Source organism: Ammospiza nelsoni, chromosome 6 (assembly GCF_027579445.1).
Source record: "Ammospiza nelsoni isolate bAmmNel1 chromosome 6, bAmmNel1.pri, whole genome shotgun sequence".
NCBI classification, from domain to species: Eukaryota; Metazoa; Chordata; class Aves; order Passeriformes; family Passerellidae; genus Ammospiza; species Ammospiza nelsoni.
Genome location: NC_080638.1, coordinates 30173413 through 30317591, shown reverse-complemented (window position 1 = coordinate 30317591; position 144179 = coordinate 30173413). Strand labels below are relative to the sequence as shown.

Sequence of the window (144179 nt, the reverse complement as noted above, 5' to 3'; positions counted from 1 at the left end):
ACCATTACCATCTATTTTATCATTCATTATAGTAAAACTTTTCCTCATCTCTCTGCAGAACATGAATAACTTGGTATCATCAACCATGCCAGCTAACCATGTATTGTTTTTTCAAATCACTTATGATTGTGTTGAACACAGAATTCCCCACCAATAAAACTCACAAATTCTTTTAGCAATTAAGTACTGATTAAATGAAGGGAAAAATACTTGCCCTCTTTTCCCACATCAATTTACTTTATTTAAAAGCTTATGATGCAGGATTTTGCTTAAAGTCTTTATAAATCCAAATACAGTATAAGCAACCTCACCACTTATCCACATACTCAGTATCTCCTTCAAGCATTTTCACTTTTCACAAGGTATTACATTTTCTTCTACAAAAGCTCACTCTTCCCCAGACATGCTCACATGTCCACCAGCTCCCTGCTTTTTAGTGCTGTTTCTACCATTGAGAAGAATTCAAGATCATACTTGCTAATTGTCAGGAAGCTCTTTTAAGACCTGTCACTGTGTCTGCTACCTTCCATTTCTCTGGTACTACACCAGCTCTAAGCAAGAGATTGCACAGCACAGCTACTAACTCAGCTGACTCTCATGTTCTTGTAGAAATTTTGGGTGTTGCTGTAAATCTCAGGAGTTGTTACTACTCATTTAATCAGTCAGTTTTTACACCTCTGTGAATTTTACTTCAGTAAAAGATATGTGCTCCAAGCTCGACTCCCTTAAAGAGAAATTTTCAGCTTAAAATGCCTCTGCTCTATTCTGGCAGACACAAGCCACTGAGGTTTTTTTCTGGTACAGCCTTATCTTCCTTGCACTCCCACATTTTGCCCACCTCTGGGCTGTTATGTTCTCCTGCAGGGTTCTCACCTGCACTGCATTTGAAAGCAAGGGCTTTGGGTTTATGCTGTAAGAAGACTCTCTTCAAAACCCTTTTATCTTTGTTTTATGTTCAACTTGAAAGAGCTCAAGTCAATGCATAATTTTCCTCATTTGGATACAGATTGAGATTTTAAAAAGATGCCTTTCAATAGTCTTTTCTACACTGTCTTCATTCTTTTGAAGGATTTCCCATACATTCACTCAGAGCTTTAAGTGTCCTGAAAAGACATCCACGTTGCATGTTCTGCTTTTGTTGATTTTACAAAAAATTCCCACTGCTGTCAATAATCTTGAGATTAACCACTACTGTAAAGGACTAATTTTTCTTAATTGTGCTTGCAAAGATCCAAAATCTAAACATACATATATTTGGACCATGTCATACTATACCAACTAGAAGGCCTCTTAAGCACAACTGAAGACCAAATGAAAAACTGCTTCTCTTCCAACAAGCTCCTTAAATAGCTGCTCCATGGAAGAGTTAAAATATAAAGTTAAAATAGTAAGCTTTTCTTGTTTCAAAGCTACAGTTTCCCTATCCATTAGGGAGTACAAATGGATATCACAAACTGTAGCCTTGAGATCTCCCTTCCACCCCATCACATCTTTAACATTCACTGTAACTGCTGCTACCTTAGTTAGCCATTTTTAACAGTACTTTTCCTATTTAGATAAAGGATTTTAGTAACTAAAGATCCAACCTTTGCTGCTAACACAGCTATTTTACTTTATTAAGCAGAATATATTTTTTGTTTTGCTTTTTTCTTATGCAATTCACACTCTTGATATTACAATTTATCATTTCTTACTGTCCCAAGAGCATTATTTGAAAAAAATAAACTAGAGTCTAAGGAGTTCTCAATTTCTTCTTGGCCTTCTAGGATTTATAAAACACTCAAAGAAAATGAAAACTGAACTGAATGTATACTTGGACTGCCTAAATCTGATTGCTCATTTATGCTATTTTTCAGCTTGGATATCACCATTGATAGTAAAAGCTATTAAAATCTACCAAAGAGCTGTATTATTACTTTAACAGTACTATTGGATAAAGCACTACTGATGGGCTCAAAGCACTTCTTCTGCAGGGTACTTTTAAAGGAAAAAGGAATAGACAGATTGGTGCTTCTTCTAATGTGACACTAGAAGTGTATATTGCAGGAAAGGTCACTTTGCTTCTGAAAAAACTCAATGCCACTATACTTACACCTCATTGCTGAGAATACTGCTCGCACAGAACAGGGGAATAGTGCTTTGTGGCACTTGAACAATAATCCCAAGTGAATCAACACCAAGACAGGTGCTGAACAGTGTTTTCCTATTAACTCTAAAGCAGAAAATTGGGAAGTACAAAGGAAAAAGCCAGATCAGAAGACTTACCCAAAAAAAGGCATAGAAAGAAAGAAACAAGGGCCTCTACACATTCTTAGCAGGGGGAAAGAAAAAGTGATCAAGCTCATTTATTTTTCCAGCACCTATTAGTAATTTTTGGACTTTAATTATGAAATGAACCATGTGACACAACCCATGCATCCAAGTCAACTGACACTTGTGTGAATAATTAACCATCTTTCAGTGATCCAGTAATCCCTTAAGCCATTTAACATCAGGTTCAATCCTACTCACTGGATTTTCAGGGCAAGGGAGGCTGGAGGTCTGCAGGATTTCACATGTGATTTTGCCACCTTCCTTGTTAGTCTGTGAACTTTTAAAAAATAAGTAATTGTTTCTCACTGGTACTGTTCCATGGCATACATACCATAGACTTCTCTTACCCATTTCCCCAGGTTCAACACTTTCCATGAGGAAGGAATTATAAACCCAACAAAGAGATCCCAGTTCCAACACCAACTAGAACATGACTTTTATTAAGGAAAAAAAACCCCAAACTTCATTACATTTTTATAGCTACTAACAGCTGGCATTTCGCATGTTAATGAACTGACAGTTCCAGAGATGACCTTTCCTGCCTATTTCACAACACTCATGTGCTTTCACAGTACTCATGTGCTTCTCCCAGGTGAGTTTCTCCTAATATTACTAGTCAGCATTTCTGCCAGGTATTGAAGTCTTGACAGTGCTTCATTACGCACAGAAAACTACAGAAGCCTACAAGTGGTCAATTGTGGATGGAAGTGCTTGACCAACGCTTCTTAAAACAAAATATTCTAATGACTGAAGTTTCTACATCCAGCACTGAATTCCTGAAACTTCCTGATCTGCTAATCTGATGGTTTTAGCGAGAGTTGGTATTCCATTCCTAAATGGAAATTAAATGCCCAATTATTTCACTGGTCTCAGAGTAGATACAGCTTAAAAACATCAAAATTGAGGAACATAGAGAACCCAGATGATGGTTGTATGGTGCCTTTATATTCCACACAGCAATAGTACTGACACTATGACTGTCTTTTAAGTAGTACAAGTAAAAAACAAAGTGTACAGCAAACAAGAAATATATTTAACCAGCCAAATGACAGAAAAATGTTATTGATAGGCCTGCTAACATTAGCGTACAGTACTGGATGAGCTGCAATATCCAAGCTTCAACTTTAACCCTGTAAATCCAAAGCAAATACAAACACATAACAGATTTGCAGGAAGGGACTTATTTAACTAAAACAGTAGTTTCACTGTCCTCTGTACAATATAAGCACAAGGCTTCTACTATATCTAGAGCCTGTGGGTACAGCACAGAAAAATTCACAGCAACAAGTTTTCACTAGCAAGATTTACTAAGTACTGGTACTATGAACAAGCTTCGCAGTGGTCCAGACCCTGGTGATAAATACTATGTGTGGTCATTCCTCACTCTTTTTAAGTTCTTTGCCAGCCCTACTCCGGAGTAAACAGATGGAGCTTTTAAAATGGAGCTTGAAACATGTTTTGGAAAGATGAAGCAGTCAGTTATGATAAGACTGGCTCAGGAAATTTCAGTCCTAGTATGATTCTTCTTCAGCTGTTTGTGCAGCAAGAATACAAGGAGAACAAGATTCTTGTTCAAAGGCTGGGCAACAGTTAAGCCAGCAGTATTACTCTAATAAGCTTTAAAGAAAAGGTGTTGAAATAAAAGGGTTCATGAACATTAGAGACAATTCTGTTGATGCTGCATAGACTAACTGGAAGGCTGTCAGGCAAAAAAACCCCTATGACTCCAGTGATTAACCAAGTGGTGGAACTGGACAAGAGGAGGAGCAAGTCTAATAGGATAAAAAAGTTCATCCTGTTAAGAATTTCAGGTTGTATCCCTGGGTGGGGACAGGAATTATTACACAAGTCCATGACCGCTTTTGTAAAATCTAGGGCTTACTATCAGTGGCAGACTAGTAGTGATTGCACTGGCAAGCATTTGTCCTCTGCATACATGTTCTTTTCAGCTTGTTTAACTATGAATAGAGGTTTTAGCCACTAGAAAGAAAAAACTTATTCAGAGACAGTATATAAGTTCCCTTAATGGTGATGACTCTCTGTTTAAGGGAGAGTTTTGTGAGGAACTCAACCTATTTTCAAGGGAAGACTGGTAACTATAACAAGAGAAAGTGATGAAGGAATCTTAAAAGTAGAAATAAAATATTCTGAAAAATGAACAAATCATTTCAGTTATTTACAGTCCTTAAGTCAATGATCATTTGCATGGGCATAGAGGCACTTCATGAAAATCACCAGCCAACTAAATAATTCTTAACATTTTGAAAATTAATTCATACTGGTACAGAACATCTACTGATCTGTTCATAGCATGCCTGTATTACTAAAGTTACAATTACAGGAAAACTGTTCCCTCTTTCTCTTAGGGGACCCTTAAAGGCCCTTCCTGGCACTGTTTCAGAGAACAGCAAGTTTAGGTTTGAGGTTGACAAGCTGTGTACAAACCAGTACCATCATCACATGCACAGAAAAGGTGCACAGCCTTAAGATTTTCATTTCTGCCAGACTTCACTCCAAATAAAAGCCTGGTTCTTGCTCAATCTGTCTCAGATTAGCTAGGGAGGCTACCACATTTAATTACACAGTCAGAATTTTATCTATACTATCAGAGTGCAAAATACATGTTCACAGACTTACCACAAAGCAATAAATTATCTATTCAGCAAAACTGGACAAGGAAAACAAAAATCCCCACACCAAATAGCTGCCATAAGAGCCAGACATGTCTACCAGCTGGGCTATTTCTTTATCCTGATGGGTTTCACAGCATGCACTGACTTGTGGAGGAGCATTACTGGCCAGCAACAGAATTTTACTGCTATGAAGAGAAAGATTCTGACAGTTCAACACCTTTTTCTCCACAAGAAAAACAAAATTCTCTCTATTTTACCTGTTTCAGACATTCAGTACTAATTCTAAGTCATTCAGTATCCAGAAAAGTCACTGTCCTGGAGCTATTTACTGAATTCTGTATTTACAAATCCACTGAACAGTGGTATTCAAACTCAATTTCTGGAAGTATATGGGCCAACCCTTACACCTCCCCACCATATTAGCTCACTCATGAAAATTCCAGTGCATGAATGAACAAGACAACATATACATGCAGGTTACTATTTATGGGTTACATACTCAGATGGACCCAGATAAGAGATCTATTATCTTATGTGAAATACTAGAAGCATGAAGATAATTAAACTACTACGAAAACAAAAAACATAGTATTGTGATTGAAACAGGATGGGGAATTCAATTAACTATAGTGTGTTTGTATACACATACATTAGTGACAGATTACTACCAAAACAAAATAGTTCAAAATTACCTTGTATGTAAAACAGAATAAAAATTAAGTACTTCTCAGATTGTATTATGGCCTTTGATTATGTCAGTCAATAGCCAAGTAAGCCCAAAACATTTCATTAAGATAAAGCAGAGGGGATTTGGATTATGAATCTCAAAATAATGTGAACAAGAACTTATAGAACAACAGAAATTTAGAGGCATGCAGTAGCTGGTCCACCACTTATTTTCTACAGTAACAATAAGTCTGAGATAAGTCTGACAGATGGAAAGCTGGTGGATAAAGTTTTCTTAAGACCTGAGTTTTAATATTTGGTTCACCATTACTCATTCTTACACATAAAAGAGACTTCCTGGCAGGTCCAGTTACTCTTTAGTATCCAATCACTTAATGCCAAATCAATACCTCCAAACATCGCTGCCTTTGGAGAACATGGAAGAGCGGATGACCTCAGGAGCCATCCAGGCATATGTCCCAGCTGCGCTCATTTTGGTAGTTTTATGCCATTCCCTGGCCAGGCCGAAATCCGTGATCTTCAACATCTTGTTGCTCAGATCTCCATTTTCCACCTTTTCGAGTATCAGTACTGGAGAAAAGAGGGGGGGTTGGGAATAAAACGTATGCAGAGTAAAGCTAGTATTTATGCAAAAAAATATTTTCCTGGAGATCCCCCAAATTTCAAGATTTTCCCTGGCTTTTTGTTACTCAAACATACCATCCATACCTATTGTGGGTTATAATCAGGCTGATTCCTTCATCTGACAACTGAACAGTTCTCTAGCAAATAACTTCAAATTTTACCAAAGTGCTAAGTCCCAGAGAAGAAATATGTAATAACATAATTATTTAATATAATGCCTAGTGTCATTCTGTATAATGCTCTGCTAAGAGGAAGTGAACCACTGTAGCTTCTAGAAATCCAGATAAGGGAAGACATTTCCTAATTAATCCTCTCTCAGCAAGCCAGTAATAGCATCATTTTCTTGAACTGCTTAGAGGACTTTTTTTTGTAAATCCAGATACACACACATAGGCTGGATATACCCTTCATGTAAATGTGTTAGGAGTAGAAAGTCTATGCATAATCTTTTAAGTTACTATTGAATAAATTTATTTTGATCAGCAATAGCATGCCCAATTCTAGAAGACATGTAGACCCCCACAGACTCCCTCCCCCATCATTATTAAACAACTTTTTTCTGCCCTTTCTCTGGCAAAGGAGTCCACAGACAAGAACTTTAAAAACACCTTGAGGCAGAACTCAAGAATGCTGTGATAGAAGACACATTCCTCTGGAGCTGGAAAGTTGTACTGTTACACCACTGAGTTTAAGCCAGAGCCCACAAGTACCCACCCTACTTTAGCAGCATCTCATTATCCTCTTTCTTTATCTTAGTGCAAAGTGACCACACGAGCCACTCCAGCAATGCAACATAAAGCAACAGAATATGAGGGCACTAAACTTCTATAACTAATGGAACCATAAGGCCCTGAAATGTTCTTAAGCCACTTTGTAAAGCACCAAAGAAAGAAATATTTGTATTGGTATTATTCCAAATACTTCACATCAAAAATCACCAAGCCAGTTACACACCATCATTACACAGCTACTTTGTTTTTCATGTCATTACAGACACTATAGACAGAGGTTCCTAGAAAATATGAGGATTTTTTTTTTCTTTTTCTATGGATGCATTAATTGCAAAAAAACCCAACCAAAAAAATCCCAACCAAACAAAAGAAACCCCATAACCTCCATAATCAATCAATCATGAAAAGACTCAAGTGTCAGCCTCAAGCTACTACAGCTTTCTTTTTTTGGGGAAGGCAGAATCATTCCTTCCAATAATTAAAATGGGGATTGCCACCAAATAAAACCCAAAAGTGTTATCTGAACCCTTCTACATTATAAGTAACACACATTTAAAATGTTAAAATACTGCTTTTATTTCAATAATAGAATTCACAAAATACTACTTCAAAGATTTTTGTGGGACAACTCAAGGTGTAAAGAAATTAGACCTGCAGTTAAGCTCCTGGTTCTTCCTTCTTTTGCAAGATTTCTGACATGACCGAATGCTCCTTTTTCCTAATCACAGAGAAGAGACGGAGGCCTAGAGTTACTGTTCTCTTCATGGTGGCAAAACCATATGCATCTTTAGAGCAATACTTCAGTGCACAACAGAACCACCACAAGAAACCAAGGTAGAGAAGGTGCCTTCCTTTGGGCTTCTTCTTCAAATTAAGTCTAACTTTTTTACTTCTTTCTAGTAGATGAAGAAGTGCTAAAAGAAATTGCTAGCAAGTCACTCATTGACTGCAAAGTGAAAAGCTTCCTAGAATGTACATAGTGTTTCTTTTTCTAGCTTGTACCCATTCTGCCTAAAGAACTGGCAGAATAACAAAATGTAATTTGAAATTTAAATGCAGTAATTTAGAGATGTACAGTGATGTTGTAAAGTTAAACTCTGAGACAAGAAAGTACGGGTTTAGGGGGTTTGGGGATTTTTTTGCTTCCCTCCATAATCACCATGATGAACAAACAAATTTATTGTTCACAGATCATATTCTGTCTGAATGAGGTCAACAGCAGGACAGAGCACCATATATCAGAACTGATACATACTTTGTACATACCTTCCTGGTAAGAGGTTATTTAAATCTAATTACCTTGATTTGTATTAAGTTCTAACAAAATAATCAGTACTTGCATAGTTCTTTTGTATCCAGAACTTGTTCTTTTGTCAGAGGCAGGGTAGCAAGAAAAATTACCATGACAAAAGACCACAGAGAAGGACAACAAAAGAGACAGATTTATTGCAAGTCTGATTCTTTAGTTACATCCTTGGCTCCTTTTCTATTTCCTTGTAATAACTGCTTGGAATAGTAATCTTGAAGTCCAAATTTTTAAAAATTAATTTTAAGAATGGCATTTGTTTCAGTTCTCTTTATTGTATTATTCAGTATCAAAAGGCTCACTTGCCAGAAGTCTCCCTCACCCATCTGTCAGACTTTCAAACCAAAAGCCTTGACTCTTCCCTCTTGTTTTTGCCTGAATTTCAATAAAGAACTTGTAAATAGGTGAAATTTTAATTTGTTTCAGTCTCCTCCTTATAAAAAAAAAAGACCTTTATGGAGAACACACAGGAGGTTGCTAGGACACTGCATATGCATTTTGCTTATGCTAATCAACATGGTCTCATTTACTTCTGAATTTTACCCACAATCAGTTCTTACTCCTTGTTTAATACTCTCAGTGCAAGTCCTCTTCTGCACTTGTATTAGTAAATGACAAAACAAACAAGATACATGAAACACAAACAAGCAACATGCTCTCTACAGTTACAGAATTAATGTACTTTCCTAATTTAACAGATTTGATTGCTCAGGACTGAGATAACAGTGGACAGATGATTAACATCTGGCATAACTGCATTGAGTTTGCATGGCCAGGTTTTAGTAGTGGGATGGGTGGAAGATGCTAGAAGCTTTCCCCATGTCCAGCACAGCCAATCCCTGGTGACTCCAAGATGGATGTGCCACTAGCCAAGGGTGAGCCAACTGGAAGTGATGGTAACACCTTTGTGACAAGATAAAGAATTCAGAAAAAGAATAAAAAGTTAGTTATTGGGCAGGTGTAATTGCATCAAGAGAAAAGTGGAGAGAGAATACGTGAGAAGAACAAATCTAGAGACACCAATGTCAGTGCAGAAGGAAGGGGAGGCTCTGGTGTCTAGAGCCATGTTCTAGCTCTAGACACCAGAGCTAAGCTTTCTCTGCAGTCCATGGAGGACCACATGGATGTGGAGATCCACCTGTACCACATGGAGGAGACCCACGCCAGAGCAGGCGGATGCCTGAGGAGGCTGTGACCCTGTGGGGGCTCATACTGGAACAGGCGCCTGGCAGGGATCTGCAGATCTGGGGAAAGGTTTCCTGCCAAGATTTGTGACTGCATGGAGGACCCATGTTGGAGCAGGCTGTGCCTGAAGGACTGTACCCTGTGAGGGAAGAGTGCAGAAAGAGTAACCCATGTTGCAGCAGTTTGTGGAGTTGTTGCCTCCATGGACTTCTCCAGCATGAGTCTATTTCCTGTGGGAGGGACCCCACACCAGAGCAGTAGGAGGACTCCTCCCACTGAGCACCAGCAGGAACAATGTGTGATGAATTGGGCATAACCCCCATTCCCTGTTTCCTTTTGCTGATGGGGAGAGGAAATACAGCTGGGAAGGAGGGAAGTTTTTGGGTTTTTTTAAGGTGTTCTTTCACTTCTCATTATCCAGCTCTGAGTTTTTTTACTAAGAAATTCAATTCATATTTCTAATTTGAGTTTGTTTTTCCCATAATGGTATTTGATGAGTGATCTCTCCTGGTTCTTATCACAACTCATGAACCCTTTGTTATATTTTCTCTCCGCTGTGCAGTTGCAGAGGGAGTGACAGAGGGGCTTTGGTGGATGCCTGGAATCCAGCAAGCATCAACCTACTACACTACCAAAACAAGTTCAGGCGCAGATATAGACCACTTACATCAAAATACAGCTAATACACCAAGGAAGTAAATCTCAATCTTGTCTACTGATTTTAAACATCTGCAAGTAATGCAGAGGTTTAAAATAGGTAGAAAATTTAATAGAAAATCTTCCACATTCCCAGCCTTCAAGAGAGAGACTGGCAGCAAAGACCCTGGACCCAGTCTGCAAGGGAAGAACGAGATCCAAACCAGCAGGAACACGAAGAACGTGTATCAGAGATCAGCCTTTCCCTCTTTCAGCAAGGCCCATGGCAAGAAATCTCTTCCTGTGTGCAGGCATAGAGCCAGCCAAATTGTAAATGAAGGTCTGCTATGTACCACTGCTCCTCTTTTTCCTCTGTGGCACAGGCTAAAAGCTGATCTTAAGTAGCATGGTAGGAGCCGACCAGCAGTCTACTAGGGGGACTGGGGAAGGAAATCAGGTATTACAAGCACATTCATACAGCTTGCACCATCCAAATGCTGCAGCAAAACAACTTAATATAGGAAATCACCATGTTCTTTGCTTACTGCGCAAGAACAAAGGAAAGCATGGTGGCCTAAAGTACCATTAAAATGGTTAACAACCTTCGGTGAAGTGCACCATGCATGTGTGTTTCTTATAGGAGTAATAATCCATTAGTGCTCACATATGTTTTCATACAGTCATGAAAGACTTGGAACTTGTCCTCAGGAAAATAAGCATTTGACAATGAGAAGTTAATTACAGCTCACAAAAATCCTGTTCAGCAAGATAGCTCTTCAATATCTCCATGTGTCCCAGTGTAGAATGAATATGACCAAATTTGCCTTAGTATCTCTTCACAAAGCCTTCCTGAGATCAGGCAGTCATGCAGATATAGATACATACGATTTAGCTGTGTCATTTCAACCACTAAGAGTGTACCAAGAACTTTATTACCACATGGACTTTCAAGAGTCATTACTGACCCTTGATCTGACCCCACTGAGAACCAGCCTTGAGAGAACCAGCCTCTGACTCCTTGAGAGCCAGGCAGACTGCAAGTGCTGAAAGACAAGTTAGAACGTTGAGACAGAAAGTTAGAATTGAATACTGAGCCTCCTCTTATCTAGGTTATGAAGAGATAGTCCTTTTTCTTTGAAACTGAAATGTTTACTGAGCTTCCTCCATATTCTTCAAGAACATCTTTGGTGCCTTACAAGAAACGTCAAGTTATTTTCCTATCAGACCCTTGTGAAAAATTTTCTAATTTGTCATCATTATATTTTTCAGTACTTTTTGATAGAGGTTTCCATCTATGTGGTACTTTGGCTTCTGCTTTAGCCAAAACAAGTTGCAGTAACAAAGGGGAAAGGCAACACTGCATGGCATGCCAGTTTCATCCCTACAAAGAATGATGAGGTGTTAACTGTCAATTCTGGTACCATTTAAAGATGGTTTCTTACTTAGTATGGAAGTGGAAGTATTATGTACTCAGAATCCTGTTATGCTTGTCTGTAATTTGGGCTAGCAGCTTTTCTAGCAGAGTTGGAAGTGATGGAAACCAACTTCTTGAGGTCAGGTGAAGCCAATTTACCTTCACCACTATTAGCACCATTCTGTATGTACATTAGCTACAGAATATACATTCTCTATGTAATAGCTAGCAGATTTTCCACACATTCCAACGTCAGTCTTACAGAAAGTCATTAATCCTGTGGAAGCACCCAGTGATCTGTTATCCTAGTGATAACAGATCTCATGGGTTTTGGTTCTGTTTCATGAGCCACAGCTGGATATTAGTGGCTTCAAGAAGAATGAGAGTTACTTTTCTAGAGCCAGGGCCAACTTAGATACTTTTGTTGCTTAAACAAAGATTTGTAGTACTGAAAACAAACATCACAGGAACAGATCCACGAAGTACAACTGACACAATGTTATCTGACACTGAGTCAGCTCTTCTTCCTGTTCCACCAAATTCCAAATTATTATGCTTTACTAGAAAGACAAAAAACATCTGCCTTAGTATTCAAAACAATACAAAACCAACTTGATTAAGATTTCTAAAATGCCATCATATCCTTCAGCCTTCAGGTAGTTCCTACTGCAGGATCTTCAGTTCTGTTTCATCATCACAAGTCACTATGGAGATACATGTCGTTCAGAAGGAGAAATCACTGCAGTGAAAATACTGACACCTGCAGCTTCAAAATTTTGTTATTAAGGAACATCGTGCACAGTAACACTATGTTAAAGCCACTAGTTCTAAGTGGCAAAACAGAGGCCCAAATGATCAAATGAGTTCTGAAGGAATACAAACTGAAGTTACAAAAATTAACAGTTTAAATGCCAGCCAAGTTACAGTTCTGCCATAAATCAGCAGCTAAAACTACAAAAGGGTTGCCCTGGAGGCAAATAATAAACATTTCTAGAGAGATGAAATTCTGTCTTGCATGCTTGCAACAGATGCACACCTACCACAGCCTCACATGTTCAAAAGGTGAATGTCTTCTCCTTCCTGTTCTCTCCCCTCTGTAGCTGTGCATCATTACAGTGAAAACTGGCTTACATGAAACCAACTCACAGCATCTCAGAAGGCAGTCTTCCCAGGCTCCAAACAGTCAGAGACAAGACAAAGCCTCTACAGAAGGGGATTCCAAGCAAATATCTAATATACATGTCTGAATTACCCTCCACAGGAGCCTGTAATGACAAGAGGCACATCTGTCCTAAGTGCTTACTCAAGCCACATAAATCTCTCAGGTCTGATATAAACAAGCTATTTCAATTACAGAAGTTCCCCTACACACAAGATGTTAGAGAGACATCTGGTGAAAACCAATTTACTTATCATTCCAAGATTATCTCAGTGGTCTAAACATGTACAAAGTTAACTAGTCAGAAATATATTGTTCTATTAGTATGACAGCTAATGTAAAGCCAAACTGGTACTACTGTAATATAAGTCTTAAGTAAAACTATCCTTTTGTCCACAAAGCCAGCTGAAGGTCATCTCTCATTGCATCTTGCACCATTCACCTTAATAATCACTGAATCAGTTGAAAAGTCAATGGTGAACATCACTGAGAAACACTCAAAGCCTTAATGCAAGTGAGATTTCACTCCAGATATTATACAGCTGTGTTTTCACTTCTCATGTATCTACTAGAAAGACTTAAGAGCAGATACACCAAAACAAAATAAAGATAGGGGGATAAAGATGTATAACCATTGAGGGGCATAAAGCTATATATCCTTTGATCTACTTGTATCTATGTTTTAAAACACCTGAAGAGACTGGGTAAACCCCATATAATACAAATCACTTCTACTTCTTAGCCACTGCATTAGGAACTTTAAAACTGCTGAGCAAATTTTGTTTTGGGAATATTTTCAACTTTGCTCTAGTGCTGCAATGCAAATAACTGCATTGTTGATATACTCTTCTTTCTGCTTAACACAGCTTATTTGTATTACAATGCTTTTCCTCTTTTCAATTATGCTAGAAGCTCTAAGTCTGAATCTCTTTCCTTCTGCCAGAACATATACATTTGTATCCCTTTCCTTTAATTTTCTTCTTCTTAAACCCATCTTCTCTCCTTCTACACACGCTCCTCTATCCTACACAGAAAAACCATCTGCAGTAAATTTTTCAATCTGATCACTTAAACAAATATAATGAATCTTTTACTGAGGTTTCAAGTCAGTCACTACAAAACCTCAGTCATATACCTCCTATTTTTAATCCAACACTATACTACCTCCTGGATGCACAAAAAAAGATAGTTCAAAGAGGTATATTGCTTTCACCAAGGGAAATTTTTCACAAGGTAAATTAAGAAGAAAAGTCTGGCAATGAAATTAACAGCTGCTGTTTTAATTCTCTGTTCTGCTCACATTACACCAGAAAAACAAGAAAATGTATTATAATCTTTCACAAACAGATACTCCCCCTGGAAGGTGTTAACATTATAAGGTTTTTCCTTGTTTCTCTTGGAATGGTTGTTTTAGTTTCCAGATACACTTTTGAACAGTTCGGACATTCTTCCTGTCCAGTGGGCCAAATAGGGAACAGCTAGTAAGGAAAAATAAACACCTAAACATATTCTGATCCAGTTGATAGCAACAGCAAAGAACTGGTAGAAAATGGCTCCTCAACTGTCAATGTTAAGTGTCAAGGCAGAAAAATATGGTCATAAATGCCTTTTTCTGGTTTCTGAGCCTAGAGAAAGGATTAGGTTAATCTGCACAGTTTAGTGCTGAACAGAATACTCCTTTGCTTTGCTTGTGTTACAAGCTGACTCATCACTTCAGAAGTAGAACAACATTCAGGAAGGAACTACTACACTATTATCTTCCACAGCAAAAATATCCCACTTTTATTTATCAAAGTAGAAGAAAAGGGCTGCTGCTCTACTGCATGAAATAGTATGAACAGCCAGGCATACCAAAGCTGGCTTCAGCTTTTTCAACTAGGCTGCTGTCAGGCTGCTCCTGGTTTATTTGGCACACAGTACACCAAGAAAATAAAGAAGTTCCTGACTTAAAAGGCAAAAGTTGGTAATAACAATACCAAGGAAATCAGGATTACCCTGCAATACCACCACAAGAGTTTACCACCAAACTGCCCATTGCCCCTGTACTTCATGACAAACAGCTATATCAACAACTTCATACTCCATTTCTCAGTCCAGAGAATGTGTGTGTGTATTAAGAAATGTGAAAAAATTGCAAAAAAATCTAAGACAGTCTCTTGTATGGTTCAGCTCACACCAAGTCAATTATCTCTGCATGATGCTACTCAGTAAACCTGGAGCACAAGAATAGAAAGCTATTAGCTAATGAATGTCAGTCCTGATGGAAATGGTCACAATAATTAGGTGAAGGAGAAATAGATAAAGAAATAAGAGCAGGACTGAGTATAATGAAAACTGAAAGCATACAGAAAGAAATCTGTAAGGAAGAAGGTTAGAAGACAAGGAAACCTGTGGGGCAAAAGAGCTGGATTTGTTATCTGTGGTACACCAGGGTATAATTCTAACTTGATGGATGATTGCTGGCTTCATACTTAACTTCCATAAACTTCTCCCCAGCAGAGACAATATAGTCAGATTTTAGTGCCAGTGTAACTACTACTCTTTTATTGAAATACAACAGGCAGACCATGAAAAAAATCACCACCTAGTGATAAAGCAATATTAACTTATGTATTCTACAGTAATATTTTAAAGTTTTATCAATTTTTCATAGAGACCTGTACCATTCAATAGTGTTTCTAGGAGGTCAGGGTGGCTATCAATGCTTTGAAACAAGTTGGGAGAACAAAGTTTCAGAAGCTCTTTTGCCACCAATATAAGAAAAACTGACTATAAAGGAACTCCAAGCAAGGCTGAACTTAAAGGGACCTCCTGCACCTGGAGACAAAGCAGGTGGTGGATGTCCCAGGTGAGGCCCTGACTGCTGGCTACCAGACACAGCACCTGGAGGATGGAGAGCTGAGAAGGCTTGAAACCCTTAAAGGTGCTGGCAATACCCAACACCTGTAAGTGTCAGTGCACTTGAGTAGTTCCAGTTCAGTCTCCACCAACATTAACACTACTGTGGGTCAAGTGTTTTGCCCCCCAACATTCTACAAATGCAGAAAGCGGTCACATTAAAACAAGAGGAAAATCTCCAGCAAAAGCACTCAGCCTGTAAATGTATCCCACTCACACCCATTCCCAGGAGTGACAACCCATTACTTTGTGTAGTGTTTTTGTCCCCTTAAGGCCACATCAGCTGCTGACATAGGCCAAGAGCTAGATGGCAGCAAGAGCAATGGGTGGGAGTGACAACAGAGAAAGGACTGTAAATACAAAAAAATGCCATTGTTATTTCACTTGCTGTAGAAACATTCAATTCTAATATTTAAATCATTACCTAGCTGGATGTGGTGAAGTTTCTTCCCTGGTCTCTCTTTTTATTTGGACTCCAAACAAGGTTACTGCTACACTTCCAATGCTTCAGCATATCTACTTTCATTTTGTTAAGATTGAAGATAGCTAAAAAGACCACTAGTTATGACCTGAAAGGCTGAAAAATGGCAAGGGAAGTCAAACTCGCCCAAAATGGCATTATTTCACCTGACTTTTGTCTACCAGAATAATACCACATCTTTTTGACAGTTGGGTGTTTCTACAGATCATTCCAGTGCAACTGAAGCACCAATGGACACAACAGCCTAGTACTGGATTTGTTTTCCCACAGGCTTTTGCTCATCTGCTACTGTACAATCACTATTTCAAACATCACTAAGACCAGCTGTAAAGAAGGGAAGTAATGTTACCTTGTTGTAGCTGGAATGTGAAAGACCACTGCCTGGAGTACCATTGTGGGTGGGAATACTGGACACATTTTATTTCTTCCTTCATTTTGAAAACAGAACAGCCTACTGTGGCTTTACTGACCAAAATGGAAAATACCTAAATGCAAACTACCAAAAGTGGTCAGATGGTAAATAAGCATCAGCCCATTTACTTCCTCCATTGAAATAATTCAGGTACTGAAAAGAGATAGATCAGATCAGACTGAGTCCATCAAATCCCAGGTACAGGAACTTGAATGAAAGAACAAAGTAAAACCTTTATGAAAACCAATGCTGTTTCACTCCAAGATCCTTAAATGCAAAACATGAGCAGGGTTTCAGTTCTAAATAATGCAAGCCATTTCTGTGGTATGATTTAAGAGGAATCCAGGGAGGTACTACCATTAAAACCTCTCTCTGCTGCCAATACAGGAGAAGTCTCAAGTGCAAGAGTTGAAGGAAACAGAAAATATTTTCATTTCCAAACAAATCCAAATTTGTCCAAAAATTGCTTAACACAAATCTCCCAAGAAAGCTAAAGGCTTCCTGAAGTCAAAGGTTTGCCAGAGCAGATAAAAGACTGAGTAATATCACAGGATCCAGACTCTACCACCCACCCACGGAAGAATATGTCCAAAACTGAGCCAAGCTGTTACAGGAAACTTGGTTTTGAACAAAGAATCTTTTCACTCAGCCACGTATGTTTTCTAAGGGATGTTTTTCAGACCACAGAATACTTATGCAAGCAAGAAGAGCTCTGAAGGAGGTTTATTTAATTTTAATTTCTTCACTGACACACATAGACCCTGGAATTTCACAACTGGGACACGCAATTTCAGCCTACAGAATTTTATTCACTCATCTCTCCACAATATAGGCATAATTTGCACTTTGTACAAATCCCTTTAACTGTCTTCTAGATCTATTTCCAGACCAAATACTTTCAACTACTGCAAGGCTGTGAAATTCATGCAAATGTAGATTAATACTTTTAAATTAAGACTAAGTCAGAAAAATCAGATAAGCATATTTTGCTTCTTGCATGGGACGATTACTACCTTTTCTACTTGCTTTTATCTGAAAAAAGAATTTTAAGTTCCACTGTACTCTGAAGAAATGCAATGCAGTCTGAAGTCTTCAGTGTTTTTATATGTAAGGTATTATAGTAATACAAGTATTGAGCATTTTCCTCTAGCTTTTGAACAGTCCTTATTTCAAGAAGACAAGTATTCATAAATTAAACAAAAATATTCTTGAATAGAAGACTGTTCCACTGAACTTACTCTGATTGTTCCAATCCTATTTTCCCCTCCTATAAATAAGCAAAACTTCCCAAGATACGTGTCAGCTCAGATGCTGGAGGTGGTAAAACCTGGATGTCAGATAAAAAGATAGCCTTAATAGCCTTCATGCTGCTGCATTGTCTCAGAGAGACAGGGGATAGCTATCAAGTCTGCAGTTAGCCTAACAAGTCAAAAAAGCAGTGCTATTGCAAAGGGAACAAGGGACTGATGTTGCCAGGCAATCCTTTTTTTTTAATTATTAAGTCCTTTTGGCAGTACACTGGCATTCTGTCTTGAGGACAGAGCTAAGCATTTGGGAAAGGATTTCAAAAATTCGCTCCAAAATGAGACCTCATATTGTAGCAGTTTGCCAAAATCTAGTTTGCAATTTTAGCTCTACCTTCCGCAGTCAGCCTGCACAGCTTTGCTTCACAAGTATCCAGATAATGAGCAATCTGCTCTTGATCCTGCATTCAGAGTACTTAAAGTGATTAACAGATCTGCACATGGAATAAGTCCGGGCTTTCTGCATGTAGCCTTTACATACCTTCTGTTGGGTACTCTGCCATTCATTTCAGCAGGACTGCATCTTTATTCTGATATCTGTTTGAGGTACAGAAGGCTAAGTGTTGCATGAGATGCTAGAGAGGACAGAATTTAAGACCCACTCAAAATTTCACATCTTAGAAGCAAAACCAAAACCCACACATATTGCCTCTAGTAATAAGAAAATATTTTCTCTCTTATTACTAACGATTCAGCAACAGTACATTAAAAAATATATGTACACCTTGGAACCAATACCTCCTTAATTACTGGGTACGAGTCAGGGTTCAGCAAATCCATAAAGCTGCATGACTGTCGTCTTCTATCAACCTAGAGGAGGTGATGGATGTGACAGCACAGCAGTTCTTGGATTTTAAGCCATGCAGTACAGTAAAGAGCTAATGCATAATGGGGGAGGGGAGAGGAAAGGCCTCCAAAGCCCCGATATATTTAGAATCGATCCTTTCACCTAGCCAGGCTGTAAAAAGTCTTATCGCTTTAGTGATCTCTACAAAACACTCTGAATGCTCAGGTGAGTTTCTGGGGAAAAAAGAGCTGTTCAGTTCTGGTTTCAGACTAAATCCTACCATACTGCTGACATTGCAACAACCTCTAGCTCAGGCACGGATTATTGTACTCTTCATAATCAGTTAAATGCTCCAAGGAAAAAATATAATTACATCTGTACTCAACACAGGGCATTGCTAAATTGTATCACTTTGAAAGCCTGCAACACTTCAAGAACTGTATTATGCAATAACAAAAAAAGGAAAGGAAAGAGTAAAATCACATGAATGGTATTCATCATTCATCACTCAAGAGACTATCTGAAAAGAGATATAATATGCTGGTTCAGTGGGAGTTGTTTCCAGGCAAATATAAACATGAAATTCATGATGGAAAAGGTAGCCCAAACTGTTTTGTTTTAGTTTCAATTAAGACATCTTTATGAAACAGTAAGTAAAACAAACACCAACTCATTAATGGAATAAGCTGGTACTCCAAAATCTAGAAGGTAAGAAAGACAAAACTTCACAGGTAGCAGCAGCACAATCCACACCATAAGCTGGGGTGTTTTATGGGGTTTTTAAAATCAGATTCAACCTAAAATATTTCTTAAAAAGGTAGAGAGGTGTATTTTCATTCATCAGAACAAATGTTAAAAGGCATTTAGATGCAAAATCAACACCAAGCTACATATGACAACAGTAAAACTCAAGAGTTTCTTGGATGCTGCCGAGTTTGACCTTAAAGTAAGCAAAACAAGTTGTCAGCTGCTGAGAAAGAGTGGATTCCTGCACTATTGTACATGAAAGTCCACACAAGACTTTCAATAGAGCTATCAAAAAGCTCTTGACTTTTAGATATGCTACACTTCTGATAGATGTTTTTTGACCCAGCTTACCCTGTGATTAAAGATTCTAACTACAATAACAATAACTTGATGAAGTATTAGGAATATTCTGTGGTTACCAGAGAACCATAATTATATCAAAACCACACATTATGTGACTGATTACATAAACAAATAAAAAGCTAATCAATAAACCTAGGGCAAGACTGACAACACTTCAACAAACAGAATTGGGCATATCAAGTTCTATTAATCAAAGTTATCGTATTTTTCTTATTCTCAGGATCCTTGAACAATGCAAAGTCAAATTTCCATAGGCCCATACTCATAAAGGAGAAACAACAGGAAATGCAATGCTTTTGTGATAGGTGGACCACACGGTCTGGTCCACATACATCCCACCACTCTTATATGTACCATCCTTACAGCAATTATTCATAGTAGCATTTCTTTTTAGTATACCAGGAACCTCCCAGGAATCTCCAATTTAAGCACAGAAATTTTTGCAGTAAAATCTTAGTGGTAAAATTATTGACCTGTTACGAGTAAGTGGAGCTGCTGGCACACTGACTATCATCTGCTATACATCTTAATAATTAGTCTATACATAGGCAAGGAGGAAGCCATGTTTGCATTTTAGATTTTTCCACCTGTAATACAAACAGGAGATCCCAATATTTCTCAATGGCCAAACCAAAATCTAGGAGCCTGTTTCACAACGCATCAGAGATGGATGTACAGAAAACTGGGAGCTTGGCTTGTAGCTGTAAAATTATCCCAGACGTAAGACATGCAGCATTCAAAACACATACAGAATTTCAGAGACAATTTGAAATCCATATGTGCACAAGATAATGCTTTCTTTTTTGGGAGGGTATTTTTGTTTTTAATAAAAAATGGTGTTATAATAAACGTGTGAGCAATACAACAACACCTCTAGAAAGCTTCATGGAAGGGCTGTGTGTGGCAGTAATACAAATACTTCATAGCAAGGCTGTGTGTCCTCTGGCTACTTCCTTCCCAAGAGGACCCAAAGTGATGCTGCACCAAGCTGCCATTACCACCACAATGACTATTCTACAGACTGGGACGCAACAATTTACCGTTCTGTGGGCAAGAGCTCTTCTTTCTGAACTTAAGAAACAGTGATGAAACTAAACAACACAATTCTGAATTGTTATGCTTTGGAATAGTTTGTTTTCTCAGTGCATGAGTTTCTGTTACTATTTGTGAAAAATGCATGTATTTTATTATTGGTTTTTTGCAAATATTAAAATGAATATTATATGTGTTGTGTTAGAAAGTAATGCTGTATTAATTCTCTTAAGTACTGTGTTAAATATAGTTTTAGGTTATAAAAATTGTTAAAATAGAAACTATGCTATGTAAGATGCTTTGTTTAACAGAAAGGGCTTGCAGTGAGATAGCAGCCACAGGACACTTAATCTTTCAGAGAAAGGGAATTTATTGCCTTCTTATCAGAAGAAACAAACTTCTTCCCGCCTTGGAGGCGCTGTTAGGATTAGAAGGAAGAAGTTGACACTGACCAGACAGAATCCTCTGTTTGAATGGAATTTATGCATCATGTATGAAGTGTATGAACATGCAATGGGCTATTGTTCTTAAGGGTTAATCCTTTGTTAGCAGGGGTCCTTTTTTGGGCTCGTGATGCCCAGAAAAGGTACCCGGACATCCGTAACTCTTTGTCTGTATTGTCTCATATTGTCTTAATTCAATTTGTCCAAATTGTTATTACTCTAATTGTGTTGCTATTTTTAACCATTTTATTACTATTAAACTTTTAAAAATTTTAAGAACAAGTAATTGGCATTTTTCACACTATTTCTTTTTCATATCTGCAAAAAGCTCAGGTCTGAGGAAGACTTTCCATTAGCAGTGGGACAATTAACAAGCAATTAGCAGACACTCCAACTAGCAGTCAACTTTGGAAACCTTTTGGCAATCAAAGTTGACCAACAAACTATTCTAGAATCAGAAAGCAAACACATACAAAAAAGCAGCTACTTATAACCATGTGCTATGCCCTATATTCTTTCAAACAACTTAAGGTTTCCCTTGTCCTGTCATAAGGAAATGCATGCAGTCATCAAGATGGGATGTAACTTAAAATTAAAGAATCATCTTGGGTGATGAATCATCACTTCAAAGAGCAAGACTGTGTTTTAAGTCTGATGCTTCAAGAACAAGTTTGCTTCAGGTATGTTGAAATTCTGAATGGAATTGTTTGATAAAACAGCAAAAGTGAAGCTGCTGACAGAAGTCAGTCAAAATTAAAATTAAGTTTATTGATGTGGAAGAAACACCCAAAACAAAAAAGCGGAGATCAAGGAATTATTCTAGCTTCCCAGAGATACCACAAGGCTCTTCTCACCCTTAACTGGCTCCTTAGAAATTTCAGAAGAACACAGCTCTGTCACAGATGGTCGGACAGTGAATTCAGGGGATGCCTACAGACACCTACTGCGTGACCATGCTTAGGTCTGTTCTACACTTCCATATGCACAATTTGAATAAAGTGCTTCATACCACAACTCTAAGTTAGTTTTTCTTAGGAGCAGAGAGAACCCAGCAAAAATGTACACAGTGGCTCAATTACATAAAAAGGATATCAGCTAGGGTTTCAAATGTAATAGACACAAAATAATTTCTAAAAAACAAGAGGTACTCTTTCCATACTTGTGTATTAGATTCCATTGCTGAAGTTGCCTTTTTACTACTTACTGTGAGCAGGAGGACACCAAAGTGTTCTTGTGGACATCAAACATTTCATAAAGAGTCATATTTTTGACTTGCACCTAACAGTAAAGATATCAATCTATATTCAACTAAAACAAACTATTTACAGAAGATGTATGTAATTTTGGAATTCTCAGAAATCTACTAAGACTTGAAAACAAGACTGCAACATGAAAGCATCTGTCAAACCTCTCTCAGAAGAAAACAGCTGCACTAATTTACAAAAGCTAATGAAGAAAAAAATCTAGTAAAGTACCAAAGCACAACACAGAAACTGTCACCCTACTTCTGTGAATTCCTGATATTTTAACATCTTAAAAATTAGCAACATTTTCAGGCATAATTTACATCTTCTGCACTAATAATACATAATTTTTTTCATTCTTTTCAGTGAAAATGTGTAGTATTAATGGCATCAATCTCCTCATAATATTACCACAAGCAAAAAATTATGGCTATTTGGAATTTTTTTTAAACTACAAGTGACCATCATCTCCCAGCTGCTTTCACACCACCTGTCCCCCCATAAAACTTCACCTTTTTTACCACTTTCCTCTTACTGGCCAAGGAACTATCCAACTAAGGCCAGACCAACTACTCACCCAGTGCAAAGCATTCAGATAGCACCAAAATAGCTTCACAATATTCTACATGAAGCATTACTCAGTCTTTTAATTGCACTGACAAAGGAAATCCATTCTGATAGAAGGTACAACATTGGAGAGTTAGTCAGCAAATGACACTGGAGTACCAGAAGCAGCAATAATAACTGCGTGGAGTTCCAAACTGCTCTGCCAACATACATTCAGCAGACCTTGTAAGAGTTCTCCTCTACACCTCTGCCAGACAGAGGAAGAGGCTTACAAGTACTGTTCCTTCTCTGAAAAGACCAACAGAAGAGTGTCAACTATGACTGGATTAAAATAAAAAACAAGGAATATTTTAAAGTCCTAGGAACAACTATCCATAAACCAGGTGGAAAGTCAGCTCTACTGGCATCTTTATGAACACATAAAGGCTTAATTACATTAAATAAGCAAAGCTATAACACAGTTTCAAATTCTTTCAGAAAGCTAGAACTTGGAATAATCTCGGGACATCACAAGCTTACACTAGTGATCCAAAAAGTATGAGAGGTAAAGACTACAAATAACTTGAAAGGAAAAACTACTGACTTGGCTGAATCAGAACTGTTGGGGTTTATTTTGACCTCTGTCCTTTCCTCTTTCTTTGACCTTGGCAATGTCACTTTGCTGCTAATCTTCTGTGCCACTTTGTGGAACACAACTGTGGTGACTTTTAAAAAGCACTTTACTAACTGCATGAACACCTTCAGCACAATCTTTCAATGTAGTGCAAATAACAAACATGTTTTGCTGAGACAGTAAAAACAAAAATCAAATATGCTTTTGCTAGCTCTCCATAGTATTAGTTAATTGGCTTTATTCCTACAGCAATGCTGGCATATCTAATACTGACAGACAAACAGGACCAACTTTGTTATTTACAATACTTCACTAAAACCAACAGGACTGTCTCTTTTTGATCCTAAGCATTATGTGCCAGGCACTTTTCTCTGGCCAGAAATAAGACTTGAATCACAGATGAGAGATAAAAGAAAGGGAAACTCTTAAGAGCTATTCTAAGCACAGTCATGTTGATGTCAGTGGGCATTTCTAGTGGTTTTTTTTCCTTACAGCTCAGCATTTAGATTATTTAGGTGCTTTCACATTGGGAAAGGCCTACTAAGGATTCCATAGCATATGCTCAATGGCTCACCAATGTGCAGCTGAAGAAGGAAAGAAGGAAATATCACCACATGAAGAGAAGCAGCAGCAGCCACTGAGGATTCTGTCAGATTAGTAAGATTAATTTTCGTATGGAATAACTTGAATCCCTTAAATGCCCAAAATAAAAGAAAAATACTTATCTCCACAAACAGCAGAACCAAATAGTTTCATAAATTACCTTTTTTCTCTCATGTAGTTATATGACTGACATATGAGTTGGTAATGCCATCGGAACACTTGTCTACCAGACTTAATGCCAGCTGAACTCAGACTCAAGAAAATAATTTCACCATCGCTAAAACTAAATTACAGGTGTACAATTCATTCTGTAGAGACCTTTCTGTACTCACTTCCTGATTGCATCCCCAAAACAATAAAACAGGCAGCCCTCAGAACCTCCAAGATTTACAATAAGTCTTCCTCAAACAAACACAGTACTAAACATACAAAGCACTTTTCCTACAGTCTAAATGTATTAGCATTAAATGTTAAGTTACGAAAATGCAAACAACAAAAAAAAATTTAGAAAACTATAGAACAGAAAAAATTTCCTTCTTTTCACCAAAAAAGATGGATAACATCTCTTTTTGGATAAAAAGATGGATAGCATTTGAAGTGTTTTTTGATGAGAAGTATTTCAACAAAGAGACATCTCCTGGAATCTTCAAATAATCATCTGAAGTTCAGTTCAGATGAACTAAAGTGAACTTATCTCCCAAAATAATCAAAACCTTATGTTCTTTATTACACTACCAGAAATGCTGACAACTATTCTGAGCGTTGTTTTGGTACACACTGAGTCCACCAAGCTACAACAGTTTAAATCAAAAAATATGTTTTCTCCAAATCCTTATATAATGGGGTAATTTCTCAGACTTGCATTAGGGTGCCCACTTGATATGCTCAAGATGTAATGTGACCTGCTTAAAAGATTCATCATGAAGTACAGTCCTTATGCATTCTGTGTCTGCCTAAATCTAAGCAGACATCTGACAACAAGGCATTCTCTGATTTTTTTCTAGTCTAGTAGAAAGAAGGATCTTAAATAAGGCAATTCTACTCTTTCCCACTGCCTGATCTTGTTCTCTACCTCCCAAATTAACTCATCCTGCAGCTTCATAGGCACTGTGTGGATCCCAGCTGGTGCCTGAAGGCAAGATGAGATGTACAAGAAGCATAATCTATTACTTAACGTAGGCAGTAGCAATCAATAGATCAATACAGCTGATGCTGCCATGACAGCTCTACAGCACTTGGAGATGTTTAGCACATGTAAGAAATGCATCTGCAAGAATCCTTTCCAAGCTCTTGCCAGCAGAACCTCTTTCCTCACCACAGACACATCACTGCCTGTCACCTAGTGGGTGGTAACTTGTGCAAAGGAAATGCTACAAGCTTGTAATTCTACAAGCACAGAGCTAACAAGATAACCTGCTCTCCATTATACATGGTAATTAAGAAAACTAAGTTCATCAGAGCAACAGACAAAATGCAAGCTATACATTAATCAGGATGCAATAATATACTCAGTCCAGTAATCTCTACAAAACTACTAAAAAGCTTTCCACAGGAAACAGAGCAGAGAAATTTCTAAGATGCTTATTATATATGAGAGAAAAGGGATTTCAGCTATGCAGTGACAGAATAATCAAGAAATACATGACTTAGGCAGCTCAAAGTTGTTCATCCTACAATCCCTATCCCCACAAAAAAGCTCCACCATTGTCATAATCAAATATTTATGATGCTCGCTCTGTAGGTACACTCAGAAAATAACATGTATTTCAAATGTTTAAAATAGCATACATTTTAAATTTCTCTTCAACCACAGAGCACAGAATGAAGAACTTCATTTTGTTTAATAAACAGCTGTTGCAATGTGTCAAGCCCATACCCGAGGCTACTAACTTATCTAATTTCAAAAGAGAAAAACAAACCAATAATTTTTCCTTAAAATATCTTAAGTCCTTTCCTCCACTACCAGCTCCTACATTCATTTAGTTTCCCAACTGTAATATTGCTTGCTCCAGTCTTATCTGGGATAGAATTTTCCAATACCCATCATTTCTCTGCTAGATCTGATGCTATCTTGGTCACAACCACCATGTAAATTCTCCATCTTTCCCCTTCAAACACAGAGCATCTCTGAATTTTTTCAGAGGCATTCTGACTCATTCTTCCCCTTTCTTTACTTTTGTGTCCTCCCAAATGATGAAAATTATAGTGATACATGTAGCAACTTATCACTGGCCATTTACAGTGCAGCACAATTACACTCTGCTGATTCTTTGTGACAAGAGCCATTTACTCTTGCTGTTGACAATCCACGTGTTTTCTAGCATCCCTATCTGTCTGGCTGGCAACACTGTGCACTGGGTGTCCTTCTGGTTGGCCTGGTTCTCTTGCTGAAGCTTTTCCCTTTTACAACTAGAAGTCTCTGGTCTAAATAAAACAGTAAAGTACTAGAAGCTGACAGATTTTTATCTTAGAAATAACTTATCTTAATAACTGAATAATTCTAAACCTCAACTAGCACTTAGCAAGGAAATATTAATGGCCTGTTAGCAAAATAAGCAAGTAAATAGTTTCTTAGGTAAGGAGGAAAGGCACAACACTGAAAGGAAATTATTTCTCATTCACAGATGCAGCCAGTCATTCATTAAGTCATGCAGCAAATAACTTCTTAATTTTACAACATTTATCACCATGCCCATATATTTGCCATTTTTAAGGGAAGGGTTTAGACATCAGGAAATCTTTATTGACATTAAGATTGCCTTACTCTAACAAAATGGGAAACTTGTTACTGTAAGTACAATACTGTAGAAACTAGCTAGAATGCTCTTATAAGTTCCCTTTTTTTCCACTAACAAAAACTAATAACACATTTTTTACTCTTCCACAACCAACTAAGTAAATTCATGGCCACAACATAAGAGACCACAAAAACATAGGAAGATACTGGAAATGTACAGCATTGCAATGGTTAATGCTAGTGAATCTATTTAAGATATTAAAATTCCCATCTATCAGACCTCTTTGCTAATGTCCCTGCCCTCAAAGCAAAAGGGAACATATGCCTGCATCCCAGCCACCAGTTCATAGAGCTTCTTATCAACTCAAGCCATAAATAACAATGAGTTCATACTAACACACCAATCTAAACCACTACATCCAACATGCAGGTCTGTGTTTGCTCTTGCCATCTAGACACAGACAAGCAGATAGAAAGGCTAAACAGCTGCATACTGCATTGGAAAACGAAATTATGATCTTTAAACCACTGCAGCACTTTGCTCCCACACTCATAAATAACATTCTATGTGTGTGTTTGACTTTGAGAAGTTAAAATTTGTGAAAAGAGACACACTACAAGAACAGCACCCAAGCAACACACAGTAAAGCTGTATTACAGAGCAGCTGAAATCACCATGATTTCCACAATCCTAACAACCAAAGTTTCCCTTGCTCTCTAATGGGTGAGCTGTATCATGTAAAGCATCACAAATATCAGCTGAAGTCCTGAGTGACATTTTATTCACATGAGTTAATGTTTCTGTCAACACCAGCTCTATGATGGATAAAGAGAAAATCCAATTCTGCTGGGATCAGTTAAATCTCCCATAAGGAAAACAGGCTTGCATCTCATCTATACAGCAAAATCTAGCAAGTATAACGAAAGCCTAGGAGCATTTACCCTTACAAAGAAGCACTTATTCTTCCAAAAAGAGGAAGAATAATACACATTTAAAGTTCAAGTTTATTCTAAGGTTTTCTAACATACAGAAGTCTGTTGAAATGTCAATAAAACCTGGACACTATATGAATATAGTAGCAAAGCATGGTTCATTCACAGTTGTTTTTCCATCTGATCATTTAAGTTGCAGCTACAGATTGAAAGCATTCACGTGTTTCCTGTGATCTCTAGCACCATAGTGCATAAAAATAAACCCTTCTGGGATTGAATTAGAGGATACAGTGGTTCACTAAATTAACACTACTCCCCTCTTTTCCTTGTATGATTTTTTTCCCCAAAACCATGTCCCAGCACCCTGACTGTTCACTGTGTAGCACTTACTGTTGCTGGACTTGAGGTCACGGTGAATAATGGGAACAATTGCTTCCTCGTGCAGGTAGTTCATTCCCCTGGCAATCTGCACTGCCCAGTTCACCAGTATGTCAGGAGGTATCCTTTTACCAGACAGCACCCTATTGAGCGATCCTCCGCGGGCAAACTCCATGATCAGGCAAAGGTTAGGCTCCTTCAAGCACACGCCCCTGAGGGCAATGATGTTGGGATGCTTTAACATTGCAAAGAGCTTGGCCTCCTGGCGGACATTCTCAATGGTCTGGCTGATGTCCTCATCAGGGTCATAGCGAGCTGCCTTGACAGCAACCTCATCTCCTATCCATACAGCTCGATAGACTTTTCCGAAGCCCCCTATGCCAATGATTTCCTCCAGAACAAGCTCTGAGAAGTCGATCTCTAGGACTAGGAAAGAGACAAAAAAAGATGTAAGCATTTAGTAACTATGCACATCAGCTGAAGGTCCACGCTGGCCGACTCACCCCTGCCCTTGGAGGAAGGGCCAATTTTCACCAAAACAATACAAAGGAAAGCAGTGGGCCTGACAACCCTTTAGTGCTGAATAGTATGGTAAAACAGACCTTGCAGTGTCATAAAACTGGCATGAAGTACTCACTGTAAATGGTAAAACAATAGAATAGCCTTCTCTTACCACAGTTAAACCCTTTTACTACTGATGTTCCTGCCCCTACCCCCTCTTAAGCATAAACTCTCAATGACACTAGCAGATTCTGAAAATGAAAAACACACTCATCAGCTTATATTGTGTTCACAATACAGTGCTTATATGTAAAATAGCTAAAACACAAAACGTATGTACTTCTCCATTTCTCCCTTATTTGAATGGCTTTTGTTGAACTGCCACAACAATCTTTTAGTCCTTCCCAAATCACACTTATTCTTCCACACCTCTCCAGGCTTTGCAGATTTGGTCCCCACAAGAGATCTGTTAACCAGTTCTGACATAACCAACAACAGTGTGACAAACAGATGGATCAAACCATATACTGAGTGCACAGAGCAAGCAATAAGAAAAACATGTCTTGATTAATGCATACTGCATTTTTGTTACAAAAACTTCCTATTCCCATACACTGACCACTATACTTAACAGGCTGACACAAAAGGATGCAGCTGGCTCAATTCAGCACACAAATTGCACCTGAAGCAAAAGCAATAAGAAATTGTATCCTGTACAACTGTACACTAAACACAGTTTATATGGGTGGCCAAAAGAACCCATCTAACACTGACTAATGTAGAATAAAATTCCACATACTGACCAACGAAAACATGTTGACACAGCTTCATTTTCAGTAGTGGAAGGCTACCACTGATGCTACTCTGTATGACATTTGCATGGTTACCAATTACAGACAATGACATTTTAAAAAGGTTTAAAGGAAGAGTACCATAATGCAAGATTTGAACAAAAAGTCACCAAGTCTTTTAATATTTTCCTGCATTTGAAATGCCAAATCTGACATGGTTCTCCTGCTTTGTCTAGCAGAACGGAAACTAAGCATGTAAGGGAGCAGGTTAGATCCCCCTTAAATAGTCTCCTTATTCCAATCAAATGCCTTTCCAATGTATAAGTCTACAGTACAAGACTATGTCACAAAACCGTATGGAGTTAATACAAACGCTTCTGTTCACAGCTGCAGGCTTGTATTTTGTCTGAGCTCTTCCTTTCCTGAACATGATTTTTAGAAGTTGGCTTACTTTTTGAAGTTCGTCAAACCTACGAGTTAGTTTAATAAGGATGCCTTTGCTGCCTTTCCTAGTGTTCCATGAACAAAAGACTAACAGGAAACAAGATAGAAAACTGACCAAGAAAGTCTGTCAGAAGGAGAAAAGGTCTCTTCCACTCTAGAACATGAAGAGAATTTATTTTTATGCTACTGTGAATACATATTTTGGGTAACACTCTGAGCTTCAAGGATTTGTGCAACAAAGAAGATTTCAGTCCTACAGTAGCAACCTTGGTGTTCAAATGCTTGAAACAGAGATTACTAGAAAACATGAAAGGAGTAAATTCTGAGCGGAAACACTGAAATTTTAGAACAAGACGGTAATGACATTAATTCTAAATGTGAGACTATCCTGCCACTGAGAATACACAAAGAGTCACTCTTGTATTTCTCACTAGTAAAAGACCTAAAGAAATCAGATGTTGAGTCCTATCTCTTCAGTCAATAGAATTTCAGCACGGATAGAATCTTCACTTAACCTGCTTCTAGGAACAAGGTCAGTTAAACTGAAAATGAACAAACACGCATCCCACACCACCAGGGTGCCAGCTCCGGACAGGTGCTGTTCACAGCGGGTGCTCTGCTCGGGCATTGCACGGGTTAAGAGGACGCCAAGGAGGCGCCGAGCGAGCGGCCGCCGGCCCGCAGGTGCTGAAGGGACAGCTCCGGCGGCAGCGGGCACCGGACGGGACGGGACGGGACAGCCCCGCGGGCAGCGCCCCGGCCTTCCCCCCATCCGCCCCGACCCTGGGGAGAAGCGCGGCAGTAAGGGGGCAGGCAGGAGAACAAGATGGGCAAAGGAAACCGAAGGGCTGGAAAGCAGAACACTTTGTGTGCCGCCACCCATTTTCCATCAGAAAAAGCACATCCCTGCTGGATGCACAAATTAATAGGGGTGGCATATAAAACCGAGAGACTTCAGCTTCCACATGAAACCCAATGCATGACATCGAATGTTCTTTTATCTGGAAGTACGATCTTAGTTTAGTTTGAAAATGTATACTTCTGTAAGGCAAACTGGCCAGCTTACCCTCATGGGTAGCTTATTCATAAAACCCCCTGATTTTTAAAAAATGTTTTGTTTAGGGTTTTTAAAAGGTATTTTCTGCTGAATTAGTTTATTCATTTTCATAGTTTGAGTTATACAGGTACATTAGGGTGCAAAATACTTGGTTTTTGTCACATTTCTAAACTCCAGTGTCATTCGGCAGCCTTGTTGTACAGGACTGTACAGAATTCAAGAACTGAAGTGCTCTCATTCCTCTGTGGGCTGGTGAGGAATTACAGAGCCTGTACACCATGAACCAGTGGCCATGTTGACAACTGCAAAGTAGGTGCTGTTTAATCAGCCCTTATTAGACCATATGATTAAATTGTTTAATTCAATCTTAAGTGTTTAAGAACCCTCAGCACAGATGAGTCCTCAAGTTGGCCCACTCCTGACAGCCACCACAGGCTGCTTTTTATCATTCATGGTATCTTCACCAAGGCAAAATTCCAGCACACTACAAGGATGGCTAAAATTACCAGCTAAACTAGGACAACTCTCCGTAGAAGCAGAATCTCTAGGACTTGTACTCCCAAATTTTCATTGAATATATAGATAAACTTTAGAAAAGCAGGTAAAAATAGGTTCTGTGCTGAGGTGCATGTCCAGAACAACGCTTTGCATCACTTCTGCAAAACTGGACTTACTGGACTATGAAGTATTAAACAGTAGACAGTGATTCCTGTTCCAAACAGCTATCAAACTAACATCATCAGCTCTAAAAATGGATTGCATTCCTTGCAAAGGATTTCTAAGACTCAACTTGAAAATCCAATTCAACGGCAACCAACTTTAACCCCTGTTCAAACTGCATTGTGTTTTTAAAAGAAGCCCCATACTCCTTAAGCATTATAAAAACCTCGGGAGGGCAATAAATCCTACTTTGTCATGAATGTATGGTTAGTGACTTGACAGAAGAGAAGTAGTGTAGTTCTGTAGGGGGCAGGGGAAGAGTAAGGCAAAGACAAAGGGAGAAGGTACAACTCCACAAGTGCTGGTGAGCCATCAAGCCATAGAAGAGGCAGCAAGACAGGAGAATCCACAGTTACAAAGCCTGAACTTGAACACCCCACAGAGGATGGGAGCTGAGGGTTCGAAAGGTTCTATAGAAATGGTTCCCTTAAGTACTTCAAAAGCAAAACCTAATAAGCATTCATTTACAGTTTTTTCTGTGTGTGGGGAAAAAAATAACTTAACAGTGCTCTTGCAGCATGGAAAAAAGGAACAGCACCTAGTTCCTTTCACAAGCCCAAGGACAATGCTACAAATTACTGAGTTTTACCTAAATGCTTTCAAGAAGACTCTAAAGTAAGAAAAAAAGCTATTAGTTGTACTCCTTGGAGATACGGCCTAGATAGGACAAAGCATCTTTTCACTCTTTTACTTTCTAGAAAAGCCTACTAGTATGAAGATCTTTCTCTGCCCCTCAAAAAAAAGCACCCTTGCCTGAATTGCCAATGGTGATAGATAAACAGGATCTAGAAAATCATTCCACGTTGTTTCTCTTTCCACAATTGTCCATTGTGACTAAAAAACGTTGAGATGAAACAGCCCTATTCTCTGTCTCCAACAAAGGCTTCAAAACTGCACCGAAATTCAGGGAAACAAACCGATCCCTCAGTGCCTTCGGCATCTCAACATAGTCAAGTGACCCTCAGACAGTCCCAGATACCCAAACACGGATACAATACAACTCACTCACAGGTATTTCAGGACAGAACTTGTAAGAGGGCAGAGGAACCTGGTAACACAAGTCAACTTAGAAATTTTTCAATCAGAAATAAGAAGCTTTTGGTTAGGAAGTAGGATAACACTGTACAAGTATTAGCAGTGAATCAACACTTCAGGAAACAACTGCTTCCCTCCCAGCAACCTTTCTTTAAGCATATTCTTAAGGCAGAATGACCAGAGCCCTGGTGACTCCACCACTGCCCAGTCACCAGGGTTTTGTTGCTTGATGAAAATTTATCAGCCCCTGGAAAGACAGGTCTTAACAATGGGAAACTGCTCCCGGCGTCGCCGAAACGCCACCACACTGAGGCAAGCTCTGCCTTCCAGGGAGAGGCGCGCTGGCCGGGAAGGCAAGAGGGCACTGGAGCAGCAGGAATACCTCCGCGGGTGGGCAAGGGAACACACCGGGGGCTGGGGCGGCCCCAGGCCGGGCGTGCTGAGACGCCGCAGACCCTCCGCTCGCCACCGAAGGCCACTGCAGGCCCCCCCACCCCGCCGCCGGCTGGGCCCGCGGCCTCCCACGGCCGCTCGCCACCGGGATGGGCCTTCCCTTCCCCCTCAGCGGCGGCTTCCAACAGGACCCACGGAAGGGCCGGGCCGGGCCAGGCCCCTCCCCAGGGACATCGGGAGGGCCGAACCTCGGCTGTGCCCACAACCTCGGCAGTTTCGCCGGTCTCTTCCCCCCTCCCATACCCACCCCAAGCCCGCGATAGGGGGACAGGACCGCGTCTGTCCCTGGCTCCCTCCCTCCCTCCCGGCAAAGGGGCCTCGCCGAGCCCCCCGTCCGGGCCCGGGCTCCCTTACGCTGTATGGCGGGGGGCGGCGGGTATCGGGCGCGCAGCTCCGCGCCGCCCCCCTGCACGCCGCTGCTCACGTAGTTGCTGGGGAAGATGCCGACGCGCTGGTCGATCTTGCCCGTCCACCAGCCCTCGTCGCCGGACACGTGCGAGTCCCGGGACAGCACCTGCACCACGTCCCCCGGCCGCAGGCTCAGCTCGTCCTCGCCGCACGCCTCGTATTCGAAGACAGCGGTCCAGAGCGGCCCGTCGCCCGGCGGCTCCCCGCCGCCCGCGCCCTCCTGGCTGAGCTCGGTGAGGGGCTCCATGGCGAGGCTGCTCCATAGGGGGAGGCGCCCACAGCAGCCGGGCGCTGCGGGGGGCGGCGGGGCCGGGACCGCCGCCTATTGTTCATGCGGCCCGGCGCCCGCCGACACCAGGTGCCGCCGCCGCTGCCGGGGCTTCCCGGCGCGGGGCCGCCTCAGCCCAGCGCGGGCAGGGGCGAGACCAGGCAGCGTGTGCCGTGGAGGAGCCGCCGCATCCCCCCCATCCGCCGCCTCCTCCGTGCCCGCCTCCGCCTCCTGCCGCCACCGCCGCACATCCCGGAGCCACCTGACTCTCTGGCAGCTTCGGCGGCGCGAGGGGTGGGCAGGGCGGGCTCCGCCCCCGCGCCACCATTGGCCGCCACCGCCGCCCGTCAGCTCCGCCCTCACCTGATTGAGGGCCCGCGCCCCCTTGGCCACGCCCCTCCCCTACCGGCCCCCGGCGTCGCGCACTCACCGGTGTGCCGCCGATTGGCCCCCGCATGGTCAGCTCTCGCTTCCCATTGGGCCGCGCCCTCTGAGCTCCGCCTTCCCCGCCGCGTCTCATTGGCTGGGGAAAGGGGCATGACACGGGCCAAGGGCGGGGTGGGGCGGCCCGAGGGCGGAGCGGGCGGGCGCCACCTGGTGGCGGACGGAGGCGGCGCACACCTGGGCTCGGTGTCCCCCGCCCCGCCGGGAGCGGTCGGAAACCCGCCAGGATCTCGGTTTCCTGTTAGGCCATGGACTTCCATAACCCGTCCGAACTTCAGCCGTTAGATGGTTTCTGCACGAGGTCATCGTGGGTGTATCCCTGCTGATTTGTTAAAAATTAACAGAATTTACTTCTCACTCTTGCAATCAGCATGTTGCTGCTCGGTCCTGAACATCCAAATGCCTTCTCCCTGCTGCCAGGTTTTCACAGCTTGTGGAGACACCAGATCTTGTCAGTGGAATTTGCTTGAACTTGGTGATATTACTGGGAAATTTTCTTCACATTTCACTCCATTTCATTTGAATTCCAGTGGTAAAACTGGAAATGAAAATTCTGTGTTCATGCTTCATCATAACAAAGCCCACTAATGCCAAATGACAAGCCCAAGTACCGTGACCACATCTGATGTCCTCACACTTATACATAAAATGCAGGGCTTCGTTATTCTTTAGTATTTAGTAAATGCAATTACACAGTTCTTGCCTGCAAGATAGATTTTTAAAAAATTCTCCATCCCCAAGTCAGGCCTTCGGTTTGGTTTATGTACAGAGTAGTTCCTACTAATTCCTTAACTTTGTGCATTGTGGTTTTGTCTATTTATCCATTCTTGCATTAGCATTATGCTGTAGCACCTTTATAGGGAGCCCCAGGGTTCAGGCTTTTAATAGAATAATGAAATCTAAAGCATAACATGCTCTGAGTTAATTGAAAACTCTTATCATTGTTTGTAAAATATTTGAATTTACTTAAATTTACACTGGGAATACACCTCCTCTCAACTGAACCTTAGTAACAAGTACCACAGAGAACCCTACTGGGAACTACAATTATCCTATTTTCTCTCTTTTTTCCCCAAACTTCAGAGCCTTTATTTATCACAGAAGCTAAACAGGCACAGTCTAGAAAGAGCTGGTCTATTAGTATCCTTCTTGTACAAATAGAGACCAAAACATGTCTAGTTGATGTCAGAACTGACCTTTCACTGTGATGCATACAAGATTTAGGCATGCTTCAGCACAAGTTTTCAATTGAATTTGTCTCAGAACTGAGCCTTAGGTTTTCTCCTCTCTCTCCACTGCCTCTTGTCAGCGAGGGCAGAACTGAGGATGCATCCTCCCCACTATTCCTTTGTTACTTAAGGGTGTGTTTTCACAATTAGTGTAAGCTTATCCAATACTATTCTGTTGCTGAAAGGACTTTCCTGCCCCTTTTCACATGCTTGACCTGCTTTCCTGATTACAACAGTAGTGACTGTGGCTGTGGAGTCATTTCAGCTCATTCATCTAGCTGAAAGCTAAGCTTCTGAGTAAAAGCAGCTAGTTTTCAATCAGCTTTTAAGGTTGATCTGACTTGCATTAGGACTGTACACACAGACATTAAGGCCAGCACAAGGAAGCAGGGCAGGTGAAAGGGACAGCCCCCTAGCTTTTGCAGGAACATGCCATCTTTCAGTTACCTTGTCTTGATCATGAAGACAAGGGGTAACAAATAGCTGTATTCATGGGTTTGGAATTCAAATAATAGATTACTGAGAGGAAATGTGAAAGACTGCTCTTGATACTCCCAGCTAAAGTAATTGCAGTTGCATGCAATAATTTTCTGTCTAATTTTATGCAGATAAAAATTTCAGATGAGAAATTAAAATGCTTTACATTAATACAGCACTTTAAATGTTGTAATATAAAAAAATGTGAGACATAAAACAGACGCCTCCTGTCTTTCAGCTGTTTGCCACTTATTTTGATCACTGCTATAAAGCACTGATAGGTTTAAAGTAGAAAGCTATATTACTAATGGTGAAGACTATGACAGGAAAAAATTTGCTACTGTAGAGGCTCAGGTTGCCTGCTGTAGTGACTTGCCAAGACAGAATCCTGCCATCTTGTGGAATGCCTTCATATCAAAGTACGCCACTTTGCTTCTCAAAAGACACCTTTTTCTTTTTTTTTTTCTTTTCTTATTTCCCACGATGATATGTTTGTTTCTACAGAAGTAGTGTGACTGCTCAGGAAGCTGTTTGTGCCTGGAGTGTCCAAGGAAATACTCTGGAGAGCCATCATAGGATTTTCCCACTCTCACAGACTTCTCTTGGCATCTTTTACCAGCCATGTCAGAGACTGGTTTCTGAATTAAAAGATCTGGCCAGATTGGGTAGGCTGTTCTTAACATCAAGGTAAATAGAACTGTCAGTAAATGTTAAATTCATATTCCAGTAACTGGCAAAAGGTAGATGAAAACAACGCTAAAGACTGTCTGCACACAGCCTTTGAAAGATGACATTTTAGCATTGGCAAGAGACAGATTTTTTAAGTGGTGCATGCCTTTCTGACAAACATATAGCCCAAATGCTACATTGAAAGCTTCTTCTTATGCATTTTCTAGTAAGACTGTATCTGTTCCCATTATTATTCAGCAGATCCGAATAATGGGAATTAGATTCTAGATCTAAAGATCCAGTTCCTAAAGTCTGTGTTTGAATACACATCTGCTTCTTAAAGTTCGGACATGGATTTGCGATAATGTGCTTCAAAAGAAGAATAACCTGCAAAATGCAGATGATACTCGGAATTTAGTTCAAACTGTTTTCAAACTGAGAACTTCGAACCAAAGCTTTTAATTCAGACTCATTTCTTCATCTACATTTTAAAAGTTCCAACAAATTATTAGATGGTAAACAAGAAGGCCCATCTATTCCCAGTCTTTGTTTTAAGAAGCAATAGAGAGTATTCTGCTTATTCAGTATCATTATTAATACAAATTTAGGATTATGATCTTAACTTTTGTCCTGTGTTTTCCAGAGGCTGGTGCAGACTACCACTAGACTTAGCAGCTCTATAACTTACTAAAACTTGGCAGTACACAGTTACAAATCTAACTGGATATCAAAATGTTGGAAGTCTATGCTCCTACTATGTGTGTCCTGCAAAGGATAAAAACCAGAATGGTATTAAAAAAACAAAATGAAGAGGAATGCATTGTCATATATTGCAAAGGTTCCATATTGCTAGAGTTTCATACCTCCCTGATGCTTTTCGTAGGAGCTCCTCTAAGCACGGACTCATCCCTCTTTTCACAGTAACCAACTGACTCCAGTCTCCCCTCAACCAGCCAACCCACTCTTTTATAACACTCTTCTGATTGCCTACAGCTGTGGCCTGGTAAAGTCAGGCCTGTTCCCAATCTCTAATAATTGCCTCAGCTGCAACTCCTCAAGGGGTAAGATTACTTTCTATACTACCTCTATTTTCTTATATTGTATCCCCTTACAGGAATGTCCAGAAAAAAAGGAAGGACTGTGGGCACCATCCAACTACACTGCAGTACTAGAAACATATTGCAATTCTAACTATAGCTTCAATGACAGCATGTCTCTACCAGCACAGTAAGAAAATATAAAAGATTAAGGAGATGCCCCTTGGCACATCTTATTGCAGCTCACTCCTTTTACATCCTGTGGTAATTTATATTGCATATTAAATTAACACAGCACTCTCATTTGGCTTTTATACATTTAAGAGGAAATACCACAGATCAATTGCTGATAATTTCTGCTCAAACAATGTAAGCTTTACTGACCAACGGATTTTTCTATCATTAAAAATTGCCTCTCTACATGGCTGTAAAGCTAGACTGGGTTTTTTCCCCCACTTTAGAACAGTACTGCTTTTCCAACATCACTTTAGTGTAGGTTTGTTCTGGACTTGATGAGGGGGAGAGGGGTAAGCCACTGGCAACAGAAGCTTTATGAACTGTGCTGTGCTAGCTAGGAGGCAGGCTGCAAATCTGGGTCTTGAGCATCTGAGTCAGTAAAGAGAGAGCTCTACCCTGCTTCATAAAATATATATGCTAATCTCCCAGATGGCTATATGTTCTTTCTCCATAAAACAGATGACCTGGAAAAATAAAAGATAAAAACACCGGAGAGTGGGAATTCTGGGCCAAAATCTGGAAGCTTGCAGTAGATTTTACAGACAGACTTGGATTTTAAATTTAGTTTGGATCTGGTTTCATAACAAAATAGAGCAATGGCTATTATTATAGGTCACAGCATAATTTCTCATGCAACATGAATCATTCATACATCTGCATCCCTCTAAGAAAAATATAATAAAGGAACACTTTCAAGTGAGATTCTGTCTACACTAGAAGATATATGCCTAACAGAAATAATGGTTAACTCGGCTTAGTAATGATTAACATTTGCACACTGTGTATTACCTCAAACCAAGCCACACACATAGCTCTTGTTTGATTAGTCATAGACTGAGTTGCTGCTCCTGTAAGGGAATATCAGAACCATGCTGCCACACTGGCAACATTGTGCCACAGTTTCACAAATGTGTGGAACAAATATTTAACTTATTTGCAGAACTGTGATTAGCGCAATGCAAATGCTCTCACCACAGTTCAAGAGAGACACTACAGAAAACTTTTCAGGTTTCTAAAATCTTTATAGGTGCTGATAGCCTTGATCTTTTTTTTCATGTTTCACGTGAAAAATAAAGCAGCAGCAGACGACCCTGCATTGTCAAGGCCAGCTTATGGTGCAGCACTCAGTCAGAGCACTGTGTACTGCCTCTAGCACCTCGTCTCCCATTCAAGGCCTCCTGCCCATGCAACGACCAAGTCTCTTTGTGAGGGCAAATGAGATTTTGTTCGGAAATAACAAAACCAAGAAGGAAAACAAGGTATTTTGTTTAGGTTTTAAGTTTGTCAAACAAAACCTTTGGGACAGTTTTCAGATCACCAAAGCCACCCTTGCATAGTCTCAGAAAGACAACACAAAAAATGGAGCATCTGAGTTCAAACCATACAGATGCAAACTTCATTTCCAAATATACAGAAACACAACATTCATTAGATAACAGCATTCATATGCAAATCATAGCCTCATCCCCAAATCATCACTGCTAAATATGCCATTAAAAAGTTATGGACATAGAGTAGATAACCTTTTCATTTGGGGTAGCATAATCCTTTTGTCGATTGAGGCTGATGTCTTCTTCCCCCTAACTTGTATTTACTGAGTTAACTTATTATTCAGAATAATAAACCTCAATCTAAAATAAGACCAACTAGGTCAGTGCAGTAGTAATTATCATAGAATTATATAATGGCTTGGGTTGGAAGAGACTTTAAAGATACTCTTGTTTCAACCCCCTGTCTTGTTCCAACCCTCCTGTCCCAAGGGTAGGGACATCTTTCACTAGACCAAATGACCCAGGGCCCCATCCAACCTGGTGCTGAACACTTCCAGGGATGGAGCAGCCACAGCTTTCCTGAGCAACCTGTTCCAGTGTCTTACCACCCTCACCTTCCTAGGAAATTCCTACCAAAGGACTTAATATCTAATCTAGACATACCCTTTATCAGTTTAAAGCCATTGTCCTATCACTACTTGTCCTTGTCAATTGACCCTCTGCAGCTCTCCTGGAGCACCCTTCATGTACTAGAAGGCTGCAATAAGGTCCACCCCCAGCCTCTCCTCTCCTCTCCTCTCCTCTCCTCTCCTCTCCTCTCCTCTCCTCTCCTCTCCTCTCCTCTCCTCTCCTCTCCTCTCCTCTCCTCTCCTCTCCTCTCCTCTCCTCTCCTCTCCTCTCCTCTCCTCTCCTCTCCTCTCCTCTCCTCTCCTCTCCTCTCCTCTCCTCTCCTCTCCTCTCCTCTCCTCTCCTCTCCTCTCCTCTCCTCTCCTCTCCTCTCCTCTCCTCTCCTCTCCTCTCCTCTCCTCTCCTCTCCTCTCCTCTCCTCTCCTCTCCTCTCTCTTCTTTTCTCTTTTCTCTTCTCTTTTCTCTTCTCTCCTTCGTTGTTGTAATTGTTTTTTGACGCATTGTCTTAAGTTAACAGGTGACATTTGCCTGCTGTTTCCTTTTATTTACAATCTCAGTTTAAATCCTTAGCATAATTAGTTAGAGGAACCTCTTTTAAACGGTGGATGACTACTGGAAAAATTTCTGTCTTGATTTCCCCTTACAGTGTCTATGCCCGGTGACTAAGCTCAGATATGATACTGTATCCATTCTATATTTCATAAGGCAACTAGAAGGAGATTTCCTCATACTTACATGAAAATAGACCTAAGTCTGTTTTGATCTTTTAGTTAAGTGTGGGCAGAGAGACACATCATGTTTTTATTGTGATGCTATCTCTCAGTACTGGCAGCACCAGATCCACAGACAGCCAGAGACTCTTACAGGGTAGAAGCCATGTCAAGAATTCTGCCTTTACAATCCAGAAATAATTTGTGTTATCTCTTAACATTTTGGTCTTTCTCACCTTGGTGGTCTTAATTAGTGGGCTTGGTCATGTATCAAGGCACTGTACAGTTCACTCTACAGCTGAAGCTTTTGTAGGACAAGGGAAACGTGATTCATGGAGTGAGCCTAGAGAGTTCAGTCCCAGACTACAGACTGGTCAGTGTCATTGAGTCTAATTGGTACCTGAGCAGTTTCCAAAATATAACATAAACATGACTACCTTATGAAGGATACATGCTTTCTTCTTTCTCGTGGTGTCGGTATTTCCCCTTCTAATTAGGCTGCTAAAAGAGCCGGTAAGAGCGTATGAATGACAGAATTTTTGCACGTATCTATTGCTTGACCATAAGTCCTCTTGCTCCGCTGCCGGCAGGACCCAACATTGTGCCCGGTGCGGTGTCGGTGAGGCGCGGGGAGCCCTGCGGGGGGCGCCGGGAGCCCGCGGTGCCGCCGGCAGCGCCTCCGGCCGCTCCGCGCTCAGAAACCGAGCCCTTCTCGGCCGCTCTGGTTTTGGCCCTGCTGGAGCCTTGCGCTGTTTCCTCAGCGCTCGGAGCTCATTGTTTTTGTTCACTTAGATGGACCAATTGTAGTCTACATAGGACGCGTTTGTTTTCCAGTTCCTCAAACCATTATTACCTTTTTCCTGTTCCTCTTGAGAAAATGGACTTTTGACACCCTGCCAGGCTGCATTACTGAATTCCCTTGCCTGTTTCAGGGTGAAATCATGATAAAGGCAGGCGCTTTTACTGAAAGGGAAAAAAAATCGCAGAAAAAAAATGTGGAAGAAAACCTTACTGTGGGAAAAAAGCTTGTGTAATAGTGAAGAAATGCGGTAGTGTGAGTCATCCCGCTCATGAGCACTTCATCTGGTGAAGTTAGCACCATCCAGGAGGGAATTTGCCAGGCCCTGCTTACATCCCACAACCAGTAAGCCTTGCCAGAGGTACAGCACTGAAAATAGAACTGTATCAAGTAATCCCCTAGCATGTATGAGAAACCATATCACAGTCGTCTTCAGTAGAAGCACCAACTCTCCTTACCTTCATTTTATTACAAATAACACCACCAGGCCCATCTAGGTCCACAAGGTAGTCTGGCAGACTTAGCTCCACAGGCTCCCCTAAACACCCATTTTGTCCTTGGAAGACCCCTTTTTATGGTCCATGCTTCATACTACTCTTATTATATTTTTCTCCAGCTTCACCCTCAAACAAGGCCTTTTATGCTCAGAAATGAGTTCAGTTCTCAGAACTGATTTCAGTTATTTTCTGTTCTCCAGTTTATTCCTTTTAACCTTCTGTGGATTTTAGGGCTGCCATTACAAATCCTAAGAGTGATGTAAGAGTGAGAGGAAAGAAAGAAACATATGCATTTTGGATGTAACCTTGTTTCCTTTTCTTAAAAACCCTGCAGAAGGTAAGGCAGGTTGACTAACTTTCACTTGACCTTTGAATAGTCTTAATTCAATTGTAACTGTACATGCACATCTAGGACTTCTGTCCTTTCCCTCAGCTCTGCTACTGATGGATTCAGATTCAGATTCACAGGTGTTCAGGTTTGTACACTCAAAGACTGACTAATTCTCAGCTCACTTCTATCCATTCTATTTTACAGAGAGTGTTAGAAAGAAAGATGTGTCACACACACACAATGGCCATTGCTATCTCATTGGTTAGGAAAAGATGAGGTGTTACTTTAAAAGACAAGGTTTCAGTAATCTCTCCTTTTCCTAAGATTACACAAGGCCACACATGCAGAGAAATTCATCCTACTGAATTTCTTTGAAGGTCATTCTAGATAATTGGATTTGATGGATTTTCTGGAGACATCAGTCTTCTTCCTTCTAAATATTTCTAGCCTGGAGCTGATATTCATCCATCACTCCATTAAACACAGTCCCTCATAATTTCTCAGTTGTATTTATGAGCAAATCTGACAATTTAATCACTTGTCTGAAAATTTGTTATATGATGAGGTACACAGAACCAGGAGATGATATTAGATAGTGAGAATAGCATCTGACAGAAGCTCCTACCAGGCCTGCCAGTCACACAGAAGTATTTTTGAGAAAGTATGTGTTGTTTAGATCAGTTCTAAGAAGTAAGGCAGAAGGGAGGCCAGTGAAAAGCTGCACTGCAACAGATAATAAGATAAATTAATAAGTTCTGAACTCTTAAGATTCAGATCCTAGGCACTTTCTGTATTAAAAGAAAAGCAGAGATAGGTACACTTTTCCTGATGTCAGTAGAAGTAATAGTTATGAATAAAAATGCTTTTCAATCTAGAGCTTTCAAAATTACACCTGAAGCTTTGACTTTAAAAAATTCTAAAATGCTTTGCTTGTTTTCCATCATATGTCATTTAAAGATTTACAAGAAAGTATTTAGTTGCATTGCTACAAGCTAACTGTGAAAAAATTCAAAATGTACTCCAAGAGTCAATTTACTTTAGCTACCTGTACTTAATTCTCTTGTTACCACAGTGAAACTGTTTTTCCTATGATTTATGTAATGCTCAATAGTGAATTAAATCTTTGGAACACTTGTTCTACTGCAAAATATCTTTTTGTGGTTAAAATAGTTTTTGTAACAAAACTTCCTCTTTTCATGTCACAGCACATGCTGAAACAATGGCAAAAAGATAAATTACTGCAAAATTAATTTTAGCTGCTGTAAATCTTGTAATGTACTAGGAATGCTGTAACAGGATCCCTAATTTCTATAACATTCAGAACACTCCACATAACAGCTATAGGCATATGGATTACAGATTTCTGACACAACCTTCATTGACATTTCTGGTTCTGTAAGCAGCACAAAACAGAGTATAAGTCTCTCCAAAAGGGTTGCTTACTCCACCCTTCCTTTGTTTCAAAGCGGTTTCTAATTTATTTTTTTTTTTTTTGCCTTTAGAGTTATTTTTAATGTTAGATCATTTCCATTGTTTATCTCCAGAAAAGTGTTTCCAGACCATTTTGCAGTCACCACTGTTCTGGAAAGGCCTATGAAAAACTGAAGGTTATATGTTTCCCTGGCAGATGTGGTCAGAAATATACAACTATCATCAGCCTCCTACACCTACACCTAATTCCTTTGCTTTCTAATAGTTTTCTCCCTGATCATTTTTCATTGCTTTTATTTGTCTGATCATTTTTCATTGCTTAATCCATCAAACATTTCCCAAAGGATTGAATAGATCTTTCCATGCTGCAGACCAATAAAGAATGCACCAAGACTAGTGCTATTACTATGGGCAGTGTTCTGGAGTGAAGAACACAGCAGCACAAGGCGCCCATACAAGCAGTGTTGGGAAATACAGGCATCTCTGGATGATGAGAATTCCTAAGGATCTGCCATAAGGGATTAACAGGATGTTCCATGATCGGTAAATTCTCTCATTTCTGAGCAAAAGATCAGGAAGAAACTCTCCAAAGTCTTGCACCTTCTCAGAGAGCATCCTGTGGGTTTTTCCACAGAAGGGACGAATGAGCAATGTTTGTAGAAAACCCTTTAGACTGGCTGAGAGCTGGAATTCACCTACCTGCTATTCTCTGACCTGTGAACTTCACCATTTCTGTGCTGGTCATTATCTGCTCATGATACAAGCTATGGAACATTCATGGGATTAATAGGTATAGGGGAAAGAATAGCCTTAGTTTTGTCCCACTGCCTTGTCTCTGAACCAAGAAAAACTCACTTGTCTACCACTGACTCTGCAGAAGCGGTGACAATTTGTGCAGATGTTATGTTCATGTAAAACCTAACTCTGTTTAATGGATCAGGAGATCTATGTCCTGGATTTGCCTATGATTTACATCATGACCCAGAGCAGATTATTTGTAACCGTTTTACCATCTGTACAAAGCAATTAAGGATACCTTCTTTGCAGGTTGCTTTTATCCAGATTAAAAAAATATATCCAACATGCATTAGTATCAGTGCCACTTAGCAGATAACTTTGAATTGCAAAGAGTTAATCTATTTCTAAGTCCACTTTTCTTGGCTGCACAAAGTTCTCTGATCAATCTAGTGCTACTGTGACACTGCTCATGATGAGTATCATCAGGCTGTGCTTGTGTGGCAAAGAATTCTGATGTCAGAACTCATGGACACAAGGATAAATATAAAAAATGAAACCCAATCTGATGTGAGAAGAAGCTGAAGACTATCAGGTCATGCAGCTGAAAGAAGATTTGCATGAAAAATGATGCTGTCTGAGAACCTGTGGTGTATCTACACCTGTGCATGACCACACGGGTCCATAGACGCAGCTACATGTGCTCTTTGTTCTCAGGGATTGCCTTACTGGGTTACAGCACAGCTGGCTGAAGGCACAGCCTGCAAGGAGGGACAAGTCCAACCTGTGCAGGTGTTTCTCTATAGCTGTGGGTTTCTGTTGTACTAAGAGCTTCCTCCCACATCAGTTTGACATGGAAAGCTGTTTTTGGAGGTCGGCCAAAACCAGTTACCCACTGAATGGCTGTAACAAATATATTCAGCCAGCACAAGAAGGAGAAGAGCTTTGCTGCTGCTGTTTCCTTGATGAATACTTGTGCCATCTCCAACTGGCTGCCAAAGGCCCTTTCTTTAGAGGCCATATGTCCTCTCTAAGAAAGCTCTCATCACACCTCCTTCAGGCTTCCATCATTCTGCTGTACTTATGCTCGATTTCATTTAGTTCATGAAGCAGTGCAACTGTAGGATGATGGCTTTCTTCAGCTTGTGCTCAAAGAAAACATGGCCTAAGAAACAATTGTCTAGGACAGCAAATGTTACTCACTGGTTATCTCATATGGATTTTCTTTCTAAATAGCTCTTTAAAGGGTTGCTGGAAGTTATTTCAGTTCTGCCATAACGCCACAGTGTTTTGGGGCACCCCCCCCATCCCGATTAATAATTTTCACATTCTGAAATCTGTCAACTATACCTCCAGGCACTGCCAATTCAAGCAAATACAAAAAGAGTATTCACAACACCTCAGGGCATGATTTAATCTGTTCTACACTAAGCAGGTCTGACCTGCTCAGAATTTTTCTGGGAGACCTCCAAAGAACAGAAAGAAGAGTACAGGAATGGGCAGATCTTGTGAGGCAGCTGAGATTTTTTGCCAATATAAATTATGCAACATCTCTGGGAATTTAAACCTTGGTTGTTTAAAAAGTAGTACCACTTCTTCCATGATCAACCTGTATTGGCACTGAAGCACTATATGACTAGAGATTCTACCTTCCAAAAGGGATTTAAAACTGAGATTCTGCAGTTCTTTTCTCAAATTCAGGTTGTTAACTATGGCCACATTCCATCTCAAGGCAATGAATTACATACTGTTTCCAATAGTCTTGAATGTCAAAATTATTCTTCACACCTCCTACTAAAGCACACAGTCACTGCCATGTTCCACTTCAGACAAGGCTGTATTCAGTGAGGAGTCTTACACACACTTAGCAAAGGAGTTGAAATCAGACAGAAATATGAAGTTACTTTTCTAATTATTCAAAATGAACTTAAAATCCAAGAAAGTTCCAGGGAAACTGCTAAGACTTGCAGGACATCTCAACTAATTTTCCCAAGCAAATCCTTGTAAGAAATGTAATTACATGAAATTGTGACTTATATTCACTTCCACACTCTCACCTAGCAGTGCCACTAGTTATTCCACAGATTTCCACAGCTCCCTGTTGACAAGCCAGGTGTCTTAACACTATTCTCCAAATTCTGCCCACATTTCCACCTCAGAGTTCCCAATTTTTGCCTCTTTTTAGTACCCTGAAATTGATAGGCATTTAACATATGTTGTAATTCTGCCTCTGGCAGTGTACTTTAAACCAGAACTCTTTCCTAGGCAGGGACTGACCAATGCAAAAGGCTGAACTTAGAAAAATGGCTAAGATGAGCCATAACAGAGAGAAAATCCTTCAAAACTGGGAAGATGCTCTTGGGGGCTCATTATCATACTATGGAAGATTTGTACTTCAGACAGAGAGTTTTAACTGCAAAGATTTTAAACTGCAGTTTATCCCAGTGACATCATGAATCATTGTTTGGTAGAAATCTCTTACAGTGAGGCACCACTCTGCTGTACTTTAAAGAATGTGGTATAAATGCTGCTAAAATACTGTCAGCTGAGTGTTTGGATATTCTAATTTTAGCCTTGTTTATTATGTTTCATCTCCATGGCATTTTTAGGCAATTCATGTACCAGCAATGCTAGCAAATTCTTCTTTTTCAGAGAGACCTCACGGTCAGTAGGACATTGATGATACTTCTTGTGGTTTCTGTATGGACACATTCACACAATTAGGTCCTTCAATGTAAAAGTCCATGATGGCCTTACAATTTTCTTGTAAGAAGCACAGACAGAGCTATTTTTAGGAGGAAAATCTATGTTAAAACTCCACTCTTTCTCCAGCAATGGAACTATTAAGCCATTCTGATTGATTTTTCAACTAAGAAGTTGGTTGAAACAAGAAGTTAGGATAGGGAAACTGTGGCCTACATAGCTGTTAAAAGTGTGGAGCAGAAAGATGCATAAATACAAATTCTAACACTAAATAAAAGGAATGGAATTTAAGATACTATTGTTTGAGTGGCAACTTAGAGAAAGCTGATATCAACACATTGGTTAGAATTTGTTTTTAGTAGCTGTCACAGGATTTCTTTGTCTGTGTGGATCTATTTTAAACAGTTTTCCCCTTTCAGCACTCCCTGATAATAAGAAACTTATGTAAGTGCTCTTATTCGGAAAGACTCTTGCTTTGGTCTTCTTAATTTGTCTTGAGAAAACCAAAGGGCTCAGACAGTGTACAGAGAGAGCTTACATCCTCAAAAGGTGCAGCAGGCAGCTGAGATAAACTGCAAGGGCAGGATTAGTGGGACTGCAGACTCCACAGTTCAGCTGTCTGCAGATGAGTAATTAGCATCCTCCACACAGCAGCACCAGTATCTCCTCCTCAGTAGCACTGCGAGGTAATATGAAGAGTTGCATTAGTCATAGTGATAACTTTAAAAAAAAATTGAAAAAACAAAAACCCCAAACCAAACCTAAACCTTTTTTTCCCTTTCTTCTACTGTGATAGTAAGAACAATGTCCTCCCACACTGAGAAGGAAGAGTTTGGCCTTTCCTACACCCTGCTGGGAAGGGTGTAGCCTGAAAGCACAGGTGGATCTGAGAATGTGATTGGTGGTGTGGCTCTCTGCAATAAAGGTGGGTGTGGAGACTAGCCTGATATATAGCTGAGGCTGTTGGATGTGATGTTTGTGGTAAGTCTGCTGGCACAGTATGGAGAGGATGTCTCCTACTATGGGATCTTCCTGCTAGTAAATCCCTTTCTGGTCTGTATTAAAACATTAAAGGATAGGCATATTTTTCATGTTGTTTCTAAAAGTTGCATTCTAGTTGGGAGTCAGGGTAATATATAGGAGCAGGTTTTGTGAAGTAATTTCATAGAATTCCATTAAAGTGCAAATTTCTGGTGTGACTTCTAGAAATGGGGTCTGTGAGAGGATCTGGTTCATGCTTAGAACTTTGTTTAAAACCTGTGCAAATAGTAGTCAGGCTGCCATCAGCTGCTGGTATTGTGGCAACGTGTTGAGTCCTGTAGTTGCTACAAACCACTTTACTGTAATTAAAAGTTAATCTAGAACAACTTCCTGATAGTTTTTATAAGAAAATTTGCCATTTTACAGTGAAGCTAGGTTAGCAAATATTATTGTAGAATGACTTTCTGCTTTCTCTCACCCTTGAAAATAAGTTTGCTTCTTAATTCTCATAAAATATCAGAGAATAAAACGCATCACTGTTCTTTATGGCAGTGTTTCAAATTCAGCTAAAACATTTCCTAACTTTGTTGCAATTATAGGGAATGGTAGGGAAAAAATGTGAAGACATTAAATTACCCAAAAGCTTAATGCTTTAGTAGCAAGTATACATTTTACTACTTTTTCTTCAGAAAAGCAAAAAGTAGGTGCACTTTTCCTCTATCCTAATCAATTATATACAAAATTGACTTCTGTATTTTTCTTGTCATTTTTTTGTTTTGGTTTGCATCTTTTTGAGCCAAAGTTGTTGCTTTGGATACTGTATACAATTCATGTAGAGTAGTCTTTGTCAGCAGGATGCAAAAATTGGGGTTGAAATGCTGATGCCTCGTTACAGGTCCTAAGTCAAGAATCAATATGATGACATGTATAAAAGTTGGTAGTGAGCCACCAAGGCCTCGTTTGTCAATCTTCACCTGAGAATAAATATTTTATCCAGCACAGAGAAAAGTGCTAGCCCTTAGATCTATAAAGAGAGTAAATTGGTGCTTGTCTTGTTTTCTTCTGACTATGTTATTAGCTGTTCACAGATTGGTATCATACAGTGATGATTTACTGTAACAAAAATTTCCAAGTCATAAGCTTTTTTTCTTGGACACTAATAAGTTTTGTCCAATTTAGGCAAAATATTCTTTTAAATTTTCTGTTTCACCTCTTGTCCTAATTATAAGTTATGTTCTCATAAAACTTAGCAATTCTCTTGATAATTAATTTAAAAATGATAACTTTGGGTATCCTGTGAAAGATGTCTGGAGGGAAAGTGTAGAACCTCATTCCCCTGGATGAGAAGATGAGAGATTAATGTACTTCTAATGGTGCAAAGCACGGCATAATATTATTCTTAGAAATAGCAATGTGTTGAAGCATTTTTGTGACAAGTTTCAGTGTTTTATTACTGTTTTGGGTAACTTCCTCTTCTTGCAATAGCATGCATTGGTTGGTCTCCAATCACTTGATTTAATGCCTGCTCTCTGTTTTTTCTAGAGCAAGCTGTTTTTCCTGTACCCATCCTGAAGAAAAGCCACAAGGCTCAAGTACAGTGGAGACAAGTAGCTCCTTATTCGTTGGCATGCGCAGATTGAATCTACTGCTGTTACTTTCTATCTAGATTTTGATTGTTTGTTTCCCCATGAAAACTAATAATTTATTTTTTCTTGCTTTGTTAATAGTGCCTACAACTGGATTTGTTATCAATTCAACCTTTGGGCATGGATGGATTAAAAAATATGATTTCCCCCTCCTTGTGTCCTAATGTTTTTAGTCTGCCTGTATTTAAATAGCTAAACCAATGAAATATCAATTGCCCTCTCAAATATGTGATAATCTCTTCCTATTTTACTGGTTGCAGACCAGATTCTCCCACAATGACGTGCATTTGAACATAGGTTATGCTGTTTTGGATCAGGGTTGAGTCCATAATTTTACTTGCATTTGATGTAAATATATATATATGTATTAATTATATTTTGTTTCCTCTGTTTATTTTTTGCTTTTAACTTCTCCACCCCTGTGCCACTCCCTCCCCCTGCCATGCAATGTCCCCCAAGCCTTTATAACACCATGGCTGGCCCAATGGTCCAACAACTTGTAGTGGGGCTGGGGAAACAGCTGGAAGCTTCCTCAGGATTCTGCCTCTTGCACAGGGGCACTGTTTAATATGAATCATTACTAGGATGCTGATGCTAATCTGTCTAGACTTAATCAAAGGCTCCTAAACAGGAGCATAAAGGTTTCTAAAGCATTTACTGTAGCCTTCAGACATGTTATTAATGAATGTTATCCCTCTTGCCTCCCTTTGTGAAGGTGAACAGCTTTTATGTAACATTGATACAACAGCTGCTGAAAGAACTAACACTTCATAATCCTGATCAACACAGTATCAAAGTATATGTATGGATAACACAATCTAACAAGTACATCTTTTATCAACTGTATTTATAATTTTAGCTTTTAAATGGTATTTTGGCAAATATTGCAGATGAAACAGTTCTATTTTTTTTCTGAGCGTACTATAACTTGTGAGGCTTGTCATGCTTGGCTTTAATGCAAAAGGATAAAGGGAATCCCCCCCTCTTCATCCATGATAATCCTCTGTAGTTTTTCACTGTTGGTTTTTCCCTTCCCCCATCTTTATTTCCTTTAATATCTCAATCCTGTTTGACAGAGTGAAAAAATGCTCTTTTGTAACAAACTGCTCCCAGATTTGTATTTGAAAATGCACTATCCTAAAAGGTTAATTATTTCATATTGGGGAGAAAGCCATTGTGTTTGAGGCGTTGTGTCCATCCCTTCTCTCTACTTTCTCACTGGGGAAACGGAAAATAGATGAAATACATTTGCTTTGAGTCAGTAACTTCTGTCTTCTGGTTTTCCAAGAATAGCCAAATGCTGCCATTGGCTCACTAACTGTCAGTGGAGACTGAGGAACTAATGCAGCCTCTTGAAAATACCAGCCCAAATGCATGATCACCATGAGTCACAGCTGAGTGCCTGGGTTATTCCACTCCTGCAGTTTTTCTGCAGTAGAGTCACAGAATGGGTCAGGCTGGGAGAGACCCTCATAGTGGGTCATCTGGTCCAACCTCCCTGCTCGATCAGGGACCTCCTAGAGCATGTGGCAGAGGATTGCATCCAGACATATCTTGAATATCACCTATCAGGGAGACTCTGCAACTTCTCTGGACAACATGTTCCAGTGTGTGGTGACCTGTACAGTCAAGAAGTTCTTCCGCATGTTCCACTGGAACTTCCTGTGCATTGCTGCCTGTTGCTTCTTTGTCCTACTGCTTGACACCTCAGAGAGGAGCCTGGCTCTTGTCTCTGACACTCTCCCTTCAGTACCTATGGACAATGATGAAATCCCCTCTCAATCATCTCTTCTGGAGGCTGAACAGGCCCAGTTCCCTCAGTATTTCTTTGAGAGATGGTCCAGTCCCCTCATAATTTTTGGAGCCCATAGCATTTGTAGGAAGAGGACTCTTCTTGTCCCTTCTTGAGAGCAGTCTGAACTCCTTCCCTAATCTGTCCCTTTCTAATTAACATGTGACTTTTGGGATGTGCATGTCTTAGGGGAAAGCTTGAAAAGCCAGCACTTGATGAGAACTGATGATCTATAAAAATAGGTGGATGTCAAAATTTAAATACATGAGAGATTTGGGGTGCACCTGTAGCCTGCTGTGTTGTCTTCTCTCTGTAAAACCTAACATTTCTGTTTTTTCAGGTGTTGCAACCTACAACAAATCCTGTTGTAGGATGGGGACAGACATGCCAGGGGTTTGGTGGCATTATGTATTTGAGAGTAAATGGGGGCTGGGGGCAGCTCAAGAAATGGTGAGGCTATCTTGCTGTAGGTTTGGAGCCTTAAAAGTGTATGCTGGACAAATTTTTTCCTGCTCTGCTGCAAGGAGGAGATGCAGCACTTTGCTGGGAATCAGGCTCCAGGAGAAGGGAAGGAAGGAGCTTTGAAGGGGAAAGGACCTTGGACCAGGCTCCTTAGAGGGTAGCCCAGCTGAAGTGCCTGAGTCAGAGGCAGTGTCATAGCCCAGCTGAAGTGCTTCTGCACTTAGGTACAGGGTGGGCATCAGGAAGAGTTTCTTCACAGAAAGGGCGATTAGACATTGGAATGGGGTGCCCAGAATGGTGGTAAGAGTCACCACGCCTGGAGGCCTTCAAGGAAGGATGGGATGTGATAGTGCCACGGTGTGGTTGATACGGTAGTGTTTGGTCATAGCTTGGACTCGATGATATCGGAGTGTTTTCTAACCCAACTGAAGAAGCCTTTTCCGAGGGTCGTGTCCCCACGTCCCACAGCACTCGCACAAGGCGGGAGCCCCGAGGGCCGCCGGGGGCGGGGCCTACGCGCGGGGCCGAGCCGGGCCGCCAGGGGGCGCTGCGTGGGCCGTGCCGGGCAGCGGGGGCGGGGCTGCGGGCAGGCCGCGCGCAGGCGCAGCGCTGCCCCCCGGCGGCGGCGGCGGCGCGCGTCCCCTGCCGCAAGGGCCGCCGGTCCGTCGGCGGCGCGGGGGCGGGCGGGCGGCCCGGGCCCGGACATAAGATGGCGGCGGCGTTGCTGGGGCGGCGGCGGCGGCGGTTGCGGCTGTCGCGGAGCGCGGGCGGTGCGCGGCTCTGCCCGGGCTCGCAGGGCGGATAGAGCGGGGCCGGCGCGGCGGAGCGGGGCCGCCATGGGCTCCCAGGTGCTGCAGATCCTGCGCCAGGGCGTGTGGGCGGCGCTGAGCGGCGGCTGGTACCAGGACCCGCACCAGGGCGCGGGGGTCAACGCGCTGCACCTCTACCTGTGGCTCTTCCTGCTCGGCTTCCCCTTCACCCTGTACATGGTGAGCGCAGCCCCGGCCTGTGCCGGGGCTCGGCCGGCCCTGGCGGGGCCCGGAGTGGGGGGGAGGGCCGGGAGGGGCCGCCGCGCGCGCGCCCCCTGCCCGCGGCGCGGCCCCGGGAGCGGCCCCGGGCCCCTGCGCTGGGAGCGGGCCCGGCCCCGCCATCGGGGCTGCGGCGGGTCGGGAGCGTCGGCCCCTTCCTGGGAATCTGGGGGTGGGCGCGGCGGGGCTATAGGCGCTGGCACTTTGCCTTCGTCCTTCTGTTTACTTTCGTTCAAAATTGGAAATACCTCTGGCAGCTTCCGCTGCCGATCTCCTGGTAGGTCAGTAAAAAGCAGCTTCTGCAGGAACTGTCAGATTTAGCCAGTGTTTCTGGCTGGCAGCAGTGTCAGTTTCTGACTTTTGAGTCTGGTGGGGGCATGTGGTTCCATAACATAAAAGTTTTATTTGGCTGTAATGCGGTGTGTTGGCTGGCAGTGTCTCTGGATTGTGTGCTATCGACAAGAAGTTCGTCTGGCTTTTTTGTTTGTGTCCAGATTTCACTGTGCTTGGTTTGTGAGAATTCCTGTCCTATTTATCTTTGTAACTGACAGTTCAGTCAAAGCTGTTAAAATACTAACCTTTAAACCTAGAAACTTTCCTGACATTTGGACTTGGGAGCACATAGAGGAGAGGTGTGATCAGATACAAGAAAAGGGGGCGGTTTCCTGTTGGCCAGTAGTTTTTTCCCTGTGTAAGCTGTGTTTAACTCATGAAATGCTAATAGTTTACTTTGGGTTTTTCAATAGAACAGTATGATCATATGCGTGTGTTGATCAGTTTTGTGCATATGAGGTAGAACATCATTTGCAAGATTGCCAGATGCTGTGACAACCTAAAGTAGATGCTGCCTTGTGAAAAAGTAGTTAGTGAATGAAATGTTGGAGATAAAATCATATGCAAGTGAAGTTGCAGAAATTGAGAGCTCTGAGGTCAGGCATTTGCTTTGTATAGAAGCAATTTGTAAGGTTGCAGTATGAGACACTTCATACTAAGAAATAGCTAGTGTGGAAAAGGAGGTTACAACTTTATGGTTTTTAATTCATATTACAGTGTCTTGAAAAAGCAGCTCTAACGCTTTTTGTTTGAAAACTTCTGGGCTGCTGGCAGGGAAACTAAAGGCTGAGACAAATTGCATTTAAAATTGAAGTTGCATGAGAACAGCTAGATAAAACTTTTAACTAAGCAGATACTTTGTATGAGAACTATGCATCTGTATCTATTGAAAGTTCTGCACAATATGGGAAGAGGAGACGCCTGTTGGTTTCAAATATAGCTTTACAATTTTTTTTAATAAATTGACAAATGTGAAATCTGGGCCAGCATTTGAGTCTCCTGCTGCTCTTAAAGCAGTAGGTAGGCTTCAGTTACCCATAGAATGGGGTAAACTTCAGTGTTGCTTAAACAAGTTTTCCTGTATAAAGGGAAAAGACAGCAGCAAGCTGCTTTGGGTTTTGTTGAGGTCAGAGAAATTCTCTTGCTTCATAGCTGTGGACAAGTTAAAGATGCAACAAGTGCCAACTTCCCTGAGAATAAGTAGGGAGATTAGTCACAAGTTAAAGGAGATTGAATCATATTTGGCCGTTTTCCCTCTTTCCACCCTCTACAGTTTAAGTGTTGTCTAGACATAAACTAAACAGGCAGAACTGTGTTGGTCATCTTAGCCCTTTAGCATCTCGTAAGCTCTTTTTCAGAATAAAAAGCAGTAAGTGTTGCATTGCTGTAGGACATACATAAATAAGCAGAACTTGCTTAAAAAGTCTTAGGTAATTGTAATCTGAATTCTGAGCTTGGCTCACTGGTGTGTAGGAGGGAGTTTCTAAACTAGCTTCAAGTGACTTGTTGCTGGCAGACAACCCTGTGTGTTTAAAAAATCAAGGTATATAGAAAGACAGCTGATAGGTTTTATATTACCTATAAAACTTCCCCATGTAAAGAATTACAAGATCATAGCATTGCTTTTATGCATTGGATCAGCAATAACTGTAGTTATTTCCAAGTTGTTTGTAGCAACAAAGACAAAATACAAAAGTATCTCCTAAGAATTTTGCTGGTAGTTGCCTTTCAATGCATTTAACAGTAGGCCAATCACTTTCCTCTCCAAATGTTATTTAACCTCCAGCAGGAATAACATGCACTAGGATATGGGAATTTAGGTGCACTTACTGCTCTAAGACTTGGTTTAGTGCATCCAACATTGCTCTTCTTTTTTTTTTTTTTTTTTCTGTGCATTTGTTTTGTTGCTCTGGTGTTTTCAGAATGGAATCTGGTAATGATTGTGGTCAGAAAGTAATTCCCTAAATCTGTGTTCCTTTGTATGTGTATGCCTGTACTGTTAGGGTTGATGGATTTAATGTGCTGTACAAACCTACTTAAAAAACCTAACATTAGAATTCAATTACCAACCTTTTTTCCTTGGTCCCTCATCTGCCTTCTGAGCTTTAGCACGTGCAAGTGAGTGTTGTACCCTGTACAGTGTATACCTAAATGTACCTATTTTGCCAATCTGGATACTTTTTCTTGTGTATACAGTTAAACTGTGCTTGTTGGAAATGGGGCAAAATAAATATGTAAATAATGAAGGATCTGGGGTCTAGAGTAAGATATGCCTGCTTTAGGGAAGCACCTTGAATCTGTGTTCTTGCATTTGTGGCTTGGCAGTACACATACAAAAATTCTGCTTTCTAGACTAGTTAAGTCTATCCTGTTTGTGTACTTGTATTCAGTAACAGACTCAACTGTGCTTGTTGATGTGCCTTTCTATTGTAAGAGCTGATCCCTGCTTACTCTAATGCAAAGCTGAAATTGGGAGAAGAAAATGTGCTTTCTATATGGGGAAGCTGTCCAATCACTTTGTAAAATCTAGTGGTAGAGTTGAAAAAAATACCCTGAATGCAGAGGCCAATGTGATGCATCAGTGTTGCAGGGGGGAGGGGAAAGAGAGAGGCTGCCAAAGCACTTCCCCTAGTCGGAATGCTGCTTCAGCCCCACCACGTGTGCATGAGGGGGTGAAGTCTTGGCTCTGGCACTTGTGGAATTTTGCCAGTGACTGAAGAGGAGCCAGGACTGTACCTTGCTTGGGGTGATGGGCTCGCATGTACCTACAGAACTTGTCTGTCAAAGTCGAGCTCATTTAGTCAACAGTTCACTTAATTCCCTGACTTGTGTACATAGTTATAGAAGTAGGTCATATAAATGTAGCTTCACGTGGAAGTTTTTTCCACTGAAGTTGTTGAAATATGTCCTGTTTCTTAAACTAAGATGTTAAATAATTGAAATTCAATTTATGATAGCAGTTGCTGATATGCCATATTGTTCTAAGACACTTGCAGTCTCTTGCTACTCAAGTTTCAATAGTATTCTTTGAGGTTTTGGTCAAAAACTAGATAACTTGTGACTGAACTTCTGCATAATGGCAGTTCTTAAGGACTCTGTCCATAAAAAAGTATTAAGGGCTAAACTATGTCTGTTGTTTCCTGATTTGTCCTCTTTTCCAGTAAAACTGTTTCTATAAAATACTGGGTTCAAAATACTTGTATAGTTTTAACTCTTTTTACTAGATGACTGACTTCTTAATGTTTATGTGATAACACCTTTATGTAGGGATCTGTAATCTGGTTTGATTTTGGAGACTTAGCTTCAAAATCACTGTTAAAAACACTCATAGTAATGCATTTATTTTTTGAAGATAACCTGGAATTTTTGTTACATCTGTGGGGCCTAGCTAAAGCTAGGTAATCAGATTAGGTAGGACTCATGTAGTGTTAGTTTCTTCGTAAGGATGTTGTGCAGCCTGTAGTCAATGAAGTTTCCTCTGGTTCCTGGCACATATGTGCTGGAAACATTCATTTGAGATACAGTGACCTTCTCTAGTTTGAATGGAAATATTTTAGTGCTGGAACTGATGGTGGGAGGTTTCTTTTCTATTTTGACCATTGGAATCTAGGAGTGCTTAAACCTTTTTTTACCTACTGTTTTAGAAAAGTTGTGTTGTGATACAAATGAGCTAATTTAAGAGCCAGGAGGTTTCAGATGACATAGTTCTCCTTAACTGTGCTTTCCTGTATCTTAACTTTTGTCCATATGAATATCTTGCATTTGTTAAGTTTGCTTGAAAGATCTAAATTTGGAAAGTAACTTGTCGGAAAGGTGGTAGAAAATCAGTGTCCTTCCCTCTGCCCCCCATATTTGAGAGCACTACTTAGCTTCCCTTTAAGACTCAGAGAAATAATTTTGGGTAGGAGCTTGTCTAATAGTTGGCTTTGTTCAGTCATTAGATAATTGAAGTTTTCAACAGAACATAATTAAAAGCACACAGTTTTTATATGGTTCTGTGTAGCTCTTTATATTGTACAAGAGCTTCTGTTGTGATGACTGCTGTGGAGTATGTGTTCTTTTGGTGCTAATGCAAGTGAATAGAAATGTGCAGTAAAAATGGATGTTCTCTGAAATATTGTTGCAACTGTAGCTTTGTGACCAATTGGTGTCTAGTAACAACTCTGGCCTGAGGGTTTTAGTGTGCTGGGCTCAAGTAAAATGCTTTAGTATTTGAAATTATTTTGATTTTAAGATGTAATCTAGTGGGAAATTTCTATGACTAAGATTTGTATTCCAGTCTTGAAGGTGGCATCACATGGGATGCTGGTGAGAAACACGTCTCTCCTCACATGTGATAAAATGCTGAGCACAGTTGGAAATGGAAATCTCACCTTAACTTGCTTTGTTTTGTGGAGAGAAGACCCCAAATTTATGTTGAATGCTTCTAAGTTTGGCTTAGAAAACAGCAGTTGCAAGTGGTGTAGCTTAGGCTGCAGTAAATTTCCCCTTGAGGCTGTGCTGCAGACAAGTTGCTGGTTCCATGGGTGGCGGTGCTGCACACAGCATGATGCTTGATGTCAAGTGTGTTCATATGGCAGACTAAGCTAGCTAAAATGCCTTCTATTCCCAGAATATATACCCTATTCTGAGATGAGGACTTACTACAAATAAGAAGAAGGAAAGGTAATCAGTTACCTTAGCTTTTTAAAAATTTTTCTGCAATCCTGTGAAAACAGGATGTGAGGAAAAAGTTTGAATTCCCTGTTAGGTTTGCTGTAAGTTACATGAGGTGTTTTGCCTTTTTTTGGTGCTTGTTCTTAAACGTTTCCTTTGAAAAACTGGAAGTGTAGAATTTGCAAGATAAACTGGATATACTGTGACCTCACTGAAGGAGTAGAGGGGAGAAATTGATGAGCTCTCTAGACAGAAAAGTAGAGGCACATCTTTTATGGAGTAACTCTAGCTTTTGTTATCTAGCCTTAGTCTGGCTCTTCTGGTAATGCCTCTTGAGCACTGGGTATTATAGAGGAGAGGAAAGTTGAAGCTGTGTGTGATGGGGTAGCAGACTGCCTAGCAGGTACAGGAAGTTGATGCATTTTCCCAAAGTTAACAGGCTGGCCTTTGCCTGCAGGAAACAGACTGTGAAGTTTTTGGAAGTGGAAGCGCCTCATTTCTTGAGGAAACCATTCTAGCATGGCTTCAGGGGTTGTAGGGATGCCATATCATTGTGGATCCTGTTTGCTTATTGATGCTGGTTTTAAGTAGCTTGGTTTCCTCTTTCTCCTCCTTAGCTGGTGCTTGGTGAGTGAATCTCTGTTCATCATGGTGATGTTCAGCTCGGCATACAAACTGAAACTTAGCGAATTTCAGGTTGGTTGGCCTGGCCTACTTCAAATGTTATATTCAGTGTTGACTTAACTTGTTTTGGAGGAAAAGGCAGGTGTTAATGATGGTTGTCAGACTCCACTTGTTTTGGAGCAATACCTTGCTAGGTTACAAAGAGTCATCATGGTTATCAAAGTTCCAGGGGCGTCTTGAAGAGTCAGAAGGGGAAATAAGTAGAGAAAAGGAAAAGGAGGCCTCTCTATTCAGCACATATGACCAGGCTGAGTCCTTTAAAATTGTTTGGCTGACTACTGTGGTTAAGTTATGCTACTTAAAATCCTTCTGGGATTCAGGGCAGTAGTTTTAGGTAGGAGATTGTTACCTTGCATAATGTTACACTATGTTGTCAGCCAGTCAATTTTAGATGGCTCAAAATGTTTCAATGCACTGGTTAGGGAGGCATTGCTGTCTTCTACTCTGAGCATTGTTTTGACTCTGCAAGATGTTCCTGGGGCTTTTTTATCAATGATGACTCTTCTCTTCCCATGGTCTCTCTAGGGAGATACGAAAATGAGCTGGAATTGTCCTTCAGCTGTGAGGTCTAAAAAGACAGCTCATTTGTTCTACTCATTTAGTACATTAATGTTCAAGCTGGATATCTGATGTTTAATTCTGATTGTCATATGTCTGTGTGTATTTTTATATTTTGGAGGTATATCTCAGACTACACTGTGAGCAGGGTAGAGGATAGTGGTGCAGTGAAATACACAACCTAAACTTTTGTTGCTTTTTTAAAGGAAATGGTCAAATTTTGGATGCATACTGAGACTTAATATCTCATTTTGTTTAATCACTGCCTCAGGAAATGGCAAAATTTAAGAACACAAATAAAGCGTGTTTTAGAAGGAGGAATGCATTGAAGTGAAATCTGAAGATTAACCAGTACTTCGAACACTTCTCCTCAATAGCTGCCAGGCTGGACTTTGTCAATACCTATTGCTGAAGTGATTGATTTATGAAAGCCTTATTTACCTCTGCAAGAGCTGCATGCATTCCACTCTTAACTTAGAGTGGAATTTCAAATGTTGCATTCAGGACTGAGGGGTTTTTTTAATGCGGCTTCTGGCCGCCTTTCATACAGATGAAAAATTTTTTTCAGAACATGTGTTGGCTACCTTTCCATGGGCGTACAATGATCTAGCACAAATCTTTGCTGCCTGTGGTCTTGCAGGTTGGGTTCTGCTGTGCAGTGTGTGAGTCACACATGTGAGCAACCTCTTTATGTATGCAAGTAGGAAACAGTTTGGCTTTTGTGACTGATCAGTGTCTTGTCATGCAGCAGTAGCTGTTGGAAGCTGACGAGTGAAGTCAAAACACCAATGTTTGGTATCTAAGCAGGTTTTCTCCTGTACAGCCATGCTGTCAAATGGGCATCAAGTTTTTCTGAAATGAACTTGATGCTGTGTACTAGCCCTGAAATAAGATCTCACCTCATGCTTTGTTGGTTTTTTATGTGCTTAAAATCTTCCCCTTTTTTTCTACTCATAGCAATTAAAAATATTTATCTCACACATGCTAGCTCTATATTTCCTTGCCTGGGTCTTGCATTGCAAAAGCATAGAAGGAACGAGTGAGAGTTGAGCTTGGTTCTCAAGCTTCAGTCAAACAAGTTTATTTAGTACAATGCTGTGGTGATTTAGTATCTTTGGTAGTGCAACGGTTTCTTTCTTGTGTGTTGCTAAACTTTTAACATTTTTCACATGAAGACTGGCTGTAGGTGGTGTAACTTTCAGAATTACCATATTTTCTCCATGAAATAAACAGTTAAAATCTAGGGATGTTCTTATGGATATCCAACCTTGTGTTCATTAACGTTTTCTTGTTCTTTTTTTGAAAGGCTCTTCCTTCTTCCATGATGATAGTAGCTGTCTATTGCCCAGTGATAGCAGCTCTCTTTATCGTTTTGAAGATGGTGAATTACCGTTTGCACAGGGCACTGGATGAGGGAGAAATTGTGGAGAGGAATGCCAGTGAGCATATGGACAGAGGTGCAAAAACAGAACAAAGCAGTGTTTCAGCAAAGAGGAAAGACAGCAATGGGCCCAGGTAAGTTGTCTGCTGAACTTTCCATACTGCTTCAAATGACTAACAGGTCCTGTCTTCATCAGCTGTGTAACTGGAATTGTGATTGAGATGGAACACTAGGGAATATAGATACAGACCTCTGTAGTTCTGACAGATGGTTTTTTGTCTGGTCTTGAAAAGTAGACTTATTTATGTGTTAGGTTTGAAATAATGCATTCACAATAATTTCCTAGTTCCTTCCCCAAAGGAGTTCAAGAGCAGTATTGAACATGCTGGAAGCAATAGCCCGGGAAATGTGAGCAGATTAGGTCACTAAATGTTTAATGAACATAATTAGTACAAGTAATCTAATTTCAGTGGTAGATGTAGTATTAAAAATCTAGCTGTCAAAGACCATACACTACATACTAATTCTTTCCTCACCAGGAGGAGTGTCTGATTGGGTTGCAATTTTAGTGTTGCAAAACCAGGAGATGGATACAATGCTTGACTCCACTCAGTCTTTTCAAGGAGAATACTGTCCTGTGAATTTGGAAATTCTGGAATTGTTGTGCTCAGCAATGACGATAATGATTCTAAAGTACTGTCAAAAGGAGGTGATTCCTTTCCAGAGATCTCCTTTGTAGCTATCGTAAAACAAAGCCAGAGGTTTTCCTCCTCTGACCAGACTATTTGGAGAAAGAAAAGATGATTCATCAACAAGGCCAGCTAGACCAGTTTGATCAGACTATGGATGTTATGAGCTCTAATATCAAAGCCTCTGCCTGCCTTAGATAATTGAGACAATCTTAAAAGTTAAACTGCATGAAATAAATCAACCTTGAATTGTTAGCTTTTAGAGATGGCCTTTCTCTTGTCTCTGAGTTTCCGGTACTAGTAGCCATGAGTAGTTTTGAAAGTGAGATGATTTGTATGCTGTCCTGACTCTTGAAAGATTGTGTGTCTTACTAAGGAAACGTGGTTGAAAGAAGCCTCTTGAGTGTGTTTATTGTGATGCTTTTAAAGAAAGGAAGTGTTCAACTGCTGCTCTTTAAAATGATAAGCCTGGAAGTACAAGGACATTCCCGTCTATATATGGGGTAGCTCCTCGTGGTCGTAGGTTCTTGTGTGTCTTCTCTCAGCTCAGGTATTGTTGGCAAAAACGATGTCTTAGATTCCTCTAAAGCTGATATACAGTAACTTCTTGTATCAATCTTTTATAAACCTGACTTGTTTTCCATGATGTGTTTGGCAGGTGAAACTGGTGATATTAATTGTGACTCTGTTTAGATTACCCTATACCTTACCAACACTGTACTGAGGTATTTTGGCAGGCTGCTTCCCTAATTGTATCTTAATGCTTACTCTGCTTAATAAAATTAATGGAAGTAAACTAGTGGTCTGTTCTTTCTCATGCAACCTTCGTGGTGCATGTTTTAGGTGTGACCTTTAGGCATTTTGTCTGAGTTGTTTTTGGTGGGGTTTTTCTTTTTGTTTGGTGTTTTTGCTATGTAGCTTTTGCTTCCAAAACAGGGGCTCAGAGTTGGTAAGGGAATTTCTGCTAGTGTTGTGAATTACTTCTGGTTGTTTCAGTTCTGTTTTGTCTAGGGAGCAGTTGACATGGGACGAGATACTACATTATAAGCATTGTGAGCTCAGAAGTAGAGGTTAGTTTAATGCTGTGTGTCCTGCTTGCCAACTAAAGTTTCATTAACTTTTATATGATCCTTGTTCCCACTTTCAGGTCTCTTAACTAGAACTGGGAACAAGGTCAATGCAGAAATTACGGAGTTACTTTTTGGTAAGTGGGATGTACAGTATACACTAATCTTTGCCTGGAAGCTTACAAGAACTCTGGGGTAGCATTCAAACCAGTAGATGGGATGTAGAATGAGTGTTTAATATTGAGCTGTAACCTCCTTAGTAAGTTAAATTGGAACACTAATAAAAACCCAAACTGGTCTGGCAAGAGAATGTGTGTGTAGGATTTTCTGATTTTTAAACTCTGCTCCCCTAATACAAGGTGTATATAGGGGAGATCTGAGCAGAGATACTATCTAAAATATTTGCATAATCAGAAAATTAGTTTTGATAGCTTAGGCTACAGCAAGTGATACTGAATAAATATGCATATAGTATAGTTTGCAGAGCCATCCTTGAGTTTTTACCTTGCCACATATACAGTCATGGAGAGCACTTTAGATACAAATCTTACTATATTTATTTGCAGGATTAAGCAGTGGTTGTGTTCAGGATTCTGTTTAGCTTCTTAGAACTTCTTTTTTTCTGAAGATGTTTATCATCTAAGTGGTGCTTTCAGGTATCTAACAAATTATATGCTGTCGTTTGTGGACTTGCTTGAACTGCTCATTTATCTTCAGTTAATTGTGGTTTGTGGATGAGGGTTTCTTTCCATGAAACTTTGGCATGTTTAAGCAAAGAACAACTTACCATTCCTTTAGAAATGTCTTGTTTATTTTTTTGCTCTCCTCTTTCTAAAGCTGAAATTCTCTAGTTAATGTTTTTGAAAGAAAGTCTTAATTCAGAGAAAGGAATATGTGTTGCTGGTTTTGTACTTCAGGTGTTAGTATAGTAATATTTGTGTGAGGTTTCATGAAAGCAACTGGGGGGGATACAGGCTCCTGGTCTCATAGAAATATAGAAGCAGTGCAAGCATGATCTTTGTTGGGTATCAGTGGACCCACATAAATAATTTAAAGCACTTAAGTCAATCTTCTTTTGGATATATGAATATAGCTTCTTGTCAGTGGCTGTTATAGTTCAAAGTATCATAAAGTGTTCATCTGGTGATGCTGGTGTTCCTGATCTCCATCAGAACCTGTAATAATGATGCTACATAAATTTCAAGTCTACTTCTGCCAGGTAAAGCTAGTAGCTGGAGAATGTTGCATCTTTGAAATATTTACAGTCTACTTAAAAGTGAGCAAATAAAATTTGAAAAAGGTGATCTCTCTCAAAGACTGTTGCCTTTGCTATTTATTCTCCTTGCAGTTTTCTGTGGCTGGCAGACATGTTCTTGAGTTTGGAGTTAGTTTTTATTTTTGACTATCATTAGTGACTCAAGCTTGGAAGAAAATTTCTCGTAATACTTGAATCTGTTGTGATCTAGCATTTGCAGTACATGCCGTGGTTCTTATGTATTTCGACAGCAGCCTTCTGACTAGTTACCCTACTCTTTTATTGGACATTAAGGACAGACGATGATTTTCTAAAGATAATAAAACTCTTCCTCTGCTTTGTCCAGAAATCAAAGAAACTTATTTCTGATTACTCCTTGAAGTTCTGGTCAGATGTCACATTTCTGTAGTCAATCAGCCTAAGTCAGATTTTAAACTTGAATTCATGTAGACTTACGGCGTCTTCATGCATTTGGTTAGGCTCTGACATGCTGATGGGATATACCTGCAGATAGTAATTTTCCTTCAGAGTTACTAATAATTAGAAACAGTAGTTTTAATTTGCTTTATGTCATCTTTGAGTGCCTCTTTCACAGCAGTCTCTGTTGCTGGCTGTAATTTTTTCAGTCTTCTTGATTTGTGTTGTAACTTCACTGCAGTTATTTTGTTTGCAAACTGTAATGTGTAGCACTTGCCTAAGGAATGAAGACAGCAAACTGTAAGAAACAGATGGTAGAATTTCATATCAGGAAGTCCTGGCCACAGCACTAGTGTCAAGTAGCTCCTGAAGAACTCTGGATGTTGCAAAAGTCCAGGTGTTTTGGCATACAGTGGTCAATCCTAGAAATCTGTTTCCTGCTTCTTCCTGCAGACTTTATTTGTTGATGTTTTTTACTAGCTTTAGTTAATTCATTTGTGTGTGCTATTACAGAATATAGGAGCTGTGAGTAGAGTGGCGGTGATGGATTTTGTTGTTGCTTATGCTGATATCTGGTGGTTCAGTTTTAGACAAAATTGATGCCTTCTTTGGCTAACTACCTGGTTCTATGCATGGAAGTTTATTTGCAATGACTTATTTTTCTACTTCATAAGATGTACTTTAATCACATGCAGTGTTTCTCAATTAATTATTCAAACAGGAAAGGAATTTCATCTTTTTGTGAAAGGCATTCTTTATTGTATCTTCAGTTGACGTTGTAATGTATGACTGAACTTAAGCATTGTGAGAATTTTTCAGTTTAGTCTTTAAATTCATGTTATGTTCTTATGTATTTCTAAATGCTTACAGAGGAATGCTTTGGCTGGAGCTGGTGCTGATTCTTTTAAAATTAATTTTCCTTACCTGCCTTAGCATAATTGATGATACTAGGTCAGAGAGGGCTCTGTAAACAGCCATCTCCAAGAGTATGCCTGTCCCATTGTTGAGCTGTATCAAAATGGTGGCTTCTCACTACTTTTTTTAATTTGCCTGAGTTGGACCATAGTTCTTCTGCTAGCTAATGGCTGGTTGTCTTTTAAGTTAACTTATTTTTACTGAAGGAATATATATTATTATTCCTAACTTCAAACTGTCCTTTCTTTGTCATCGCTGATGTAGGAAGAATCATGTGCTTCTTATATTATTTAGAGTGATTCCCGAGGTTGTGCCTGTACACCTCTCCAGGATGACAACAGCTTAACATGTCATGCTGCAGGATGAATCATGTGTCAGATCCTTTAGTGTGCAGACAGTTTGCTTACAATATCTGTGATTGATGTCCATGTATTTCAGAAACTGTTGGAATCACAGAATATGCTGAGATGAAAGAGACCCCATCAGGATCATCGATTCCAATTCCTGGCCCTGCACAGGCCACCCTATTAAGTCTTGTTCCTATTGTCTAAGACTTTCCTATAAGACTAGTTAGTTGTCCATTAAGTAAGCCTTGCAGTGCTTCTGTCCATTTGTGTTCCCTTCTTCAGAGGACCTTTGTCTTTAGTGTATTGGTCTGATGGACGAGCATTGTGCATGAGTACTTTAAGCAAAATGCTGGAATTTGATTGTTGAGAAGATTTTGTTCATACCTGCGAAGAAGTAGAGAGGATCAGTGTCAAATTACCCTGCAGATAATTCTGTTTGGGAGTCTCCTGGATCAAGATGCTTGAAGAGAACTTTGATAGGATAGGAAAAAGAGTGCCTCAACTGCTTCCTCTTTGCAATTAACAATTAGTGTTGGGTTGGATCCTTGTGTTTTAGTCCTTAACTGACTTCAGACCCCATTGTCCTAATGGATGAATCCAACTTGCTTTTTTTTTCATAAAATATTTGCCTTTGGCAAGCTGAATTCTGTGGAATTACAATTTGATAATGTTGCTCTAGGAAATACTTTCAAACCAATAGTTATTAATCCTGAAAGGGTGAGATCACTAGGATGCAATGATATATGTGTTGTACCTCAAAATACTGCTTGGTAGGAGCTGTAAAGTATCTGAAGGGAAGTTATTTTTGAGTAGAAAGATGTGGTTTGCATCCCTGGAGAAATACTATGGCCCTGTATATCTCTGCATGTTTAAAAGCTTTCACATGTGGCTTTCTTCATTAGCCATCCTTGCTTTTGCTCCCAGATTCAGTCTAAGGAAAGGACCCGGAGTCCTTTCCATGCTCTGAGTTCTATGTAGTGTTTTCTTCTAGAGGTGAATTTCTGGGTGTTATGGTTGAACAGCTGATCCAAAAATAACACGTGCGCATAAAGACAGAGAGAACTTAAAATGTCAGCATTTTGGAATGCCTTCTAGGGCCTAAGTCTTCACAGTTTGTGTTGGCTGGTGACAGTGGACTTGGGGCAGCAGTTTCTATGAGAGCATATAGAGTGCTCTGGCTCAGACTGAGCTTCCTGTGTCAAACAGCCAGTGTTCATCCAAGATATTGGGATATATTTGAGCCCTTGATTTTTGAGAAGGGAAAATTTGTTTTGAATATGCGCTCAACATAGACAAAATTTTGTTTAACTGGTGAGGATAATGTGTTGATTTTTTGTTTAATGTTTCTCTCAGTGACCCTGGTGGAGGTATTGAGATGTCAGAGTTCATAAGAGAAGCAACTCCTCCTGTTGGCTGTAGTTCACGCAATTCTTATGCTGGGATAGATCCAAACAACCAGGTAAGAATTAAAGCTACTACAGTTGTTGCTTTAGTATTGTTGGCTTTGCAGTTCGTAGATAACCTCTTCCTGTTATTTTTGCGAGTTTTTTTGGTAATTAATATTAGATTAAAAACAATTTTCTTTTTTGTATGTAACTGCATTATTAGGAAGGCATTGCATTCTCCCAGCAGCGTAGCTCTCAACCCATCTTGTACTTAAATTATGAATGGCTGGATTTTGAAAGGGAACCTACTGTCCTGTCAGTAAGTATTCCCTTTTCCTCAGTTAGTTTTCTTCTGATTTAAGAAATCAAAGTGGCTCAGAGTATGGTGAGCTAAGTACTAAGAACCCACTGTAGTGGGATTCCCTTGTCCCCTTGGGTAGCTCAAGCTGTATCTTCATGCTGATGTTCTAATTTTGTCTTCCTCCCTTACTTTTGTTTCTTCTACCATTTAAAGCTTAATCTGTAAATTTAAATGCTGTATTTGAGGAAGCTTATGTTATCTTAGAATATTTCCACTGCTGATTATCTCTTGCAATTGTGAATGGCTTTCTGCAGGTTATTTTTCCTGATAGGTCAGATTTGGGGCTCAAAAAAGTTAGTTTGCTAAAGCATGGAAAGACATGCTAAAAATGGAAAGACAAAAACTGTTTAATTTTTGCATGTCCTCTGCAAAATCTTCACTTCCTTGATTGTTCAGCAGGGTTGTGAAGAAAGCAATAAATAGGGAGTCCTGCCAGATGGAAGTGCTGAAGAACGTGGCTTTATTACATTTTAATGTAACTTCATTATGCTCTAGTTGCCTTGAATTTCACTGGGGAAGTTAATCTGTTTCCGTATTATGTCTGCCAGGTTTATGTGTTCAAATTCCATAGTGTTGGATGTGCTGTTCTGTCTGTTGGCTTGTGACATTTAGCTGGTTGTGGCTAGTTTTTATCAACCCTTCATGAGGACAAGTAGATGAACTGGTCAGGCTGTACAGTTATGTTGATAATGAACAATGCAGCATCCTGGTAAAGACACAGAACCTGTCTTCAAATGACATGGAAGTCGTCGGCTTGGTATTGCAATATCATGTTCTTCTAATTAGCTCTCTGAGCAAGCAGTAGATAGCAAAGTGCAGTGGTATGCTAATGCTGGTGTTTTATCTGAATCAAGCTCAGCTATGCAGCATAGATACTCTTAAGAGATTTTCCTTCAAGAGAGAAGGCATTTGCTGATGCAAAGGAATAAGAAGTGATAGTCCATGTAGGAAGATAGAAACATGATGCCCAGACTAGTTATTTGACTAGTCTTGGAAAAAAATATGTTCCAAACATATTTTAAAGCATGTTTTAATATTTTAATATTCATATTAAAGCATGTGAAGAAGTTCAAGCTACTGTGAAAGAAAGTATAGTGTTTAGAATGTATTTGTTCTAAGAAAATTAGTATACACTGGTCCTCTGTGATTGAATGTGGAGCATCAAAAGAGAACATGAACAGTTAGCATCTGAGTTCTGTTCAGTTTTTCTGTATGAAATAGCTTTCCGGTGATGATGCATTTGTATTCAGTGACATATTATTGAATGGAAAACTGTTGAAACATGACAATATGAGTTACTAAAAGTGTGTGTGACAATGTTGTGAAGCAAATGTATTAAACAAGCTCTTAGCTGCTTTTTCAGATTATACATAAAGCCATTGTTCTTCTGTGCTATGGCTGAATAGGATCTGCACGCATCTTCAGGTTACCTGAAATTGCTGTGCTTACAGAAAATAACTAGTAGAATTTTGCTTTTTTCCCCAGAGTAATTTTAACTAGGCATTTTTGGAAAACAGCACCCCAGTAAGTATACATCCATCAATCAAATGGCCATCATATTTATGTATTATAGGTTCAGATTTTGCCTTTGAGTGCTCTTCCTCTGTTTTATTTGAGTGATTTAATTATCTGACACCTGCATTGTTGTATGCTCTTTGAAGTTGAGAGGTTGTATTGAAAATGTTATTGAAGGTAAGACCAAATTCTCTTTAGCATTTCTGCAGAGTAATCTCCAATGGATTATAGGATATATTTAGCAAGGTAGATTGCAAACCTAAATGGTGAAATTTTTTGTATGAGCAGGTGCCATGCCTGCTGGTTTGCCATTGAATGTGAAATTAACTGGAAAAATATGTATCTTTTCACATGGGAGCAATTTTTGGATTTAGCTTGGTGTTTATTGTGAACTGATGAGTTTTATACTAAGATGGATAAGTTTTATACTAAGATTGTGTTTTCTTTAAGCATTTTAGACAACCAGAATCGTGGCATTAAATGTTAAGGTTTACGACAGCAATTATTACTGTAGCACTGCACTTATGCTTTGTTGCCACATTATGTCAGGAGAATTCCTAAGTTTGAAACTTTTTAAAATCAGCATAGTAAAGTCTCCATGAACACTGGCTTTTGAGTTGAATAGTGCTGTGATGTAGTTGGATGCTTAATTATGACTTTTCATCTCTTTGTAGTGGAAACATAGTCAGAATTTTACAGCACTGTGCTGCTGGATGCTTTTGTGGCTTTAAAAACCTCTCCTAAGTGTATAGGCAAATGCTTGTGTTGGACTAATAGGAAATAAAAATTGTTTATTTCCTGAAAGTGTACAGCTTTTTACATAATTTCCTGTTTCTAGGTTGGATCTGGGTTATCTCGTCTGGGAACAGCAGCAACCATCAAAGGTGAGATCTTTAGCTAGTTAAATTACCTTGCAGAAGCACTTCAAATCACTATTGTTTACTGTGTTGTTTCCAAATGCTGTCTGCCTTCTGTCTTGACATTTTTTCTTTTTTTGAGTGAAATACAGCATTTACTAGTTGGGGGAAGTCTTCTTTGGACATGCAAATGATATGACCAAAACATAAGGAGAGAATAGTGTGGGGCCCATAATCTAATTCCCATGTAATGACAGCTTTTCCATTTGCCTATAAAATGCAGAGCCAAAGGGTTGGTTGGGGTAGACTTCTCTCTACTGTGTTGAGTTCAGTGAAACCAATTATCCTTCTGGTACTGCATATCAATGACTTGATTACTTCTTGTTGTTGGACATTTAGCTGAAGTAATTTCCAGCCCTTGTGAACTCCTCTAAGATGAAAAGATAACAATTTTGCATATTATGAGTACTTTCTTGTAAATATATCCAGCCAATAATAAGGCAAAAAACCCAAAAAATTTGAATGCGATTTTTTGTCACCTTGATTTTGTTTTTCTCCTTGCTTTTCTGACCATTAGAAATATTTTCTTAGTCAACCCCTCCTTTTTTTATGGACAACCATGCAAAAGGAAATATTCCAGCAGATGCACTTTGAAGGGAAAAAACCCAATCTTGATTGCCATTGAGTTCTGTGGAAGATAATAGAAATAGAGTAGACAATACACATATCTAAAAGAAATCTTGTGTTATTCTAATTTTGTAACTACTGGTACTTACCTAGATGAAGAAATACAAGCAACAGTCTTTCATGACAGTTGAGAATGTAGGTGTATGTGTTAATACTTCGAGCACTAGTACTCTTTTTTTTCTTAAAACTTGCAGGTGATACTGACACTGCCAAGACCTCTGATGATATCAGTTTGAGTCTTGGCCAGAGTTCTAGCCTATGTAAAGAAGGGAGTGAAGAACAAGGTAAAATTTCTTCTTCTCCATATTTAAACATGGTATTTTGTTACCAGAGACCCTTTGCTTAATATGCTAAATAAATTAATGCAGTTTACTGATACCCTTTCTTGGAGTCTGTTTTGAAGTTCCCTGTTTCCTTTCTTAATTACTTAAGCTTCTGAGAAGCATAATTTGAATGCTTATAACTTTATTTGACTGTGTTCCTTGTTCTGAAATCTTCCAGCAGGTAGTATATATTTACTGTCACCTTACTGCTGAAAGATAGCTAACTTAGATTTCTTTAGACAATATCTCTTAGACTACAGGTGGCCTGTGGTTAATGGACTTCATTGTAGATTAATTTGCTTTCCTTATGAGTACAGACAAATGAAATGGTGGCAAGCTTTTCTATAAAGTAAATAACCCTATACAGAGCTCTATGTTCTTAGACCTGTAGGCCGCTTCCAAGATGCAAGTTATCAGAGCTTGGTTAATTTAAATTTTTTTTTCCTAGTATGTAAAGAAGCTGTTAGCTTGTGTTCTGAAACAAAACAAAACAATTTTTTGTTTAGCTTCGTTGTCCGGAAAAGACCTGGTCAGACCAAAACAGAGCATAAAACCAAAGGGAAATCTTTGTTTGCTGATTTTGCTGGTGATTAGGAGGAAATTAACTCTGAGAATACCACCTTTCATTTTTGCCAGTCTAATCACTAGTGGGTGATTAGAACCATTAGATGGATGATTCAATCATTATTGTGTGACTCAGTGCAAAAAGTGTGTTTGGAATGGAGCATCACAGGTGGCCATGCTGTTCTAATTGGCAGCAGGGTTCTGCAACTTTCAGCTGAGTAATGTAACTGTGAAGTCTCTTAAGTTACATGCATTCAGATATATTCTACAGGAATTTAACAACTGTGGAAACTTAACTTGGCCTCCAGATCTGCTAGTGACAGTAGCAAAAGGGAAAGTAGCCTGACTTTTAGTACTGCCTGCAGATGGGTAGTTTTACAGGAGACTCCCTGTGATGGGTAACAGGAATGATTGTTTTAACCAAGAGCTACCCATAAATCTTAATGATTTGCTTTAACAGCAAAAGCACCTTTTTTTTGTAGACGTAGTAAAACTCAGCGACTTCATAGGGAGTTTCATTATAGTACAAAAAGACGTGTGACAGTGATTGCATCCTTGCTAACTGAACTTACTCGGTATCTAGTAGGAAAGGTGATTTTTGCTGGGTTTTTGGTGACTTCAGATTTAATAGGGTTTACTGGGTTTTCTTTAATAACTTTAGAGTTTGTTTAATGCATGTAGGAACCAAAAAGAAAGGCTGGGTACTGTTTTATAATTAAGAAACATTGGAATATGTAAAAATATTAAATCTGAGACATATCCGCAATAGAGGAAGTTGGGAACTTGTCAGAATTGCCATGTCTTATCAGTTGCTAGGGATAAGCTGGTATTGATGGTTTCTTTTTTTATTAAAAAAAGGCCTGTCAGATTTGCCCAAATGTTATAAAATATTTTTAAATAGCAATGTGACAAATTCATAGTACTTGCAGTTGGATTTTTCAGTTCATTTACTTTGTCTGATATAAACAGTTTCAAAGGAAGCTATACGACTTACATGAACATTCTAGATGACTGTTTTTAAATGTGTACTCAAACAGATTTGGCAACTGATCGGAAGCTTTTTCATCTGGTGTCGAACGACTCATTTGTCTCCATCCAACCTTCATTGTCCTCTGGACAGGATTTGCCAAGGGACAGCGGTGACAAAGTGTGCCTCTCGAACAACCAGCTTGTGGACCAGTCTAAAAACGGTGCATGTGACACAGAAGTAGCTTCGCTGGTAACTCTGCATTCTCACTCCTATAGGAAGGATCATAGACCTCGAGGTGTACCAAGGACTTCCAGCTCTGCTGTTGCTTTTCCAGATGCTTCACTAAATGACTTCCCCCTCTATCAGCAAAAACGAGGACTAGATCCTGTCAGTGAGTTAGAAGCTTCCAAACCCCCTTCTGGATCCCGAGAGTCTTTGGGTGAGAACTCTTGCATTTCAGGAGTTTTTCAATTAGATGACATTCTGAAAAGTAGCAGCCCTCAACCATTGACTAAGAGTGGGAAGAGCAAATCATTGAAAGCAGACAAAAGTATGGACAGTCTGAGAAGCCTGAGTACTAGAAGCAGTGGTTCAACAGAAAGCTACTGCAGCGGGACTGATCGTGACACCAACAGTACCATCAGTAGCTATAAAAGTGAACATACTAGCTCAACGCATATAGAAAGTGTATTATCAGAGCACGAGGAGGAGTCTCCTAGAGAAGAGGAAAAGGATGGTAAGAAAAAAGACTGTGGTGTCGACTCAGAGGATGACAGTAGTGCTACTACTGACAAAAGGACTAGTAGCCAAAGGACTGCTGTGGAAGTGAGTCCTCTGGGTGGTGTTCAAGAGGTAAAGGGTTCTAATGCATCTGATGAGATGCACAGCCAGAAAGGTCTTGGTGCCTCTGCTTCAGAAGAGGCCAATAAGAACCCACATGCCAATGAATTGACTACACAAGCTGACAGGCCGCATGGGAAGGCTGCTGAACAAAGAGATGAGCAGAGTGAGAAACTAGCTGTGTTAGTAGATTCAAGAACTCCTAAAGAAACTAGTGCAAAACAAAAAGAAGGAGATGTCCGACCAAAATCTTCTAGTTTGATACATCGAACAGCCTCTAGCCACAAGTCAAGCCGGAGAAGGACAGGAAAAAAGAGGGCTAGTAGTTTTGATTCAAGTCGGCACAGGGAATATGTTTCCTTCCGAGGTGTATCTGGTACTAAACCTCACAGTGCTGTGTTTTGTCACGATGAGGACTCCAGTGATCAAAGTGACTTGAGCAGGACATCAAGCATGCAGTCAGCTCACCAGTTCAGCAGTGATAGCTCTTCCAGCACCACCTCCCATTCATGCCAGTCTCCTGAGGGAAAATACAGTGCTTTAAAGACCAAATATGTTTCTAAAGACCGTGGGGGCGCAGACTCTGAAAATGCTCACAAAACCCACGTTAGCTCTGAAGGAATTAGCAAAAAAAGATCTACACGACGGACTTCTAGCACAAACAGTGCCAAGAATCGTGCCAGAGTGTTAAGCCTGGACAGTGGTACTGTAGCTTGTTTAAATGACCCAAATAGTTTAATGGCACCAGGTAACATAAAACAGTTAACCACTTCAAAATCTGATTTGGAAGCCAAAGAAGGAGAGGTGCTAGATGAGCTATCTCTGTTGGGAAGGGCTTCACACTTAGAGTCAGTCACTCGTTCTAGGAATAGCTTACCAAGCCAGGCTACATTTCCTGAAGGGGAAGAGCAAGAATCAGCAAGTGGAGGTAAGTAAATGACCTACCAGAAGTACCTTGTCGTATTTTGTTAATGAATGACTTAAATTAAAACTACACTTAAGCATCTTCCCTGTTTCTTCACTCTTGCTCAGTAAAACTGAAAAAGCGTTTCCTTCGCAATATCTTGAAAGATCTACTGAAATGGGTGTTGAACCCAAACAGGTTTTACAAAATCTATAAGTAGAGATGTTAGGGGTTTGTTACCATCAGTCCTCATTATTTAGAGCTGTATCTTAAAGCTATTATTTGTGATCAAATCAAACCTGCTCCATTATATTGAGTAATACAAACGACTGCAGCCTCTCTGGCATGGCTTGAGGTGGTGTCAAGAAATAAAACCAATCCCAGACTCTTACCATGCTGTCTTTAATTGTGGATTCTTACAATGGGCTAGTTACTAAGTTGAATTCTCCTAGGGATTTAATTTTTGCTTAGCCTTGCCATTGCTGGCTAGACAGTCTTGTTTACTTTGGTTTTTTTTGTTTTTTTATTTTTTTTGTCTTGATTATGTGAACACAGTAACCTTCCAATGCTGGAGAGGAATGTAGTCTCCTCTTATTTTCCGTAACTATTGTTTTGTTTGGTGTAATGTGAACAATGAGCTACCCAGAGTAGCTGTTATTGATACAGATTAGTAGTGGCATTTAAAACAAAATTTGGAACTCTTAATATCTTTTTTGTTTATTGCTTGTTATAATGTTTGTTTCTTTTCTTGGTTAACTATATTTGCTGCCTTAACTGGAAGACTTTTTGTGTCAAGGTAGATAAGTGTCTTTAAAATACATTTTCAGGACAGTATAATTAATTAACTCAGTTATAATGTTAATTAACTCAGTCTGACTTGTGGAATTTTCAAAGGCCAATACCTACCAGATAATCTGGATCTTTACATCTAGGTGGACAAACCCTTCATAAAATTCTATTTTGTATCAAGACAAGTATTTTTAACAAACTATGGCAAATTTGACTGTTACTATTATGTAGACTGCCTAAAAAAATATAGTGATTAATCTTAAAAAGGTTTCCAGCTCACAGTGAGATAGGATGTGTAACCAATAATGAGGTTTTCTTTTGGTTTTGTTTGGAGGTTTTGTGGAGTTGTTTTTGTGGTGTGCCTCCCAATATTAACAAAACAGCTATAAAAATAAGTGCAATTAATTTCTGGGGAGTAAAAGAAAGTATGCCACACTGAAGTTCAGCTGCGTATTGATTATTGATGAATTTTGACTGGTTTACAGTTAGTTCAGACCTATTTATATGCCTTCACTTTAATGATGTATGCAGATTTGGTTTTTGGGTTTTTTTAACTTTTTCTGTTATTCCTAGTAACAGATTTTTGCAGTAGCTTTAATAAAACAGTCAAGGTTACTCTTCTAGTACTAACCGTAGAAGCTAAACACATTCTTCCTAAGGCCTTGTTAAAGTGAGAGCTCTTCATGTCTACTGAGAGTAATGTGACTAATAAAAGGTCTCCCTTATGTATTTACCATTTACCATTTTGACTGTATGCTTTCCTTAGCACAAAATTTGATTTCACTCTGTTTTGTGTTGTTACTGCTTAAAGCTATTAAGATTCTCGCCTTATGTGCAAAGGAGGATTAACATAACTTAAGTTTTAGAACATGTCAGACTTTGTACTTTGTATGTGCTTACTAATTGTCAGTAGGCTGAAAGAATTAATGTAAGACAGATGCTGAATATCGTGAAATACTTGAATTGCTCTTTTGAAAAAGTTTGTCTTCCCCGCCATTTCATTGAGTGAAATTTCAAAGTAATCTTAAAGGTACAAATCTATAGCAGCTTAAGCTGGAAAGGCTTGCTGTCATTCTTGCTGGCCTGATCCATTTCCAGTTTTCAAATGACCATTATGTAAAATTTTGGTTTTTTATTTTTAATAAATGGCAAATATCCAAGCTGTACTTCTCAGTGGATTGCAGGCTGTCTTTAAGAAGCAATCTGGAATTGAGTTCTCTGCATCTGCTGACATGATATGGTTAATAATACTAGCTTTATGTTGTTTCTTCCTACCTTCCATCCTATTGTTCTTCCTAAGAGAAAAGGAAGTATTTGCTTTATGTTTGTAAGAAATGAATGTCATTCTGCCCCCCCCTTTTTCTTTTTGAAAGCAGAACAAATTTTTCTTTAGCACTGCTTAAACATTTACTCAGTCTTGTCTAGCAGCAAGGCAGTAATTACATCATTTATTTGTTCATGATCAATCTAATTCTTTCATAGTATCCTTCTTTACTGGTTTTTCTCTTGTGTGCGTTTGTTGGATAGTTTTCCCCACAATTTATGGCTTATATTACAAGTTTTGTAACATCTGTATCTTTAATTGTGGATTTCTTCTTTAGGCTTACCCATGACTAATATTAATGAGAGAAAATGTTTTAACTGTTTAGAATGAAAGTGCTTTATAGCCAGTATTTCTTACTACTGAGATGTATTAATCTTTTGGGAGGTTTTTAAAAACATACCTGTGTAATATATATACATCTCATGTGTATATATGTACAGCATTTTTTTTGAGAAAATTAAGAAATTATTTTATTTACTTGTTACAAGTGAATTACAGAATCAACTTGGTTTGGATTTTCATAAGATCAGGGGATATTGATTTGATGTGATTTTTTGAAGTACTCTGGTCCAATCTCTTGCTGAAGGATTATTTTATAATTTTATATAAATATTCTTAAACGTCTGTGACTGCTTATGGTAACTTTCTGAAACAAATAATTAACCGATGCACACAGGATAACTGAAAGACTGATATTAGTACCACCTCCTTTTTTCCAGTCAGCATTCAGTTTCTGTTTTTCAAATATTATTTAAATCAATAATTATAACTTCATTTTATCCTTCAGTCTTTAGAGACTAGATATATATATTCTTGTTCATGTAACTGCTAAAATGTGTATCTTAATGGATATGGTCTTTACTAATCTACTAAGCAGGATGTTGTACAAACTTGTACATATTTCACTTCTGCAGATACAACTTAGTACTTTCATTTCTGTATTATTATGCCAGGAAGTGGTGAATGACTCACTTGCTGTGAGATAGTATGTGCATTTGAATAGAAATTGCAATTCATTAAAATGCAGAGAAACAGCATCTGGAAATTCTGAAATTATGTGTGTGTGGTGGATATATAATAAAGAAAAAGGAAGACGTCTTATGGTAGTTGTTATCCTCGTTCAGCTGTTCAGACTCCAGAAGTAGCTAGTGAATTGATGAGTCGTGGGTTAGTTGCAGTTGCTCCACTGTATGGTGATATTCTGGAAATACCCTCTTTGCACTGTCCTGTGCCTGGTTTCGGTCAGATGTGTGCTGTTTCTGGATTGCTGTTTGTAACCATTTAAAGAACCACCATAATGCTGTATGTAACACAGTGATGTTTTGTAAAACTTGAGCTGGCCTGAAAAGTCAAGTGTTCTCTCCAGTTCTATATTAATTGTAAAAGATGTGCTCTTTAAGTTGCTGCTCTGTTTTACAGCTTGCTACAATTTAAGGTTTATTTACTTTAAGTTCTTAGGATGCATACCCTTTTGTAAATAAAACTGCATGTAGTGTGATGCATTTTTCCTTCTGTACATTGCATAGCAATATTGAAGTAACAGCTCATACTGTTTTCTGTCTTTTGAGGTCTGCAGTACATCTCTACAGACAGGCAAAATAGGGCTTTTTGAATTTGGATTAGTCTTGTGTTTCATATGATGTATGGAAACCTGTTCACCTCTTCAGTCTGTATTTGTACATATATGCTTAGTGTGTCTGCCTGCAATTAAGAAGTGCAGTTCTCTGTTACTCAGCCAATGGTCATGGCAGCTGCTGGCAACATATGACTTTTCCCTTCTATACTGATGTTGCACATGGTCTGGTGTCATTGATTTGCCTGTTTTGCAGAGCTGTTCCATGCTTCTGATGGCTTTAGTTTTTGCTACATTTTCCTGCAGATAGAATGAATATAATTACAGAAGATGGGGCTTCTGATCTTGTTTTCTGTGCGTCTACCAGTTCATGCTCAAACTACTAAACCAAACAGTCCTGCATCAGAAACTGGAGTTTAGAAATCATAGAAACTGAAAAATGTGTAAAGTTCCTGTGATCAGGTTGTGTGTTGGCTGTCTCTATTCGTGTATTCAGCAGAACTGTGCTGTAACTGGACCCAGGTAAGCAGATCAGCATTAGAAAGGGCTCTCATCTTAGAAGCATTTTACTGTATTGTCGCAGCTTTTGTGTGTGAGTTTTACAGAATTTCCTCTGATGTTGGATATCTTGTCATCTCAGTCGAGGTCAGATTGCTACCTTTAAGCACTAAAAGATGCCAGCAGTGTTAGAAATTATATATGAGGCTACTATAGAATTTCTACAGTTCTGGAACTTACCAATGAAATAACACTTGAAATGCATCTTGCATCTATTAATTGTTAACCACTTCCTAGTAAAGCAGAATTTTAGTACATTTTGTGGAGACTCAATCCTGTGTTTTTTCCCATATGGATGATATGGGAAAAACATAGGCTTTCATTAGATGACTTTTGCTTGATTTGGGAAGAGTGGTTCCATTTTGTTGACCTGTGTTGTTCATGTATTTGCTAAGTATTCATTTCAAACAGGAGTTGAATAGGAATTTTTGGAATTAGATAAAATATCAAAAATCTATCAGTTGTGATGGAATTGCTCACATTGCTGCAAAATGTAGCTGTGAGACAAAACTCATTCATTTATTGAAGTGGCCACTAATTAATGTTTGGGGTTTTAGTTAAGGCTATGGAATGCAAACATGACTTTCTGTGTATCATGTGCTAGCATCCTATGCCACATATGCTGGTAACACTGTGTTTTGAAGATGTACAGCATCTTTTCCTTTTGGTGAATAAATCTAAACACAAAGTCAGAACTAACTTTAATAAAGATTAATGTCAATTATGAACATTTGTCTGCTACATGAATATAATACTAGGGATTGATATCCAAACTCTGGGATATAGGGTCTGCATTGGGCAGGGGGTCAGATGGAGTTTAGCTTTAGTTTTTTGACCTGAAGTACATCAGCATTATATTCAAGAGGTCTATGTGAGCAGCCCAGTGTTTTTAAAAGTGGAATCATTCAAGTAGGAAGTTCAATGAAGTAGGATAAGTAAGACTCCTAGTTTTATCTTTGGCCTTAATATAAAAATTTTACTGGCAAGCTGGTCTGTAAAAATGTTTGGTTCAGAATTCAAACCAGATGGTTTTATTGTCCTGCTTTGTTCCTTCCTTGATAGGGTTTTGCTTTTCAGGTTGTTGTAGTGACTGTTTTGACATAATTGTAAAGATATCTTCAGGCTAGCTTTAGACTTACTTTTTTTCTTTTTTATAAATGAAACCACAAAATTGAAGTCCTGGGCTTTACTTTCTTTCCTGAATTGTGTGTTGTTTACTTCTGCACTATTTTCTAGCAAAAGTTTGTAACTTGGAGATACCACACTGTTCTTCATTGTTTCTCCTTTGCTGCACACATCTCTGTTCTTCAGAAATAGTCATTAGTGATATTTTTCATTAAATATTCACAGTAAGTTATAATACTCTGAGCCAATATTTTGATTTTTTTATCAGAGAAGTGTAAGTAATCCCTGCAGCTGTAGGTTTTATTAAGATGCATAATAACATGGTGATTAACAACTCCGTACTGAAGATAGGGACTGAACAGACTGCTTCTTTGTACTTGGGTATCTTTCAAGTATGGTTTTAATATAGTGGTAGGGCATGTGAAGATAAACTATAAATGCCTCAGCCATGAGGAGAACAGTAGTGCTAACCCATAAATGCATGTGAAGTACATCTCAGGTTTCAAACACAAATGAGATATAGATGCACAATAGAGGAGAACAGCATTTCAGCTGTTGGGTTTGGCAAAATACATTCTGTCTTCGAAGAATTTTATTGCTTACTTGCATTTGCAAATTTCATTGCTTATGTGAGTACGTGAGCCATAAACTATTCATTCCAGCTCTTGCTGAGAACATGTAGGCTTAGTAATTAGTGATTGAAAATAGATCTGTTTCTCATTTGATAGTGTGAGAAAGGGCATGTCCAAACATCACTCAGGTTCTGTGCGTATCTCTAACCATGCTTAACCTGACTAATGTTCAAAACCATCTAGGCTTTAAGTGATGGGGGAGGGGTGTTGGGTTTTTTAGCTGTGGGGTTTTTTTTCCTTTTTTTCCTCAGAAGAGTGAGGGAGACTTTCTGCTGTGGTAGTTTTTTTTTCTTGCTGGCTTTCTAGTTAGAATGATTGCAATTTTTGTCCTAAGAACTTTATGGTTTTCCACATGGATATTTCACCCTTGTATTTGTTTCATACTACATCTTTCCAGGAATCTTCTTATGAAATTTTTTTCTATATTTCAGAATTTTATCTAAGGCACTGGGTTTAGCATTTTTTGTAGCAAAATAAAATGGTCTTATTGATGCAATAAAATTATGTCAGTTCTGCTTTTTTATGTTGTGCTTCTTAGGCTTCTCTCTTCTGAATTTTGGTTAAAAGCAGCGTTAGGTAGGTCCAGGGAGATGTTGCAAATGTTTTGGCTTGTTCTTATGTAAATGTTCCTGTTTGTGCTTTGTTTCTTACAGCTAGGTGTCTTATACAGCAGTTGGACAGTTGTAGAATAAAACTGTGAGTCTTCAGGTTCTGTTTAAAACTTAGTAAAACTGCAGAAGTAAGCATAAAAAGGTTCAATATAAAGCATCTTTCCAAGTTTCTGATGACAAAATTTTATCCTCATGACATTTTAAGCCTGTAACTGTTTCCAGTCAGAAATGTTAAACAAGTTAATTTTAATGCAACTGCATGCTAACAAATATTCATTAACAGATACAAGTGTCGTCATTTCTTCTTTGAAAAGAGTTGTATTATATTTGGAAATAGGTATGTGAGGGGTTAAGTTTGCTACAAGGTTGTCACTAGGTCTCCACTTCTTATTTGATTGATCTCTGGGGTGTAGGTTTATATTTTTAATTTGTGTACCTTGAACTTCAAACATGATTTTTGTGTTCTTGAGGGTAGATAGTGCTGGGGACTCATATTCAAATGACAGCATGCAGAGGAAATGCTCGAATTTCTTGATATTAAGTGCAGTGATTCAGCATAGAAGCACAGAATAAAAAACATAGAATAAGACAACATAGAACACCTTTTAACAAACATTCTGTAAGCTGAAAAACTTGTCTTCCTCTACTGATTAAACTGAAGTAGGCATGAACTTTAGAAGTATTACCTATGTTATCTCTTCCTGTTACATCTAGATTTTGTACATTACTAGATGTTGGATATTACATTGGACTCTAGGATAAGTTGTAAGCAGTATTAGAGAAGTGTATGTGACATCATAAATATTAAAGCTTATTTGTGTTGAAATGTGATAGAAGTCCTCTCATATCATGGTAGAGGGTAAGTTAGGAACTTTGTCTTCCTACTGGTGAACTCACAAGCAGTTGCCCTCCTCCTTCTCATTAAAGGCAAGTAGAAACACAAATAATACAAATTAACATAAAGAGCTTTCCATAATGGTATGTGTACATTTTAAATTGTATGTCTTCTGTGAAATTATATTAAAAACAAAAACTGACTGAAAAGTCTTGGGGAAAACTGAGCAAACCCGGGGGGCCAATACAGTAAACAAAACCAAACCACAGCCCCTCTGGTTTTCCTTTTCAGCCAAAAGCAAACTTTGAGCAATTTAGCTTTCTACGCTTTATACTAATCCTTTCTGCTCAGCTAGCCTTTTTTTTTTAACTTCTTTGGTCATGTTTTCTACATGCAGCTTCTTGCAGTGTTGTGTAATGTTAGCAGACTTGAGCTTGTTGGTCTGAACAGCCCTGCAGTCTTTTCAAAGGAACTTGTAAACTTGTGTAGTGACCCTGAATGGCACCACCTACATTCCGGAAGAATATGTATAAAAGATGTGCATTGAACAAAAGTTTCAAGATGATAAATCCAGAATCTCGTGGTAAAACAGGTAGAAAGCTACACCAAAATCTACTTTGACTTTTAAAACCTAAAATGAAATAATAAATGGTTAGAAAATGCTAAAGCTGTTTGCCTCTACAGCTTTGAATTGAATCCCCAACTATATATTATTTTCTTTTTAAATTTTCTTTTATTCTTATCTTCAAGCGTGTTTGTATAGCTGGTTTTCTCACTGGACACTGCCTCACTTAGTTCTTGAGACTTGCTTTAGTGTTAAATTTGAGCTATATAGGGAGGACCTATCGTGTCTTCATAATACGATGCTGATGTTTACCATCTTAATGGCAATTCAGATATTTACATTTCCGTTAAGACTAGTCACTGTTCCCTTATTTTGTGGTACTTAACTGTGGTCTGATTACAAGAATTGCTTTTGCATCTGAACTCAGTGGAAACTGTGTTGTAAATAAGAATTTTTTATGTTGATGTGTATCCTAGAAAAAATGAGCTTTATAAATTGTAATACAAAATTAATGGGCAGTTTTGACCTGTGTGTCAGGATTCAGTCTGTCTTGTTTAGTGTGGTTTACTTGCTTTGTACTTCAAGTGTGAGAGCTGCAAAGAAATGCTTAAAGAAATTAGGCAGTGTATTAAAATAAAGCTGTATATTAAACTACACAAGAAACTTCTTGCTGAAATACCCTAAAAAGGTAGTATGAACTATTGATGCTTAAAATTGTAAAAACACTTGGGGAGGAATGAGGAGAAAATGAGCAAACCCCTGTTTTTTTCTGAAAGTACAGAAAGTGTTGCTTTTAACATCTATAGTTTTGATAATTAAATCCTTGTAGCTTGAATGTTGGTGTTAAAGTAAATCTCTTTATGTAGCTTCTTTTGTTTTAAAGCAAGCTATAAATTGAAGTTTCAGACAGAGAATTCATTTGATAACCTGGGGTTTGTGTGTGAATTAAACTCTTGTTTCAGCCTTTATTACTTGAGCTACGGCAGTAGCACACAGCAGTGGTAGGTTGCTATAGGTTGTTGTTCCCTGTAGACCAGCATTAGAGTCTTTGCTGGTAAGTGTTGAGAGCTTAATGGCAGTAGTGTTGTAACTTGAAGTGTGCTGAAGTGCATATGGGCTGCTCTGCCTGTAGTATTCCTGCCATTGCTCTGTGGGGTTTTTTGGGTCTTTTTCATAGGGGGGAGAGGTGGTGTTTGGTTTTTCTTTGTTGGACACATTCTTGGTTTTCTAACTCTAGTAACAGGCTTCTTGGCCACCAAGTTGTGACTTCCCTGTCAAGATTGTGATTTTCTTCTTGCACTGACATCATGTCAATTTTTTTTTCTCTTCCACTTGCCTGCCAAACCCTATTTTCTCTGCTGCCCATTCATTTGAGCTCTTTAGTGCTCTGCATTCAAATTGACTAGGAGCTTCCTTGGCTCAGGAGGAAGACTTCTCAGATTGTAGACACACCATGAAGCAGTCCAAATCTGAAATTGTTCAGATTGTAGAGCTTAAGGAGCACAGGTGTTTTTTGGGGGTAACATGTGGATAAATATTTTAATCCCTTGAGTACATACAAACTGTTTCTTATGATGTTGCTTTATAAATTTGAACCAAACCTTTTGTTTGGGGACCTGAAATAACAAAACCATTAGTCCTTAAAAATAAGTTATTCTCTTACTTATTCTCAACCTCCTGCCTCTGCAATTATGTTGTAATGAGTACAGAAGGAGCAACATGTATCCCTTGATGCTTATGAGAAAAAAAAGCTACTCATTTTGTCCCCTGGAAGAGTTGTGATGAGGTTGATCTCAACCCTGCCTATTTGGCAGAAGTTAAAAAATTGGGAAGATTATGGTGAGAAGTGGTAGACAACTTTGCTAGGTAGTTCTTCAGGCTTCTCCTTAATGATCTGTTCAGTGAGATAAATGGGGAGATCTGGCATCTCTTTCTGCCATGCGTAAACGGCAAAGATCTGGGATATCCAACCTCTTTTGCAACCTAGCTGTTTGGATCTGGGGTTTAAAAAAACGTAAGCTGTATATTCAGGAACACTCCCCCAACCACCCAGGTCTTTGCTAATAACTGTGTGTTGTGATCCTGTCTCAAGGCAGCTTGTTTGAACATTTAGGACATAAGCTACTTGTGTTGTTGTGAGTCAAGTTCGTTAACTTGGGGAGGGTCAGAGGGAAGAAAGGAGTCTTAAGTTGCTGTTGACGTAACTAGGATGGGTTCGTATTTGACCTAAAGTCTGTCTTGATGCAGCAGCACAAGCCAGCGAGGAGACTGTCACATTTCGCCGTGAACGCAGCACATTTAGGCGTCAGGCAGTACGACGCCGGCACAATGCAGGGAGTAACCCTACCCCTCCTACATTGCTCATCGGATCACCCCTCAGGTAGGGTATCTAAATGTTCCACCATATTTAGCATGCATGCAGCAGACCACTTCCCCACACCCACCAGTGTTGCCAGAAAAGCACTTTTTACTTCCTTCCCCACCATAACCTCCTTGAGCTGTCACTGCATGTCACTGTGGGCTTGTTGAATTGTGCATGTGTATGTGGCACTATTTTAAAAATGGTCAGGATAGTCAGTCTCTAACATGTTATAGCTGTTTTCAGATTGATATAAAAATTAACTAATGCTAACAAACTTAGCCTCAGTGGTTTTAATCAAAAACCTTTTGAAACTTTTAGAAAACTTTTACTTTCAATCAAGAAAAGAAACCCAAGAAAATAGTATCAGCACTTCCCATTTTGGTTTTCATCTCTTGAATAATGTAGGCATTGGGGACTAGTACTGTGATCACTTTTCACGTTTTTAGATTGTGAGAGATAAGCAAAATGACAGAACTTGTATAAAGAGCTAAATACATACTCCAAAAGAGACTCCAAATCTAAAATACTGGTAAACTTTTATAAAGCTCTTGTATCTTTTTGCAGCAAAAGAGGAGTATTGAAGTGAATAGAATGCCCAGTATTGCTTAGTGTGAAATCTAATTGTGTGGCACTTTGCATGCCTTAGCAATGTTTAAAATGTACTGTGTACATGTGTCTGAGGAGTCCCCCAGCCTTTACTGGCCCCTGTGTTTACAAGGCTGAGCCTGGTGATTTGTTACATACAGCAGCTCTGATCAATCAGCCTGAACAGTAGAAACAGCAGCCACAATAAGTTTTTAAACACGTATTTTAAGTCTTTAAATTTCTTGGTTGCTTATGGAATTGGAGAATCTGGTGAGGAGAACATGGCCTATAGAAGAAAGAACAGTCCCCTATAAGTATTGAAGTAATTCTTCCTTTAGTTACATGATAAATATGTAGGAGTAATTGCGTATTTTATATATTCTTAATTATCTTCCTTCGTATGGTAAACTGTTTTTGTGTTTTGGGAATATTTATGTAATTTTTTCAACTAGGAAAACCTGTACAAACAGAACAAATAAAAAGGAAATACCTTACAATAGAGGGTGTCAGAGGAATTGTGCCATCTTTGTCACACCACTAAAATATTTGAGGACTACGTTTGCAAATTTTTCTCAGGCAGGGGGAGTGTAAGAATGGTACCTAAAAATCTAACAGATGAAGGATTGACTTCTGTCATATCAAGGACTGAAACTAGTTAGGTGTGGTTTTAGTGGCTAGTGCAATATGAAGTAGTAATCATGTAATTTTAGATTTTTCTTTGTTAGGCTTTTGGTCTTGCTGAATGTAGGGTGTTCAACTTCAAGCTAGTGATTTACTTCATAGTGAAGGATGATAAAACTTTGTCTTCTTTCAGATCACTTTTGCTTTATCTGGTTCCTTTCACTTGCCTCTGAGTTTGTTTTCCTTTTTTTTAAAGGAGGGTAGTGCAGCTTTGTGTATTGCAGCATAAGAGGCTGTGCAGACTAATGAAAGCTTCTTAACTGTGTATTAGTTAGAAAACAGTGTTTTCTTTCTTGTAGGTATAGACTAAGGAAAAGACTCTCTTTTAAACTGTGGTTGACAGCAGCCTTATTTCCACACTCTAGTGCAGTCATTAAGGTTCCCATGGCTTAAGCTTGACTTCAGTGAGAGACTGTGAAGTAACTTTGTGAACTTTGTGAATCATGAATTTCACGTTGTGAAGTGGGAGTATCTCTTTAATCAGACAAGATGTTCAAGGGTAAAAAAGCAGATTAAATGTTCTAGCCTTGCATTTCCTCTAAGCATCTTCATTATCTAAATTTGTTCTATTTTAAATTAAAAGCCACCCAACACTGCTTACTGTACTTTCTCCAACATAATGACATACATTATCAAAAATGCTTTATCATATAAACATAGTCAGAATTGAATACTTATTGAAGGTAATTTACTCAAAGTACTTTTCATGATGCTAAATGACTGTCACTTGGAGTCTAGTTAAATTGCTAACCAAACACCAAAGTACTTTTATATTTGTTTGACACAAATTCCATTTGAGCTGTCAACTGTGCAATGTATCTGAAAAAAAATGTATTAATGTTCTAATTTCTAGGTGAACAGTCTAAAAATACCCTTTCCTTTACATGGGTAGCTTAATTTTAGTGTAAATTCTGTGTTACTGGAAAGAGGAAACCCTTAAGAAATATTTAATTAAATCATGCCTAAGGAGCAAATGTGAAGAAATATAGAGACATTTTTAGGCAGTTACCACTTAGAAGTTTTCAAAATGTTGCTGCAATTGTACTGACATCACACCTGTATGCTGTTGGTGAGCTGCCACAGTCTAGTTTCTGATGCTGCTAATCCATGACTTCAGATATTAAACTTATAAGAGTATTAGATTTACTAATCTTTAGTTGCGCTGATGTTATGTGTTTCTTATCCTTGCCAGCAAAACTTTAATCTTCTAACTCTGTCATAAAATTGGATGTTGGGGGAATGTTCCCTAGGACCTGTTGAGTTAAACCTGATTTCTTTTTTAATTTCCTGTCCATGATTGCCATTACTTTTTACTTCCTCTGTGAAATATTTAGTAAAAGAGACAATGGCATTATGTATGTGTGTCTTTGGCAACGGTAGACAAGTTAAACCTGGTCTAGTAAATTCTGTTGGTTGGATACTAAATTAGACACAAGATTATTTTGCCTAGTAACCTAATAAAACAAACCCTAAATGCACCATAAAACACCATCCACCCCTGCTTTTGTCCTGTCTAAATGTCAGTAGTGTTTTGGGCACTTCAAAAATAAGTGTTCATTGGTGTCCCATGTGGTCAATGGTGTATGCATGTGTGTAATTGACTGTATGAAGCAGAATTTTACTCTTGTAATAATCAGGGAGAGAATAAGCCGTTTTTCTTTTGCAGTTGGTTGAGATGGATCCTTTGATGGGATTTTTTAATTGTGACAGATGTGGATAACTATTCAAAGGGCAGCTGTGTACATATCTCTTGAGATGTGTACCTGCTGTTTATGGGAAAGCAGTATTGCTTAGCATTAGTTTGGTGTTGCTTAAGGAAGGCACTGAAAGTTGGCACATCCGTGAACTTCCTTAGGGCTTCTGTTGCTGCACAGCTCACTGAAAGCCTTATGTACTGCACCAAAACACTGAATTTAAATTTTAGGCTAAAATGTTAGAACACAGTAAATAATGAGTTGCAGTTCTTCCTGAGCTGTGTGCATGTCTGCATTATTTTGCATGAGCTTTTCTTAACACCTATTCTTATATCCATATTTTGTTTTCCAGTGATGCTCTAACAAAAGAACTGAAAAGTAGGTGATGTAGAAAATACTGTTAAAAGCAAGTACATCAGATATAACCCTTCAACTCTTAGTAAGATCTTGTTTTTTTTAGTTGCCTCATTTGCCAACTCTAGCATCATGCTGTAAATAGTGCTAAAACCAACAGGTGATATATATTGTTTTTCAAAAGAGAGTGTTTAAGCTGTTTTTCAGTCTTTAAAATACAAAATCTGAGATAATGCCTCAGCTAATGTAACTTCTTTAAATCCACAAAATGAAGGGTAATAAAACCAGTGCTCTTGCAAAGATGGTGTGATATCAACTGTAAACATAATGTACTCTGACACTGTCATACCTGATATTATACAAGCTATTAAAACAATCTAACTTTTGTAAATTGTTTTATAAAGTTAATTTTGCAATTGAAGTCTGTGAAGAGGAGAATTAACATTTTTAAACATTGTCTGCTCATGGCTATGAGAAATGTACAAATTTCTCTGAAAGCCAGGTTGACTTTTAAAACCTTTGTTTTGGTGAGTAATAAAGCTTTTGCTGTAACTTCAAAATAACTTCAGAATCAACTTTAGTTTTGCCAATTAATAACTTTATATACAGATTCTTAATATGTTCAAAATAATTCTGAATCCAAATGTATTACTTCAGTTATTTACAAGGTCTGTGTTATCCTGTGCCTATTAACAAAGCTTAAAGATGTTTTCTAGTTAGTGTAAATTAATAAGAAAGGTAATATGACTAAGAAAAAAGCCCTAAACAGCTGATCAGGTCATACTTGAATAAGCAAAAAAATGATTGTGACAAGACTGGAATAGTCAGTAGTAAATATAGGTGATACCTCAGGTTAGCCTGTAGTTAAACTAACTGGCAGTAACTTGCTTTTGCACCCACAAATTAAGACACAGAGGAATATACTTCTTCGGTGACTTGGGGAGATCTCAGAAAGCAATACTACTTCTAAGAAGTTGACAGCAGCACTGTCTCTAGATTACTGCCTCAACTAGGGCCTAAATACTCTGTTAGCTAGGATGTAGGGGTTATTTTAATCCTAGCTGTTAACTGCTTAATGCTACTATTTAAAAAAAATTTCCTCTTTAAACTGAAACATCTTGTTTTGCTTCACTTCTGGCTCTTTTGCACTTCTTCCTGGTAATGTGTCCCCAATGCATGTTTTCTCGTAGCCTTCAAGATGGTCAGCAAGGCCAGCAGTGCTGCTCCCAGGTCAGAGTGCAGTCCTGCCCCCCTTCCCAGGCAGCTGTGCCCGGCGCTAGCGCCTCCTTGCTGGTGAGAAATGGGAGTGTCCACTTAGAAGCATCACATGCCACTGCATCTGCTGTAGGCGGTAGCAGTTTGCACGATGAACTTGGTATGCAGGCCTTATGTAACTTGGTGACATGGAAGTGTTAATACAGCAGATTTATTGGTAATAATGCACTGAAAACCAGCTAATCTGAGCATTGTTTCTGAATCTTACAGGTGTGTTTCTAGGAAGAACTAAGAGCTATTTTGCTTCATTGAGCTATATTGAGCTATATTGCTCAATCACCTTTCCAGGCAGTTTCTCTAACAAATGCGTGATAAGAAATAAGGAGTCATAGATACAAGTAATGATGGTGTGAGAGCTTTTTTGATTTGAACAATGTTACACAAGTAATGAATCTTTCCTATGGTCCTGCAGGCAGTTGAGCAGAGATAGCAAGTTTGGGGATCTTCTGGTTCCTGAAAAAAACCAACTTGTTATTGCTCCCAAGAATTCTTGATCTTACCTTTTTTAGATAAGATGTTTAGCTGCTGTTCAAAAAGAGAAACACTTAAGTAAATTAATGCTTTGTTTTGAATGTACACCTTAATTTAGGAGCTTGGTATTGGAAGTAAATCTGGACTCTTTCATATATCAAATGTCATCATTTTATGGAGCTTTATAGTGTCTTCTTAGTTCTTCATGGTCCATTTTATGTGGTATTCTTGATTATTGACTTCTTAATTAACTTCTGTACAGCTAATAAAATTGCTATGAAGGAGTTAAGACAGTCTTAATAAATGACTGATCCGCCACATAGTGCAGGGGCCAGTTTGGAAAAATTCCTGGCAGGGGTCTTGGCACCTATCTATAAATGGCCTGAATTACTTATGACTTCATCATTAATACCTAACTCTTCTTTGAATTATTAAAATGGGCATCTTGAGCACTGACAATTATTAGTGATGGAATTTTGAGCAGCTGTCAGTTCTAATACCCTAAAAGCACAGATTTGATCAGAACACTGACCAAATGTGTGTTTCAGACCTTTGTGTAAATAAAAGATAAGTGAGTTGTCTCTTACCCCACTAGAGGGGAAGACTCCATGAATTGAGAGTCTGTGGTAACCCTTTAAATGTGAGTTTGACTGAGTCTTCATTCTTCTGCATGAGTCTTCATTCTTTTGCATGATCTAGTGCAGGAAGAATGGAATATAAGCAAAACTGAAAGCCACCTTTACCTACTCTGAGATGTTTGATAAGACTTAACTACAAATGTAATAAATACACACGATCTAGTTATCTAATAATTTTTGTTGAAGATTCTGTTGTTTTACTGGTTTTTTGATAGAAGTGTTATTGTTTCAGTCTCAGTGCTTGTGTCTCTCAGCTATGAAAGCTTGTTACATGAAGCCCATTTTTTAATTTAATTTGGACTCTTATTTCATATTGGAAATATAACTCTGAAATTGTTATACTGGTTATTTCTGTCCAAGTGTAATGTTGAGCTGTATTCTTGAGGCCACCATTATTTATTTGAAGGATTTGGTTCCTCTTACCCAAAACAATATAGTTGAGTTCTGTAGAATTTGTCATTTAATATGCAATCTAGGTCTGTGTTATTTGGGAGATTGTTTTATTTGCTCTTTCAGAAATCAAAGTAGATCATATATAAAAGTCAGCATGGCATTTAGACTCTGTAAAAAGGCATATTTGTTGTACTTTTTGTGCATTGGAGTCTTCAGAAATTAATGAGATTCAATTCTTCTGAAACTTTACCTGTACTGTGCTTATATGGGACATCACGTTCTCTTTGGGAGGCACAAAACTTCTGGGATCTGCTAGATAGGAATCTGATGTATAACAGGGATTTGTTTCCTGTTTTGAGACTCTGAGCATCTAGTTTAGAATCCTTTGAGAGAAAGGAGCTATTATAGGCAGGATCTTCTTGTGTTATTTTAGGAAAATCAAATTTTCTAGTTTGTGTAGCAGGTTTTGTGGAACAGGTGCTATCTTTTGTTAAGAGTAAAATAGTTGGCAGAATGGTGCAAGCTTTCGTGTGTGTGATCCCTTTATCAGGCCTGACAAGAAAGTATCTTTCCTTATAAGTGGTATGTGGTTAGTTTGTTTGGGGGCTTTTGTTGGGTTGTTGGTTTTTTTTTAACCCTCAAGTCAGGGATGAAGTAACACTATTTTTCTCTTTCCGTTGAGTCTAAGGCTCTTGGTTTTGCTATGTTATCCCAAAATACCTTGAAAAAATACAGTGAAAGATGACTGTAGTTTGTCTGTGGTTTGGGTTGGGAGAAGGTTGTAGTTTGATTTTTCCCATGATCGGCATCAGAATAAAAATAAAAGTGATGAAGGAGCTATGACCAGTTCTTTGTTGCTGTGAAAATCCTTGTGACTGCCCAGGGGAAAAAAAACCATAGTGCCTGGGGAAATACCTGGAAACAAATCCTGGTTTACTCCAACTGGAAATATCAGTGACAAACATAGGTGGGGTTATATATCACTGTACAGTGCATAGAATAGTTTCTTAATTCAAATCCTCTTGGAAAACAAACAGGGCACGTATTCATTTACTGTAAAAGCCCTCATGTATAGGGCTCATGTTTTCCTTTACCAGTGCACTATCTGTTTCTACATTTTTTTCTATTCACATTGATGTCAAGACGCAGCACTTAACAAGACACAAAATTTTTGGTTTTGTTTACTTTAAAGTTGTCTGATAATTTGATTCTGGTGGCTTATTTTACCAAGTATGAGCCTCACTATATTATACCTGACCCACATGCAGTCTGGTGATGAAACAGTTATCTTTAACTGGGCACTGAGAGTAAGGCAGGAGATGCTTTGAGGCATTATCTTCAGTCTTCCAGGTTCAAAGTAGGAAGATTTTTATCAGTTATACTGTTGGAAGCTTGAGGGGGAAAGGAACTTGAAAGGATGGAAAAGGATCTTGATGTGGAGTGGTAAACATGAAGTAAATCATAGAAGGAATACAGGATGGAAAGGAATGGTGGCAAACTAAATGCCATGATTATAGGCAGGATTAATGTAATTCAAATCTCAAAAGCAACAAAACATGTGCCGTGACTTAAGTGAATGACAGCTTTCAGAGCAGAGTGTGGCAGTACTGATTCTTTTTGTTCTGATAACTGATTGTTTAGACAGGTAGGTGGGATTTTTCAGCCCTTGCAGTGAAGATTGATTAAATTAAAATTAGGTTTTGTCAAGTAGTTAGGAATCCAGGAACTGAGTTAGTAGAACAGATGCCCAGTGTCTGAGGCTGGAGTGAAATAACAGACTCTTGTCCTTGGCTAGATGATTGTTTAAAATTGCTTTTGTGCTTAAAGAGAACTGCTCATCTAGAGCTTTACAAGACAGTTATGGTGGTATGGTGTATCACTGGTTGTTTCGTTTATACAAGCAATAATCTTTCAGATTTAAATAATTTATGAAGGCAATTGAATGGTTTTGAACATCAAAACTTCCATGTAAAGATAGACATATACACTGGTTACTTATTAGATTAAAACCAATTTAGAAGCAGGCACTCAGTACCTTTTGATAATTCAATAGATGTGATTTATTTGGGATGGATGTGGGAGCATGTTCAAAGGTCCATATGGAAAATACATATTCACTTCCCATATTCTGATGGGAAATATTCATGTTGTAGTCTGGAATTTGGGGTAATAGGTAAGTTACTCTTTTGACAAACTTCATATAGAAACAAAAAATTACCTACTTTGAAGTGTTCTAACTGAAAACATGGGCATCTTCATACCATAGCTAATGGTACAATTTTGACCTTTGGAAATAAAGCTCCTAGCAGTCTACCAAGAAGTCAAATTCTGATGACTTTGCTTTTGCTAACTAGGGTTTTAAAAATACTGACTGAAGCAGTAGACAAATATATCTTGATCTAATGATGATGTAATTTCATCATGTCAGTAAACATTTGCATGTGAGCTAGTCTGAGCAGTTTAAAAAAAAGTGGTATGTATTGGATGTAAAATTGGCAAGCACACTGGAGATAAGTTAGCTGAGGAAACCATCAGAGCAACATTTTATTTAAATCCTGAGCCACTTAAGTCTTCCAGGTTTTGTCTGTGCAAGCTCATTAGCCTGTTGCTGTTGTCTGTTGATGCCCAGAACTGTGGGAATATGAGTTTGTGCAGTGCGAACTGTTACGTGGTTGTCTCTGGATGTGGTGATGAGATATTTTGGTCTTTTGGAACAAGGAAACTTGCTTCAAAGAACACACATTTATCTTCTCTCCATGTCAGAATGAAGATGTATTTTGGATTTGTGTGCTTGAGTATCACAGTGTCTTGGTTTGTTATTGTAACCTGGTCAAAATAGAATATTTGTGGGTGACTTTAATTTGTTAAGAATTACAGGTCTCTTTTTTTTGTGTGTGTGTTTGTGTGCAGAGAAGTTAGACATTTATGTTGAGCAGGCAGACATGCTATTGATCATGTTTCTTGGTTTGCAACATTATCTCTGGAGCTTCCCATTTGTTCACAGCTTGATAAAGCTACAGGCTTTATAGAGAGAAAATATGCTCTTAAGTTTTCAATGTGGTGCTGTTCCAAGTATCCCATGGAGAATGCTGTTTGGGAGACAGGAATGGGAAGGAGTCACTAGAGTAAATAAAAATGCTAGGTATGTCCATATGTATTGAATCTTGAGTGTTGAAATTCTTCATTAGAATTTATGTACTGTAAGGAAGCTGTTCCTGTCTCAGAGTTTAAAAATTAAGGATTTTGGAGCCTATTTTATTATCTCCAGTCAGACTTTGGAGTTTGTATCACCAATAGCAATGAACAGTCCCTGTCAACTTTTCTACTGAGATGAGTTGAGGCTTTTCTGAAAAATCTTTTTATTTAAACCAACCAACCAAAAAACCCCAGCAGAATGACAACAACAAAACCAAAGCAAATCAAAAACAGCAAATGAAAAACAAAAAAAGGGGGCAGAAAAATTTTTGTATTAATGGGAAGCTGTGCTTGCCAGGGAGCTAACTTTCAATGGAAGCGTCTTTAAATAGGTGGATGTATTGCAAGCATGACATATCCTGAGTCTGTTTTGGAGTTTGTGTATAAGCAATAGGAATTAAATGTTCTGTTTGCAACCTCTGTAAATCAGTTTTGTTATATCCCACTGCAGTAGTGCAATACTTACAGCAGCAATAGAAATGCTGCAAATTTTGGTAGATTCACAGATAAGTTGGGTGACAGGGAACTGTAGATATGAAAAAGTGTAAGAGTTCAGTAAACTTCTGCTGAAATAAATACCTGATGTGTTTTCCTCAGTCCAAGGGAAGGGGAAGTTGTATGTCCAAGTAGTATATTCTAACTTCTGTGACTAGAATTTCATTAAGTTAAAAATTAAAAAGTTTAATTTCCCAGATCTCTATTCAGTAATGCTAAACTATGAAGAATTTAACCCAAACTTCCATTTTTTTTAAGGACTGCTTGCCCCGGTTTTTCTATAATAATTAATGCACATTTTTGTTCTGAGTAGAACCTGAAGTGTATTTGTATTGTCCAGTATCTCCATGTTTGCTCCTGAAACTTTTTTATTGACAGAGTTAATAAATATACCTTTGTAACCAAGGGTTTTTATTAGTTGTGGGAAGATTACCCGTGTTATCTACTAGTTTAAATTTTAGGCTTCAGTATTAACTGTGTACTACACACTGCATTGAAAACCAAAAGATAATCAGCTAAAGCACTTCACTAAAATCTTATCCAATGAGGAAAAAGCCCTAACAAGTGAGCTTTGTACTTAGGCCTGTGGCAGATGTAATTGAATATTGGGAGAGTGCTGTCGTGCATGCTGTTTGTGCCTCCTGAGCTATGTAGGGAACTGTCTGTCACAATGGTGGCTCTGAGCACAGCTGTGGTATTTCCCTGGTTGGTCTGAAGTGCTCCTTCTGAGGGTAGAAAGCTTTATGAAGATGTTTTCAATATACCAGTTCTTTTTCTTTGTTTCTCTGGTTTTAAGCATCTAGCTTGAGGGATTTAACCTGATAAGAATCAAATTCTGAATCAAACATAAATGTCTGTGGGTCTGAAGAGAAGCTGCTGCAGGATTATATTTTGTTAAAAAACCATTCAAAATCCACGGTATTAGCAGGTTGTGCTCTCACAGAAATGGGAAAGATTGGAAGCTCTGATTTTGTTAGCTGTTTCCGGGGACTGCTTGATATCTTGTATCAGCAGAAGGAAAAGCTACAAGACATACAGCTGAGAGGTGCATACAGTTTTTCTTCACATACTCCGAAGTGGGATTTTTTTCTTTTGTTTATTTAAGCTAATATTGGAATATTGCATGTTTTGCATCATGACTTAAGGGTTTTAATCTAGAAGAGATGGAGAAATTGGCAGATATTTCATATGAGATCAGTTTCAAAATCAGGTTCCATGCATTCAGAGCTGAAATATATTGAACCTGGCCTTCAGGGCAAATTACAGTGCTTATCTCTCTGATCAGGCTAGTGTTGGGAGGTGGGTGCTGTGAAAACATATTTGAGTAAGGTAATTTATCATTTGACTTACAATCTTTCGCTACTTTTTAAAATTAAGTATTTGAGAAGTCCAAACGGTTTATCTAAGAAGTTAGTTTGCAGTCCTTTCTTCTTACACTAGCTTGTAGAATAAATCTCTTCTGCACATTCCTTTTTTGAGTTTCCTAAGTTAAGTTATGAAGCCTCTCTGGCCACTTCTTTCAGTCTCTGTGTTTCTTTTCAAATAGACATGGATGTTTCAAAAGAATTTTATTCAGAATACTTGTGTTATCACTGCTGTAGCTAAATGTTCTTAGATGCTGATAGTGAATGATGTACTGATGGTTCTCTTGGGAGTGGCAAGGACTGAAGAAGCTGGTCACTGCAAATTTTTCATGTGGTTAGTCTCTAAGAGGAAAAAGAGACTTACACTGTCCTTCTGTTGTGTTAATGATGGCATCTTGTAAATACAAACTCTTTAATTCAGTACTGCAGTTACAGTGTATATGTTATGTAAAATGGTACGAAAGACAGCTGTGTAGCTAATGTCTGCCCTGGTGGCACATTCATGAGTACTCACATTTTGTATTTTGACACTGATGTAAATTCAGATGTCTGAATTGATCTCTATAGTAAGTTAATGAGTAGAAACTGCTGCCAATGGGGTGAAACATGAGGAAATTTTGACCTGCTTTTGACCTTTTCTTTAATAGGTAAGTTCAGTTCTACGCTCTACGAGACAGGGGGCTGCGACATGTCGCTTGTGAACTTTGAGCCAGCTGCAAGAAGAGCATCCAACATCTGGTGTGTGTGAAGGCCAGTCAAGAGTGATGATTCTTGTCTTACTGCAATCCAATATTTTATTTTAATTTTAAAAGTTTATTTAGTATGCACTACCAAAAAAATCAATTCAATCTGTTAACCATATACTTTTACTTTTGTGAATCAAGTGATTTTTACTAGAAGATAATATTAAGTTAAATATTTATCTCAGAAAATGAGTATTACTGCTAGCTTAACCAGTACACTTCCAGACTGAGAACTTGACAAATGCATTTTTTGTTGGCTTATAGAAAGTCTTTGTTAAAGAATTCAACCCATTTTTGAGAAAGCTAGGTGGCTGTTGACCATAATGGCTATTGAACTTCGAGTTGTGAAGCCGTTGTAAACTGATAAATTTATTCTCAAGTTCATGGATGGCATCAGACAGTAAATGGAATTGTTAACATGCCTGAGATGAAAATTTGACTTGCAGCTGAAATAGCCAGCTACATACTGAAAAGTTCATCTGCTGTTAGAAAGATACTCTTTCTCTGAAAAGATAGGAGGCAGAAGAAGGAAAAGCAACCCAAAATCTCCTGTGGCTTCCCACCTGCCCCCAATCCACTTCACTGTGTAGAATTGCTCTGAAGCTATTGCACCATGCTGAATGCTGTAATTCCTACCACATGTACATGGAATAGCTCTTGGAATTATGGAGTAATGAATATAAAACATCCCATCTTCAAATCTTTCTTTTGAGAGTATGCAAGTGCCTTTTGTAGAATTGAACTTTGACCAAAAGTTCTGGATTCCTTCCACAAAGCTGCCAATCCCTGCCTCTACTGCTTGCATGTTCCAGATGCAATGGCTTTGCTGATGGCTGCTGTTATGAAGTTGAATGTACTAATGGGAGGAACAAACTGGCCACTTCAGATAATCAGATCTCGGCTGTAGAGAATACTTGAGTTTGAGTGAAGTAAAGTTGATAACAAAGAATGTTTTTATCTTAAGGCAAGGAACTGAAGGAAAGTTGCATAAATTTGATACAAGTCTTACAACCATGTGATTTACATGGAAAACAAACATCCAAAAGCTATCCAAAATTGGGGAAAAAAGCAGTGGTTGGATATGGACTCTCATACAGTAAGAGAAATTTCATCTCTAATGAATGGAAATTGCAAAGTAATTTTGCTCTTCTTACCAGAGGTTTAAGTTTTTAAAAAGCAGCTTAAGTAGCTCACTTTACTTGTGCTAAGTATATGCTATTTTTGACAGTCTTGGGATATTGATAGAAACAGTATAGAATTATGAGAAACTGCATGTGAACAACTAGAGGCCTCTGAACTTCTTTAGAGATGTGATTGATGTATCTTTACAAATCAGTAACTAACAGCTTATAAAATTTCTGTTTTTCAAGTGGAATAATGGCTATCATTGTAGTTTTTTAAGATGATTTAGGGACTGGGTGTTGAAAATATGTTAAGTGTAAGATTAAAGAGTCACCTGGCTTACTATAGCTGTGGAATGTACCACAATACATGAGACTAAGTGGCTACTTGAATTTATAATAAGTGACTGAAGGAAAAACTTAAAGATATTTAGATAAAATTCAAAAGGTATCAAAATTAATTTGGGACACTAGAAAATTAGAGTGACCTGATGAAATAAAATGTAGTTTATAATCTGAAGTATTTTCCCTGTTCTTATAGTGACACGGACTCTCACGTATCGAGTTCTACCTCAGTTCGCTTTTATCCACATGATCTAGTAAGTTTTTCTTACTTATTTTTGAAGCATGCAAAGAATCAGAAGCCTATCCAACTTTATACCACTGATTATTCATTCTGTGTGGTAGTTAACTGTTCTTATGAAAGAATTTTGTCTGGATTAATGAAGAGAAAGTATTTAGTAGTGTAGTGCCTTCATATATACATAGAAATTAATCTTCCTGCATAGCACTTTTAAACTTAGTTGGTTTCCTCTGATCTAAAAACGAGTGATTTAAAAACACTCATAGAAATTGTTTTAAGATACCTTGTAAAAGTTTCCAAAGATGTGTACAATTTAGACAGTTTTCTTTCTGTGCATTACTGAGGTTAGCAGGCAGCAGAAAGACTAAATACTGTATTTTGACTAAAAGAAACTTCACTTGAGTAATTTCCCTGAAAAGAATTTAGAAATCTGTCATTGGAGTCTGATGTGCAAAATACAAATTTGTATGTTGGAAGTGGCTGGCAAAACAAGGCAGAAGCTTACACTGTTTCATACTGCAAATAGCTTTATAATTCCTTAGTTTTATGATTTGGTAGCTTTTGCACTATTGTCAAGTCCAGGCATACCTGTACTCTTAATTCTGAAGTCATATATTATGTTCTGAAAACAGTGCAAATGGGCATGATTCTTAAGCTGGCAAACCAAAGAGAAGTATGTTGAAGTACCTAATATATAATCAAGAGGGAAAATGAAATAAACCTTTAGGATTTGGCAGAGGGTCATGAGACCTCCATTTGCCTGACCATGCTTTTGATCAAGAATGTGCTTTTTAAACTTGGTCTGCTAGAGGAACTTGCTTTGCTTTCCACAGTCCCCCTCAAACATGTAGCCTTTAGAAAAAAGGCTGCATTACCTCTTCAATGATTTTGGTTTGCCAGTTTAGTCCCATTGGTGGGAATGATTCTGTTTTAAGGCAAATTTGTGACTGTAAAAGCTGAGCCCATGCACCTAAAGGGAAATTTCCACTGAAATTAATTAGTGCCATGAATGTTATGCTGATTCTACCTTTTAAGAAATGAAGCTTTTAAAAAATTGTCAAAAAAGGATCTGTTTTCTGACAGTTTGCCTTAAATAGTATGGTTTGTGTTTTTTAAAGGCCTTTAGAAAGGAGTGTTCCTGCTTGTTTTTTCATTAGTATTTTTCTAGGGAGGAGAAGCTGGCTAAGCATAGTTAAGTACACTGATGATTTAAGGAGTGATGACAAAAATTTTATAAATCAAGACATTGAATGTTAAACTTAGATGATTGTAGGGAAAAAGCCCCTCCAAAGACCAAACCTGTAGTTTTGCACTTGAAGGTGGCATGAGTATTGAAGTTTTAGTCTCTGCCTTACACATTGTGAAGCTTTTTCATTAAAGAACATTTTAGTAGTATGTCAAGATGTTTCTCGGCCTGTTAGAAACTGGATTAGACTATACAATATGTACTATAGTGTCTTATTAGCATTGAGTACTCTCCTTTAGTATCTTTCATGGTTGTTAGTATTACTGTGATTTTCATGAGAACTCTAAACAAACTACAAAATAAGTAATAGTCGTAAATAGCACTTGACTGTTTAGGACAGAGCTTTTTCTTTGGTTCATTTCTGAGTGTATTCTGGATTCAGTAAGTTTGAATTTGACTGTTGGTGCATGAGTATGTTGCATTGTCATGCATAAAGAACCATTCAGCATGGATTTAGATGCAGATTAGCTGACTATAAGAAATGTGTTGTAATTTATCGAAATTAATAATTGGATTATTTTTGTCGTGTATGTTGTCCATGTATCAGTTTACTTGTCTTCAAATTTGAAGTTTTCAGAGTAAATGGGATAATGTTCTTGGAAGATGCATTCATTTGAAATAAGGCATATGCTGAAATGCCAAAGAGTTGTTGTATGCAAACTGTTATTGCTGCTAGTCCTATTCATGTGCTGTGATAAGGACAGAAAAAGTAAGTAGAAGCCTGTGACAGTGCTTAACATGTAATTCCTCAGAAGTGAAACTAAGAGTTCCAGCAATATTTTTCAAAGCAATTTTCAGTGTATATATACAGTGATTTGATATAAAGGAGTTTTTGTTAATACTAACTTTCTTTTAGCTTTCTCTTCCTCAGATCAGGTTGAACAGGCTGCTAACAATGGATACAGATCTGTTGGAGCAGCAAGATATTGACCTGAGCCCTGACCTTCAGGACCACATGCAGCCTCAAGAGGAAGCAGCTCAAAAAGTCAAGCAGTACTATCGCTTTTGGATCCTGCCTAAACTTTGGATTAGCATCAATTTTGATAGATTAACTCTTCTGGCTTTATTTGATAGGTGAGATCCTTGTATGTTGCCAGACCTTAGAAAGCAAGATGAAAACAATTACTAAACTGTAATATAGGTAAAACTGTCGTTAGAGAATTATACATACTTACTGTACTCTGAAAAATGAAAGAATAACACTGAATGTAGTTTTTCTGAAATAATGGAGGCTACTCTCATTTTCTTCTGTAGCAATCAAAAAAGGAAAAAGGAAAGCAACCCCCACTTTGCCTGTGTGGGGCAATAATGTATTTGAAGGATCAAATAGATTCATTGCCAATCTTTAAAGCTAGAGTATAGCCTTCTCCAAAAATTAATTAAAGGGTCTACAACCTGGCATGCACTTAGTCTTTTGGTAAATAGAAAGAATTTGCCTGCTGTTCCAGAGCATTTTTTCCAAGAGTCGTTCAATACTGTGACTTCTTGTCCCTGTACATTTACCTAGAGGAATAAAATGAAATTGATCCTTCAGTTACCAGCTTTTGGAAAACATAGAGTATTTATATTTTGGGAATGAACCTCCTTGAAATAAACAGGATAGTAGTGATTCTGTCCAGGGAGGAATACTCATAACTCTGTTCCGAAGCACTAGCAATGTCATAGGGAATTATCTGTATTCCACTTGGCATATCTTACTCAAGCAAGAGTATTTTTAGTTTCATCCTTAGAAAATCATGAATCAGGTAAGTTATCATACTTCTGTTTTTTCTTAGGCTTACCATCATCTTGGATGGGCTTTGAATATAGATTTACGTTACAGACCGTGCTTCTGGTGGAACATTTGATTTTTTTCTAAAATAATCTTCTGAAGTTATCTTCTGCTGTTTAAAGTAAAATTCCCTAAGATACTAAGATAATGACTGCTTTTAGCTGTCATTGACATCATGGTAGCTCCTAGCTTTGCTGAAGGACTTTGTGCTAGTAGAGTGCGGAAGTTCAAATTTATTCTTAACTATTTTGCTACCAGTATCATAACCCCTGTTAATTTTGGACTCTGCTCTTTTGCAGATTTTTCTAGACGTAGTTAGCTTTAAATTTCTTTTTTTTCTTTTTTTCTCTCCCTTTAAAACAGGAATCGTGAGATCCTTGAAAACGTATTAGCTGTCATCCTAGCTATTCTAGTTGCATTTCTGGGCTCTGTACTTCTTATAGAGGGCTTTTTCAAGGATATTTGGGTCTTCCAGTTTTGCCTGGTAATAGCCAGTTGCCAGTACTCACTGTTGAAGGTACTTGAATTTCTCTTCACTTTCTGTAAACAATAGATATAAATCCAGTTGGGTGTTGCAGGTTAGTTAGGGCTTTAAGGAAAAATGTGCATGCTTATCATTTATAAAGTAATTAGTAAACTTGGCCTCATGGGAAGTTTGATAGATGGTAATGCAAGGTCACATCACTAGAATGGTTCTATGTATGCTTGTTAAACAATCCTTTATTTAGTGTTCTCATGCATTTTTTTGGTGTGTGAAGAGGAGCACATTCTTACATGTTGTAAACTAACTATAAACTGAACTTGAAGTTTTATTGGTTTAGGTTCTAATTTTATGTAGTGTCTACGCCTCAGCATTCATAGGAGGCAATTATATCTAAACATATTTTTAATCAGATAATTAATTTTTGTTAGACTGATGATGGTTTACTGTAATCTAAGAATGATTGATTGTTTTTTGATTTGACTATTAGGATGAAAATTAGATTTAAAATTAAAGTTCCTAATGCTGTTAAAAAACAGTAGAAATCCTGAAAATAAGAGACTTGGGGATTTTTTTAGAATTTTGGTTATAGACATCTACTCTTTAAGTAGGTTTTATGGTTTACAACATTGTGCTATTTAAAGGCTGTGATGTGGCTTATCAATGTACAATTGTACAATTAATTGTAGATATTGTTAAAAGAACTTCAACCAAGAGGATGTGTGTAGGTGAACACACTTATCTGTAGTTTGGGTAACTTTCCTCTTTTTATTTTGGTTTCAGAGTGTTCAGCCAGATTCTTCTTCCCCCCGACATGTAAGTCACGGGCATGTGCCACTGTACTAACCCTGCAGATGCAGAACTCCGACAAAGAATTGATCATTTTGGTGTGATTTTTCTGGCATTTCTCCTATGTTCCTTCTTACAAGGCACAAAAGGCTTGTAGTTGTCCTAGTGTGTGAGAAGGGACCCGCCTTACTCTTTGTATTTATTTAGCAAATCATGGCCTCCTTCCTGAGCCTAGCTTATGCTAGGGAGCCATGTCATAATAAGGTTTTTGAAGAGTCTTTATTATTCTAGCAATTATACTGAGAAGTATTCTTAATGTTGCAATTTGCTCTGCTGGTATGATCTGACACAGCTTTGATGTTCTGTTTTAGAGGTGTAGCTCATTCAGTTGTCCTTGTGTGCACACTGCTTTATTTTTTCCCTCTAATAAGCTGAGTTTGCAATGCTTTAGTGAACGTTAATGTTTGAGCATGGAAATGTTAACATTCTAGTATTGCACAATATGTTTATATTCTGTTGTGCATTTGCTAGATTGCCAAGACAAAATATTACCGTTATGTCCTAGATAAGATGTTTAAAAGCATTATTCCTCTACAGCAAGTCATTAATTTTGTGTAAGAAGTTGTATTTTGATAAACACCGATAGAGATTCTGTCCCCCCATGCAGCAGAAGCAGTATCTAAGTAATAAATTTAATCCCTTTTTCCTTAAAATTGATTTATTCTCAGTTGCTTACCATGCCTCGTCAGAGCTTCTCTAGCATTTACTAGAGAAGTAAGATATATTTTATGCTTTACTGCAAGCAACATAGCATAAAATATAGCTGAGACTAAGGGTATGCCTAGCTTAGTCTAATGTAATCTAACTGTTGTGTCTGTTATATCAAAGCCACAAGAAGCACAGACTGATATCGCTGCAAGGCAATGCTTTAAGGATTTTATGAAGAAAACTTCAAGATACGATGAAGTCACAGTATATTAGTTGATGACCAGTGATTAATTTTGATTCTGAAGGTATCTGTAGTAGAAGAGAAAAAGTTACTTTATCCACTAATAATGAACAAATGTTGGTGTTTTTGTGGTTTCTTTTTAAACAGGGTCACAATCGTATCATAGCCTATAGTAGGCCTGTATATTTCTGTTTGTGTTGTGGTCTGATTTGGCTGTTGGATTATGGCAGCAGAAACATATCTACAACAAGGTTCAGGTTGTATGGAATGGCTTTCACCAACCCATTGCTGCTGCTGTCAGCCAGGGACTTAGTTATAGGTGAGTGGCTTTTTCATGGATTTGAATTGTTTGCTTTACAACAGTAGAACTTTAGGGGAACGTTTTCCCCTTCTGTAGCTTTGCTGTAACAAATGGCAGATATGCCCTCTACTAAAATTTTTCATTATCTAATTTCTTAGCCCTTATCCTTGAACTTGCTTATCTAACTTGGACCTGCATACACTACCCTTTGCTAGGACCTAGCTGCTCGGTAGTTAAAAAAACATTTTGATTTGGACTCTTTCACACTCTCTGGGGGGACTTGTGGCAAATGAGTAGGAGTTCTCTAAGGTTATTTGTACTTAGCAGTTGGGCAGAACAGTACAGACACAATTTTAAAAAACAATATACGCAGTTTAAGTCTTACTTAATGTGCTTCTTCTCGGAACAGTCCTATCAGCAATACCAAAAATACAATTTTTGAGCTGCATTTCCATTTTGAGGTAATCTTATTGTTTTCTGAGCAGCGCAGTGCATTCAGAATACTGGTAACATTTAACTCCATTACCTCCCCTAAACCTAATGCAAAAAACAAACAATGTAAACCCCAAAACAATAACCCTTTCCCCTGTTATGAAAATAATAACAGCCCTGTAGTCTCAAACAGAGCCCATAGAAAGGAGAGAGAGACATAAACATTTGAAGACCATCTTATCCTGGCAACTTTTGTGCAGTGCTTTAATGGAGCAAAGTTATTTGGGTGAACTTCTATGGATCCTTGCTTTGGGTGGGGTAAGAAAATCTGTAAGAATTCATCTAAACTGAATGCAGTTGCTTTTCAGTTATATCAAAATACTTGTTTGTGGAAGACTAGAACAGTTAAATGTTACGTCTGTGTGCCTCCAGACCATCTTCTGTCTAAGAAAAATGAAAACTTGATCTCGGCGTGGGGTTTTAAAATTTTTAATTTATTAATAAAAATTACTGACTCAAGCATTTTGGATATTAGTTTTTATTACTTGATTTTAGGAGCATCCTGTATATTATGCCTCATACTGCTTCCCCCTTCAACTTTCTCTGCTAATAACTCTGGATTTAAATGCCAGAGGGAAAATGTCTAAGTTGCATATTTATGACCAGAAATTGTCCAGACATTTTCAAAGGTGCTTTTTGAACAAATTCTTTGGTTCCCTTCATGTGCTGGCATACTTGATTCTGTATCAGTAATAAAACAAGAAGACAGAAGACACTTTTGACTCATTCACGATACAAAACGGACTTAATTTCTCTTGATAATGCTCGGTCAGTTTTGGAAATATTTTCTTCCCTTTTCTACTATGTGGAGTCATTGCCATAGTGTATACCCATATCCCCATATGGTAATACATAAATATACATGGAAGTGGTGTGTCCTCCTGTAAAAGTGAGCTACTTTTCAAAAGTCCTGAAGAGTGAGTCTTTACCAGTTTTAAAAGATATGGTGGCATTTTCACCAGGCCATGTGCATCTTGGCATTAGCTTTTAAAACTTCTTAGTTCAGGAGTTCTAAATGGATTTTGATCCTTATATTTTACTGTTGTTCTGGGGTGTCTTGGCAGCAGCATATGTGGTTTGTACTTCTTAGCAGTTCTTCCAATTAAAAAATCAGATTACTAGAACAGCTTATTCTACTTAAAAAAAAAAACAAACCCAAAAGAACAAAACAACTCCCTCAACAATAAAAACCCAAACCAAAACCCCAAAAACCAACATGATAAAACACCAAACAAAAGAGAACAACTCCACTAGTCTGCATTGCACATCCCACCCTACCCCCATGTCGTACACTTGCCCTTGGAGCAGCTCTTATGTTGCTGAAGCGCTGTTTCGCAATGCTTTTTGTGTACTACAGACCAGGCTGGCTGCTAGCAAACACACTTTGTTAGGTAAAAATCTCAGCTGCCTTTTTTTCCTGTGCCCAGGCAAAGCTACTGAAAGAAACGTGTACAGGGCAAGGTGAACTTTGTATTTAGATAATGTAAATGTTTCTCCTTGCCAACAGACAAGTGAGGACTAGTATAAATGCTTTATTTTGTGTCCCACATACTGCACTTGATCAATTGCTCTAAATCTACTCCACATTTAAAATAATAATTTTATCTTTTCACCTAGTTGGTCACTGTTAGAAAACTAGGATGTTACAGATTGTAAAAGCATCATAAATATTGGCTTTTTCTTGGACTAGTCTTTAAAAATTGTGTATTCCCGGATCTGTGTAGTAATTTTGTTTCCAATGGGCCCAAGGTAGTTTGACTTAGAGACTTTTGGGAAAAAGCTTTTTAACCTGTCACTGACAGAACACTGTATTTGCCTTCTATTTTGGCTTTCTTGAGCAATGATTTGAAATAGAGGTTTGACATGAGAAGTCTAATAAAGTATTTTCATTAGATATTGAAGAGCTGGTATGTAGTCCTCTATTTCCTAATTAGTGTCAGTAAAAATACAGGATTCAGTGTTTTCCCCCAGCTTGCAACCTGCATGTTTTGAATGATATTGTTGTTTAGCATTGCTATGGAGTATGGAAAAAGATCAGGTTCTCATTATCTATCTCACTGTAGATGTTTCTAATGTGGTGACCTTCAGTGTCCAACTATTCTGTGCATTTAAAATTAGAAAATTAAATTTGAGTCTTGTGGTGCTTTACAAGATATTTTAAAGTTTGTTTCTTCTTTTGTTCACTGGAGCTACAAGTCAATAAGATGGTAGAAAAACCTCCCTAAACTGCCAGATTGTGTCTGTTAGGGTTATTTTTGTTCCTTCTATCCTTCAGAACTTAGAACTTTTAATATGCTGTTACATGTGAATTAGATCTGAACTACTATATGTGAACATACGTAGAAGATTATTTCTGCATCTTTTATTCTTTAGGATGGAAAAAAAATATATGTACAGGTGGAGACATAAGCCTTTTATGTATTGAAATTAGGTGGCGTTAATTTATCTTTGTGTTCCGAAATCCTGTAATTTGCAGGTGATTTCATGATTCCTACAGTTGTCTGTTCTTGTTTAAAAACCCAAAAAAACAGAAAACCCAGTCATTTAGGATTAGAATGTTCAGAAGTGGTGTGGGAAAATGAGTAAAATTGTCAGATACTATTAGTAGCAGAAAGCCTGGAGATGGGGTGCTTGGCCTCCCTTTTGTCAGAGTGGCTGGTGTTATGTTGCTCCTGCAACTCCAGACAGGCAGTTAGGCTCAGATAAGTCTCACTTACAATGAGTGAAAACTTACAAGTCTAATCTGTAAACACTCCTGGCTGATCTTTGCTAAATAAAAATGGAAAGCCTGAATTGGCTTGTGTCCATGTCTACAGCAATTAAAACGAGAGTACTGTTGATTTGTATGACCTCTGTATTCAGTCAGTTCTGAGCCATTGAAGTAGGACTTTACATAATGTATATTTTCCTTAAAATTTATAATAGAAATATTTCAGTGTTGTTGAGTTAAAATGGGGTGTGTGATACCATAGAACTTAAACTGAAAAATATCTCACCATGCTGTTTTTTCATATTCACCACTTTTTTACTTTCTCTTTTTCTGTAGTGTTTACACTATGTTTCCCTATAGTATTCTTCATTGGTCTCCTGCCTCAGGTGAATACGTTTGTGATGTATCTCTGTGAACAGCTGGACATTCATGTCTTTGGTGGCAATGGTGAGTGTTGTGTTTTTTCAGTGGCAAAAGTATGAGATGTGGAGCAGCCAAGATCAGTATGTTAGTTTAAAAATTTAGTGGTTACACTATTTTTATTCCTACCCTCTAAACATAGAATACTTTAATTGTGTTTTTAAAAAGCCTAGAAGTCTTCTGATTGATTATTGAGAAATAGAATTACTGTCCTAATAAGTCTGTCACTTCTTCCTCAACTGGTTTCTATTGCAATTGACTATTCCCATGGTAAAGCTGTTCAATTAGTAGGGAGATTAAAAAAGCCACATAAAATGCTCTTAATAAAAATTACTTGTAGGGGAAAATAAAAATAGCTGTTCTGGTTTGAATTGCCTTTTTTTTCCATCAGAGGAAATTAGGGGGCTGATACCTTAAACAAACGGAAGTATTTTGTATTCTAACTTCGGATGGTAATAATGTTTTTTCTTTTCTTTTCATTTCTCTGATATTCAGCTACCACAAGCCTGCTTGCAGCACTTTACAGTTTTATCTGTAGTATTGTGGCAGTAGCATTGCTGTATGGACTGTGCTATGGTGCCCTGAAGGTGAGAAAAACTTGATGCAGAGTAAATGGGAGTTTGTTGGGGTTTGTTCTCTGCTTCCTTCTGTATTAAGTAACTAAAGTATGCAACTACTTAACTAGAAATATTAGTTTGATTTACTAGGGTTTCATTTTTGCTCAGCTGTGAAGTCAATAGAGGAGATGCAATGCAGGAACTAAGCAATTTTTTTTGCTTTTAAAAGGTGTGTGATTTGTGCCTGCTCTGATGGGCTTTTTTTATTGAAAACACATGACATTTACCATCATTTCCATTCTACATCAATTCTTGAAAATATCATGCAGGTGACTTGTTTCTAGCAGAGTCTGCATGTAGTTGTATGTTAACCTTTAAAAGTGGCACATGAAGGTATTTTTTTCTGGTGCTGCAAAAGTGAAATAGTATTTTCTAATTAATATTTATTTGACAATAAACCAATAAATAGTTTGTAGTGTCAAAGTGAAGATATGTTCCTATCTGAAGAGGAGAGTTAAAGAGTTAGCTGACCAAGGAACACACATACACTCCCCCATATCCACCCTGTTTTCCTTGCTTGAAATGTTGTTTGAAAACAGTATGGAGTGTGATGCTGATTCTGTTTATTAATTTCAGGTGTTTTTCAATATCAGACATACTCAGTTTACAATGAATTGTAGCACATGTGGGTCCAATTCAGAGTTGGCTGGCTTTTCCACTTTATCACAGAGAGTAGAAAGTTCTAGAGGGGTTACTCCCATGATACTCTCACCTGCAGGACATCATTAGCTTTTTGTGAATTTCTGCACTTGTCTCATTAGCCTTTGGTAAACACATCCATTTAAGACAAGCAAGCTTTAGCAAGGAATAACTCTTTCAGCTTTGTAGATCCAGTGCAGATCAGGAAAACACAAATAAAGCCGCTGTTTAATCTGCATTCCGCACATTAGGAAAAATAAATCATGTAGTGTTCATAATACACATGTAATGTTCAAAATTAAGAAGTGACTAAATACAGCTCTTAAAAGTCTGTGGTCTCAAGGAATGCAGGAAATGCTTCATCAGGGTTATGAGAAATAATGACTGTTTAATGATTAAGATGGTGTAGATTTGAGAGATGTACACTGCTAGAGTTTTTGATCTGTAGTTAGACATTGGTAAAGATGGAACAATATTTTTGTACAAAAAGGCCTGGCTTATTTTTGTGGAGTTGTAGTTAATTTCTCCATTCTCTGTGATACACGTAATTCTTGTGTGTCAGGTAAAGTGGTGTGTACTTTGTCTCCTTTTTATTAACATTTTGGTTCTGTCTCCAGGATTCCTGGGATGGGCAGCATATTCCAGTTCTCTTCTCCATATTTTGTGGTTTGTTAGTGGCAATATCGTATCATCTCAGCAGACAAAGCAGTGACCCTTCTGTACTTTTGTAAGTGACTTAGTTTATATCTCTTCCCTAATGAAGAAGCAAGTTGCAAGGAAAAACTACAAATAATGTTACTACTTAGTATTGTTTGAGCTTGTACTCACCAGCACTAATCAAAAGTAGTATATTCTTGGTTCAATGGTTATAAATTCTCCTAGTTCCTTCTCTAGCAATGACCTTTTTTGTGACTTCTGGTAAATTGCTTACATGCCAGAATCTGATTTAATTGCCTGCTGATGTTCTCCAAAATGTCAGTCAGGTGCCATGTTTGTGCTGCTGGATTTGTTTGGAATAACACGTACCCTTATTGTGTTTAAAGAAGTGCTCAAGGCACTGGTTTAAGCTGAAGTCTCCAGAGTGACTTCTTGAATACTTCCACTTCATTTGTTGATATATTCTTCTATTGAATTTGTGCTCCAAACACTTGTTCAAATAATTATGCTAAATTATAAGGATATATTTTTGTGATGAGTATTCCCATATAGCATGTGGAAACAGGTATTCCTGTTATTCTGTGCTGGAGCAGAGAATGCTACTGATCTGATGCTAAGGGTGTTTGATTCAGTTAATAACGATACATGTAAAACAAAACAGTTCCAGTAGGAGAAACACCCCCCCCAGAATAACCAATAAAAGCTTAGTCACATACCTAGGTGAGGTAGACTTGAACTTGGATTTAAGTGTAGCCATAATGTTGGATTAATTTGATAAATATTGGCTGGGGGTAGATAGTGAAGGACCTCCTCTGTGAACAACAAAACTAATGATTCATGAATGTTTACACCAGAGGAAATTTCTTAGCTATGGGTTGACTACTAAGCCTTGTCCAATTAATCTTAGTTCAGTTGATATGAGGTTCTTTTCCCTGGATACTTGTTCTTTTGGTCTTTCCAAAAACTAAAGCCTGGATATTCATGTTTGATTGTGGTACAGTTAAGCATTGTAATACATTGCAATATGTAATGTCCTTTGAAGATCTAGGGCTCATTCTGTACTGATCTTCTGTCCATAAAATGAAATAATATTTCTGCACTAAGTAGGGTGTTGTAATCACACTGAGAAGTTGTGAGACAGCTTGTTAAGACTAATAACATTGCACGTGGGCTTCTAAAAGCTTCGGTGTGAGGTTTTGGAGCTTCAGTATCAGCAAGGCCTGCTAAGAATTTAGAAGTTTAGTCAGTGTGACTAATTCATTAATTAAAACAGGCTAGAATAGGTTTCCTTTGTTGTTGCTGTTGAATCAAACCAAAGAATTCATGGTTTTTTAAATGGCATTGCCAAATAGGCTACTTCCAAATTTTGCACATATCTGTTCAGTTATTTATGAGTTGAAGTTTTGTTTCATGAGTGCTGAATTTCATTTATAATTCAGTTATTGTTCAATTACTCCTGTGTTGCTACTAGAGAAACTGCAGTTTGAACATCAGGCTACTGCTCTTTAATAGTCACTGTATTGTAAAACAGCGAAAGAATTATTTTATAAGGTTGAAATATCTGTGAATTTGCTCAGCTATGTGAAAGCACTGATGTGCCAAAATTAATTTTTTGTGGTCAATTTGTAATAGAACTTCTGACTTTGTTATTATTATAAAACCACATCGAACAATACATGCTTTTCAGTGGGATTTTTTGTCTTTTAAGCTCTTTAGTGCAATCAAAATTTTTTCCTAATTCTGAAGACAAAAACCCTGAAGATCCTCTGTCTGAAGTAAAAGATCCTTTACCTGAGAAGCTTAGAAATTCTGTGGTAAGTAGGCTTTTTTATTAATTTTTGAATTCCATTTAAGCATTTACTTTGTGTTGGTTTATATAGCATCCATCCAGATCTTGCTTAGATCACACTTGTCACCTAGCAAGGTCCTAGTTGGAATGGATATCACAGCATTTCCTTTCAGTCTGCAGCTGAACTCATGTGCTACACCTAGGAGTGTAATGCTGATATTGCAATTTTAAGTTAAAAGCAGAGGGAGTTGGAATTCCCTAGTGTGGATACAGTGAAGTATCACTAAGGATCTTCTTTTATCTTTATAATAATAGATGATGCTTGTTTTTGTGTAGAAGTTAGTGGGAAAGAGTTAATGGTGGCAAAACTATATTAATTCAGTGTTTCTAATAGTTGTGAGGAAGAGCTTTGTTCTTGCTGTTCCAGAAGTAGAAATTAAAAATTGAAAGTATTTTGGGGCTTTTTGTGGTTTGTTTGGGTGGTCTAAGTTTTATCAGATGTAACCTTTCCATTTACTTAAACACTAATTTGAATTTTTAGTGCAAATGCACTAAAAATATAAAGAATAATGTTTAAATATTACTGCTAAAGAATGTGTTTAAATATTACTACTAAAGAATATTGTTTAAATATTACTACTTCCATATTTATGGAAGTAGTAATATTTAAACATTCTTTTTGACACAATGTAGCAATAAGTAAGAGACTTAAGCTTAATATGTTCAACTTGTACCAATGAAGGTTGAATATGCATTTAGCTTTGTGTAGGGCTCAGCTTTAGGCTGAGCTCTATAGCTGGGTTTTTCATAATACAGCAGTTAGAAATATGATGAGGTGCAGTGTGTGGAAACTGCAAATAAATATTTAGAGCAGAGAAACTGCAATTCTTTTAACATTTAGCAGGAAAGAGTTACCACAGGAGCTGCAAGCTCCTCTTTGAGCTCTCAAACTGTGGTGTTAGTCTCCAGAGGGGCAGAGGAGCTGAGGATTTTGATAGTCTTTCTTACTGTGGTTTTTAAAATCAGGACAACTGATTTAAAAAAAGCAAGTTGTAGCCCAAGAAGTTAAGGCTTTGCAGCAATAATTTCTGTGTGTAATTATTTGTCCAATTTTGGAGTAGATAATCCTTTAATGTTTTTCTGGGCTGTAAATGTTGATGCTGTTTTTACAGAGTGGGAACAAATCTACACTTGAGGCCCTAAGTACGCATTGCCCCCTTGTGGCTGCGGCGGCATTACAGGTCTTGAGGCAGGGCTTGCCCGTTAGCAGTGGCTTGTTTTCGTTGTTTGGGAGTAATGGAAAATTCAGACTCGTTCCTCGGCGTCATTCCAAAGCTATACTGTACCCTTCTACAAAGTCAGAAGAGGATTAAAGAGCCTGGTTGTTTCACCTGGCTGGTAGCTTGGCCTCAGCAGCACTCATCCAGGGCTCTTAATTGCCCTGTAGACTAAGCACTAATTAGATCATAAAGGGGAAATGTGATTGTCCCTTCCAGTGCTTTCATCAGGGGACCCTTACACCACCTCACAGTCCAGGATTAGAGAAAATATTTGATGTATTGATTTGTCCTGCCCTACTGTGAGTCTTTTGCTTAGCTGAACTGATGCTCTTAGCGGTAATGTTTGTCTTGTGAAATTTCACCTAACTTCAGTGGAAGTAGTTAACACTAGCATAATTTAAAAAAATCTTTAATCAGTTTCAGTGTTACTGCATTTGTGTATTAAGGAGGTATTGAAATGTTGCACTCTATCTCGGGGATAGTTTCCAACTTTAATGATTCTAACAGGTCAGTCAAAGCTGGTATTTTCTAAAATTATTTTATTTTGACTCCACAGAGTGAACGATTGCAGTCTGACCTGATAGTGTGTATAGTGATTGGTGTCCTCTATTTTGCAATTCATGTCAGTACAGTATTTACAGTTTTACAGGTAAGATGTTACCTTGTGTCTTCAATTTGCCTTCTGTATGCAAATACTGTGGTGTGATATAAAGTGTGTTCTGGTAGCTCGCTGAGTCTTCTGGGTAATTTTAGCCAGTATTTAAACTTATAGCATAAGTACGTGACTGACTGAAGGTCTTCACTTGTATGTACTCAAAAGATCATCTTCCTTAGCTCTTTCCTAGTTTCTTCCTATGTTTTAGATTTTTATTATAGCCTCTAAAACAAAACACCCTCTTTTGAATCATCGATCTCAAATAGCGTCAGAATTGTTTTGAAATAAGGAAAAATGAAACTTCAAAACAATGTTTAAAATGTTTTGTGCCTTAAGTATGAGAGGCTAAACCTTGACTCAGCAGTTCCATGCTGGCATGGCTCTTTGTAGACTGTAGTATAGGGCAGTATGCCTTTATTGGAATGATTATTTACAGGACTTCAAAGATCATTTGAGTTTAAAGTTTTTGACTTGTCATTGTAGCTAGTGCTTTGGATACTTTTAATGTGTATCTGTGGCTCTTGGTGATAATGGCATGGGACTAGATCCTGTGCTTCAGTTTAGGTAAGGTGTTTCCCTCAAGAGCTGCAGTTACTGAGTTTCTTATTTTGCTGTTCCTATTATAGAGCCATTGGCTAGCTGATGAATAACCCTATGTAAGGCAAATGAAAATTTCTGGCATGTATTTTAGAATACATGCTGCATAAAGTAAGAAACTAATTTTTAAAAGCATATGCATTTAGGTAATTTCATGTCTCCATGGTGAAGTGCATTACTTAAGCATGTGTACTTGTGCTTTCTGAGGAAAATATCCCTTCTATTATTGTGTTGCGGGATTTCAACACTTCCCCCATGTTTGAGAGACTGGGCTGTATGCTCTTCACTAGTTGTATATTTCAATAGGCTTGGGCTTCACAGAATTCACCAAGAGCTTATGACAAGATAATGCAATCCTAGTTTTGCAGTTATCTAGACTTATGTAGAATTTTAGAGAAAATTCTAATGTGTAGAAAGCATTGTTGTGAAATTCAACCATCATCCCTTGTTAATTTTACAGTATTTTGTGACTTCTATGGAAGGGATTGGTCTTGTGGGAGGCTTCTTACCTTCTCAAGTGAATGTGAAACTAATGATTTGCGTATACCTCCTTTTATCTAGCAGATGGAAATGTAAATTGGGTTCAGCCTTTAGAGAATAATACCTTTATAAAATGCATATGGGTCAGAAGCAATGGACTGTGAAAAAAGATTGGTGTACTTTTTTTACTTGAAAGTACATTTCATCTTAGTGAAAATTGGTTAGATATGAAGGTTTTTTTTCTCACAGGGTTTCTTGTTTTATCTTAAAATTGGTAGTACAGTTTCTCATGAAGAGATGCATTAGTGTATTGAAGGAGCATGTGCTCATATGCTGGAAAATATACTAACAAAGTAATATTTTATGTTTTTTATGAAACACATAAAAGGTCTTAATTTCTTCAATTGTTTTTTTTAGCCTATTTTAAGTTATGTTCTCTATGCATTGGTGGGTACGGTGGGCTTTGTGACCCATTATGTTCTGCCTCAACTCCGAAAGCAGCTTCCTTGGCATTGCTTTTCTCACCCGCTGCTGAAAACCAAGGAATACCATCAGTTTGAAGTCCGGAGTAAGTATTGTCTGTAACACTTCCTTCAACTTGCTGTAGCTAGCTGCTCACCAACTTGTGTTACCTATTGATTTACTTCATCTCTTTACTCTTCTCACCACTGGAATTTCATTGCATCTGATCTATAAATGTATTTGTTTGTCAGTTCCTCATGCTTTGATTCCATGACATTTTATGTATCTCTTAACTGATGATGATAATGTGAGTGGTAATGTTATCTCAGAGCAGTTCCATTAAAACATAGTCTACAAAATCTTGAGTGGTAAAGTTTGTGCTTGTGATTGCCTCAATAATTTTTCATAAAGATTGTGTTTCGCTCTGTATTTCCTCAACATTAAGTTTTCAGATATTTTAGAGGATTAGCTGTGGCGAGTGCTGGTGGAGACTTCATCCTGGCACTTACTTGGTTTTTAATAGTATCGTTGACATGTTTAACAACAGAAAATAGTGGTCAACTGATAGATGAAGACACCAAGGGGCCAGTCTTACAGCTTGATCTGCATAGATATGTGCTTGCAGCTTAACATGTTAGGCTGTTGGCCTATGTTAGACTTCAGCATTAGGCTAAAGCCTATGTTTTCTAGGAATTTTTCTCCAGAGATGCAAAAAAGATGAAGTTACACTGCTTATTAGTTTTCCAGAATGGATAAATGTTGTGGTTGATTGTGGGGATTTCACTGTTGGAATGTTTTTATTGTTAACAGCAGACTTAAAAAACTCCTGTCTAAACTGCCTTGGACAAAACTGAAACTATTTTGCTTTTTCTGTTCAAATAATTGTCAAAACACGAGAGTATTCTGCTGCTTTCAGGAGCAGAGAATTACCAGAATTGATTTACAAACTCTACCTTTGTAGCAGCCATTCAGTGTGGTCTTTTCATTGATGTCTAACTTGTGGGATTTTTTTTCCCAGTGATTTCATGTAAAGATGGATAAATATGAATAGCAATTGTAGTATGATGTCAGACTTTTATCTGGAAGAAGTAAAAAGTGCAACTAAATGCATTGAGTCTTTAATCTCTAAAACTAGAAAAGGTGCAGTTGTTGCCCTTTATGTAGGCATCAATGTTTACCACAACTTTTGACATTAAATCTTCTAGCCTATATTGTAGAGCAAATTTTTTAATCTTAATTTAGAGTAATTTGAAACACACCTTACAATTCTTGTAGAAGTGTGAAAGAAGTTGCTCAAGTGACAGACATTTATGTTGGCGGGTTACATAGGCTCTTCTGTAGATCTGTAAATCAGGAGTCCTTCAAATTGAATAGGGTTGAAAAACATCCTTTTGTGTGAGAGAAAAGGCATAATTTCAAACAGCTTCATCAATAGCAATGTTGAAATTATTGAAGAGGTGGAACCCAGTTTGTTTCCTTCTGCATACAGTAAGCAAGTAGCTTGCCAACTGTTCTGTTGTTGTGTGAACAGTGCAAAAATTCTACTGGGGCTGCTGACAGGAACTTCTCTTTATTTTGCTTAAATAAACTACCAAAGTTCATTGTAAGAAAACAGTTGTTCCAAGTTGATTAAATGAAGAGTCTTTATTTTATAACCAAGTGTTTTTGATTTGACAGTGCCATCTGATTTCTTCTTTTTAATATATCTTGACAGATGCTGCACATGTTATGTGGTTTGAGAAACTTCACATTTGGCTCCTTTTTGTAGAGAAGAATGTTATCTATCCACTGATAGTCCTCAATGAGCTTAGTAGCAGCGCTAAGAATATTGCTAGTCCAAAGAAACTGGATACTGAGTAAGTAGAAAAGGCTATTAAGTAATCTTGAGTATGTCTGCTGTGGTGGGAAATGAAATAGTGGCTTCTGGCATCCATGGGAAGACAGAATGCCTTAATGGTATCGTCTTAAGGCAAGGAATAAATAAAGTTTTTCTTTATTTGAAAGCCTGTATCAAGCTGACTTAAACTGATTGGAGTATTACACTGTTAAACAGAACACTCCTGCAAAGATAAATCATTCAACTCCTAGCATATACTGTGAAGATGACATGCTGTGGAATTACCTAGTACTGTGATAAGTTTACAGAGTCTATAGTATGATTATCCAGATGGCACGTTCAAGATAGTGTTGATATGTTCAGGTAGTTTATCAAGTGTAAATTTCACACTTGCTCTCGGAGTTGGTGTGCCAGTGTGCTGCCCCTCTGCACCTTTCTTCACTCATCAAGGAATTCCCCAGGCTTCCTAGCCCCTATGTATAATCCATATCCAGATGGAATTGCACACTGCTTCTTAAATTGAATCTTAGTTATAATCCCTTGAGCAGTGTATCTGACTGTCTCAGCAAATGATAGCTCAGTAATAAGCCCTGCATTTTTTGCCTCCAAGAAACAGTAACCAGGTGTCTTTTTTGGATTTGAAATTCTATTCTTAGGAATAAAGGACTATAAATATTGAAACTAAACAGAAAATATTTTGGGAGGCAAGTTGTTAGATTTATTTTGTGGGGTGGTGTGTGGCTTTTTTGGCTTTCTTAATTTTAATCCTTGCATCTAGTAAGTTCTTGCTTTGGGCTCATTATCACAGTCACTATGAGACCTTTGGGAGGAACGTTGCTGTTATGTTACTTTAACTTCTTTTTTTTAATAACCCTTTGGTAGGTCAGTTGCTATGTCTGAAAAAAATTGCTGTTCCCTCAATAGAAATTAGAGCAGTATAGTCATGCAGGAAATGATAATCCAGTGTTCATTAACGTCCTCTTGATGATTAATCTAGCACTTTTGCATTTTAGTATTCATAACCTAAAGACCAAGTTTTTCTTCAGACCACAAGGATATTTCATCTCCTAATTATTTTTTTTCTTTTTTAGTGGCATGCTTAGAAATAATCTTGAACATTGATTGGCTTGAGAGTACTGATGAAAAGATTTAGATAGTAACCTTAAAAAAAAATCAGATGTTATCTTTAAAAAAAACCAACTAATCATTAACACCCTTTGCCCCCAGTTCCAAAAGCAAACCCAAATCAAAGTTTGAAGAGATTGATATTGCATGACAGCATAGCTTAAGCGGTCTTTAAACCCCTTTCAGATAACAGGTAATAACTGTTTTGTGTGACTTCCTTACACAGGTTGGGTGCTTTAATGATCACAATAGCTGGCTTGAAGTTACTGCGTTCATCATTCAGTAGCCCAACGTGCCAGTATGTCACTGTTATTTTCACAGTGCTCTTCTTTACTTTTGATTACAAAAGTTTTACTGAGACCATGCTGCTAGATCTCTTCTTCATGTCCATACTCTTCAGCAAGGTAACTTTTCACTCTGTTTTTAGGTTTTTCAGTTCATCCAAAGGGGAAAACACATGGATAGTCCTATCTGATAGGTAATCTTGCAGATTCTCAGTCTATTGTACTGTAATAGATATACTGTAAGGCAGCTAAGACTTCTCTTTCCCAAAGCATTTCTGTGGGCTTGAGAAACCATATGTAAGTTTCTAAATACCTCCTGAGTTTGTATGTAGAACTAGGAAGTGCATCTTATGTGACTTGCTTTTATAATGACATCCTTTTTCAAAGTGTCAAAGCTTCTAGTAGATCAGTAAGAACTCTAGGATTACCAGTAAATTCCTCAGGATGCAAGACATGTTGATTGTTAGTGAAAATACTGAATTGTTTTTCTCTTTTTTTTCCCCTGTAGCTTTGGGAACTCTTTTATAAATTGAGATTTGTATATACCTACATTGCTCCCTGGCAGATCACATGGGGGTCTGCCTTCCATGCTTTTGCCCAGCCCTTTGCTGTGCCACGTATCCTTTGAAAAAGCAAACCTTCTTCTGAAGCCATCTATTTACAACTTCTGAATACTGCATTGTAATGGATTCTGTGTTATGGGGTAAAACTGCTGAAAGAGCAGGTTTGTCTAGTGAGTATTACAAAGAAGCTGTGCACGCTTTCTGCCTTGTTACAATGCTGTGAATTATATTGTAATGGTAGGAATAGCATTCCTGATGTAAAAAAAACATGGACCAGAAGCAATTCTGAAAATCACATGATTTTCCTTTTGATAGTAATTCCCTTTGACAGGAGTCATTATGGTTTTAGTCCTTGAGTTTTGCATTTTAAACTTTTGTAGGCTGGTTTGAATGGAGTGTATTGAATGTAGTATTTTCAACTGAATTTTTGGGAATGACTGTCATGTCTAGTGCCAGATTTCCATCTATTTCTGTTTTTAAAAACAAAAAGAATCCCCTTAATGCTGGAAATCCTACAAACATCTTTGCTGCATAGAAATTCATAGAGATCTTGTTTTACTCTTCATTAGTGTTGCTGTCTGTATTGAACACAATCACAGGAGCTAAGAAAAAGGCAGTTGTTGCCTTGCTTTCCTTAATTCTCTTATCCTACAGATTCTGCCATGTTGTTTGTCCAAGCAGTTGTGTCAGCTTTCTTCTCTACTCCACTGAATCCTTTTCTGGGAAGTGCAATATTCATCACTTCATATGCCAGGCCTGTCAAATTCTGGGAAAGAGACTACAAGTAGGTGAAACGAGAAAGTTTTAAGTAATTTGTTTTTAATAGACTAGGTACGGCTGAGATGTTGGTTTGGGGCGGTTTTTTGGTTGTTTTTTTTTTTTTTTTTAACTTGTGACTTTCTGTTATTGTTTTTCCCCAGAGAAAACTAGTATAAAGCATTGAAAGTTTTCACTGAACTTGTTTCTGAAATACTGTAGCAGCTGGTTTTTTCATTTGCTTCAGCTGCTAAAGTAATTTCTACATAGTGGTATGCCATCCTGGTATTTTAAACATGAAATTTATGGTATCGTGAAGTGTAATTTTAATCAAAAGGTGAGTTTATGTATAAAAAGTTTTTGAGGGTCACTTCATAGGTGTATTTTACCTGTGTTCATTATTGTTCTGCTCACAGCAAAACTGGCTAAACTTAATACAAAAATATTTCAAAGTAATTGGGTTTTTTTGTTCAAGATGGGTTTAGTAGTAAAAGAATCTTCAGGCCAGAATATGTTTTTTGTTTTATTTCTCTTACGCTATCAGCAATAGAGAGGTTATCAGACCAATAAAATATTATATTAACAGAATAGGGCAAGTTGAATGGGTATTTCTGGTATTTCTTATTTTCCTTCTAACATTAGAACAGTTTAATTGCAATGTTCCAAATCTTAGATTAAAGCATTATAGTTGTAGTTTCAGATAATGAAAGAACTGTCTAAAAATTAATCTTTCACTAAAGTCCACTGAAATGTTAGCTGGGCTGATTTAATTGGTCCTAATTTATTCTCACATCTAAAACTTTGATACCTAAGAAAATGTATGCACTTTCATCTAAAGTGCAAGATTATTCTATTGCTATTTACTGTGGACAAACTTTATTAGGCATTATAATGCTATCATACACAAAAAATACTTTTGCATATGAGAAGAGCAGAAAATATGCATCTTAAATTATTTTAAAGTAACTTTTTGAAACTATTTCACTGGGAATATTGAACACTATATTATTAGTTTCTTTGCTTAGACATTCTTGCAGTAATGTATTTTGCATTAAGTGTGATTTATTCTTTTCAGCACAAAACGTGTGGATCATTCAAATACTAGACTGGCTTCGCAGCTGGATCGGAATCCAGGTAGCTCTCCTAGATGGATTTTGATAGCTGGTTTGGAGTTTTTAGGGAATTGGGTTTTTTTTTGGGGGGGGGTGGCATTTGGGAAGTGGGTTGGTGGGTTTCTTTTTTTTTTTTTTAGGGGTGAGTTTTCTTCTAGTGCCTTTTTTTTTCCCCAAATGTAAATGGCTTTTTGTTGGATTTTTATAAGATTCATGATCACTTTGCCCTCTGATCTTGTCCAACAGCTGTCACTCTGTCTACTGTTCGTTTTTCTTCTGTCATCTCTCTTGCTTTATTCTTTAGGCTCTCCCATAAGTGTTTTGATTTCACTCTTAGGTTTGCATTTACCTTTTTATTTATAATTGTAGCAGGCATTAAACTGTTTTGCTTTTTATTATTCAGTAATTTAAAAAGTACCAAGTATTGTTTGAGGGTGTCTCATTGTCATGGTAATGAGTACAACAGACATCACTGAGATGTCTGTGCTCCATTTGCTTTTGCACTTTATTATCTTGAATAGGTTGATGGCAGATGCACGAATGGAACTGAAGGAATAATTTGGGAAATGGAGGAGTGACTAAGAAAAAATGTGGTTCAAAATACAAATGTCGCTTGAGATTCATTTGGAGTAGTTGTCTCATAAAAAGGGGGAAGTGGGGGATAGAGTATAACCTTGAAACAGTATTGTGGTTAAGAATAAGATAGGATTCGATGTGAAGTAAATCAAGCTGGATGTTTTTCTGCAGTTTCAGATAACCTAAATCCAATCTTCCTGCAGGTTCAGATGATAACAACCTGAATTCTATCTTCTATGAGCATTTAACCCGTTCCCTTCAGCACAGCTTATGTGGAGACTTGTTGTTGGGTCGCTGGGGAAACTACAGTACTGGGGACTGCTTCATCCTAGCCTCTGACTACCTCAATGCACTAGTACACCTTATAGAGATAGGAAACGGCTTGGTCACCTTCCAGCTGAGGGGGCTTGAATTCAGAGGTGAGTGTCTTAGATGTCCTTAGCTGTCTGCACTAAAAAGTAGGCTTCTGCTTTAGAAATTGAAGTTATTTTCAGTTCTGTCCTGTTAGTAAATTGCTTTGAAAATGGCCTGCAAGGCCTCTTGATGCTCATGTCACGTGGCACTAAGTCCCTCTTTCCATTTTAGTGCAACATGGCTACTTGTTAGTGAAACCTTACTAAAATGGGATCCTAGAGTGATAAATTAAACTATCTAAATCCTTTGCGTTTGTTGGTGGATAGTTCACTTAGTGTTAAAAGAATTTAATTTGAAATAGCTTGAAATTTCAAGTCTTCTTAAACACAAGTTCACATTAAAGCAATCATATAAAGCATTCAAATCTTTCTTCTATTTTCTCCTAAGGAACTTACTGTCAGCAACGAGAAGTTGAGGCCATCACTGAAGGCGTTGAGGAAGATGAAGGTTTTTGTTGCTGTGAACCGGGCCACCTTCCTCACATGCTTTCCTTTAATGCAGCCTTTGGGCAGCGTTGGCTGGCTTGGGAAGTGCTTGTAACAAAGTATGTTCTGGAGGGTTACAGCATCACTGACAACAGCGCAGCTTCCATGCTCCAAGTCTTTGATCTCCGGAAAATTCTTACCACCTACTATGTGAAGGTGCGGTTCGGCTCAGTGCAGCCCGTGGGGGGAGGCTGGCTGGGCTACACCTGGGAACTGCTCAATGTCTTGAACTCGTCATGTCTGTCACATGAGGATCATGGGCTGAGGTGGTAATTATAGATGTATGAATACCTCCTGCAAAGGAGGACAGTTTCTTGTGTTCATGGTGACTCAGTAGTCCAGCACCTGAGCAGGACAATGACCCTGCACTCTAGATCAGAGAGAGGACACCTCCTAGCTGAAGCTGCAATAGGGACTTCAAAACTGTTACTGAAATACAATAGCTCGGTTGTAAAAGAAAAGTTGGTTAGTTTGTTTCTTTAGAGAAAGCCAAGCTGCTTTGGTCTTCATAAGCTGTCCAAAGCTATCTTTGGTTCTCAAAAAAGAAACAAGCCCTCTTTTCCAATTCTAAGATTACTCTAACCTCTAACCTTTTAGGTAATCAGTGCACTAATTGAGATTTTTCATAAGCTACTCTTTCTGAGAGCTGAAAATGTTCAGGTTAATATATTTCCAAGATACTTACTCACACATGCACTCAAGTTGTTCCCTAGCACAGGGGTCTTAAATTGTTTTGTGTTGTAGCTTTTTAAAAAAATTTAGAATTCTTTAGAAATTCTGTATCTAAGCCTCTGTGTTAACTAAATAAAAATTTCTGTGTATTTGTTTTCTGCAAAAATTACAACTATCCTATCCCATCCTTTTTTTCCTTTCCTTATTCCTTCAGTGTAGGCTTCAAAATCTTGATGTCTTTGAAAAATACTCCTATACGCCACCTGTGTTGTGTTTTCTATGCAAATCTGTTGTACCTGTGAGCAGTATCAATACTACTGTTTATCAGTTCTGTTCATCTTCACCAAAAAAATTCAAATAAGTTTAAACACTGAGATGGATGGGGTTTTTTAAATTGCAGTATTGACTCATATTTTTAACTGCTACTGTTTCAGGGAATCATCTATTATGTCACAACCTCCCCCAAGCTAGAGGAATGGTTAGCTAACGAGACCATGCAGGAGGGCCTGCGGCTGTGCACAGACCGCAATTATGTGGATGTAGACCCAACATTTAACCCCAATATTGATGAGGATTATGACCACCGTCTGGCAGGGATCTCACGAGAGAGCTTCTGTATGATATATTTGAACTGGATAGAATATTGCTGCTCTCGAAGAGAAAAGGTAAGGATGGTGTCACTTTTGTCCTGTTGGCTTGACTTACAGATGGGTTTCGTGCTGAGTTCTGAGATGTGAATTTAATAGATTCTGTAACCAGTGTACAGTTTAACCAATTCATTAATGAATTTTATTTGCCAGCTCACATCAACCAGTTGAATCTTAGACATTTGTCTACATGCAGAAGGGTATGTCTGCAGATTGATGTTTCGTACTTAGATATCAGTGTTCACAAATCAACCCCAACTTAAAAAAACTCCAAAACAAAAATCCCTAAAACCCAAGATACCTATTTCCAGCTTAGACTCCTCCTTTCTCAGTGATCACATAATACCATTTCCTTGGACCACTGGAATAGTTGGCTTGTGTAAACAATCATCCTACATTCAACCTTTTCTTCTTTCCACAATCCTTCCACCTTTTAAATAGGAGTGTTAGTATGTTTGTAGAAGAATGCCTTGACTTTTTACTGTTTACAAAATACCTGTGTCAAATTAACTTTGCTTTTGACATAAGCAGACATTGATTGAGATTAAAGGGACGGGAATATAAATGGAATTTACGTGTTTAATGAGGGACCCAAGACTTAAGGGTTCAGTTTTGCTTTGGAGATAAAAGATCAATTAAAGCCTGTTTTAACAGGGGTAAGACTTAGTGTCCTGTGGTCAACAGACAAATAACAACCAAAGAAAATTATTTCCCTACAAGAAATGAACATGAAATATTTTGTATATGTATTGAAAATCAGATTTAACCACTTAATTGAATGATGCCATTTGCTAGGGCATTATATACTCTGGCTATACTACTGGCCTTGAACTGAGGGCAGGTTTCCCCTAACTAACCCCTTGACTAAAGCTGTAGTCCAGGGAAGTTGTCAGGTAAATCAGGCTTAAATACTCAAAACCAGTGATAATCCTCTGTATTCACAGAAAATATTTTTGTCTAAACCCTATAATTTAGCTAATCAGCAGTTTGCCTGCAAGACACACACCATGAGGAATGTAGCATGCATCTCTTTAGCTTTACAATTTCTTATTTCAAATAGTCATATATGTGTGTTCACCTTTACAAGTATTCTTAAATACTTGTAAAAGTCTTGCTCAGACTTTAAATCAGAAGTGTTTTTTAACAGTGACTGTTGTGGTAGGTACATACACACACTTGAGAACTGCTATGTTTGGGTCTTTTTCCTTCATCTGGCAGAATCTTCCTTTTCAGTGGCCATTTCTTTTTTCCATTCGCCTAACTATTTTTTCTTTTGTTTTTACAAGCCACTGGATTCAAGTAAGGACTCACCCCTAGTGACACTGTGTTATGGACTGTGTGTTCTGGGGCGGCGAGCATTGGGAACAGCTTCACATCATATGTCTAGGTAATAAAATATTGTTGCTCTTAAGTTTCCTATCCTCAAAATCCCTCTGAGTTCTTAGATTAGGTTTTAGATTAGTATCTTTTCATAGAAGAAATAGATAATTAATGCCATCTTGCCTTAAGCTGGGCAAATGTGCTATGTAACTTCATTACAACAACCACTGAAATGGAACTATAGAAGAGCAAATGTGGGAGGACTTGCAGCTAAGCCTATTGTTTTATTGAACTAATTCAAGATGGGAGTTCTGGAATGGGTAAGGACTGGCTATAACCAGTTTGTAATTGTCTGGGATCTCAAAGTAAGCTCCATTTCCTGCACCAACTACATGTCCTATATGGAATTTAGGGGGAAAAGAGGAAAGTTTCTTAAAAAGAAAAACTGATATGTCTTGGTGGATGTTTGATGAGACCATTGTGGTAAATATCACAGTTTAGGCAGCTCTGTGGCAAGCAATTGTGTTTTGTACAAGTCTTCAGCTCAAATCTGTTGTCATATGGCAACTTTCTTGCAGGCTGACAGCCTCAATTTTACAAAGCAAATGTAAAATACAGCTATAAGGTTCAAGAAATCACAAGGTGATGGCTTGAAGCATAATTGGATGTGGAAGCTATTGGTCAGCTGGATGCTGACTATAAAACCTGTTCTACTTCAATTTCAAGGCAACTGTTGATTAATTCCTCTAAGTACCAGCCATCTTGAAGGTTGTTTATATATGTATTTGCAAGATTCATCAGAGCATATAGGATTCTTCACTCTTAAGTTAGCTTAGTAATTGAAATAGTTTCTTTAAAGCATGAAAAGTTAACATGCTTTTATTTTGTAATAAAGCATGGACAACTGAAGTTGGATACCCTCTTTAATTGGTCTGTTGTTATACCCTGGAAAGTTTTGCCTTTTAGAATCTTCTGAATTAAATCAGGCACTCCTCATGATATTTGTTTGCTTTAGTCCACATAGTCTGTTGCATGTATAGTTTGTTCATTACCTGTTCAGTGCAGGTAGACATCTGATGTGCCAAATTTTTTTACACACACATCTTTTCCCTATCTTATCCTGTGGCTTACCTTGGTAGAGAAGAATTGTGTGCCTTTCTGTGCAGCTCAGTAGTTTCTTTTCAGTTATAGCTGCGGATATGTACTTCTGTTAATATTTGGGTTGTTTTCGTTTTTTCCCCGTCAACAGTAACCTGGAATCCTTCTTGTATGGCCTGCATGCCCTATTTAAGGGTGACTTCCGTATATCTTCAATTAGAGATGAATGGATCTTTGCTGACATGGAATTACTGAGGAAAGTAGTGGTCCCTGGAATACGGATGTCGCTGAAGCTACATCAAGTGAGAGATTACACAGAACAATGTGTCCAGTTTTTCATTTTAGTGCATTTTTTCTTTTAAAAATTAGTGGCTGGGAGAAAGGAAAAAGAGAATGAGAATAAAAGGACTGTCATAGAAATTGACTACTGAAAATGAGGGACTATTGTGTCTTGTCCTTTGATTTATTACAACATTTTTTGGAAGGTGATACAGAGGAAAAGGGAATGCTGTTTGTGCTCAGAGCTTGAAAATTACATTAACTGTAGATCAGAGAACATGTCAAGCCCTGTTTCATACCTATCTAGAGATTTCCCTTATGAACAGCTTCTCTGATATTTTCCCTCTTCCCTCCCTACACATATGTAATTGGTTTAAAAGGTTATGCGTTCAAAGCTGCGTAGTCCTCTCCTCCAGTGGGAGTTGTTTTTCTTGTTCTTTTAACTTTGCAGTGTTGTAATCACAAGTTTCAGGTGAGAATGAGAAGGTTACTTTTCTATAAGCTGAAATTAGAGTTTGTCTTTGTAGTGAAGTGTGGGTGAAGATTCTCAAATTCTGACCAGTGCATGTATTAAGTCAGCAAGTACAAGAAAATATATACTTAGTGATAAGCACTCTGTAAGGAGGGAGAAGTGTTGGTACTCAGGAAGAATAGATTGCTTGAAAATCATAATAAGTAAACAAATCTTAGTTGCAATTTAAAAAATAATTATAACGGTTTCTTTTTTTTGCCTTCATTGCAGTCTGGGGTCTCCCAAAACTAGCAGTGATTGAATTAACTTATTCATGTAACACAAACTTTCTGAATCTAGAGAAGGTGTGTGATAGGAATACATACAGCAAAGCAGAATAATTACCAAATTATTGTTGAAACCAGCAGAAGTAGCACTTCAACAACTCTCTAAGTGTTTTCAGAGGGTTGCTGTGCAAAATGGGTTTGATTGAAGTCAAATAAGGGAGAGAGAAAAACAGGTCCCAACAGCAGTGAAAAAATAAAAGTTCTGAACATTATTCTGTTAATCTGTAAAAAATGATTTAATTCACTTCCAGTGCATCAGCATATACCCAGGCTTCAGTCAGTGTGGAAATTTAGCTATTAACCACAATCCTTTTTTAGCCAGAAAGTAATGTTACTCAATACTGAATTGAACTTGCAGGTTTTGTGTTTTGTTTGTTTTGTGTTTTAGTTTTTATTTGACTGGCAGTAATGTAAGTTGTCTTTATAGTAATGTAAGTTGTCTTGATGCTGAAGAAGTTTGTCATCAAGTATTAATGTGAACTTTTTCATAGTAAATATTGTTTTTCTTATTATTGCTATTTTCATATAGTACAGTCTCAGTGAATAATCAGTGCTTAAGAGTGTTTTACAGTTGGAAGCTTATGAATAAGAAGAGAAGTTAAAACTAAAAAGCTTCTGCCAGATGTATAAATAGATATAAATCTACTGTAAAATTAATCTAGAAATTTACTTGAATCAGTGATACGCAGGTCCTTCTAATCATTTTGGTTTTAAGTTGAAGAAAATACAGGCAAACAGAACCAATCTGTTGTAAAAGAGGTCATCTTTAACAGTGTTCTTAAGTAGGTATTTGATACTGGTGATGGCTAACTTCGTATTATGCACTGATCATTTAAAAAGTTTGAGGTGTGAAATGTTCTATTTTATATGTAGTTACATCTGAAATGTTAATCATAGCTCTCTGAACATGTATTATTGGAAACAGGATCACTTCACTTCTCCAGATGAATATGATGATCCTTCTGTCCTTTATGAAGCTATAACAACTCATGAAGAAAATCTAGTTATAGCACATGAAGGGGACCCTGCTTGGCGAAGTGCAGTTCTTTCCAACTCTCCGTCCCTCCTTGCTCTGCGCCACGTGATGGACGATGGCACCAATGAGTACAAGATCATTATGCTCAATAAGCGCTATCTCAGTTTCAGGGTCATTAAGGTAAGCTTTGTGTACGTTTCACAGTGTGACAGCAAGCTGTATTTTAGTAACTATACCAAACTGCTGCCTCAACTGAAATCTTTACTGTTTTGTTATTAATAGGGCTGGTTCTTCTCATACAGTGCAAGTATTGTATCAGAAAATCAGTTCCTTCTCACTTATTTCTCATCCCATTCTTAAATTTGTTTATGCTCACTGTTGCAGCCTGTGCCCCTAGGTTCAGCCTGTAAAAGAGCTGCATGTGAATGCTGGCAGTCCTGCAGTGCAGTGCTGCATGTGCTTACGAAGGCTTTGGTATAACACAGCAGTCACCACATGGTCTCTCATTACTTCACTTTCTGACACAGCCTCTCTTCTTGGCTTTTGCAGGTCAATAAGGAGTGTGTACGTGGCCTGTGGGCAGGACAACAGCAGGAGCTTGTCTTCCTGCGTAATCGTAATCCAGAAAGAGGAAGTATCCAAAATGCTAAACAAGCTCTGAGGAACATGATCAACTCTTCTTGTGACCAGCCAATTGGATACCCAATCTATGTTTCACCTTTGACTACTTCCTATTCAGATAGTCATGAACAGCTAAAGGACATTCTTGGGGGAGCCATCAGCTTAGGAAACATCAGAAACTTCATAGTGTCTACATGGCACAGGTGAGCTGACAAAAGAGGTTCTCATTAGTGTGTGTTCATGCTCTCATTTCATTAACAAGTCTTGCACAGGCCCAACACAGCATAATTTATAATATTCAGTCACATTAAAATAAATAAACCTTGACTCTTATTTTAGGCACATCAGTAACATATGGCAACTGCTTTGGTACAGGATTAATCTCCAAGGATGAGTAATACACCACAAACTATGTAAATGAGAGCTCAGAGAAAAGAAGATAAAGTCTAGATGCAGGAACTGCAGCTTCAGATCTCATGTTAGGTCTGATAATGAGACACAATGCAACTTCTGTACTGTGTTTTTTCAGTATGATGGTTTTTGCAGTCTCTAATACCATCTTTACAGAATCAGGACTGTTTGGTAGGGTTCCTGTCGGGCAGATATTTAGTATGAGACTGGCTATATTAATGCTTTAGAGCATGCTCATCCATAGTTATGCAAGCTTTAGCTGTTGTTCAAAATCTCAGAAGTGCTTATATGTTATATAATGCTGTATGTTAGTGCCAGAAGTAGTAACTTGAATGATATAATTGTTTCCCCATGTGACCTCTGGGTAATCCAATACAAACTCTTGCTGTGCTGTGTTTTATAGGCCATGAGAACTTTTACTGCACTTCTGGCCCTATATGACTGTGGCTCCAAAAGCAGCAGTGGGAGCTGTGTGCCATTCAGAAATGTGCATCCCAGTTCTTAGTAATTCCAGGAGCTTGTGCTGTGGTCTGAACAGTCCTGTAGCTGTTCTGATGGTTGTATTTATCTTAGACATCTACAGCATATCAGAACAGAACATGCTGTTTCACCCAGAGGGCCCAAAATGCCACATTTACTGCAGTCTGTGGTATTTTTCTCCTATTGCCATCAGCTTGTCTGACTTGACAGAATAACAGGTGAAAGCATGACACACAACAGTATTTGAATCCAAGGTTTATGCTTCAGGATTCTGTGTCCTGGGACAAAAAATTGGAAAGGAGTGCTCAGTGTACTCAAGTGTGACAGAAAAGAAAAATGAAAGTAGGAATTGAAGGGAGGAGGAAATGTGCTATGGTGTTTGTATCCATTTGAAGCTTATTAATGTAAACAATGTGGTGAAAAAACTGTGTATGCTGGAAAATGGTGGCTAGCCTACTGTCCGAGTGTTCAGCATGTGCTTCAAACAGTTGTGAATGCTTTACTGAAGGTAACAGAAACCAAATACATTAAAAATCCAGGAAACATTTTCCTTGCTAATCTGTGTAGACAAAGATTTTTGCAGTGTAACAGTTACACATGACTAGTGTGTTAAGTAGCATAAGTTTTATTAAATTGTTCCAAAATAACCAGGATGTTCTATGAGCATTTGAGTTGGAATTTTATCACTGATTTGTATTTCGCAGGTGGAATAATTTTTAAAAAGCTAATTTATATGAGCACTTGACTCATCATAAATAATGTTATTGAATAGCTGTCATGAAAAAAATGGCAGTCTCATAGAAAGCAGTGTTTATATTTGCAAAGCATATTCTGAGAAAATAGTCAGGTTTTAACTGATTTTAGGAAATCCTGTGGATTGTGCTGATCCTTTTGCATGTCATGAAGCATTTCTTAGAATACAAATGTTTAGGAGGTGTGCATTAATGTATCACTTGCATTGTGTTTCCAGACTAAGGAAAGGCTGTGGAGCTGGCTGCAATAGTGGTGGAAATATTGAGGATTCAGATGCTGGAGGTGGAGCTTCTTGCACAAGTAACAATGCAACTATCAACGAGTCACAGAGCAGCATGTCACAAGGAGGAGGGAATGCAACTACAGGGCAGGGACCTGGAGCAGTACAGCACCCTCCTGTGGCAGCTCATCCCACAACTTTTCCTGCAGCTCATCCACCAACTCATCCCTCCACTCTGGGTAAAGTTGAAACAAAGAGACAACTTCATGCAAATTCGGTCCTATAGCTAGAACAGGCCTTTCAGCTCTTTGGCCCAAGTTAAAAGAAAAAGCAAACTAGAGTGATGTGATTTTATGTTGTGCTAAGAGCTGCTGGATTCATCTCAAACTACTACAGTACTGTTTCATGCAATACAAGGTTCCCAAACAGATCTGATAAATAGGGATATAGTTGTGCTGACAAGTAGATTAAATAACTTTTAAAAATAGGTTTCTACAGACTGAATATTTCACTTCCGTTGTTTGCAAATGCTGAACTCATCATTTTTTGGGAATGTTTATATTTCTTATTTATACAGTGAAACAAGTTCTGTAATTTGCACAGTGTTCTAACTGAATTTATCCAAGCGTTCGTAGTGATCTGTAGTTAAGGAGGTGACAAACAGTAAAGCTGAGAAAGTCTTTCAAACGTTGCCTTTACTCACAAAGAAAATACAGATGTATGGATTTGTATGAACATAATTAGATCTATCAGCTGAGGAGAGTTATCTGCAAATATTTAGTATAGGAGAAACAATTACACCGATGCTCATAAACTGCAATTTGTTTTTAGCTTCAAATGTATTAAATTTGAACTTGTTTTAAAATAGCTTTTGTTCTAACGAATTTTCTGACCCAATCTTTGAATGTGTAGTCAAGGATATTATTTTAAAACATGGGCATCGACCTTTCTTATGGCCTCAAGTATGGTAAACTGAAGTGCCAATGTTTAGTAAGAAATTGTTCATGCAGAAAATGCAAGACTGAAGCATTTTTCAAGGTACTTGTCTGATAGGGATTGTGAATTGAACAGAATATGAAATTCTGAGATAAGCTGAATGGAATGTATTGAAATATTCTGCTATGTGAGATGCAGCAGAGATCTTCTGCAATACATCTGTTTCAGATGATGTTGGTTAGACAATCAGTTTTGTAAAACAAACATTTGTGTTGACAATCTATTGTGTGTGAGAGGCTTTATCAAACTTTCCTGATTGTGTATCTTTTACTTTTAGGCACCAGTCACAGCTCCCACTCTGTGCAGTCCAGCCTTGTCAGACATTCCCCTGCCCGTGCCTCAGTCGCTAGCCATTCATCCTACTGCTACGGCAGCCGTCACTCATCCCTTCGCACATCCACAGCGGGCTTTGTGCCTTGCCGCCGCTCCTCCACCAGTCAGATATCCCTTCGCAACCTCCCCTCTTCCATCCAGTCCCGCCTGTCTATGGTCAACCAAATGGAACCTACTGGCCAGACTGGGGTCAGCGTGCAGCACGGACTGCCCTCTTCTAGCAGCTCCAGCCAAAGCATCCCAGCCTGTAAACAGCATGCCCTTGTGGGCTTTCTAGGGACAGAAGGAGGGAGTAATGCAGCTGAAACTCAGTCAGGTGGCAGTGCAAGCCCTGCAAACCAAATGCAAGCCAAAAAGGATGACGTTATTTACAGAATCCAGGTGAATAGTCTAGAAGAACAAGTTAACTTATGTTTCCACGTGCTTTTATTAGTCATTCCTTTGTATGTTGTTGAAATCGCTGCTTACAAATACACGTTCTAGAATATCTGGTATACAGTTTCTGTGCAGTTATGTTTGGAGAATTAATGTAAAGAAAAGGTTTTCTGGACAAGCAGCCTTCCTGTATGTTCCTTGTTTACTTTTTTTCTTCTTTGGCTATAGTGCAGCTCTGAGAATGTCAGTGGAATTCAGTTCCACTTCATATTTAGTTTACCTTTTATACATTACAGCAAGTAAAGCTAAACAGCTTCATTTGCAGGATAGAAAGCTTTTTTCTTTGAAGCCAAGTAGATTTTCCACAAAAGTAAGTGTAAAATACCTGCTTTCACTTTCATATGTATTTGTTCTTTGGTTGTATCCACTTCAGGGTTTACTGAGCAGCAGACAATTCACTATTGATGAAATTAATCATGGCAGCCTTACTTGTTTTGTGAAAATCCAGTAATGTTTATTCTTACATTCTTAGCTCTTACTAGCCCCACATACATGTCTTTGGCAGTATACGTGTGGGAAACCTCAAGAAGTCTATTCAAGAGGTTAGATCATAATAAACATGATTTCATTGCTGATACCACCTCAGTTTAAGTAATACTTAGTAAATTGTGTCATAGTGGGCAAAGTTAAATTAATTTTTTGGGTCTGTGCTTAATAGCTTTTGTTAGCAGGCAAGAGTCCTTTTATGAAGCTGCTTACTAATCCTTTGTGTGAGGAGGATAAAGTGGATATGTGGATAGTGGACATTATGGAGTTCTCTCTGTCCTTAAATAGGAAGAATTTTTCAGGAGTTTTCTCCTGCTTGCCCTGTGGAAAGGCCAGTTTACTTCAAAACATGGGGTGGGTCTCAACTAACCATGCTAGTAGATAAATACTTCTTCTGCCTAACAATGAATTCCCCAAGTTTTTTAAGATATTCTGTAAGAAGTAATGAGCCTATTGTAACAGATCATCATCACTTAACTTTTCCCTGCTACTAGAATGCGTGCTGCCAATGCTTTTTTTGTGCCAGCTCCCTAATCCTGCCATGAGCTAGTATAACTGAAAGAGGTGGAGAATGGAACCAGAGCTGTTGCTTCAGTGAACTGGCATATTCACTGGTGTCTGAAACCACAGCATCGTTTCCAAATTCAGTGCTGTTTGGACTTGGAGAGCCTGCAGCTCAAGTTTCCAACTTTGAAATTTGTCAGAAATCAATTTCAGTGGGTTAAAGTCAATTATCTGGAATTATGCAAAAGGTTACAGTTTATCTGTTTCTTTTAAATTTTGGCTGAACTAACAGTCAAAACTCAATTCCTACTTATAGTTAATGGATCCCAGTCAAGTACTGGAAGGGATCAACGTGTCAAAAAGGAAAGAGCTGCAGTGGCCAGATGAGGTGATACGGCTAAAAGCTGGAAGAAACAGCTGGAAAGACTGGAGTCCTCAGGAAGGCATGGAAGGCCATGTAAGTTTTGCTTGGAAGTTGGCAAGCTAACCTTAAAAAAGGCAGTGTCTTGATTCTGTGGCAGTCTGCCTTTATTCTGTTAATGAAAAGATCGATGTTGTAGATAAGTTAGGTGAGCAGCTGTTCTCAAAGTCTCTGTTGCTGGAAGAACAAGTCTAGAGTCTTAATTTGAGGCAGAGAGCTATTTCTGCAACTCTGTAGAGAAGATGCAGGATGATGTTTCAAATGTTGTAAGCCACCACTCCTTCCTTGCCTTCTTTCAGCTTGTCATAATCTCTCAGGCATTGCTCTCATTCATCCATCATTCATTTTCCTTTCTTTGAAATGTCAATCCCTGAACAAATTTACTAACAAGTCCTTAATTGAAAAATTGACATTATTTGATTTTAAATTATTCTGATCAAAAGAGAACTTATGTTCTTATGTTTCCACGTGCTTATATTAGTTGTTCCTTTTATTAGTTGTTTTATTAGTTCCTTTTATTAGTTGTTCCTAAATAAGATAGTCTTTAGATGTCACTTTATTGTATAATAGATACATGGTAGGTGTTTACTTTCCTTTAAGAAGGAAAGCTGTTCTAACTAAAACTTGTGAAAGCCCATGATTTGAAATTGTGTCTCTCTTTTCTGTATGGATGTTACATCTGCAGTTTACAAAAATTCACTGCATTGGCTAGAAAACTGATCTCCCAATTTAGGCTCCTTTTATGAGCAAAAAAACCCAGTGTGGTCTTTGAAACCTCTTGATTTTTACTGCGATGTACTTTTTTTTTTTAAGAACTTTTGATATCTGTAAAGATGCTTCAGTATTCTCTTAGAGATAGAGGGAAGAGTCACTGATGTGGTCTGCAATTATTCTTCAATACAACTGTATTTTCATTTGGAATAGATCAGTTTTGAACAAATTTTTTTGCTTCCCTCAGTTGGAGGCATTATTTATAAATTGCTTTTAGGGATAGATTTTGCCATTTGAAAGACCACATCACTGTGGATATATGTGCAAACTTCAGGGAAGAAATGGAGCGAACAGAGTTGACAGTCCATTCTTAGAACAGTAGCATTACATTGTAGGTAACACTTGTTAGTAGAATGCTGTTGTAAATATTCTGAGTTATCTTGGGTACAGACATACTGATGCAGATCAAGAATGTGGTAAAGATGGTGAATGTAAAGGGTTATGTTGAAACATGTCCTCTTGCCTGGTGTCCCTGGACAATTTTTTTCAGGAGTTTGTGAATTACAGCATGCTGCATGTACATGTACAGTGATTGATGCTATAGAAAGATTAAAACAAGAGGATTTAAAGGTCAGAGTAAGCTGTTCTGAATGCTTCTCATCTATTTTTGGTACAGCATATAGGCAGGTTTTTTTAGAAGAGCATCTTTTAACCTAACAAGAAAGGGAGGAAAGCACCAGATTATCCTGTATGTGATTAGGAGGAAAGGATTTAACTTGATGACACTGCCTGCTTCAGCTGCCTGTGGTTAAACATACTAGTATCAGTAAAGCTCTTAGGACAATCTTCCTTTTCTCATCCTGTGACTGTGGTCCTTCCTGCAAATAGGCAGAAATTATTCTGAGTTATTTGAAATTATCTGCTGAGTTGCTGCTCATTAAGCAGTTTACCTTATGTCTGCTCTCAGTATGGAATTCAGCACTCGGTAGTTTAAAACTTTGCTGCTACATAGAAAAAAGCATTTTTCATAATTTAATTTATCTTGCTAAGTATGCAGTGCAATGTGTGTATAAGGCAGAAAGACATTATAAGGTTTCTTCCAAGAAATTATATTTAGCAGTCCTCTTTGTAATGTAACTATTTTTTCCTGGTTTTGAGAGGGTATGCCCAGCATTGTCTTTCTATGGTACATGATACTGGGGTGTAGAAGAACCCTCTTCCTCCAAGAGATTCTTACCACCTCTTGACTACCTGGTGACAACATTTTGCTTGTACCAAATAAATGCCAGTCATTATAGAAGAGATGGTAAAACCGAGTGTGGCAGTATGGCAGTGATGAGTTTCAATCTATGTACAACTTTTTGCAAATACACAGCTTTTCAGGAGCCATGATATTGATGCCTGTAATAGTCTCAAAGGCACTAGTGTTAAATTGGACAACAAGTATGTAGCACTTGGGACTTCATTGGAAAACTTTTTATTGTGTCTGGGGACAGGATATGCCTGTTTTCATTCCATACAGCAGCATAAAAATTATATGGACACTCTTTCAAGTCAGACTTGAACAGACACTTAAATATCACACTGTTGCATCAGAGGAACTAAAGATGCTGTGCTTCCCTGGCTGAACTGCTTGCCCTGTATCTATGCAGCATAGATCTCATGCCATGGACAAAGCTAAATGTCCTTCACCCAGTGTTAAGAGAAATTGCCAGCTGTGTATAATGAAAAATAAGTGAGTCTCTTGGATTTGATTTTGGAAGACTGTGGTTTTCTGTTATTTTTTTTCTCTTTATATCTGTAGGACTCTTGAAAACTTTACTGCTGTGGAATTAGTAAAAGTTAGTTTTACTAGCTTTTTAACTTACTTTGTCTTGAATTAAGGGTTCTTTTCTCACAACTGGGAAATTTGAGATTATTCTATTTCTATAAAGCTGATGGCACTTATACCCATGTTAATGGAGCATCCTTAGGGTTCCTTTGGGGCGCCCAGAAGTTAAGGGTGTGTTTTTAAGGAGGCAGATAAATAGAGACATACAAGTATGAAAAAGGGACCTTCTGTCAGTCAGTATCAGGCAAGATCTGTGGAAGTAGCAGATCAAAGTACCTGAGTTCTGTAGATCTAAGGAAGTACAATACAATAATTTGTAGCACTGTTTCTGAACCCCTTCTTCTTTGTAATATTTTTAATTTAAAATTATCTTTGAATAACTTGGTTTAGAAGATCAACCTTGAATTCATAGTGCATAGGTAACAAAATCCTGGCAAGAGCTTTAATTTGCAAGAGACAGTAGTCTGCACCTGACTCCTGGTGAACTGTGGTTCGGTGCTGCACAACACTGAGGTGTTTTAAGATTATTACAAACTGAGCATCAAAATATCCCAAATCTCTATGTGTGCCCTTTTTATAGTTGCTTCTCCCTTTGGATGAACTGTTTGGTTTTGATTTGAGTCAAGTTGTTCATACTCAAATCTAAATCAGACTGGCTGCTCTCATGGTTGTAAAAGATCTAACTGTGATTTTAAGAAGCAGATCTTCAGCAATACTTCAATGTGCAGCTTATCTATGGGTATGCTGTCACTGAAAAATGTGCAGCTAAGTCATATAGCACCTGTATTTTTGCTTGTACCTTTGCTTTGGCCCTGTAAAGGTCTTGAGTTATCATAAGCCACAACTTTGATATGACAGCTCTCCCTGCGGAGCTTACAGTTTATTATACTTTGGTTTTTTTTTCCCCCAGGTGATTCACCGCTGGGTGCCTTGCAGCAGAGATCCAAGTAGTCGGTCACATATAGATAAAACCATCCTGCTGGTTCAAATTGAAGATAAATATGTTGCTGTTGTTGAAACTGGAGTCCTTGAACTTGGGGCTGAAGTGTAAATCTCTCTGAGACTGAAACTTCCCCTTCTCTAATGATTCAGAAGAGAGGGGGTCCAGAAGAAGCAGCTCCCAGGACACAGAACTTTGGTCCGGTTGTAGGAGAGGACTTGAAACACAGATTTCTCTAAGTCCCTTCCCCCAAATAAACAAGTGTAAGAAAATTTTTTAAGTTGTTAGCTGCTGAAGAAACACTTGCATGAAGGATAGATTTGTTGAGACATATCTTTTGTTTATAAATTTTGTTATGCATTGCGTAATGCTTTAAATCAACAAACTTTTCAGTTCTAAGATCAGAGCACCTCATATTTTTCTAATTGTTTTGCCAAAAATTGCCATGTCTTGTCACAGAGTGTGTGGAATTCATCCACCTTATTTTAATGAAATTGACTACAAACCTTCAGTTTGGTGAAACAGTGTAAGGGTTTCAGGTGTGGCAAGAAGAGACTGAACAGATGTATAGATTCTTATTCCTTATGAGCTAAACATTAATGAGAACTGCACTAATTTTTTTACAGCAATGCACTAAAAACAACCCTGAGATTGCTGAGAACATTTATTTATATATATAAATATAAGTATATAAAATACCATTATTTAAATTGCCTTTGGGATTAATCCCCTCCCTCTCCATATACATGTTGATGGTAAGGGCTGTGCCATGGGTTTGGTTCTATGTTCTGTATTTCGTATAAGTGCATTTGCTGCATCCTCTTCACAATAAATGGTAAAATAACAAATGTGTAGAAAAGCACCTGAGTATCCCTGTGCTACATCAGACTTTATTGTGGTGGCAGTGGTACCTCAAGCCTGTACAACACATCTAGCTTTAAAGAGGGCCCCAATATGATTTTCCATCTGTCTTCCCTTCACTAGCCATGGCTACTTTGCTTCTTTACACCCAGAGCTGGCTGTGTTGTTTCATTGTCTCTTTTCTGGCAAACACAGTGGTTTTAGTTTTGTAGTGGAAGGTGCAGGTCCGTGATTACTTCACATATTCTTGAAGGTTTTATTTTATTCTATCCAATTTAAAAAGAAAAAACATTAACAACTTCCCAAACAAAACAAAAAATAGAAAACAGTAACAACTTCCCAAACAAAATGAAAAAAGAACCCAACAAAACTTGACTTCTGCTTTCAGTGATCTTTTATAGAAGGCACAGCCCTAAACTTGTATCACTTTTACCACCTTGCCTTGTCTTTCCCTTTAGTCTTCATTCTTTTCTATGACTTGAATTTTATTTTCTGTGATTATATATTCTATGTAAGTGTAATTTGAGTATTTATAACTGTGAAGTTGAATTATTCATGTGTTACATATCTTAGGTTTTATTGTATTTTTTTAGAAGTGTGTATTCAGGGAAACAAGTAACTCAGAACTATCATGGGAGTGTGAGAGGGAAACTGGTTTGTTCTTGACTTGCAGTTCCTATGACTCACTTTTCTTAATCCGTAAGAAAGAAATGTACCTGTTGTGATTGTTTCCTGTTTCTGACCTGTAATTATATAGGACTCTGTGGGGAATTTGCATACAGTTCTAGCTTTTGGGAGCAGCCATCTTCTTCCCAGTCACCTCCACTTCTTTATATGTGTTGTAATTAGAAGAGACTTCTGATATACCACAGAGGTTATTATAATTAATTCTCTGACATCAGAGAAACATTGTCCATTATGTACCTAATGCAAGAGTGAAATTACATGGCATAAGAAAAAAGGAAGAAACAGCTACCTAAGAAACACTGGTATTCCAGCTCAAGTCACTGTATGCCATCTGGCCATGAAAGGGTAAGTCTGTGTGCCTGGTAGCTACTCAGTTCCAGCTACTGTTCCCAGTGAATGATACTGGGACCTTGCTTGCGTCATAGACTATGCAAACTTGTCCTCGAAATGCTGTGTATCCTAAAGTTGCATATTACTTTTCTCTTGATTCATACATGGTCCCATTTAATCATGGTATAAATGCACAGATCTGCCACCCTTGAAACTATGTGGAACAGCAAAATTCCTTATATGTATCACATTATAGAGTAGTTGAATTAATCTCCTGCATATATGAAAATGTACTACAGAAGATGAAACTTCTGTAGTGGTCTGGTAATGCTGCTACCAGGAACAAAGAAAATGTATATGTTTTGAATTGAAGGCCTTTTAGTGAAGATTTTATTCTAAGTCCTTCCTTTCAGGTAAATACTTTTAATTAATTGATACCTTTAATTAATTAATACTGGTTTTCTGTATCACTAGGAACATTGCTTCATTAAAAGGGAGAAGCCCCTGTTTGACGTTAGTTGCACAGGGTTGGTTTTTTCCCCCCTTGGACTGAAGCCTTGACTGATAACCAAAATATATAGGTTAGATTTTTTTGCTTTGTTTTTTTTTAAAGCTGACTGAAAAAACTTTCAGTACGTTAACCCTGACTGAACTATCTCTCACACTCTCTGGGGTAAGGTAAGGACAATGTCCATTGCTGGTAAAAGATGTGGTAGGAATTAATGGCTTGTTAATGTGGAAATTTTAGTGCATATGTGTATCTGCCTGGAATTAGATTGGCAAACAGCAGATAGGGAAAGAAAGAGACTTTTTTAAGGCCAAGAGAATTATTGAATATTTCTATTTTTTATAAAACATAAGGCTTTTGGTATGTTGACTTCAGGAGATGGATTTTTAATGTGCACAGCTAACAGGTTAACATTTTCTTTCAGGTATTCAGCTAACATCTTTTGTGAAGCCATTCACACAGTGCTCATACCTATTCCAGATCAGCTCAACAGAAGCCACCTAGTTGAAATTTCACTCTTCCATAAGGCTTTGGAAAATTAACTCTAAAGATTTTCCTGAACTCATTAAGATTCATACAATTGTATGTTGGTTTGTACAGAGTTTATCTTTGGTTTCTACTGTGCAAGTGACACAAAAATGTTTTTCTTCTAACTCAGAATCACACAGAATTAACTAGGTTGAAAATTACCTTTGAGGTCATAGAGTCTGACCTATAACTGAACACTGCTGTGTCAACTACTAGACCATGGTGCATACAAAGTGCCACATCCAGTCTTTTAAATACCTCCAGGGATGGTGACTCCACCACCTCCCTGGGCAGCCCATTGCAATGCCCAGTCACTCTTTTTGTGAAGAATTTCTTTCTAATGCCCAGCCTAAACTTCCCCTGGCATAGCTTAAGACTGGGTCTTCTTGTCCTGACACTGGTTACCTGGGAGAAGAGATCAATCCCCACCTGGCTACACCCTCCTTTCAGGGAGTTGAGAGTGGTAGGGGTTCCCCTGCACCTGCTCTTCTCCAGGCTGCACAGCTGCAACTCCCTCAGCCTTCTCATAGGATTTGTACTCCAGACCCTTCACCAGCCTTGTTGCTCTTGTCTGGATGCATTTCAGCATCTCAATGTCCTTCCTAATTTGGGGGGCCCAGAACAGGACACAGCATTCAGGGTGGGACCTAACCCTTCTGAGTACAGGGGGATGATCTCAGCCCTGGTCCTGCTGGCCACACAGGCCAGGATACCATTGGCCTTCTTGGCCACAGGATAGACCTGTCTTTGGAAACCTCTGTTCTAGATAAAAGTTATTTCATCTTTTGTTTTATTTTCTTGGCCTTTGTCTTGATGTGTAATATTTTTCTGCTGTTGTAAGGATGGAAAAGATGGGTATTTTCAAATTAGTCCTGTCAGTCCAAATTGAACCTTACCATAGAGCAGAATTTTTTAGATCTTTCTAGACTTTTATGAAAAGTCTTAGAGATGTTTGCTTTTACTCTGTCCCCTTGCATTGTGATATTCTCTTGCCATAAGAGCATTCCATTTAAGTCCTACTGTTGTAGCTTCCAGGTAGACTCCAATCTATTTTCTTTCTTAGATTTCTTTGGAGGTTGTATCTATGTGTACATATGTAAGAACTTCTCCCTAAAACATTCAGTTGCAGAAAAGGGCTTGAAAACTCTGTTAAGCAGGTAATGTCATTAGTAAAAATGGCTACTACATGATGTTTTAAAACCTTTTCTCATTTCACTTCTCTGTGAAATCTTTTTAAATGTTCTGACTAAAAAAACCAAAAACCTAGAACTGTGTATGTGGCACCACTGATGACACCTAGACTTCTGTGCTACTTGCAGTGGATGATGCTAGTGCTGGATTCTGGGGATCTCTCTCATGATCCAGCATGTGTGAATGGTTTCAGAGTTTGGGGAAGATGATGATTTCTTGAGGTATTTCCATGTAGGCTGAGTGGTCCTGCAGCATGGGACATCTGGCATGTTTCTGAGTGGTGATGTCAGTTTTCCAGTCAAGTCATCACCAGTCATTCCTCATCCCATGGTCACAATGCCTTTGGGAACTGAAGAACTCTTTGAGAAGCCTGGATGACTGGTGAGATGCAGACATGGCACAGGTCTATGCCTTTGGCAAGAGGCTATAAAGCTTTGTCTGGATTTGGGCAAGGGGGGGAGAGATGCCTTATGATTGATTCAGCTTTCTCTGATAATGCACACACCACCATGCTACCTAGGAGTGTAGATAACACAGACACTGCTTTAAAGACCTTTCTCAATTACAGAACTCAATTCACAAAATGAAGCTGGATAAATTGCATTTCTTACCATTAACAATATTATTCAACTTATATTGGATTTGGGGTTGTACCACCACAGGTTTTATGTACTTAATTTTATTAAGGAATTTTATACCTATTATATAGGCATCTATTCTTTTCTTGTCTGGCTTGCTGTTTGATATTCTAATGTAGTACATTCAGTGGCGCTGGACTCTTTCAGAAATTATACTGGTAATTCCTGGTGCCTTAGTAAAAAAGTGGGTACATAACACCTTGGTGGAAGGTAAAGCATGTGACTTGTTTCACCCCAGCATGATATGCATATTTCTAAAAAGGTGATTAAGATGGCTGCCCCAAAAGATTTTGGGAGTATACCTACATCACTTGGTCAAGAACATTTGAATATGAACAATTTTTATGACTTCTGTTATGTACAGTTTGAATAGATAAGCCCAGTACACTTAGGCCACAACTTTGAAAGATGGCAATCAAATAGCTGGATATGTAACTTCTTACACAGATGCCCTTGAAAGCCTGACAATAGCTGCTGGTTAGGAAATGGAGAGGGGAGTAGAGCATAAATGAGAGGATGGCTTTGGTTTTTAATGGACAATGAAAATATGTATTGCCTCTACCAGCAAAAGGTTACCTTGCCAGGGATAGGGATATATGTACCTGCGTGTCTGTGAGTGTGTGTGTCTGCGTGTGTTATTGGAAACAGCCTGTAAATATTGTAGCTGTTTAAAATGGAAAAGACAGAGAGTTTTTGCAACGTGTTGCAGCAAAAGGACAGTACTGACAGTGGAGAAACACTGAGAAATAAAAGAACCTTTTTTCATTTGTTGTCATTTATTGCACAATTACATTCTCTTAAGATGTCATTTTCACAAATTCCCTATAAGGACTGTTTTAAGTTTACTCAAATAATCCTCTAATGAAGGATTCTCTTGTTTAAAAATTGTCTTTTGTAGATATGCAAAGAATAACCTTACCTATTGCTGTTTTACTGCCAGCATCATCCCGGTTTCCATGCTTTTGCATAACAAAGTGTCACATGCCCTCTCTTCTGCAGTTAAAATGTTTTGTCTTTGTTGTAGCATTTTCTCTATCAGTGATTTCCCTTCTCTTGAATGTTTTTCAAAGCCCAGAACACTCTTTGTACTGTCTTTGTCCTCAGTAATTTTTCACTCATCATACTTTGCTGGGGAACACCTTACCTAAAGTGGTTTAATCAGTCATTTCTAATTGTCTGCCATCCTGGATCTGATAGCCAAGTGTGGCTTTGTGTGAAGTCCTCCTGATGACTATGTTTACATTAAACACTTTTTGGTACAGTGATGCTAGTTTAAAAATAGTCAGCTGCTGTCTGTCCATTCCCTCAAATATTTCACACTTGTACAGAGACAACATTATCTTGTACCTTACAGTTTAAAAGATCACTTCTAACATAAACAATGGTGATTTGGAGAACTGTGACTTTAAAGATTCGATGTTTCCTTTGTGTAAAACCTAAACCAAGCATCTGCTTGCCTGTGACACTTGACCCATAGTTGAATGAGAGAGAAGAACATAGAGCAAGTGTTCCTAAGGAAAAACAACTTGTATTTTTTAATGTGAGCAAGTGAGTCTCAAAAGATTAAAAGTTTTGTAACTGCTGTGTTTTTGAGGCAGCTGAGCTTTCAGCTGACAATATCAAAAAAAAGAGGAGCAGCACTTCCAGACTGCTGTAGGGCTGGCAATGGCTAAGATTGTTGCTGTGGTCCACCGTTTCTTGCTGTTGGTATCAGCAGATGGCCTGCAACTGGTAAAAGTTGGGGAACTGGAGCCCTGGTTAGTGGTTGGAAGCTATTTCTTAGGGAGTTTGGCCTGAGAGACATCCAGTTCGCTTACTCCAAGACAATGTATCCTGGTGTGCCTGTCAAGGACCTGGGAGCAATGTCTTTGCTTCTACAACACACACTTGGTCTGGGTGAGTGGAATGCCTATTGCATGGCTTCCTTGTATTGCCAGAGATGGTCCTCTATCCTATTTTTACCCGGACTTTCTATGACTCATAATTCTCATGTAGAAAGATGGTGCTTGAGTAGTGGGACTTTATACGTCTCCTTGGTTGAATCAGTGGATTTTCCTCTGTTCCTCAGAAAGTGGTTTGTGTTTCTCTCCGAGCTCTTGGGGCAGAGCCCCGTGACTTGGTAGAGCGCTGCTGCTGCGGTGGCTCGCCGAGCTGCCGGTGCGAACCCGCGGCACCCGAGCGCTACTCTGCCGCCTTGGAGCTGCTCCTGCGGGGACTGTACCCTGTACCGGGGCTGTGCCGTGTCCCGGAGCTGTGCCGTGTACCGGGGCTGTGCCGAGGAAACCGGCGCGGCCGGGTCACGGCGGGGCGGCCGTGGCCGGCAGGGGGCGCCGGAGAACGGCGGGCCCGGTGTGAGGGAGCGGGGCCGGCGGGCGCTGGGCCTGTGCGGGCCGCGGGCGCCGTGGGAGCCGCACCTGCCTTTCCGGCCGCTCCTCTGCTCCCGCCTTGCCTTGGGGTTGTGCTCCCAAAGATGCCGCTTCAATTCCCACTCTCACCGCAGCATCAATCTGTTCCCGCTAAAGCGACCGGTGAGTCTGCGCTGCTGGGCCGCTCCGGAACCTGCGCGGCCCCGTGTCCTTCCCTCTGCACAGGAGGGAGCGATGGATGAATGAATTTGTCTGTGATTTTTTTTTTCTTTTGCACTATTTCATAATGTCTATTAAGATATCACAAAGAAAGGAAGACGCCCACCCGCCTAATTATTTTCTTTCACGTCAGTGATCCCATGACCGGGGGGTAAGAAGAGGGGAAAAAAAAAGGAAGACAAAGATATTGGGGAAAACACAGATAAGCAAAGAGAAAGACCGCTTCTGACTCTCCAGAAGCTGAAGGAAATGGAGGAGGCAGACCTAATATAATTTTTCAGCCTCTTTCTAGTAATCGCCCTATGTCAAAGTGAATTAGAGGTGAACTCCTCAAAAGTGCAAATTAATTTTGATTGTAATTCTGATTTAGCAGACATCAGTCTTAGAAATTACTAAAAAAAATCATAATGGGCACCTTTCTTTTACTCAGTGTATTGTATATATTATGGTCCATTGTCACACTCAGGTAAAATGACAAATTACACCTTGGTTTAAAGGGCACAGTGTTCTTACCCCTTTGTGATGCTGGGAATGAAATAGCTGCTGGTTCCACATGTGGTTCTTAGGAATGCATGTCTAAATCCTGCAACCCGAATAAGTATCCATACTGCAACTGCAGTAGAAATGTCACCTGAGGCTCTGAGTAGCCTCTCCTGCTTGTTTGGACCTCACATCCGTTCTGCTGTGGCAGGCATTACACGATGGCTCAGAGCAGTGTACCGTGACCTTGCACAGCATTCAGTGT

General features: G+C 38.5%; 2 protein-coding genes and 1 long non-coding RNA gene across 4 annotated transcripts in view; 2 read left to right on the top strand and 1 right to left on the bottom strand.

The window, feature by feature from the left end:
* Positions 1–33886, bottom strand: part of MAP3K9 (mitogen-activated protein kinase kinase kinase 9) — a 48393-nt gene extending 14507 nt beyond the window's left edge. The window contains exons 1-3 of the mRNA XM_059474629.1: positions 33586–33886; positions 28243–28656; positions 6023–6203 (exon numbers count right to left, since the gene is read on the bottom strand). Coding sequence (XP_059330612.1) covers positions 6023–6203; positions 28243–28656; positions 33586–33886 — 896 coding nt within the window. The remainder of the gene's footprint in view (positions 1–6022; positions 6204–28242; positions 28657–33585) is intronic.
* Positions 33887–48084: 14198 nt separating this feature from the next.
* On the top strand, positions 48085–50107 carry LOC132074966 (uncharacterized). The gene is made up of 2 exons (XR_009418684.1): positions 48085–48157; positions 49628–50107. It is a non-coding gene; the product is annotated as an uncharacterized LOC132074966 (long non-coding RNA).
* Positions 50108–52764: 2657 nt separating this feature from the next.
* Positions 52765–141612, top strand: PCNX1 (pecanex 1). 2 transcript variants are annotated; one of them, XM_059473435.1, is made up of 36 exons: positions 52765–52974; positions 60551–60759; positions 66669–66774; positions 69415–69460; positions 70315–70404; positions 72045–73745; positions 83981–84113; positions 88600–88784; positions 95888–95978; positions 97646–97703; positions 99790–100007; positions 101068–101221; positions 101969–102001; positions 103071–103242; positions 106763–106873; positions 107342–107433; positions 108720–108829; positions 110468–110573; positions 112385–112477; positions 113978–114128; positions 115737–115878; positions 117211–117388; positions 117777–117885; positions 118486–118615; positions 119663–119721; positions 120479–120694; positions 121077–121330; positions 122281–122511; positions 123780–123880; positions 125063–125213; positions 126914–127144; positions 127514–127788; positions 129447–129688; positions 130723–131159; positions 132520–132660; positions 136077–141612. In XM_059473435.1, the coding sequence occupies exons 1-36, from the start codon at positions 52822–52824 to the stop codon at positions 136215–136217; spliced, it is 7050 nt and encodes a 2349-aa protein (XP_059329418.1). In that variant the 5' UTR covers positions 52765–52821; the 3' UTR covers positions 136218–141612. The 2 variants fall into 2 exon arrangements, with proteins under 2 accessions (XP_059329418.1, XP_059329420.1); XM_059473437.1 differs by lacking the exons at positions 83981–84113; positions 88600–88784.
* The last annotated feature ends 2567 nt before the right edge of the window (positions 141613–144179 follow it).

Coding starts and splice junctions, on each gene's coding strand:
- PCNX1 (XM_059473435.1), top strand. CDS start 52,822: ATGGGCTCCCAGGTGCTGCAGATCCTGCGCCAGGGCGTGTGGGCGGCG. Junction 60,760..66,668: donor AAAGACAGCAATGGGCCCAG/GTAAGTTGTCTG, acceptor TGTTTCTCTCAG/TGACCCTGGTGGAGGTATTG. Junction 121,331..122,280: donor TTACCACCTACTATGTGAAG/GTGCGGTTCGGC, acceptor CTACTGTTTCAG/GGAATCATCTATTATGTCAC.